The sequence below is a fragment of the Puma concolor genome, chromosome B3 (assembly GCF_028749965.1).
Source record: "Puma concolor isolate L17-30 chromosome B3, mPumCon1.1.hap2, whole genome shotgun sequence".
Taxonomy (NCBI): domain Eukaryota; kingdom Metazoa; phylum Chordata; class Mammalia; order Carnivora; family Felidae; genus Puma; species Puma concolor.
This window is the reverse complement of record NC_141672.1, coordinates 32,405,766-32,530,675: the sequence shown is the minus strand read 5'-3', so window position 1 is coordinate 32,530,675 and position 124,910 is coordinate 32,405,766. Positions and strand designations below refer to the sequence as shown.

At 40.4% G+C, this 124,910-nt stretch overlaps 5 protein-coding genes, 1 long non-coding RNA gene and 1 pseudogene across 9 annotated transcripts in view; 4 read left to right on the top strand and 3 right to left on the bottom strand.

Annotated features, from left to right (window-relative positions):
• Nucleotides 1-6,264: 6,264 nt before the first annotated feature.
• On the top strand, nt 6,265-7,167 carry LOC147579855 (methylsterol monooxygenase 1 pseudogene; annotated as a pseudogene).
• Nucleotides 7,168-11,795: 4,628 nt separating this feature from the next.
• Nucleotides 11,796-50,884, bottom strand: SYNJ2BP (synaptojanin 2 binding protein). The gene is made up of 4 exons (XM_025920070.2): nt 50,692-50,884; nt 28,931-29,067; nt 18,915-19,010; nt 11,796-16,912 (listed from the first exon to the last, which is right to left on the bottom strand). Exons 1-4 carry the CDS (start codon nt 50,753-50,755, stop codon nt 16,772-16,774), a joined length of 438 nt encoding a protein of 145 aa, XP_025775855.1. The 5' UTR covers nt 50,756-50,884; the 3' UTR covers nt 11,796-16,771.
• Nucleotides 50,885-50,900: 16 nt separating this feature from the next.
• Nucleotides 50,901-61,765, top strand: LOC147579854 (uncharacterized). Of its 3 annotated transcripts, none has more exons than XR_015252223.1 (3): nt 50,901-50,977; nt 51,231-51,301; nt 61,486-61,765. It is a non-coding gene; the product is annotated as an uncharacterized LOC147579854 (long non-coding RNA). The 3 variants fall into 3 exon arrangements; XR_015252224.1 differs by having other exon boundaries at nt 50,963-51,033; XR_015252222.1 differs by lacking the exon at nt 50,901-50,977 and having other exon boundaries at nt 51,042-51,301.
• Nucleotides 61,766-67,792: 6,027 nt separating this feature from the next.
• Nucleotides 67,793-71,462, bottom strand: LOC147579853 (disintegrin and metalloproteinase domain-containing protein 20-like). The gene has a single exon (XM_086709404.1). It carries the CDS (start codon nt 70,899-70,901, stop codon nt 68,688-68,690), a length of 2,214 nt encoding a protein of 737 aa, XP_086565530.1. The 5' UTR covers nt 70,902-71,462; the 3' UTR covers nt 67,793-68,687.
• A 9,130-nt stretch (nt 71,463-80,592) lies between these two features.
• On the top strand, nt 80,593-83,519 carry LOC147579852 (disintegrin and metalloproteinase domain-containing protein 20-like). The gene has a single exon (XM_086709403.1). The coding sequence runs from the start codon at nt 81,154-81,156 to the stop codon at nt 83,386-83,388; it is 2,235 nt and encodes a 744-aa protein (XP_086565529.1). The 5' UTR covers nt 80,593-81,153; the 3' UTR covers nt 83,389-83,519.
• Nucleotides 83,520-93,399: 9,880 nt separating this feature from the next.
• Nucleotides 93,400-100,742, top strand: LOC112856169 (disintegrin and metalloproteinase domain-containing protein 21). The gene is made up of 2 exons (XM_025919721.2): nt 93,400-93,510; nt 97,628-100,742. The coding sequence occupies exon 2, from the start codon at nt 97,782-97,784 to the stop codon at nt 99,915-99,917; it is 2,136 nt and encodes a 711-aa protein (XP_025775506.1). The 5' UTR covers nt 93,400-93,510; nt 97,628-97,781; the 3' UTR covers nt 99,918-100,742.
• A 22,466-nt stretch (nt 100,743-123,208) lies between these two features.
• Nucleotides 123,209-124,910, bottom strand: part of LOC112856206 (disintegrin and metalloproteinase domain-containing protein 20-like) — a 6,232-nt gene continuing 4,530 nt past the window's right edge. For both annotated transcript variants that reach the window (XM_086709402.1, XM_025919765.2), the window contains exon 2: nt 123,209-124,910. This exon is cut by the window's right edge. In XM_086709402.1, the coding sequence (XP_086565528.1) occupies nt 123,408-124,910 (1,503 nt within the window). In that variant the 3' untranslated portion in view covers nt 123,209-123,407.

Here is a 124,910-nt window from a genome sequence, read left to right as displayed (position 1 = left end):
ATGTCGAAACCCATACCTCCCACGTTTGGGGTCTTAGCCAACGTCTTCTTACCTTCCCAAGCATATAGCCGCTCTATAAAGTCAGCTAACCAAAAAGAAAAAAAAAAAATTGAAGCTAGTACTACAGTTTCTTGTACTCTGGCTATTTGTAGGATGGGGAGTTTACCGGCTTGATAGAGATTTTTAGAAATAAATAAACCGCCACGAAAGGGTAGGTTGAGTGGCAATCAGTGTAGTACCTTGCTATCACTGAACATTTAATGCTAGTACTTTTACTGCCAGATAGCCTGTAATCTTCAGCCGTTTATGAATGTCCATTTTCCAATCACTCCGCAACCCTCCGGCACACATTTTTGCAGGTCATTCGAAGGTTCGAAGACAACAGCAATGAAAAAAATAACAATCCCTGTCTTAAAGAAGCTGGCAGTTTAATGGGCAAACAAATGAACGTGCCTTAAGTACGACGGTTGCTTAGGAAACAGCTCCCACGTGCCATTTGCCAGGTGAGTCAGAGAAAAAGCCTCACCTACCGAGTACTATTTGAGATGCCATAACAGTATAAAATACAGGTGACACGGAGTAACATTTCCCAGGCTAGCCCTGAAATCTTTCCATCTGCCCCTGCCTCTAGTGCCACCGAAACGTTCGTAGTTGAATCCTTTGTTATCTTTCCACATGCTGAAGTCACCCCTGAGTGGTCTTCAGAAGAGAAATACCAGCTCTGCCTTTCAGCTGCTCTGATAATAGGCCCATGGGGTCAAATATGATAAAACAAACAGAACCCGATTGGTGGTTCTCAAGTCTGTCTTCCACACTGCTGAATCAAAAAGCATAAACAATGAGATTCTCTTAGTTGGCTTTGTTCTTTGCCTACAGTAGTGACTCCAGTTTTCTTAGCAAGGAACTTCAGGCCCTTTGTAATATAGTATGACTTTGGCCTGCATTTTCTACTGCTCTTCTTCACTCACTCCATACTCCATCTTGGAAGAGAGATTATTCCATGAGTATTGCATGAACTTCCACATCTTCAAAATGCAGTTTCAGGGACACCAGTAAGCCTCCCTTACTCCACAGGCAATATAAATTCTTCCCTCCTCAGAGCTGGAGTAGCCTTTGACTAATACATATCACACAGCACTATCACACTGTATTACCAGTCTTAGTGTATGAAGTCATTGTTGCTCTGAATAGCATAAAAGCAAAATGAAAACAGGAGAGAAGGAAGGATACTTCAGAGTTTGAATTTGAACCTCGGGATTTACTTTTTGGTTCTGAGGCTGCGGAAATTAGTCAAACCTCTCCACCCCCTTTTCCCTAAAGAAGCATCACATGAACTGATCCAAGGGAGAGTTTGAAGTGATCAGGACAAGCTTTATTAAAGGGAGACTGAAAATTCCTCACCCCTATTTCTCCAATCTTCTATCACCCCAATCTGTCCAAGGAAGAAACTTCTTGCAAACTGGGGAGCATTTAGCCTGAGAGGTTAAGTCAAACTACCCAGTGGGGAGTGCTGGGGAAAAACTATGTAGATTCATGGGAAAGAGTCTGGAACAGTTATAGAATGCAGGAGAATTTAGGATTGAAGGAATGGCCTTATAAACAATGTTGCTATGTTTTATGAATAGGGTCTCCTTCAATTTTGTTGTACTTTGTGATTTTGTTGTACTTTATTTTGAATTGTTTGACTTTTGCTGTTTGTTGTATATTTGTTCATTTAATTCATCTCTCTGCAGAGAAGGAACCAGATAGGGCCATGAGATTTCTTACAGGATGTATTGTGAAGTATGCAAATTTTGCATATAGCTTTCCTTCTTTCCTCATTCACTTCCTTTCAATATTTCAGAACTCATAGAGCATCCAGGTTAGTTCCGTATTATTTCTCCCACTTTCCCTCATATCCTAGATGTGAAGGGCACTCCTCTAAAGTCCAGGCCTTTTCTTACCTTCTCACTATATAAAACCTCTCCCTACTGGATCAGACATCAGTAAATGCTTACTGCATTAAGCTAGTAGTTAATAATGGATTAAGTCGTACACATATATTCTAGGTAATGCTGTAGCTAATAATCTGCTACCCTTTTTAGATAAAGCATATATTCAATTTAGGTAAATATAGGTCTTCAGTCTCTCATTTGTTCCATTATTTAAGTAAGCATTTATGAGATGGCTCTGAAGGAGCAACTAAATAGTAAAAATTACAAGTATGCTGGAAGATTGTCAGGGAGCAAAATTTGGAGCAATGGGAAATTTAAATGCCTAACAAATAATATTATATAGGTGGTAAACTCCATTGTCTGTGTTTAGTGCTCACCTTAAGCATTACTACGGTATACCTCAGTTTCTCTGGTAAATCCAAATAAGTGATATTTGTCACCCTTTTCATAATTCTTACAAAACCCACAAAATTCTTCATCAGTATGGGCTCTGTTGCCTTCTCAGAAACACGACTCAAATCCCATCTGTGCTTTCAGTGTTCATCAACAGTCACAGTGTTGATTCAGCCATCCCAACTGTCTGTCATACTTCCAAGGGGGAGGATATGAAAATGCACATCCAGGAAACAAGGCATCTCCACCACCCATGCCAGTCTTTTAGGACTCATATGTTTTTGATATGTAGGCAAGTTATGTTTTCCTCCAGTATCTGCTCTACCTTCACTTAACTCGTGCCAGTATATAGGAGCATTCGTAGCAAAATGACCAATCTTGAGAGCTTTAGCACTGAGGTTAAGTTTTAGAACTGTGGCCAAACTTAATGGCTATGGGTACCAAAAGATTAGTTACTTCATGAATCTTTGTTTGCTTTCCTAATTGACACCTAATATCTAAGTTGATTCACTCAAAAACCTTACGAAGTTTGGAAGAGCACGATTCCAGATCCATTTTACAGATGAGCACATTGAGGCTCAGAAAAGTTAAGAGGCTTGTACAAGGTCAAAACTGTGTGAAGTAGCACAAATGCCCCGACTAGAACTAAACATCTATAGCATTTGACAATACTGACTATCTGATTCTCGAAATTTCCTCTGCCTGTGGCTTCTGTGGATGTTTGGCTCTCGCGGATCCTTGCCAACTTCGAGCCTTATAAATAAAAACTTCAGCCTTAGAAATCTTAGCTGGAGTCGTCAGCCTATTCCAGTTTTCTTCTCTATCTCAGTGACTCTCCAAGTCTAGTGTGCACAGAATCCTTGCGAGAGCTGATCAAAACACAGATTGCTGGGCTACATCCCAAGTGTCTGATTCAGTGGGTCTGGGACGGGACTTGAAAACTGGCTTCTCTAACAAGCTTTCATTCGTGTGATCCTTCTGCTGGTCTGGGGACTACTCTGTGAGAAACACTGCTCTGTCCTTGTTCCCACGCTCTATCCTCTTTCCCTAGGTAAAGTCAATTATCACATTGGCTTCAAATTTTATCACACTGTGGATGACTTCTGGCATATTTCCAGCAGCACAAATGGTTTTCTAACACTTCAAAGTCAACATGCCACAAAGATTTCTTTTCCTTTTTTTTCTTTCTTTTCCTTTTTGCTTTCTTTCTTTGTTTCTTTGTTTCTTTCTTTCTTTTTTTGTCCTTCCCTCCATTCCATCTAATTTCTCTGGCTATAACCACAGTGGCTGATAGTTGGCTACTCAGTTTCCAATCCAGTCAAATGTGAAATCAGTTAAAAGGAAGCCTCTGACATTATTCAGCTAGGAAAGAAATTGTTTCTCCCTTAATGCACATCTCTCTTGTGATAGTGATCATTAACATTATAGTTTTAGAATTATTCCTGTATTTGTCTTATTACTTTTTACAGAATGTGAACTATGGGATGAATGTGACCATGTCTAATACACTGCTGTCTTCCCTGACTTCCTTTGTAGCCCTAAACCACAGTCCATGACTTTTGGGAAAACAAATAAAATGGCTGCAGCAAAGGTGACAAGAACTTCCCGTACCATGCTTTATAGCGAAGACTCCCCGAGTAGTGATTCCTAAACCAAACACAAATCTGCTCTACAACACTTTGGAGAGAATCCAAGGTAAGTCTCCTGTACAAAAAAAAAAAGTGTTGGAAATCTCTTCTGTACAGATTAATGAAACCAAAATATTAACAAAATCCAAAGTTAATTACATTGTCTCAAAGTACAGTATTAGCTAGATTACAGCAAATTTCATCATGGAGAGCAAATCAGGAAAACTCTAACCTTCCAATTCCCATGGGACTAAAGCCTATCTGAAAGCTTTCTAAATATTGTCTATTTAACTAAGGCTTCCTTTCTGGGTAGACGATTGGGTGCTTTTGTGATATAAGTCAACGGTGAAATGGGATTTTATCTATTAAAATTTATGTTCAAAAAAGCTTTGTAGAAAAACGTCTATTGAGAATTGTAAAGACAAATGTTTGAATAAAGAGCAAGTAAAGTGTACTTTTATCTCAAGATAAATTTTTTGAAAAGGAGACCATTTAAAAATGGCCTATTTGTGTGTTTTAAGTGTTTGAGTAACATCTTTGTCCACCACTGGTTTAAAAAAAAAAACATGGGGCGCCTGGGTGGCGCAGTCGGTTAAGCGTCCGAATTCAGCCAGGTCACGATCTCGCGGTCCGTGAGTTCGAGCCCCGCGTCGGGCTCTGGGCTGATGGCTCAGAGCCTGGAGCCTGTTTCCGATTCTGTGTCTCCCTCTCTCTCTGCCCCTCCCCCGTTCATGCTCTGTCTCTCTCTGTCCCAAAAATAAATAAAAACGTTGAAAAAAAAATTAAAAAAAAAGAAAGTGAACCTACTTCCTAAAGTAACCACTGCAGTCAAGTAACACTGTTTTTCAAATTTAAATTTTCCCAGCTTTACTGATATATAACGGAGATAGAACATTGTATAAGATTAATGCATATACCATAATGATTTGATTAAGGTACATATTGTGAAATGATCACCAAAGTAAATTTAGTTAAGATCTATCACCTCACATAGTTACAAAATTTTTTTCCTTGTAATAAGAATTTTTAAGATATCCTACAACACTATTAATGAGACTATTAGTAACACTATTTTGAATAATCCCTAAATCATGAAGGATATCAAAATAACAATTATAATTCACATGGCAATTAATACAAAGGAAAAAATATCATATGACAGATGACAGAAAATAAACTTTTGACTTGTAATGAAGAAGAACCAAAAAAAAAAAAGTATAGAAATTAGTGAAAATAAAAGCTAAAATAAAAGAAATGGAAAACAAACAAAACGAGAAAAATGGATTAATATAAATCCAAAAGCTGGTTATTAGAAAGAATCAATTCAAAGATTAAAGAAAAAATATTTAAATCTGTTAGGAATGAGACAGAACACAAAAACAGAGATCTATAAGAAAGTAAAAAAGATTTCATGAGAATTTCAAGTTCTATTACCATACATTGAACAGCAAGAGAAATTGATGGTTTTGTGATAAAACATAAAAGTCAAACATACCAATTACTGAGGAAATTGGAAACTTACCATTAAGAAGGACTAGACCCTTGGCTGTGATACAGGAAAAAACATTCATCTTAACTGAGTCTAGCCATAACTATCTTTCAAAAGTCCAGTGAAAAACTGGTCTTTCTAGCAAACAGCAGTGTGAATAGATTGGGCGAGGTTTTTAACAACAGTGGAAATAAAATATATTTTACTTACTCCTCAACATCCATCACAGCACCAGTTCTTTTTAAATTTTTTTTTTTCAACGTTTATTTATTTTTGGGACAGAGAGAGACAGAGCATGAACGGGCGAGGAGCAGAGAGAGAGGGAGACACAGAATCGGAAACAGGCTCCAGGCTCTGAGCCATCAGCCCAGAGCCCGACGCGGGGCTCGAACTCACAGACGGCGAGATCGTGACCTGGCTGAAGTCGGACGCTTAACCGACTGCGCCACCCAGGCGCCCCAATTCTTTTTAAAAAGGATAGCTGGGGTCTGGGTGACAGCGGCCTGCAGGTCCCCTACTGTCATCCAGAATTCTAAGGCTCTCTGCAGAGATTTGAAAAACAGCAACAAATGAAAGTATCAGCATCTTTAGTTCAGCATCCTTGGCTGTGGAGTAGATAGAGTCACTTTTACCTGAGAACCCTCTACAAGAACCATTTAAAATTGCTTGGAACTATATAGTGAGTAATTACACATAGTTCCAGATTGCAACATGGGAACCTTGATAGTTCATGAGGCCCTTTATTTCTTGTTCTGTTTACCTAGATTTTTGTTTCAATTTATACTTTACATGGAAAAGTACAAAATTCAGAAAAATAAATCAGAAACATGGGAAAGCCAATAGAAATGTTTTAAAGTACTTCTCTTTAATCAGTTTTGTATCCAGCTTCCTTTGATTTGTGGAACTTATTATTTTACAGAGTATTTTAATATTCCTTATGATTGGGAAAGAATGCCAAGACGGTATATGCTGTTGGGAAGATGCGTAGGCTGTGCGGTGATTGAGGACACCTGGCACCATTTTCTGCATAGGCTCTTACATCACAAAAGAACACATAAAATATATTCATAAAATTCATCATGAATTTCAGGCGCCATTTGGGATGGAAGCTGACTATGCATATCCGTTGGAAACTCTGATTTTCGGAACTAGATTTTCCATTGGAATCATGCTTCTGGGTGATCATGTCATTCTTCTTTGGGCATGGGTGACCATTCGTTCGATAGACACTATTGATGTCCATAGTGGTGGTGACATTCCTCTCAACCCTTTAAATCTGATCCCTTTCATTGCTGGTTCTCAACATCATGATTTCCACCACATGAACTTCATTGGAAATTACGCTTCAGCATTTACATGGTGGGATAGAATTTTTGGAAGAGACTCTCAGTTTATTGCCCACAATGAAAAGGTGAAGAAGGTTGTAAAAAAAGACTGAGTAAATATCTCTTCTAAACCTTCCTGAAGGTGCTTTTCCTGAATTGAAGCGAGTAGCTAACATTGCTTCTGCGGAGCAGAAATGAACAAGCAGAAATGAACAACGGATACAAAGGACATTAACAACCTTGAACTATCTTCCTAGTGGGAACCTTTTCTACTCTACATAAAAGTTCTGTGTGTGTAGAAATAAGTAAATAGATATCGAAGTATGATTTTCACGAGGAAGTTTCAAAGGCCACGTTGCTAACCTTACAGAAAGGTTTGAAGTAATGGAAAAAGTATTCATCTATGTCTTTCCCCCAATAACACCATATTCCTGAAGTTGAAATTGGTCTTTAAAATCTTTTAAATATATAGTGGTCATTTCAAAAACTCTTAGCAGGGTGTTGGTCTCATATTGAACTTTAAGCATCTTTTAGAATTTGCCTAAACATCAAAGTATCACGGGTTGAATCACAAATGACAGTGTGAGTGAGGCTGCCGAACCAGGAAGAGCCAGCACCAAGAACCTCCACTCTTGTCCTCAGCTGACCAGTTTGAGGTGATTCTCTTTCTTTGAGAAGTCCTTTTGGATTGCAAAGTACTACTGGTTTCCATGAACGAAGGCCTTTTTGAATTGTTGTAAGTGGAATATTTTAGTCTGAAGGTTTTCGGGTTACTTGAATTTTTTTTTTTTAATTGAGCTTTATTTCTGCTGTTTACCCTTTCATTTTTGTAGGTTAAGTTTTCATTATACCTAAAACTGTATCTTGAAACATTGTGAACCGACTTGCTGTATTTGCACTTTGAACTATTGAAATAAATGTGATTTTTTTCTGTCTGATTATCTTGTTTCCAATTTTGAACATCAGCTGTCATTTTTATTCTTATAAGGAAAAGTACAGAAACCATTAAATTATTAAATTTTGTAATAAAAGGAATAATTCTTTTTAAAAAAAGGATAGTAGGAAAAAGGACAAGGTAGGAAATAGGAGACTAGGAGAGAGGATAACATCTCCCTTGAAAAGATACTTTATGGTCTTATTATCTAAAAGAATTAACCTCTACTTAGCACATCCACAGAAAAGCCAAATTTATTTAAAGTCTGAAATAAATTTCCTGACCCCCTAAAGTAATACTGAGATAGAGAAAAGCTTTTAATACTTTCCCCACATCAGCAGTCTGTCATTCACTTTGTTCTAGCCAAGACCAGCTTTAAATGAGCCCTGTAGTGATGCTGTTACATTTCCCTATACTTGTACTCCACACCCCCACCCCCACCTGCAGCCAGAGCCAGATTAAAATACACTTGTTTCCTGTATCCCCAGCGGCCTGAAACATTGTATTCCTCCTCTAGTCAGTTCTTCTTGGGGACTGTTGTATAGGTAGTTTTACTGGTACTTTAAAGGAATTTGCCATTTCGTGAATTCAAGGGCCTTTTCCTTCTGAATGTATGATCACAGGGCTTATATCAACTTCCTCTGACAGTTGTTTAAAAGTTTCTGAAAGCATCTGAGTTCTTACGGCCGGTCCTTTGTGTTCTCCATGGGAGGAAAGCTTTTTTACTGTGTCTATATATTGGTGTCCGTCAAACAAAAAAATACTATTTTCTGTGCAAACCCAGAATTGATACCCAGAGAAAATATTAGAAGGACAAGGGGAAGGATTGGAGACTAGAGCACTGAGGAGAAAAAGAACCAAATTTGAAAACAAAACGTAAATGCAGAAGAAGTTGGCATTAGGGTGGGCCGAGGGATGGAGAAGCTGATGTTAAAGGGCTAATTTGTGGAGGCTTCTGTGGCCAGGCAGATTGGGTTACAGGGAGCAGGTGCCAGATGGAGAGGAGCTGTGCAGGATGTAGCTGGTGCCCCCAGGACCAGACAATCTTGAAAACAGAGGCTGAGAATTGACACAGAGGAAATGACACGGAGTTAACAATCTAGAAAAGAAGTGGAGGAGAAAACACACAAACTTTAAAGTTTATAGGAAGACCCTAAGGGGAAGAGCCTGACGTTTCTGAGTAACCAAAAAGTTGGGGAGGGGAGGGATCAGAGAGAGAGGGTGGAGTGTGGGGTGAAAAGGGTTCGAAGAAGCAAGCGGGAACTAGATTGTGCTGGCCTTCGAGTATTTTGGACGGAATCCTAAGTGCAATGGGAAACTTCTAGGGGTTTTTAAGCAGAGGAGAGACATGTTTGAGATTTGTTTTTACCAGAATCTTTGGTCTAAGACAAGCAAACGACTAACGACGAGGGCAGTTAGAAAGCTGATGCAGTGGTCCAAGCAAAATTGGATGGTGGTTTAGACTACGACTCAAGGAACAGTGTGACAGGCTGGGAATGGTCAGTACGAGATGGAGTAAAATGTGTAAAGCCACATGCCACTGAAATAAATGGGCACAAGGACTATAGGGTACCCAGGGTCATTTGACATGGCGGGAGATGGACCATTTTCCTTTGCCTTAGATAATAGTTGCCCAGAAAAGCGAACTTAAAACTTCCTTTTCCATAAAGTGGTTTCTAATTAACCATTGACCTCAGATACAAAGTTTGAAACACCATCGCACTGTGGTTGAGGGTGGATTAAAGTTGTGACATGAGAGAATCACTCCCCATTAACTACTTGGGGCCCTGGAGGGTATATATTGCCAGACCCCGCAGGCAGTGGAACTAGCCATAATTTTAACTAGTAATTTATTATGGATTAGGAAACCAGCTAACCGAACTTATTAGAAAATTATATAAAATAAAACTGAGGACTTTCTGCACACGGATTTGGTGATATTTAGTTGTTTGGGTTTAAAAAGAAAATCTTGTTGCTGCTTCCGTCCTTCTTCTTGGTTGTTTTCTAGATCAGATTACCTTTGGATATCTCAGTCACGTCTGTAGGTTTGGGAGTAAAGGTAGAAATTAGAGGGACAGAGAGCCCACTATAGTAGTAATGGTAGTGTATTCACTATGTATTTTATTTTCTGTATTTTGATGTTTTGACATCTGGGGCCTTGCTGACCCAGAAGGGACTGCTCCTCCCAGGGTTTTTACAGACAGTAAACAGCTGACTCTCTCATGAGCCTACTTTTCAAATACAAACCAACCAACCCGGAGCCTACGCCCCTTTGTGGAGCTCTCACAGTCAGGGTCATTTATACACATGCCCTAAACACCCCAAGGCCAGGTACCAGAGAACTAGGGAGAGCTCCTCTGCCACACAGGCCACTGCAGTTGTTCAAACTAGCCAATCCCAACCCTATATATCTGGTCTTGCCTGTTCCTTCCCATGCCACCATCGTGAAGGTTCTTGTCCATACTTCCTCCCTTTCCCTCTGCCTTATGCCCAATGCTAGTACTTCCCTGTATGGTCCCCATGGCATGGTGTGTCCCCTTCTCTTGGGAACTGTGCGTAACGAACTATCTTTTCAATGTCAGCGGTCTCCTGATCTTCTGGCCTTACTATACCTCAATTACTCTATTAATACCCAATATCTAAAACAGGAAAACTACCAACCCTTTCTGATTCCCTATCTTCTATCTGCACCCAAATAGGCTTCTAGCAAACAAATTTTCCATGAAAAAGTTATTCATTCTTCTACATTCTTCATTATTACTCATTCTCATATATTACTTATTATATATATTTTTCCTCTTAAACACACAAGGCAAGAGCAATGTGATGGAATATAAGGAGCACAGACAAAGTTCTGGTCTGGCTTCAAATCTTGACCCCTGTCCCCCATACTGTGAAGAGCTCAATCTAGCCTATTGGAAGATGAGAGGCCATGTGGAGAATCAAGGCACCGGAGCCAATAGCCAGCACTAAACGCCAAAATAAGGCCGTTCTGGACTACCTACTTCTGTTCCACCATCAAATGGATGAAGCTGCACGTGACCCAGGTGTTAGCAGAAGAAACACTCTGAAACCCACAGAATATCACTAAAATATTGTGTTAACCCACTAGGTTTTGCAGTGGTTTATTACGTAATTGACAACTGACATATCTTCTTAGCTCCTCAAGGGAGAAAAGCCATTCTGTACTCACAACAACGATAGACTAGTCCTTGGACTTCAGGTCTGAACTTTGTTTAAGCCATGTGACAGAGCAATGATGACCAAGATAAACTGCCTTTTCTCTTCATACCAAGGCCAGCTACATGCAAAGTAACTTGGACCAAAGGTCAATATTCAGTTTTGACAAGTCCGTTCTCATTCTGTGGCACAAACCTATTTCTGCCTTCTACGTATCTTGTCAGGCTTTGGGGGAGTAGAGAGGGTACAAATAAGATAGTAAATGTTGGTAACTGTATGTGCCCTTATCCTTATCTCCTGTATCAAAGCTAAGCCCCAAGCTGGTCATTTAGATTTCTTCCTTTCCTCTTTCCATTGTTCTGTCAGAGATGCTATGCTGTTAGAAAAATAAGGACGTATTTATTCAATAGCCTCCAGAATAATGTGGAAAAAATATTGTAAAGGTTCACTGACAAATGCAACAAGTTTTTGTTGAATGCCAATAGGGCTAGGCGGTTAGATCTACTTTTACTTCATTTGCTATACCTGGTATCAATAGCAAAGCTTAGGAGAGATTATCAGCTATTTTAATGGCTTCCTTTACACATTTAATCTCTGGTGATATTCCCTAGGGACTAGGGTTTCATGTCCATGTGTCTTCCATTCCAAGTTGCAACAGGGCATCTATTTGATCTGAGAAACCGACAGCTGTTCAGATCCAGGCATCATAAGATCAAAGTAGAAAGGAAGCAAAATAAGGTTCATAAGGAAAATAATCTTATAAGAACTAACATTTTAGCCTGTGGGTAAAATGCACATATATTCAGGAATAAGAAACTCGTATTCAAATCAGCATTGCAAATACAGAATTAAATTGGAATTCAATTCAGAAATCTATAAACTAGTAAGAAGGGTCATCCCATTTGCCTGTGATTGGTTAATAAATTTAATGATTACAGTAAATACAAAGTTCTTTTGTAAATGACTCTGTTAATGATTGTCTTGCATTTGAAAACACACTTCAGCCCTCTCCCCCTGAAAAAAGAACATGAACAGTATGGAAAACGTTTAGGAACAAGACCTAATGTTTGTATAACTTCTTTAGACACAGCAATACTTTCTTTATAATATAGGCTGATATGGTCCCAAGTGCATCAGGTAAGCAGACCAAGTGCTTTATAGTATGTGTGTGTATATATACACGTCAACATCAGGCAAGAGTCTATGGCAGTTAAGAACCTGGTTCCGATCAGAACAGAATTCCTTCAAATACTGTCCTCCTTCTGATCACAGTTGTCCTTTTGGATGTGAATGCTGGTCTCAAGATCTGCAGACAAAAGAGGAACAGCAAAAGGGGCCTATTCCAGGACAGTAACCAAGTCTAAACCCATTATAGGTAAGAGGTTGAAAGCTTCGTAACTTAATCACCTACTTCTAGATGATGTTAGCAAAACACTTTAACATCAAGATCCCCAACAAATACTCCCCCACGATCAAATAATGAGCCATTTCAGCTTAGAGTGACTGTATCTTATTTATCTTTGTATCCACCACCTAGTGCACACTAGACGCTCACTTGTTGAGAGAAACAACTCTCATCCGTCCAAAGATAAATTCTGACTAAAATTGACCAGAGTAAAATCTTTATTGGCTCCACGTGAGATTACATGAATACCACTCCCCCTCCATACTTGACAGCCTAATGGATATGTTCCGTTTCTTTACATATTCCGTTTAAATTGCTATTTACACAATAAAAACAATGTCCAACATCAAAACACCCCCACACACTTCTCTAGTTTAAAACTACTGGAATTTGTTTCAGAAGAGCTTGTGTGATTGAATTTGATATTAGAGCTTTCACAGATGATTCTGTGGGATCTCCCAGTTTTGCCCAATGGCCTGCAATACCCTTCAGCTGTCAGCTCTTCCCGTCTCTGTTCAAGGCCCAAAGACAGAAGATACAAGTGGACGGAGATAGAAAGGCCATTGTCTATGTTCATGTAGTGGATACATTCAAGTCACAAATATGAGATGGAAAGGGCACCTCTACAATAGACTAAGTCTTTGATCTGACTTAGATCTCAGATCTCAGTCAGTTTCTCTCCGAGCCTGGATTTTCTCATCTCTAAGATAGATTAATCCTAGAATCTTTCTGGTTCCCTTTTAGCTCTAATGTTCTATGATTTGGCTCTAATTTATTTACTAGCTGCACACACTGAATCACTAATAACATTTTGCTGGCCAGTCCTTAGCAAATCAGAAGCCACACAATGCTCCACTTCTCATTCCACATCCACACTTGGGCAGAAGCTCACAGTTCGGCTCTAAAAGGCCCAAGTGAGGGGCGCCTGGGTGGCTCAGTCGGTTAAGCGTCCGACTTCAGCTCAGGTCACGATCTCGCGGTCCGTGAGTTCGAGCCCCGCGTCGGGCTCTGTGCTGACAGCTCGGGGCCTGGAGCGTGCTTCAGATTGTGTCTCCCTCTCTCTCTGCCCCTCACCTGCTCATGCTCTGTCTCTGTCTCAAAAATAAATAAAAACATTAAAAAAAAAAAAAAAAGGCCCAAGTGAAATTCTCATTTTAGACTGGAGCAATGCCTGCATATGATTTGACTATTCAAGTTATTTAAGAATTTAAATGCCACAGAGCATTGTTTACTGACACTGCATACTGGAATGACCTGATGAACTTTATTTTACTGCTGCCCGAGTCCCACCCCCAGAGATTCTATTGAGTTGGTCTAGGTGCTTCCGGGAACCAGAATTTTATAAGCTCTCCAGATGATTCTAGCCTAAGAAAAAGAGGCAACTATTGGCATAGAGCAGCGATTCTCAAAGTTCACTGTCAACCAGTCACCTGGAGGGATTGTTACAACACAGATTACTCAGTGCTGTACTGTTTCTGATTCAGCAGGTCTGGGATGAAGCCCAAGAATTTACTTTTCTAACAAGGTCCCCAGTGATGCTGATGTTTTGACACTTTGATAACCACTGCGAATAAGAAATATCACTGACAGTGGCATCCAATGTCCTGAGTTAAATCCTGATTCTACCACTACCACCTATGTAATCTTAGAAAAGTAATTTATTATCTTTCCTTTGGTGTCTTTTTAAACAATACTTAGATCTCAGAGTTGTGAGTCATAAACATACAGTGTACCAATCAGGATTTAGTACACTATCCAGCACAAAATATGGTAACAAGTATTAATTTCCTTTTCTATTGTACATGGCTAGATGGTGTGAATAATTAAGTTAAATCAATAGCACAGATTAAAACTTGGCAGGAAAAAAGAAAACAGAGACAATGGAAGCAAATGATGTCTTATTAAAATTATTCATATAAGATGATAAATACAGAAGTGTTTTAAGTATATGGTCTTAAAATACTTTCATTCAATTTTTAAAACTTGTACATAGTAATTTAGGTAGCAGGAATATTAGACACAATCTATAAAGTGAAAGATCTATATAGATCATGAATTTTTTAAATGACCCACAATGGACTTCAATACTTCATCCAGAATAAAAGTTTTCTAGAGAATCAGGAAAGTTGAATGGCATACTTGCCTAAAACTTGAATCATGCCTAAAACTTGGATCTTTTAATGCTGTTTAATTCCAGAAAAAAACTAAATTATTAAAGTGCATAAGAATCCCTATTATTAGACAAAGCAAAACTTCTATCAACAAGGGGATAAGTGTCCTATTTATTTTGAATGTCTCAAGGTCCTCTCAAGAGTTGATGTCCAAACCCTGAGATGAGTTCCGGGAGGTAAGCAGGCCCTTTGCGGAAGCTTCTGCACCAACCTCCAAACGCAGGGCAGGCACCCAGCGTGGTGCCTCCACAGCGGGACTGGTTGAGGTGAGAACTAGAACACCGTCCGTACTCTCTGTGGGCCCTACAGGTACAGTCGTCTAAGTGAGTCTCAAAGGTACTGAACAGTTCAGGTGTAAGAGCCTAAGTCCTACTGCGATTGTTTAAAGCAAGTTTCTCCTTAGAGCAATGGTTGGCCCAGAGGAAAGGTCTTACTAAGGTTTTTATTTTTAAAAGCCTTCCCTTTACACTCTGGCCTGATGTCATTATGTGACAGCTTTCTTTTTTGGAATTCCTGAAAAAAAAAAAATGTGATGGCTGCCTGCACATCTCTGTTGCTACATCATGTTCTGAGTTTCTTTTTCCATTTATTGTTTTCAACTGTTACTTAACCTGATGATATACTTTTAACTTCTCATCTATTTATGAATTGCCTTAGACTGTGAGCTCCTCAAGGGTCCTCAATTTGTCCCCTTTCTCCAGGGAACTTTCCCAAGTGTTTTGAGTCTCAGGAACTGTTCCCTTTTGCTGTCTGCAGTATAAATTTGACATTCTTTGTAAAAGTGTCTTAACAAAGCTGGTGTCCAACCAACAAGTGTAAAATATTGACTAGATTATCCACGCTAAAAGTCGGACACGGCTGGTTGCCTCAGGGCAGGTCTTCACACTATTGCTGTCGGGATCATGTAAGGCCTGTAGCTGATAGCCAATATATCTGGAGGGCGGAAATGATTTCTTTTTAAGCTAGAGAATCTGTCTTGGTTCAGCTCTCCTTAGTTAGGGCCTTAAAACCAACATTCAGTAGCACATGAACGGACTGGTTCCTATCTCATTAATGTCTTTGGTATTCCTGAGCATCCATTCATCCATCTCCTTCTCTCAAGGTCTCCCCATGAAACATCCACCAAACTTCCCTATCCACTAAGATAAAACTCTTTTCTTCCCCTTCCCTGCAAAATGGTTTGTTCATTCAAAGCCACAGCCGGTGTTTAGATCCTCTCAAAACTACCTGTGATCCGAACCCTCTCAACTGAGTTGTAAGCAGAGCTGCTTCATGCCTGTCCTGACAGAGAGCGGCTCCATCACTCAGAATTTGCCTATTTCTAGAGACCAAAAGTCTGTTAGATGGCCTGAGAGGGTTCAGGTGCCACCTTGGAGGCACCGCCACAATCATGCCAGATGATCCTTTAACAGGACTGTGAGGTACCAAAAAGGTCCCTAGGGCAGCCCAGAAACCAGTCAGATTTATCTTTGCACTTCAAAGATTGGGGAACAGACTGACTTACATGAAGCTGGATTATGGCATTTTACCTCCACTCCACCACAGCTATTGTAAGAAGATATATTGTTCTAAGATTTCTGATTAGTTGGTTTGGTCTTCTCTTTTTCTTTTTGGGCATCTTTGTAAGGCTCACTCCCTCAAATTCTGCTACGCATCGCATTCTTCCATTCAGAACATCCCTTATAACAGAAACCTGAAACCACAGAGCCGCTTTCCACTTCTTTAATTCTCCACGAGGCATCACTATTATACTGTCATATATGGATGTGTAGATGTGTGTGTGTGTGTGTGTGTGTGTGTGTGTGTGCATTTGCTTTTTTGAAAAAGCAAAAATGCTCTCCTCACCATCCCGTGTTTGATATAGGCACCCAAGTATGTAGTTAGAAATTAAATAAAGGCCACAAAAACTTCCCAAGGAAGATCATTAAGGAGAAAAATCCTCTCTTCTCTTGCAGCACACAGCTGGCCTTTGAGGCATGCCAGCTAAGGAACAGGTATCACCCGTGCTGATGGGAAGACTGGACCTTTCCCTCTTTGGGTTGTAGCTGAACTTCTATTGGTGGTCCTAGCAAAACAGATTAACTCCCCATTTGTTCCAAGCCAAGTCTTGTCTTCAAACAATGCCTTCACTCTCCCATTAGAATATAAGGACTTGGAGATTTGGGTGGCGAGGTCCTGGCTAGGTAGCAGTCTCTTAAAATGATGTGTTGGCTACACAGAGAGGGAAGGATATGGGAGAATGGCAGGGGAGGAGGGTGAGAGGGAGAGAGAAATGTATCTTCTATTGGGAGCACTGGAAGACAGCAAGCTTTTCAAAGTCGTTGCCGGTATCTCATGAAGGCCCATGCTGCTACCATGGTGAGGGCAAACACTGGCACCAGCACCAGAGCTATGGGGATACCACTCGGCTCCCCTTCACTTCGATGTCCTATAGGCCCATTCTGCACCTGTAACTGGAAGGAAAAGAAAAACATTACTCTAGTGACTCTAGTGACTCTAGTGACCAATGTGTGTTTACCCCAACTGAAATGTCCACACTGACACATGACCCGGGTCCAGACCACCCAAAGCTGTAACCTCCAAGAACTATCTAGCAGGAGCCCTCTCTGTTTGTTCCAGATTGGTACATCAGCGTCATCAATTCTCTGGAAATAAGTCTGATGGGGAGGTGTTTAACCTTGCTGTGCTACTGACCTAAAAGGATCCGAAGGTAAGCAGATAACCTCTTTCTGTTTCTGTACTGCCTCCCCCAAGCTCTATGTCTATCATATTAGGACAATGAAGACATGAGCTGAAGCTTATTGATCCTGTGGGGAAGCTAGAAATTATTGGGCGGGGGCAGGGAGTGTCGACCTTCCTAGAAATGTTTACTTAGAAAGATTGCCAGTCATCAGAAAACAGTAAAAGCAGATCTGAGCAATGTTAACACAGGTACGGTGCCATTTTGGGAAATACTTTGCAATTCCCAAAAGGCACCCACTCCCTCCTAATATAGGGTCATGTCCTTCATCTCTACTTTCTAGCACTGGGCACAGTAAAGATGAAATTTATATGAAACAGAAGTAAAAGACTCGGAGGGAAATAAGGAAAAAGAAAAAATCATATCCAAGTGGTAATAACCTTCCACTGCCTAGGCATTCCCTTTTGAGGCTGGTGGCCTTTCTTAATATTAACTTTTAATAGCTAACTTGCAGTTATGAGTCATAATACCATCTTGTTTCAGTTCAATGGTATTGACCTCCTCATTGCAACCAGTGAAAAGTCTGACCATTCCATCTGAAAGGCAACACCGCACAAACTACCTTTTCTATCCTCTCTCCCACCTACCTCTAAATCTTTCACTCATTTCCTGTTGAGATTTCCTGAGAAGGCATGCCAATAGTAAGATATGGTTTTTAGGGCTAGGCCAATTCTCTGACCAGAAATTTTATCAGGAGTTATTTATGGATGTTTCCTAAAATGTGAACTTTGAAAATAATTTCCCACATGCCTTCAAAAAGCACTAATCATACCTGAAGTGTATACCTGTGTTCGTTACTTGCCTTTATCTATTGCACAAAGCCTTCCATGCTTTAGAAACAGAAGAGCCAAGGCAGAAACAGCTGATTACCAATACTGTCGCTTATGGATCTGTTTTCGAATCCATCACATGCAGATTCTGCTTGCAACCATGGCTGTTTTCTCAAGTGTTTTTCATGCCTAGCCCCTTCCAATTTTGAACTATCTCCTGTTAGGCCCTTCTTCAGGCTCTGAAGCCTCACTCAAGAGCTGAGTGAGGCAGGACAGCATTAATTTAAGAGGGAGTAACTTTAAAGGCACACTGAACCTATGCTGTAAACGCACTCTGAAGTCCTTGGTGCTATGGAAAGAATTAGGTCTACCTGGCTTCTCCACCCATCATCCAAATTATTAAACACTAGGAACTAAGACGTGGATGCAGGGATAGGTGCTGCTTTGATGAAACTCCGAAATCCATTTCCTTTTTCCTGGAGTTCCCCTCTGAGCATTATAGCTTTGGTCAACAGTGTCATCAAGATGGTAAGAAATGGGATTCATGGTGGTGACAGGGAAAAGCACATAGTGGGTATCAGAAAATCCACCATCTTTCGTTTACACTTTGAGTTTCCTTAATAAGTATGTTCAAGGGCAGACATAGGCTTCCCTCCCTACTAAAAATAAAACTGATGCTGGTTGTATTTTTCCCCATTTATTTAAATTTTGTTGTCACGCTTTATATTTAAGGCACGTCACCTTGAAGCCAGGACCTAGGCTGCAAGCATACTGTTTGAATTTCCTTTCATGATAAGCGGAAGTCCCTGCAGACCCCTGCCTGTGCCAGACAAGCTCTTTAAAAAAGTGAGAATGGGAGGGGGAAAAAAAGCCAAACGCACTACCGAAGAGGCTTTATTCCCACAAAAGCCTGGTGCCAGCTCGCTGGCTGCAAATAACACCTACCCTGTGCTGTACTCTTAGGGACACAGCATAGCCTGCGTTACGAAAGAGGTCTACAGCATCCTGGTGCAGCAAGTTCTTTAGGTCTTGGCCATTTACCTGTCAAAAACAGCAAGAAAAGTAGTGAGAGAGGGAGAATGTGAATTCTCCTAAGTCAAAGATTTACATTCATGTGACTGGACATTTAAAAAACTACAGAGCAAATTCCAAGGGCTAGGAGAATGGGAATGTTACGTAGAACTCAGAGTAACTTTTGTCATTTTTAAAGCTATGTTTTCCTAGAACTGAGGTTCCATGGGCCATTTGAAGAGCACCAAGGTTAAAAAAAAAAAAAAAAAGTCTCTCCTTCACCTTAGCTCTTACTGCCTGTCTCATTTTGACACTTGGGTTTCTGTTACAGTATTTGTGTGTCTTCCATGAGCATCAGCCTGCTTCCCTACAGCCGACATGGTCTTCCGAGTTACTCTCTATCCTTTATATTCCTAATCCTTGGCATTGCCAGAGTCAACTCCGGAAATATAACTTGATGAAACTCTACAAATGTAACTCTACGAAACAAACCTACTAACCCATTTTATTGGTCTTGTTCAATTGTGAACAATTTCCCTTGATTCCATGAATACTCCCATCCTTCTCCAATTTACTAATTTTACACTATTTCTTTGATGATATAAAGTCCTAAAAAATGTTTCAGTGTAGGTCAGTCCTACCACTTAGAGGTGAGAGGTGACCGGTGGTAGTAATACTTTTTAGCATCAGGAGTGACAGTGTCCACAAGTGACATCTATCCTGTGCTGTACTCAGTGACACAGCATAGCCCACTCTATGCAAGATTTACACATCTTTGGTACATGTTGGTGTCCGCAACAGCAACAGCACCAAGAACACTTAATGTATTTACTTGGTAGGTTCTGTGCTGTATGCTTCACATACACTACGTAATGTACTTCTCACAATAATCCTATGAGGTAGACACCATTTTTATCTTGTCTTCACAATGAAGAAACTCTACCCTAAGTCATAGTAGGTATAGGAGCTAGGGCTAGTGTTTTTAAATACTGGAAGGTTAAAGTGCCCTTGCAATTTACGGTTCCTTCTGTGCTATAATTCTTCCACCTTGACTATTCTATTCCACCTTGACTATTCTTTTTTTGTTCATTTATTTTGAGAGAGAGAGACAGAGAGATAGCACTAGTAGGGGAGGGGCAGAGAGAGAGAGAGGGAGAGAGAGAATCCCAAGCAGGCTCCGTGCTGTCAGCAAGGAGCCTGATGTGAGCCTTGATCCCATTAACCATGAGATCATGACCTGAGCTGAAATCAAGAGTTGGACACTTAACCAACTATTCTCTAACTATTGTCAGCTGAAGCTCAAGCCATTGACTTATTCAAGCCTCTCATCTTGTTACTATCTTCCTTCTCCAAGAGGTTCTCCATATAATCCCCTGCCAATGCCCTTGGTGAATTAATCTAACTAACAACACTTTGGTGTTACAGACTGTCTACCTTTCCATATTAACAGTTTCCTGCTCTATTTCCACTTTAGTCACCAACTGGCATATGCCTTTGACTTCAGCAATGGGCATGCTTCAGCTCCACTATCTCAAACTCCCGGACCACAATTTATACTCCTTTCACACTTCATATTCCTCTACTCCATGTGCTCATTATCCTCATCAAAATCTTTTAACCTTTCTAGGCTTTACTTGCATCCTTACCCATCTAGGAGTTCTTGCTGTTATTTCAACAAAGCACTTGGTAAACTATTCGAATCCCTAGCCCCTATGATCTTCTGCCATCTTTCCAGACCTGTACAACACACTGCATTTACTTTCCTTGTCCTGAGTTTAATGTTCCTGGGGAAAAATACACACACACACCTTCCAGCACAGATCCATGCTGGCTGACACTTGCTATATCCTCATGACCTCTCTACTAACCTGGTGAAACCCCTAATGAATTCCCAGCGGCAGCTGTTCCAGACCATTCCTACCATCAAACCCCAACTCCAACCCCATCTCTTCTCTCTGCAGATTCCTTTGCCTTATCTTTCTTGAGAATATGGGTAACTTTCCACACACTCTCCATTTTCTTTCCACCTCGTTCCAAGTTTCATGACAGCCTCCCACTGCTGCTTTGCCCTTCTTTCTGAATTAGATGTTTCCTTTACCAAGGCTAAGCTATTCCCTAGTGCTCTTGGTCATATCCCTTCTAGCCTTCTTATAGAACTTAAGTGGTCCCTTGCTCCTCTTGATTCCTTTATTATTGCTCTTGGCTCCTTCTCAACTAAAATTATCCTCATTTACACAGAAAACAATATAAATATTTCTTGAACCCACTATCACCCTCTTCCCATCTTTTCTCCTCTTCCTTTCATTGCAAACTTCGTTTGAAAGCACTATCCTCCACTTCTTCAGCAGCCATTCACTCTTTATTCCCTGGTACTCTCGTAATATAAGGTGGGAGGAAAGCATATGCTGTCCTGCAGCTCAGCAGTGACTTCCCATTACCAAATCCTACAGCCCTTCCAGTCTTCAGACCTCCTCCCTTTTGCAGTTCTCTCCAATCTCAGCTTATGCATACGTAGCTCTCCTAGTTCTTGAATGATTCCTTTCCTGATGCCTCTTCCCTTCCTTCCTCTTTAAGGCGAGTAAATATTCCTCCATGTCAGTAGTCCTCTGTCTTCTGAACTTCTCTGCCATGATGACCTTTCACAATTTCACCTGTAATCTGCAACACAACTCCCAAATGTTTATCCTTATTTCTACTTCTGGATTTGCCAGTTTCTTGTTGGGTAACTGAACCCAAATATTCTGTTAGATCCCAATCAATATATCCAACGCCTCCTTTTTTACTTCCCACAAAACCAGACTATCCCAACTTCCCTCTTCTTGCTACTACCATTCCTTCAGACTAAAACTCTGATAATATTTTTAAACTCCACTCTTTGTCAATCTTCACATAAAACAGACTATCAAATCCTATAGCCTAACATAGTATAATTCCTCGTACACGATTTTCTTTGAATTGCCTCTCTCTTTAGGCTGTGGATGCTTTCAGATGAACTATCATGATCACCTTCTCTCTGATTCACTTTCCTCTAGGCCCTCCCCCACTCTAACCTATTCAAACACTATGTCTCCAGATCAATCCTCCTAAAGTACAATCCTATGTATACCACTTTACTGCTTAAAAACAAAAACAAAACTGGAGGCAGGGAGAATGACTGATTTTTCATTCTGGTATGCAAAGTCCTCCAGGAAATGGCTCCAACCCACATTCCCAGTTTAATCTCACGTTATTCCTTTTCATAACTGTGCTCTAAGTCATATAACTCACTGTCCCTAGGACATAAAACATATATTCTTACCTTCATACCTGTGCCCTAGCTATTTCCACCATCTGAATACACTTCCCTTTTTAAAAATTCTATGTATCTAACAAGATCAGTCTTGCTATCTATAATGTAGAAGTGAATATAGTTTTCTAGTTGATGGACTTTAATTTCATGCTACAAAGCCACCTTCTGATTAGTGTTTTTTTTTTTTTGGTTTTTTTTTTTTTTTTTTTTTTGGTAGCCATGCCACAGGGAAAGAACTTCAGGAGTCCTAGAACCATCAAAATGAATTCTCAACAACTCAACTTTCCAGTTAATTCCTGGGGGAGAGAATAGGTGTGAGACTGCTGATTATACTGAGAAGGCTCCTGTAACTAATCTACCCCATGTGATAACTGTATTTTTCATTGTAAGGAAATAAGTGTTTTCTCTTAGAGACAAATAATGAAGCAGTCATGTCAACAAATGCCAAAGATACCAGAGCTCAGTATGAGAGCCAAGTTTCATAGTCACATGAATGCAAGTGGGAGAACTGAGTCACTACATGACATGCGATGGCAGGAGTACTGAGGTCAAAGTCATCTTTGCAATCACAGCCAACACTAATTGCTAGGAATCACTGCATATTTATCATCATGTCTGGAGAGGTCTCTTCATTTTACATGTACTAACCTATTTAGTCTTCGCGATGATCCCATGAGTTAGGAACCCCCCATGTTATAGATGAAAAACTTGAAAGGCTATGCAGCTTGTCCACAGGCATAAAGAATGGAAGCAGCAAAGCCAGGACTCAAATAGCCTGGCTGCAAAACCTTCACTTTAAGATGCAAAACCATACGGGTGCCTGGATGGCTCAGTTGGTTAAGCAGCCCACTTCGGCTCAGGTCATGATCTCGCAGGTTCGTGGGTTCGAGCCCCGCATTGGGCTCTGTGCTGACAGCTCAGAGTCTGGAGCCTGCTTTGGATTCTGTGTCTCCCTCTCTCTCTTTCTCTGCCCCTCCCCCACTCCTGCTCTCTCAAAAATAAAAAAACAACAACACGAAACCATAGAAGTTTACATTGTAAGTAAGGATTTTATTTCAGGAACATATCACTATCCATCATATTGATGTTGTTAACTGAATTTTTACTGGTTTTACAGTTTCATTTGTTTCAAATGTTATACATTTAAAAAATTTTAGTTGTATAAAATATAAGTTGTTTATATATTTTTATTCATGTGCATGTATTGAAGCAGCATTAAAATTTAAGAAGCTAAAATTTAGTCAAGTGCCACTTCATTGACAAGACCTTTCTAAAGAATTCTAGTGTGAGTGATTTACTTTTCTGTATCTCCATACTATTTAGTGATCTTAAAGCTCAAAGCGAACTCTGTCCTATATTACATCACTTTACATTGTACTGTAAATAACTTGGAAAGGCTGTATTGCAAAACTCATCATTATAACTCCTGTTATATCTAAAGAGTACTTTGAACAACACTTGAGTAGAATAAATGTTACGTGATCTCCTGAGGTTTGCTCATAGACTGCACCCTGTAAGAGCCCGACTGACCTATTATCAGTATTATACAATGCTGAAAGGCCTGGACTCTGACAGCAGCTTTATCTGCCAGTGACTCAGTGTGTAACCTTGGTCCTCACCTGAGCCTCCTTCTGCCAATGGGGAAGAAAGACATTGGTAATATCAGGCAAAAGAAGGTGCTAGACAGGGCACACGCCAATTATACCAATTATGCCTTTCAACTCTCCTAGTTAAGCCTAAAGGTATTCTAATATAAAAGGACACTTACTCTAATTACTTAAAAAACCAAAACAAAACCCACGGGGGCGCCTGGGTGGCTCAGTTAGTTAAGCGTCTGACTCTTGATTTTGGCTCAGGTCATGGTCTCGTGGTTTCGTGGCCCACTCTGTGCACTGACTGCATATGGAGCCTGCTTAGGATTCTCCTCTCTCCACCCCTCCTCTGCTTGTACTCTCTCTGCCTCTCTCAAAATAAATAAATAAACTAAAAAAAAAAAAAAACAAACAAAAACAAAACACAAACAAGAGGCTTTTAGACATTCCAAGGGAATTTCTTTTTTAAACCATTTTTTTTTCTTTTTTTTTTTTTAATGTTTATTTATTTTTTTTTTTGGGACAGAGAGAGACAGAGCATGAACGGGGGAGGGGCAGAGAGAGAGGGAGACACAGAATCAGAAACAGGCTCCAGGCTCTGAGCCATCAGCCCAGAGCCCGACGCGGGGCTCAAACTCACGGACCGTGAGATCGTGACCTGGCTGAAGTCGGACGCTTAACCGACTGCGCCACCCAGGCGCCCCTTTTAAACCATTTCTTATCCTCAAGGTAAAACAGCCCCATAAAACAAATTATGATTCTTTGTCTCATGACAAGGCCACCTCTAATCCAAAGCCAAACTGGCTTTCCAAAATTTGCCTCCTCTAAGCATTTTTAGATTCTACCTCATACTGACTAACCAAGTTCCGTAGATTTTACCCCTAAATGTATGTGGAGCTCACTCTTTGTCACCACCCATACTAATAAATGGAGGTTCTCGATACGTGATCCCAGAACCAGCAGCATTAGCATTCATTTGGGAACTTAAAAGTTAAAAGCAATACATGCTTTCACAAGCCATCCACGTGATTCTGAGTTTGAGTTAATTCTAATCTAAACTAACTGAAACAAACTTTAGTGGTCTCTACATCCAGCCTACTTACCCTATTTAATACATATGCTGTGCATACACAGATTTCATCAGTGATTTTCCATTTACCAAAGTAGTGATTTTCAAATATGAGTCTATTGACCCATCACAGAAGATAGTGAGGTCAATCCAGTGGGTCAAGAGCAGTATTTAACTTTAAAAATGTGAAATTAATAGAATGTATCACATATAGAAGAGATATTATTTTCTTAAACTTTGCTTCAATTATGTCTGTATGCATGTGCATGTGTGTGTATTACCTACTATAGGTCATAACGTGAAACGTTTCAATAGCACTTGCCTACAGTAATGCCTCTCAAAATTTATTCACATTTTTTATTCATACCCCAGGGATCGTGTTATAATGAAGATTTTGATTCCAGTAAGTCTGGGAGGGTTTCTGAGACTGCATTTCTAATAAGATCGCAAGTAATGGCCAGATGGTCCGTGGATCTCACTTTTAGTACCAAGCTACTCAACCAAGAAACCTAGAACATTGCTAAACTTGCTACTTCAGCTTCCTTAACTCATGGCATAGTTTTATTGAACTTGAGATATGGCAGATTTGCAACATGCTAGAAAATTTTGCTGACTGAATGTTCGGAGAACTGTAATGGTGGTGTTCTAGTTAACATATAGGGAAACATACATGTTTTTCCCTTTAACTATAGTTGTTAGCAGTCTTCAAAATGGAGTTTCCTATTTTCTGTCTTAGGAAATTAATAAACTGAGTTAAATTTAGTTTTCTTTGATGATTAACAATTTTGAATAGCCTGAAAAAAATTTTTTGAATTGCCTCAAGAGCTCTAACTATAGAATAATATCAATATAAATGTATAAAATGTAGAGAAGAAATGGACTCAATTTAATAAGCATTGACTTCTGATTATACTCTGGATATTTTAATTTCTTGCCAAGATCCTGAAATGAACTCTTTCAGTCACCAAATTAAGAATTATATTTGACAAGAACAAGAAATGGAGCTGACTAGTGGCCCAATCTGTGTGTACCATTTTGTTATACAAGGGGTTTGGTCAAAATGGAATATTCATTTATTCAATGCAAAACTCAGCCACATCACCTTGAGCTCCTGAGCTTCACAAAAATGTAGAGTTGGCCAAGGACTGACTATTCTTGACTATCCACCTCCCTTCATTGAGGCAGACACACAAGGAAAATAAACCTAGGCAGTTTAACTTTTTTTTTCAGAAAAATAAAATTTCCCCAGGTTCCCTGGTAACCTATACAAATATTAAATCACCTCACTATCACATGCACAAAATAAACTTTGGTGAGGAATCTCCATCTCCAGCCCTCATGTCAACCTCAGCTCTATTCCATCGGTAAGATCTGTTTTTGTTTCATGGTGGTCAGATGCAATAGGGCCTTAAATTGCATGGTAAGTCATGCAATTACTTAATATTCCTTGAAAAACATGGGCATAATCTGGGGAGAAATGGAAAGATTGAATTGTCAATAATAATTCACAGGAAACCTAGATCCCTTAATGATACTTCTATTAGTTATCCAAAATGAATGTACTAAGGAAGGGACTCCAAAGCCAGTAATCGGGTACTTAAGTACATCAAAGGGATAAAGTGAGTTACAGAGGAGACATAACCATTTAGTGGTTAATGCCTAACAAGTTAACCTAAGGACAGAAAGGGGATAAGATGGTGAGGCAAAAGAAGCTTATTTCTTAAGGAACAGGGTCTAGAAAGAAGAATTTTGGAGCAAACTCCTGGAAGGGAAACTGGAGTCAAATAAGATAGCCCCAGAAAGAACAGAGAAGGGTGCCTGGGTGGCTCAGTCGGCTAAGTGTCCAACTTCAGCTCAGGTCATGAGTTTGTGAGATCAAGCCCTGTGTCAGGCTCTATGCTGACAGCTCAGAGCCTGGAGCCTGCTTCGGAGTCTATGTCTCCCTCTCTCTGCCCCTCTCCCGCTCACGTTCTGTCTCTCTTTCTCTCAAAAATTAACATAAAGAAATTTAAAAAAAAGAAAAAAGAATGGAGAGAATATACTGGCCTTGTCCTCCTGTACATGCTTTTTCTCTTTCTCAGCTTTCCTTTATTTCTCTCCATATCTGTCTTAAAATTTTGCCTTTTCTTTGCCGGGCATTTCCTCCCTCTTTTCTTTGCCATGTCTTAACTGGCCAAAACATAAACTTGAATCATTCTTTGTTATGTGTCTTACAGATATTTGTTTAATACTTAATATCTTTTATAGATCTTTGTAATATTTCTCATATTTCTTTTACTTTGATAAAGTAAAATCCTCCTTGCTATAAATTTTAAAAAGAAGCGAGTTGAGTTTTTTCGACATCTACTTTTTCTTTTCATGGACATTTATCTCCTACCATACCCTTTTAAAAAACTCGAGCGGACCTTCCAGTAATTTCTTTTCTCCGTGAGGCAATGACCCACATAAGTAAGGCCCCTCATCTCAGCTTATGTCTAATAAATTCTCTCATAGTGAGCTTTATGTCCTTTTTTCCCCTAATTCTATCCCTTATATTCAGTTTTTATATGAAACCATACATAAAATCTATTAATTCACATGCAACTTTCTGTTTAGGAGAACTAGTCTGAGCTCCTCATTTACCTCTTAGGAAGCAGTACAGTATACTGATTAAGAGTAAAGGCTCCAAATTCAGACAGACCAGTTTTAGCCCTCTGCCACCTACTAGCTGTGTGACCTTGGGCGAGCGGCTTGACTTCACTAAGAACTCAGCTTCTTTAGCTGCAAAATAGTCATAATAAACGTATCCACCTCGTAGGATTACCACAATATTAAACAAATTTAAAGTTCTCAGCATATTGCTCAGCATATGGTGCTCAAAAACTAACCATTCTCATTCTTCAATAATCTATCTTTTACCAAACTTTTTTGAATAACATGGTTGTCCTCTTAACCCCTATACTTTTCAAATGTAACCCAGGCCCCAGTTTCCTGGAGACAATGTGGTAAATGGCACTTTAAAATGCATAGTTTCTAACTACATGCTATACCTTTAACAACTCACTCTCAAATTTTCCTTAATGTACCATTCAAGCTGATTTCATTTTTTTAGGATATCTTTCTCCAGGGAGCCATAGGAAATAATCTGCTTGTAAGCTTCTCAGGATCGTTTTGGGATAAAGGTATTTATCACTGTACCTCTCAAATTAATAAACAGGATCTAGCAGCTCAATGGACTGAAAAGAGGCAAAACAGTTGGTGAGAAGGACGAAAATAGGATGTTACCATCCATGACACTGTATTTATATTTTGGATCAGCCAACCTTTCTGGGCTTGCCTGGATTTCTCAACCTGTTCATCTGTTAAATATATATTAAGCATTGTGCAAGGATACAAAAAATTTAAAAAGATCCAGTCCCTGCCCTTGAGGAACTTCTAGAACATTAAAAAAACAAAAACAAAAAACTAATGCTTACCATGTAGTGTCTTATTGCAAAATATATAGCAGAGTGAAATGGGAGCACAGTGGACACATCCAAATGAGAATGCATTCCAATTTCCAATTCTTAATAACAGGTGAGAAAGGATCTGAGTCTAAAAAGGACACTTTAATTCCTACCTTCCTTTTTTGTCTCTTTGGAGTAAAGGAAGACACACATTAGTGTTTCAATTAACAAAAGGGAGGTGATAAAGTATAACTGAAGAAAGACAACAATTGTGGGTTTTAAGTCCTTTTCCCCCATATCGGTCCCTCACCCTCCCTGTTCCCTGTTTTTGAACTTGGGTAAGTAGCTTCATATTCTGGACTTACAGGCCTTGCTATCAAGTGAGGTATTATCCTCCTTGCTCCATGGCAGGGCTGGAAAAGGTGACTGATCAAGGTCCCTCCCACCGAATTCTACAATCCAGAAATTTCCAGATCCAAAAAGGCAGGCAGAAATCTTCCCAAAGAAGGGGCCAAGGGTAAGAACTGGGGTCTAGGGAGCAAGGAACAGCGAAGGAGGCCGAAGCCAGTTCTCACCGAGAGGATCTTATCACCCTCCTGGAGCCGCCCATCCAGGGCCGCAGCCCCATTCTCTTTGATGCGGCTGACGTAGATGCCACTGTCGTTGGAGACATACTGCTGATCTGTCCCACCGACGATGTTGAAGCCCAGCCCTGAGAAAATCATGGAGGAGTTGTGAAGGAGAGAGTGGCGAAGAAGAAAGGGATTAGAGAAGAAGAGGAAAAAGAAAGAGGAAAGGCCTAGTGGGGAGGGGAGGCTGGCGAGTCAACTGTAACGTAACTAGTCAATAGACCCAGGCAAGGTCAATGAAAAGTATCATCAACAGAGGTCAACAGTACCCAGAGTTGCCCACTTAGACCAAGCTAGACTAAAAATACAAACAGGGTAATCAACATAATTTGTTGAGTATGAAAAGAAAAATCTTTACTAAACTCAGTGAAAGAATAATGGTGATTCTTGTAAGATGTGCTTCTGTTCACATCTGATTTTGATTCTGCTGGTGGCTTTCAGAGGACCCAATTCTCAACTTTCTCGATATGAATGTAACAGGGTAAGCAGTGTTCATGAGAAGAAGCCATGCATTTAACTAATTAGCAAATGAGCTATTTTTTTTAATACTTATTTAAGTAATCTCTACACACAAAGTGGGGCCTGAACTCACAACCCAGAGATAAAGCATTGTGCATGTTGTTCTGACTGAGCCAGCCAGGTGCCCCTGAACTATTTTCAATTTAGTGGAGGAGAGATTCCTAACCAAACCTTCTCCTTCATACTTCTCTTCTCCCAACCTTGAGGACAATTTGTGTATGGAGGTGTTTTGGAGGAAATGGTCTTAGGAGTTTCATTTTTTCTTCTACTTAGCATGAAGGGCAGTAGTGTCAGGAACTAGGGAGGTAACTGAAGCTTCATGATGGGACTAAATCACCAAATTCACTCTTGTTTCCTTTTCTACTTTCAGTGCAAACAACTACATATTCAGGTAGTTTGCCAAGTTTTATCCACTGTAGAGAACGGACTACCCACTGATTAGCAACTCTCCATCTCGCCCCTCACCCTCACCCCTGGCAACTACCCTTTGACTCTTTGCTTCTGTGAGTCATTTAAATAGGTACAAAATTTCAGTTATGCAAGATGAGTAAGTTCTAGAGATCTGAGGTACAACATGGTGCCTACAGATAATAACAGTGTTACCGCACTCTTAAAAATCAGTTAAGAGAGTAGGTCTCATTTGACCACCAAAGTATCATTTCCATGGACCTACCACTCAGCTGTTGGAAGAATTTCACTTTACAAAAACCACTTTTATAAAGGAAAGAAAAGGAAAAGAAAGAATATAAAAGAAAAGGAAAGAACCTCCTGGGGTTTTCTTTATGTCAGATACTGTAGAATTCATAGCCACAGCGAAAAGAGAAAAGGGTTTGGAAACAATGAAAAAACAAAAGTCTGGTGGCACGATTAGAAGGAATGGCCATAATCACTAGCTTACTATTGGTTTCAACAGAAAAGATACTTAAGGAGACATACGTGGGCTTTCTTAAAAATTCTCCCCATTGATAGGATGAAAGCTTCCATGTAAAGCTCACAGTGTTAACACAAGTACTAGCAAATCAATCTGTGAGTGAAAGAAACACATGGCCAAAAGGAGAGAAGCAGCAGGAAACATCTCTACACAGCATACCTTGTGCACAGTCTCTGCAGGTAGAGAATGAAAAGGATTTAAGATACATGATAGAAAGCTACTTCTAGAAGATGACTATTTCAACTTCCTTGAAGGGTAGGGTATGAAAACTTAAGTTATTAAATGGTTTTTCTTAGAACACTCTTAATTTGTTTCATAGTGGGTGGGAGGTACTGGAAAGGGGATGGTGGGTAGTTATAACTATGAGAAAGGGGATGGTGGGTAGTTATGAGAGAAGACAGAAAGGTAGGTGAAGCCTGATTGTTGAAGGCTTTGAAACCACTTCAAAACTGTGACTGGTTTGAGCAAGGTGGCTGAGGACAACCAGCCTCTCACAATACTAGCACAAACTATTTGGAGCAAATCTTTCAAATCTAACATCTTTACTAAACACTATAGATGACTGGGGATTTGGGGATAGGAAGCATGTGTTAAGCAGCCTAATGCAATATAATTGTTAGAAAGAGGAAGGAATTTGCTACTGTTATTCAAAGCTACAGAAGAGTGCCTAAAAAAAGGAGAGTGGGAGAAATCTAATCGAAATTTTCTATGAACACGTAAGTACAGTCTACTCTCACCCAGAAGTCCCGCTTCAATGGCATGTTTATAAGCGATCGCTATGTCAGTTGTAAATGCACTACGCCATTTAACATGAAAACTCTGAGGCTGGCAGGAAGTCTCTTTCTTCATTAAGAGCATTTAGAGAACTGAACTCACCCATAATTCGAAGCATTGCTGAAATAAAATGGGAGTCACCAAAGCACTGGGCAGCAGTGAACTACCAATTCAAACCTGGGCCCTACATTAATCCCCAAGTCATCTGTTCATTAAAAATTTCCGATCATTTACTATGCGTCAGGCGCTGTGTTATGTTCTGAGGAAGACATAAAGCTAAACTGGATAGTCCCTGCTTTAACCACAAACAGAAATTTACCCTCTTGCCTGTCCCTTTTAGATTGTGCAGAGGCTAATCAGAGGCAGAACACCTGGTCATAAATTCAACTCCATAACTTATCACATGTGTGGACTTACTAAGTCAGTGTACCTCTAATCCTCGGTTTCCTTTTCCGTAACGTAAGGATTACAAGTTCTGCCCTCTCTACCTCAAAAGGTAATTGCTAGGGTCTAATAACATCAAATCTGAAAAAATCCTTCATAATCTACAGAGTAGTTACTGTAAGAGCAGTTGTCAATAAACAGTGGTGCCTGCTACAGCCCAAACTGGACAGTTTGATGGAAAAAAGATTAAAAAGACACAGTACAAATGTGGAAAGTCCTAAAATATAAGAAGACAGATAAAAAATCCATCCAACTATTAGAACAAGACTGGTTTGGAACTCAAACTTATTGAAATTAAGTATATCTATGGTGACCCAGACATCCCCATCATGAAGAGTTTCTAGCAAGGGTGGTATTTAAAATACACAACAGTCAGTCCAGCACACATACCAATCAATTGCAACAGATGTCAGCTAGAAACAACCAGGAGGAGGGGCGCCTGGGTGGCACAGTCGGTTAAGCGTCCGACTTCAGCCAGGTCACGATCTCGCGGTCCGTGAGTTCGAGCCCCGCGTCAGGCTCTGGGCTGATGGCTTGGAGCCTGGAGCCTGCTTCCGATTCTGTGCCTCCCTCTCTCTCTGCCCCTTGCCCGTTCATGCTCTGTCTCTCTCTGTCCCAAAAATAAATAAACGTTGAAAAAAAAAATTTTTTTTTAAAATAAAAAAAAAAAAGAAACAACCAGGAGGAGAAGGGCTCTCCCAGTATGTATCTGCTGATTACCAACTGTGTCTCAGGAAAATCTTCCATAAATAGGGTAGACCACCGATCCTAGTTTGTCTGGGAGTCTTGATGAATACCTGTTATAATTAAAATAGTCCCCTTCAGGGGCGCCTGGGTGGCTCAGTCGGTTGAGCGGCCAACTTCGGCTCAGGTCACGATCTCACACTCCGTGAGTTCGAGCCCCGCGTCGGGCTCTGTGCTGACAGCTCAGAGCCTGAAGCCTGTTTCAGATTCTGTGTCTCCCTCTCTCTGACCCTCCCCCATTCATGCTCTGTCTCTGTCTCAAAAATAAATAAACGTTAAAAAAAATTTTAAAATAGTCCCCTTCAACTTAAAAAGCATCTCATTTTGGACCACTGTGATCATCCTATCTATAAAGGATAATATAAAAATGTTAACTGCAGCATGTTTTGTGGTAGGGTAAAACTGATGGTAATTTAGATGTCTATACTTTAGGGAACTGATAACTAAAATATAGTTAAAAGTCAGAAGCACTAAGTAATCATATCTAAGGTAACAGGGTTTTAAAATGTAATGTTGGTTATTAATAGCCCAATATCTTCTTATAAATTAGAAACCCATGCACACAAAACAGTATTACCTACTTACAAAAATGCATGCATATATAGGGGCACCTTGGTGGCTCAGTTGGTTAAGCATCTGACTCTCGATTTCAGCTCAGGTCATGATTTCACGGTTCATGAGATCGAGCCTCAAGTCGGACTCTGCCCTGACAATGCAAAGCCTTCTTGGGATTCTCTCTTTCCTTCTCTCTCTCTCTCAAAATAAATAAATATTTTTTTAAAACACAAAAGACAAAAGTACATGTATTGTTAAAGACATGTAAAGACATGTTAGAATGGGTACCTATGGGGGAAAGGGTACAAGATGAAGTTTAGGGATAAAGGACAAAAATCAAACCAGAGAGGGACCTTGCATTTACTGATGATGACAATGTGTTATGGACCTAAAGGATACAATTAATTCAGCTCTCAGCATCTATGATCCAAAAGGGGCTGAGGGAGAGGAAAAAAGAAAAAGACTAGGACTCAATGGCTTTTTAAAAAGTGAGTGAATGAAGAAGTATTACATAGTGAACTCGGGTTATAATGTGCCAATAATTTTTTTTTAAACGTGATAAGATTAAAATGCACTGCTTGGTCTCTAATTTGGAAAAGAAGTCTAAATGCAAGAAAGTAAAGATGGCATAAGAATTACACCACCGTAGGACTAGGAGAGAAAGAAAGTACATCTTGTATAGGAGCTTTGCAAAGTCAAACAAGAAATGCCTTCTTGTGGACACCCCCCAACCTGTCTCCAAGTCTGGACCTTGGGCTCATTTATGTATAAGAGCAGCAATAGTAGAAGCAACAACAGTTAATATTTACGGAGCATTTAATATGTACCAGCTACCATGCTATGCACTTTGCATACATTATCTCATTTAATCTTCTCAACAAACAGGTGAAGTGATTATTACATTTTACAGATGAATTTGAAGATGAGGCATGAAGAGATTAAGTAATTTTACAAAAGGTTAATCTGGATGTTTGATTCCAAAGTGTGAGTTCTAAATCATTTTGCCATACTCTATCGTTGTAGAAAATAGAAACAACTGCTTTAGGAAAAAAAATCTGCTAAGCAAGGCTGGCTATCTTGGGAGGTAACTTGCCTTTGGGCTGGCTGAACAAGCAATGTTGGAATAATGCTTGTAGAACAGTTCCCAACAGTAATATATTCCAGAGGAAGAACTGGTCATTCTGGAGTTCTGTCACTTGAATCATGGTCCCTAGTGCTTACTTTCAGGCCAAAGAAAGAAAAGCCCTTCATTTATTTTAGATTCTTGTCTTTAAAATTTGTAAGTTATAAGGTAAAAAACAATGTTTAACCATATTGCTCTAGAAATAATAATTCTGGACATAATGAAAATGAAACAAAATAGTCCATTAACACCAATGATGGTGGCCACTTCTTGAATTAGGAATACCAGATTAACAAAACACCCTTATTTCCTTCACTATCAGCATGCAGGTTTTTTTTTTTTTTATCCCAAGATAATCTCACTAATTTTCCCTAGATGTCAATCAAACTCACTGTTTAGTGGTAAAATATATGTAACATAAAATTTAACTTTTTAGCCACTTTTTAAAAATGTTTATTTGTTTTTGAGAGGAAGAGAGAGAGAAAGAAGCAGAGAGACAGAATCCCAAGCAGGCTCCCCACTGTGAGCACAGAGCCCGACCCAGGGTTCGAACTCACCAACCATGAAATCACGACCTGAGCTGAAATTGAATGGATGCTTAACCAACTGAGCCACCCAGTGCCTCTAGCCATTAAAAAAATTTTTTTAAATAATATTTTAATGTTTACTTATATTTGAGAGAGACAGAGTGTGAACAGGGGAGGGGCAGAGAGAGAGGGAGACAGAATCTGAAGCAGGCTCCAGGCTCTGAGCTGTCAGCACAGAGCCCGATGCGGGGCTTGAGCCCACAAACTGCAAGATCATGACCTTAGCCAAAGTTGGACACTTAACTGGCTGAGCCACCCAGGCACCCCTAAAAAAATTTTTTTAACATTTATTTTTTTGGGACAGAGAGAGACAGAGCATGAACGGGGGAGGGGCAGAGAGAGAGGGAGACACAGAATCAGAAACAGGCTCCAGGCTCTGAGCCATCAGCCCAGAGCCCGACGCGGGGCTCGAACTCACGGACCGCGAGATCGTGACCTGGCTGAAGTCGGACGCCCAACCGACTGCGCCACCCAGGTGCCCCAAAAATTTTTTTAATGTTTATTTATTTTTGAGAGAAAGACACAACACAACTGGGGGGAGGGGCAGATACAGGGAGACACAGAATCTGAAGCAGGCTCCAGGCTGTAAGCTGTCAGCACAAAGCCCAATGCATGGCTTGAACTCACAAACCATGAGATCATAAACTGAGATGAAGTCCAACACTTAACCAACTGAGCCACCCACGCGACCTACCACTAGCCATTTTTGAATGTATAATTAAATGGCATTAAGTACATGCACAATGTTGTGCAACCATCACCACTATCCATATCCAGAGCTTTCTCATCATACCAAACAAAAATTCTGTACCCATTAAACAGTAATTCCTCCCCTTCACCTTGGTAACCTCTATTATACTTTAGGTCTCTAGGAGTTTGCATATTCTGTATACCTCATGTAAGTGGAATCATACAATATTTGTTCTTTTGCGACTTGCTTCTTTTTCATTTAGCATAGTATCTTCCAGGTTCATCCATGTTGTAACATGTATCAGAATTTCATTCTTTTTAAAGGCTGAATAATATTCCATTGTATGTACACACCATATTTTGTGTATCTACTCATCTCTCAGGGGACATTTGGTTATTTCCACATTTTGGCTACTGTGAATAATGCTATGAACATTGGTGTACAAGTATCTATTTGAGTCCCTGCTTTCAATTCCTTTGGGCAATTATCTAGGAACTGAATTGCTGGATCACATAGCAATTTTTTAACAATTTGAGGAACTGCTCAAATGTTTCCCACAGTGGCTGCATCATTTAAGATTCCAACAAGCAATGCGCAGGGTTCAAATTTCTCCATATCCTTGCCAATACTTACTTTTACTTGTCTTTTAGATAATAGTCATTCTAGGGGATGTGAAGTGGTATATCATTGTGATTTTGATTTGCACTTTCCTAAGGCTGTGATGTTGAATATCTTTTCATGAGTTTATTGGCCCATATGCATATCTTCTCTGGAGAAATATCTTTCAAGTCTTTTGCTTATTCTGAATTGGTTTTGTTGTTGTTGAGTTATAAGAGTTCTTTATATACTGGATATTAATCCATTATCAGATATATGACTTGCAAATATCTTCTCTCATTCTGTGTTATCTCTGTGTCTTCTGATGCACAAAATTTTTAATTTTGGCAAAACCCAATTTATTTTTTTCACTGCCTGTACATTTTGTGTCATAGCCAAAAAAAAAACAAAAAAACAAAAAAACAAACCACCAAACTCAAAAATGTAAATATTTTCCCTATCTTTTCTTTTAAGAGTTTTATAGTATTCGCTTTGGGGGGGGGGGTAGGGTGTAGGGGGACAGATAGTCTGCTCACTTGCTTATTTACTTATTTATAAGTTTTTATTTAAATTCCTGTTAGTAAACATACAGTGTAATATTAGTTTCAGGTGTGCAGTATAGTTATTCAACACTTCCATACAATACCCAGTGCTCATCACAACAAATGTACCTCTTAATCCCCATCACCTACTTAACCCATCCCCCGGCCCACCTCCTTTATGGTAACCCTCAGTTTGTTCTGTATAGTTAAGAGTCTGTTTCTTGGTTTGCCTCTCTCTCTTTTCCCTTTGCCCATTTGTTCTGTTTCTTAAATTTCACATATGAGTGAAATCATGTATTTGTCTTTCTCTGACTTATGTCACTTAGCATAATACTCTCCAGCTCCATCCATGTTGTTAATGGCAAGATTTCATTCTTTTTTTATGGCTGAATAATATTCTATTGTGTAACATATATTCCAAATCTTCTTTATCCACTCATCAATCAATGGACAGTGTTAGCTCTTACATTTCGGTATCTGATGCACTTTTAATTTTTGTATGAGATGTAAGGCGAGAATCCAACTTCAGTGCTTTGCATTTGCAGATCCAGTTTTCCCAACACCATTTATTGGAAACTGTCCTTCCACACAACGAATGGTCTTGGCACCCTTTCCAAAATCATTTAACCGTATAGGAGAGGGTTTGTTTCTGGCCCCCCTGTTTTATGCCACTGCTCTATATATCTGTCCTTATGTCAGGGCCACACTATTTGGAACACTGTAGCTTTGTAGTAAGGCTTGAAATCAGGAAGTTTTGAGTTCCCCAACTTCGCTTTTTCTTTTCAAGATTGCTCTGGCTATTAGGGGTCCTTTGACATTTCATATGAATTGTAGAGTGTGGTTTTCTATTTCTACAAAAAGGCTGATTAGATTTTGACAAAGATTGCATTACTATACAGAATGCTTTGATAGTATTGTCTGTCATCTTAACCATATTAAGTCTTCCAGTCCATGAATGTGGAATGTATTTCTACTTATTCATGTCTTCATTTTTTTTCAGCCAAAATTTGTAGTTTTCAATGTACAAATTATTGCCCCCTTGGTTAAACTCACAAGTGTTTTATTCTTTTTGATGCTACTGTAAATGGAATTATTTACTTAATTTCCTTTGCAGATTGTTCATTGTTAATGTATAGAAACTAAACTGATTTTGTGTGTTGAGTGTGTATCCTGCAACTTTACTGAATTTGTTATAAACCCTAACAGGTATTGTTTGTAGAACATTTAGAGTTTACTACATGTAAGATCATTTCATCTGTGACTAGAGACAATTTTACTTCTTTCTTTCCAATTTGTATGCCTTTTCTTTCTTTTTCTTGTCTAGCCATTCTGGTTAGGACTTTTAATACCATATTGAACAAAAGTGGTGAAAGCACACATCCTTGTCTTTGTTCTTAATCTTAGCTTTCATGCTTACATAAGTATGTTGTCAGCTGTGGATTCTTCATACATTGCCATCATCATGCTGAGGAAGTTTCCTTCAATTCCTAGTTTGCTTTTAACATGGAAAAGTGTTGAATATCCTTAAATGCTTTTTCTGTATCTGCTGAGATGATCATGTGGGTTTTTTCCTTCATTCTATTAATATGTTGTATTACTTTGAAGGATTTTTCTTTTATTGAATCATCTTTGCATTCATGGAATAAATCCCATTTTGTCATGGCCTATATTCCTCTTAATATGTTCCTAAATTAAAACAATGTAGCTCTATGATCACCCTAGTGATCTACGTGAACGCAATTTCTGATCACAACCACAGGGAGCAGGACCCAAGCAGAACCAAGTTTATTTCTGGACTCTCTATCAAAATCAATCAACTGAGTTGATGAAATGGGGATTATGGTCTGGAGAGGGTGAGGTCGCTGGAAGCTGCAGGGCAAAGTTCTGGAAAGGAGGAAGGGAGGCAGAAAAAAAGAGAGATCCAGGTATCTTCATGAGTCTTTACAAAGTACTAGCCCAAACAGATGCTGAGTCAAACTCCAGAAGACTGGACAAACAAAAACTAGGAAGTTGTATGCTAGATAATTCTCAGAGTTCAAAAAGGGCAGGGAGATTTTCAAGTTCTGTCCAGCCAGAATGGAAATCCTCAGTGATTCACTTGAAAATTCTGTGGATACTCACTTGGAACATAACTCATTTGTAGAGTTGAACTATCCCTGAAGTAAATACGACTTTAGAATCATCCTAGAAAAGGTTACAAACAGGCCTTCAGGAGGTCAAACTGATCTACAAGTTACTTAACTGCCTGCTAACACAAAGTTCAGCACTGTAACATTAACAATGTTCATGTAATAAAACAAAATGCAGACAGGCAACAACGTAATAGTCACAATATCCAGAATCTAAAAATTAACATGCTAAGAAGAAAACACGACCCATAATCAAGAGAAAAATCAATCATGAGAAACAAAACCAGAAACAATAAAGGATGAAACAGGTAGACAAGGATGTTTAAAAGGTTATTATAACTATGTGGAAATAATTAAAGGAAGTTAAACATAATGAAAAAATGGAAGATTTTTTTTCAAGTCTTTAATCCATTTCAGTTGATTTTTGTATATGGTATAAGGGAGTGGTTCAGTTTCATCCTTGTGCATGTTTGCATGTCTTTTGCATCCTGTCCAGTTTTTCCAACACCATTTTTGAAGAGACTATCTTTTCCCTATTATATATTCTTAGCCTCTTTGTTACAAATTAATTGACCATACATGCATGGGTTTATTTCTGGGCTATTTTGTTCCACTGATGTATATATGAAAATGAAAGTTGAAAAAAAAAAAAAAGAAAACTCACAGATTTTGAAAACTACAATATCTGAAAGGAAAAATACACTAGATGTGATTAATAGCCAATGTGATACCACAAGACAAAAGATCAATGAGCCTGAAGACATAGAAGGGACTCACAGTAACTTGTAGGATAAAAGCGATATGTAACTGGAGTTCCAGAAGGAGAGGAAAAGGGAAACAAAAAACGTTTGAAGAATCTACTGACTCAAATTTGTGAAAAATATACACAAGCATATCCAAGAAGCTCAACAAACTCCAATCGGAATAAACAGAAAAGAAAAGAAAAAAAAAAACAAATAGCAAAGTATATGCATAACCACACTGCTCAACACCAGATATAAAGAGAATCTTGAAAGCAGCCACAGGGGAAAAGGACAAGTATATATAAGGAGCAAAGATGAGAATGACACCAGACTTCTCCTCAGAAACTATACAAGCCTTAAGTCAATGCAACATCATCTTTAAAATGCTAAAAGAGCGGTGGGTGCCTGGGTGGCTCAGTCAGTTAAGTGTCCAACTTCAGCTCAGGTCATGATCTTGTGGTTCCTGAGTTTGAGCCCCGTGTCGGGCTCTGTGCTGACAAGTCGGGAGCCTAGAGCCTGCTTCAGGTTCTGTGTCTCCCTCTCTCTCTGCCCCTCCCCTGCTCAGCTCTGTCTCTCTCTCTCAAAAATAAATAAACATTAAAAATATTTTTTAAATAAAATGCTAAAATAAAAATATAATTTAGAATTTCATGTCCAGTGAATACAGCCTTCAAAAGAAAGGCAAAATAAATATTTTTTTTCAGAAAAACAAAAGCAGGGAGAATTTGTCACAAGCAGATCTGCACTATGATAAATGTTAAAGGAAATCCTTCGGATGAAAGAGGAATAATACTGAACAGAAACTGGATCTATACGCAGGAATGAATACCACCAGAAATCATAAATACATGGATAAACACTAGTGAAAAGGAAAGGGATGGACACACACTACGCAGGTGAACTGGCCCTATGAATATTATAAAAAGTAGACTTCAGAATAAAGAATATTACAGAGAATAAAAAAGAACCTTTCCTAATGAAAAAAGTCCATTCACCAAGATGACATTAAAACACAAAATATGACCTGGGTGCCTTGGTGGCTCACGGTCAGCGGAGCATCCAACTCTTGATTTTGGCTCTGGTCATGATCTCAGGGTCATGGAACAGAGCCCTGTGTCAGGCTCTGTGCTGAGCATGGAGCCTCCTTAAGATTCTCTCTCTCTCCCTCTCCCTCTGTTCCTCATGGTCTATCTCCCTCTCTAAAATAAAATAAAGGTGGGGCGCCTGAGTGGCGCAGTCGGTTAAGTGTCCGACTTCAGCCAGGTCACGATCTCACAGTCCGTGAGTTCGAGCCCTGCGTCAGGCTCTGGGCTGATGGCTTGGAGCCTGGAGCCTGTTTCCGATTCTGTGTCTCCCTCTCTCTCTGCCCCTCCCCCGTTCATGCTGTCTCTCTCTGTCCCAAAAATAAATAAAAACGTGGAAAAAAAAATTAAAAATAAAATAAAATAAAATAAAATAAAGGTTAAAACATTAAATATGAACACACTAGATAAAAGAACTTAAATATTAATGGAGCAAAAACTGAAATGAGAAAAAGGCAAATAAAAAACGACAGTTGCAAATTTCAACACTTCTTAGCAACTGACAGAACAAAAAAAAAATCAGTAAAAATACAGAACACTTGAGCAAAACTAAGAACCAACTTCATGTAATTTATCTTTACAGAACAGCACACACAACTATGGAATAAACATTCCTTTCTAATGCACAGGTAATGTTCACAAAGATTGACCAAAGGCTGCTCCATAAGTAAATCTCAATGAATTTCAAAAAACAGACTTAAATTAGAAATCAGCAAAATTGGGGCACCTGGGTGGCTCAGTCGGTTAAGCATCTAACTTCAGCTCAGGTCACTATCTCCGTTCATGGGTTCAACCTCCACATCGGGCTCTGCGCCGACAGCTCAGAGCCTGGAGCCTGCTTCAGATTCTATGTCTCCCTCTCTCTCTCTGCCCCTCCCCCGCTTGCTCTCTTTCTCTCTCTCTCTCTCGAAAATAAACATTAAAAAATTAAAAAAAAAAAAAGAAATCAGCAAAAATAATTGTATTAGTTTTCTTGGACTGCCGAAACAAAATACTACAGACCGTATGGCTGAAATTCTGTTCTGGAGGCTTGGCAAGTCCAATGTCAAAGTACCAGCAAGACAAATTTCATGCTGAGGCCTCTTCTCTTGACGTGTAAGTGGCCACCATCTCATTGTGCGCTCACATGACTTCTTTGTGAGTTCTGAGAGAGAGATTGTGCGCACATGCACAAGCGTGCACTCTCTGGGTCTCTATAAGGACACTGATTCTATAGGATCAAGGCTCCATCCTTAACTTCATTTAACTTTAATTACTTCTGTAAAGACCTTATCTCCAAATACAGTCATATTGAGGGTTAAGGTTTCAACATCTGAATTTCCCAGGGGGGTGGGCACATGGGGACAAACATTCAGTCCATAACAATAAGATATTGAAAAAAATCCCTCAATGTTTGGAAAACAACCTATGAGTTAAAGATGAAACTATAAAGGAAAACAGAAAACATTTTAACTGAATGACAATGATATCACCATATATTAAAAATTGTGGGATGGAGCTAAAGCAACATTTAGAGAGAAATTTATGGCTTTACATGCTCACAATAGAAAAGAAATAATTAAAAGGTATAAAATCAATGATCTTAAATTCTATCTTAAGAAGCTAAAAAAAAAAAAAAACCCACTAAGTTAAACCTAAAGGAAGAAAAGAAGAAAGTAATAAAATAAAAGCAGACTCAATAACATAGAGGGGAGCCTGGGTAGCTCAATCAGAGTCCGACTTCGGCTCAGGTCATGATCTCACTGCTCGTGGGTTCGAGCCCTGCATCAGGCTCTGTGCTGACAGCTTGCAGCCGGAGCCTGGAGCCTGCTTGGGATTCTGTCTCCATCTCTCTACCCCTCCCCCACTCATGCTCTGTCTCTAATATAAATAAAACATTAAAAACATTTTTTTTAATTTAACAGAGCCAAAAGAAAGTTCTTTGAAAGGATTAATAAAGTTGATGAACTGCTAGCAAGACTAATCTAGAAAATGTAATTTTACAAATTACCAATTTCCAGAATACAAAATGGATTATCACTATACATATCCTAAAGACATTAAAGGGATAAGGGAATATTGTGAATAATTATGGTATGTTAGATAAAATGGGAAAATTCTTTCCAAAAAAATCACAAGTTATCAAAACTGACTCAAGAAGAAACAGAATATCTGAATATCCCATCTATTAGAAATATCTTCAAGGGGCACCTGGGTGGCTCAGTCATTAAGCATCTGACTTTGGTTCAGGTCATGATCTTACAGTTGGTGAGTTCGAGTCCCACACTGGGTGAGCTTTTGCCCCACTTCTCCCTCCCCCACCCCCACCCTTCCTGGGACTCTCTCTCTGCCCATTGCTCACTTGCACCCTCTCTCAAAAAAAATATCTTATGTAAAAAATTCCACAATACATTCAGTAATTTCACAAAATGTTTCTCAATCCACTTTATGAGGACAAGGTAATCTTGATACCAAAACATGAAACACAGGTTATAACATAACTACAGAAAAATATTCTGTATATGGACTCAAAAATCCTCAAGAAAATATCAGCAAAATGAATCCAGCAACATATAAAGGACGAATGTAGGGTTTACCTAAGGAATGTAAGTAAAGTGGTTTTTGCATCGGTCAATCAAATGAACAAATCCACCAGTTAATAAAGAAAAAAATCATGATTATTTCAGCACATGCAGAAATAGCAGGTGGCAAAACAACACCTTTTCATGATAAAAATTCTTGGCAAACTGAAAATACACGGAAATGTCAATTCTGATTAAAAGCATCTACAAACAGCTAACAACCCTAAAACTAGGTACAAGGAAAGGATGTCCACTCTCTCCACTAGCATTGGGTATTGTACTGGAGGTCCTAATCAACACATGGGGCACCTGGGTGGCTCGGCTGGTTGAGTGTCTGACTTCAGCTCAGGTCATGATTCTGTGATTCTGAGCCCCATGTCGGGCTCTGCACTGACAGCTCGGAGCTCCGAGTAGGTCCCATGCACCACTCCTGTTTCAATTTGCAGAACACAATGAACTTTTCTGACTTTTGCCAAATGGACACATTCTTCCGCTTTGGACTGAAACAGAGATACTGTAACACCTATTAGTTAAATAGCCAATCCTGCACTAGATAACCACTTTAAACTCTGCCAGCACCGTTACGATTGTCTCAAAACAAGTTATGTCACCTTGTGGTTTTTACCTTTAAAAGCCTGTACTCCTGGCTCCCAATTTAGGGCACAGTTTCCATTTCAGTTGACTCTGTCTCCCAGTGAAACCCCAAATCAACATTTTGCTTATTTTATAGCCTCCTCTTCTTGAATGACAGCTCCTTAAGTTCTCCCTGAAATACCTATGTAGGCACCTTTAGTCTCTCATTCCAGGATAAGCTTTTGCTCAAACACTAAACGAATGTATATGCCAGGTCTCCACTGGATCATGTCTCCGTTTGCCTCCTTGCTTTCACAATGTTTCAATCTCTTCATTTTTTGCCTTATACTACAACCTGTACACTCCCCCACTACCCTCTTTTCAACTTGCTCCTACTCTACTGCTTCTTGCCCAAAACATGGTAATCTGTATGCTGTAGCAGGCATGAATACACCACAGTTTTGTACAAGGGGGAGAATATTATCTACTTTGTTTCCAAAACATTTCCTAACACATTTAGTATGGTCTTGAGTCTTATTCTGTGACTCTACAAGGAACAGAACTATCTTATGAAGGTCCATAGCTATTTTGGTTATTCTACCTCAAGGGAACTTGGTATATGCCTATTATAATTAATTATTCTCCTATTGAACTGCAAAATTCTTAAAAATTGGGATCTTTTATTCTTTATTCTAGTATCTATAATTCTTTTTTTTAAGTTTTTTTTAATGTTTTTTTTTTTTTTTTTTTTTTTTGAGGAAGAGAGACAAAGCATAAGCAGGGGAGGGGCAGAGAGAGAGAAAGGGAGACACAGAATCTGAAGCAGGCTCAGGCTCTGAGCTGTCAGCACAGAGCCCAACACGGGGCTCGAACCCACAAACCGTGAGATCGTGACCTGAGCCGAAGTCAGATGCTCAACCGACTGAGCCACCCAGGCGCCCCCTAATATCTATAATTCTTAACCACAGTGCAGGCACATAGCAAACACTAAATGAATGCTTTTAAAAACAGCTACCTTTATTTCCGAGTCTCCCGAAACCAACAGTTTGTTCTGATTCTATCATCTTGGATCTTTTTCCTCAGTAAGTAATTTTGTACTTATTCAAATACACTCAGTGGCTATTTTTCTGCCTAGTCATGTGGATTTAAAAAATGCTTTTTTTTTTTTTTTTTTAAGCTTATTTATTTTGAGAGAGAGAGAAAGCATGCCCAGGAGGGGCAGAGAGTGGGAGAGAGAAAGAATCCCAAGCAGGCTCTGCACTGTCAGTATAGAGCCTAACACGGGGCTTGAACTCACCAACTGTGAGATCATGACCTCAGATGAAACTAAGTACTGGACGCTTAACCAACTGAGCCCCTAAAAAATGTTTCTATGGTTCGGCCTCTAACAGCTTGCCTTTCTACTTCTCCAAGGTAATTACTACATGTTTTCCCTTATATTATTCGTAAGGATTGTCTTCAAAAAATATTAATAAGAATGATCCTTGAAGCAACCTTAGATACTCATATAATATGCTCTTCTCACTCTATAAGGTTTTCTAGCTCTTGTATCTCCTTGTTTCTTACATCTTAGTTTCATATCCATTGTAACACATTACATCCACATTCTTTCCTTCTTTCTTGGAGTTAGTGGAGAACCCTGTTTGACTTTTTGAAAGCTGAAATAGACCATGTTACTGGTTCTCTTTACTTAACAATATTCTATTATATTTTTCTGAGATTTATCAGTTTTCCTAGTCATTTCATGACACTTACTGACCACCCTGTGTCATGCCTGGCAAGGCATCAGGAAAACAAAAGAAGTGTATATCCTTTGAATCGGAAGAGCTCAGAGTGAAGTAGAGGGAGGAGGAGACACAAATAAGGAAGCAAATATAGAAATAAACACTAAGATAGGGATATGCACAGAATCTAGTTGGAGCATAAAGAGAAAAAAGAACTTTGTATGATGGTTGAGAGCCTGGATTTTTTTAAAAATTATTTTTATTTTAGACAGAAAGAGAGAGAGAGAACACATGTGAGTGGAGGAGGGAGAGTGGAGTGGAGTGAATGCATGTGGGGGAGGAGGGAAAGGGAGAGAGAATCTTAAGTAGGCTCCACACTCAGCATGAAGCCTGACGTGGGGCTTGATCCCACAATCCTGGGATCGTGACCTAAACCAAAATCAAGAGTTGGATGCTCAAGTGACTGAGCTACCAGGACACCACCCCAGAGCCTGGATTTTTAAGTCACACAGACCTGAATCCAATTCTTTTTTTTTTTTTTTTTAATTTTTTTTTTTTTTCCCAACATTTATTTATTTTTGGGACAGAGAGAGACAGAGCATGAACGGGGGAGGGGCAGAGAGAGAGGGAGACACAGAATTGGAAACAGGCTCCAGGCTCTGAGCCATCAGCCCAGAGCCCGACGCGGGGCTCGAACTCACGGACCGCGAGATCGTGACCTGGCTGAAGTCGGACGCCTAACCGACTGCGCCACCCAGGCGCCCCACTGAATCCAATTCTTAACTCGACCCCTTAAAGAACTGTGTGACATAAGAGTCAAGGTTTTCTCATTTATAAAATGGGATAATAACCATTTCATCTATTCCTAGTTGGGAGTACACGAGACAAAGTGTTTAGTTTGGCAATACATGATGACAAGCACTCAATAAATGGTATATGATACTCATAACAAGGGGGCAACTAGCCTATATAAAGCTTCCTGGAGGAGGTGATTCTTGAATTCAGTCTTAACCAATGAACAGGAAGGGGAAGGAGTCAAGATGCAACCTTAGAGAAAGGTTAAGTTTCTACACTAGCATTAAGAACTTGTCATAATCCAGTCTCTACCTCAGCAACCTCATCTCCTTAACTCTCCTAAATGAACCTACCTTTCTATCCAGGCCACTATAACTCACTGACCTCAGAATATGCTTAAGTAATTTTCTTTTTTCTATTACTGTTTAGGCCACACCTTCCCTATGCCTGGCACTAGCCTATATACTGTCTATAAGACCAACATAAGTTCCATCTTCTTGTAATTGATCAGTCTGGACCTTATCAATGGCTCCATTCTTTGAACTTTTCCAGGACAAGGTCCCCACCACACTTCCTTTGCCCTCTGATGACATGCATGTTCATCATAGTCCTTAACCATCCTTTACACTGAGATTTAACTTTTCACCTGTGACTGTAATGTCTCCATGGGGACATATATTCCATGAGGGTAAGACTTCACGTAAGCAAGAGAAAACAGGGCAGAGATACAGCACTTTAGTCTCAGATCTACTTGGCACATGAATGAACAAATCAACAACAGATCAGCAACAGTCTCAGCGTCAAACCTAAAGCACATGACCCGTCTGTAGAGACTCACGTGCCTGGATTTAACAGGGTTTCTTGTTTTTAGGTTCTTACCTTGATATGCCCTCAGCTCTATCAACAGCAAACTATAAAAACTTTCCACTGTGGATTGTGTTAGTCATTTAAGATGCCTCAAATCCTTAACGCATGATATAACCAAATAAAGGTCAGGAGAAAGACTGGCAGTCAACTCCTTCGACATGGCTACTATATTGGAAGGTAGTTGATGGAACAGCAGAATCAAAAGATCTAGGTTAAACTTACTGGCTTTAGAACTTGGGCAAATCTTTAACCTCTCCGAGAGATAATTTCCTCATCTAATAACGTGGATTAATCACTTAGCACTCAGGGTTGCTGTGAAGATTAAATGAGTTAATATACAAAGTAACTAACAGTGCCAGAAATATAATCCCTCTGTAACTATTCATTATTAAAACATTATACCAACCCATCATCCTCTGCAAAAAAAAAAGAAAAGTAGACACATAGAGATTCTCTTCCTTCTTTAAAGATAATATGTCAAGAGCAACCTGCTGAAACCTATTGAGGCCTCAGTCCTGAACTAGGAATCCCAATCCTAACACTTGGTGGGCAACAGAGCTGTCTTTATGGCCAATCTCTACCTGTTACAGTAGCGGGGGGAAAAGCAACATTCGATCCATGTGATACTTCTTAGAGTAACCACAGCTTTTCAAAATTAAAAACTCTTAATTTGATAAAGGAAAATATAGGAGACTTAGAGACTGTTACTGAGCTGAACTCCCAAAGACTGAGTTTCTTTGTCATAATTTCCCCAAGACTTCATTCTTTCCCTTGCAGTAAACAAGATCAAACAGAATAGGTTCATTTGCCTTCCAAAATGGGCCCAAACACTGAAAATATCCAAGACTCTCACCCTTGACGGAACACTGGCACAAAAATGCAGAATACACATTTTTGCTGCTACCTGATTAAACTATCAGGTCTCTGCATAGGAAGCTGTACATGAAGAGGGACAATGTTGCCTACAAACAGAAATGCGTATTTCGAACTAGAGGCTTTTCCTATTTCTTCTACAGAAGGGAAGAGCTCTACGTGACTGCCAAAGTTACTGGAAGTTTCTAGCGGTGATAAGGGACGTCCCCGTGTATCTTCATGACCACACAATAAAGAAAAGCTTAATTAGGCTGTACAACATACCAGGTAATTAGCTCTGAGAGGTGATAAACAGAAACTTGAAACATCCTCTTGATAACCGAAGCAACCAAACTTCAAATGACTGTTTTTAGGCCAGTTCCATCCTAAATTTGTGGCTCTATTCTCCTAAAAACATACGTTTATCAACTTACATGAGCAAGACACGAAAATGCTTAGGAAAATTAAAGAAGTCACCTGGTGAACAAATATCCATTGTGAATAAAGGCACATATACTATAGTAATTAAACCACTTCTGAGGGAAATATATTAGCTAGATATAATTATTCTTCTAAATTAGTCCTTTGAAGTTTGTCCTAACTCCAGTGATTGAGAAAAAAGGCAATACTAGGAACTATAGGTCTGCAAAATTAACAGGATCAGAAATTGTAGCGAATGGTGAGGTGAGCATTAGTCAACCCTGCTATGCAAACACCAAAAAAGCTGAAGTGATATTACACTGAACTTTAAAAATATTTAGTGAGTTCTGCTCTGCTATAGTCAGGAGACCCTGGAAATACGGTGGATGCCACAGCAAAAGGACTATGTCAAAGTACGTTAAATTCTTAAGCAAGAGACAAGAATTAAATCCAAAATCACATCAAAACAGTTCATATAATCACTAGGGATATTTAGGCTATAGAGGAAAGAGACAAAACAGGAGAACAACTATATATCTTTAAATACTTGCAGGACAATCAGGAAAAGAACTAGTATTATTTTAACTGGCTCCAAGAACAAGTACCAATGGATGAAAAGTTACAGGGAAGCAGATTTTGGCTTAAAAACACTTTCCCACATAGCCTCAAAAGTCAATAAATAGTAAGCCTCAAAGGTCAATAAATATTAAGAGTGAGAGAAGGAGAAATTTACATAAAGTAGGAAAAGTGCATCTAAAAGGACTGGGCATACAGAATGTGCATTCAACAAAAGTTTAGGAGCTCACGTAAAGCATGACACTAACACATGCAGATTAGAATGAATTACATTTCCATAAGTCGACTTCCAATCTTCTATAGCAAAAAAAAAAAAGTATGGATGATTGTGAAAACCACATTTTATGAAGAATAATCTATAAGTGGTGGTCAAGATATCGCAAAATTCCACATGAGTAATGATGATGGACTGTTCTAGATAGTGGTGGATGGAAAGGAGTGACAGATTTACAGCAACATTTCAGAGACAGAGCTCACAGTACTTGATAACTTATTGGAGGCTCCTGGAATAACAATATTTAGCAGGTTTTACTGTGCTAGTCTAGCTACTCATTTGTTAATAATAACAACGACAGTAGCAAACACATAGTGCTTAAGAGGTGTCAGGCAATGTTCTGAAAGTTTTACACAGGTTAACTCATTTCATTCTCATAACCCTATGAAGTATATTCTGTTATGGGGCGTCTCTCAGTTGGTTAAGCATCGACTTGGGCTCAGGTCATGATCTCGCAGTTCATGAGTTCAAGCCCTGCGCCGGGCTCTGTGATGACAGCTCAGAGCCTGGAGCCTGCTTCAGATCTGTGACTCCCTCTCTCTCTGCCCTTTCCCCGCTCATGCTCTGTCTCTGTCTCTCAAAAAATAAATAAATATTTTTTTAAAAATGAAATGAAGTATATATATTCTATTATCCTGCACGTTTTATGAGAAACTAAGGCTTAGCTTACATCAGTAAAGTTAGTCAGCCAACCAATATCGAAGATCCAGTAAGAGGTTAGATACCAGATGGATCTACGTAGTCCCAAAGCTAAAGCTCTTAATCGATCCACCAGACAGCTGCAAAGGGGAGTCAACAAAACCCAAGGCATGTAGTAGTGTTAAGAGCCCAGGGAAGAGCGTGGGGTAAAAGAGGGTGTTGGAGGCGGAAATACGACTGAGGGCCAAGTGAGGATTTAGCTGTATCAGAATCACCCAACTTGCTTGTTTAAAAAAAAGAAAGAAAGAAAAGAAAAGAAAAACCCAAGCCAGCAAGCAAAACCCTGCTTTGAATCCAAATTCCTAGAGATGGGATCTAGGAACTTTTTTTTTTTTAAAGCAAAACCGAAAAACCTCGGGTAATTTTAAGGCGCAAGCAGATTTGAGAAGTGTGGGAGCAGATCTCTGAGGTTTCTTTCCGCTTTAGCATTCCAGTTGACACACTAAATGAATTTCCCAAAAATGGAAGGAAGGAGAGAGGGATTCTAGCACCAAGAAAACGGCTGTGCCTTTACAGTCGACGCCGCTGATGCTCGCCTTTTTACTCAACAGTCTGTCACAGGCACAGGAATAAAGTAGGCAATGGAAGGGGGGGGGGGGGGGCGGTTGTTAAAAAGCAGGCTTTGGGACAGGATTTTCTGGTACTATTAGGACCCGAAAAAACCCTTCCTGACTATAAACACATGGGATAATCCGACTGAAAAATGACGTGGGTTCCTCAGATCCCGCTCTGGCTAACGGTGGATGCCAACACAGTCTTCTACGTGCTCAAAGAGGTGCAGGAAACCTCTAGGCTGGGGCCTGCCTGCTCCAAGGCCAAAGGAATCGGCTCAGCAGGAGACGGGGCTACTCTGCAATGACAACCTCGAGCACCCTGCTCCCGGAGGCAACCTGTGCCGCACATACCCGAGGGTCCTCTAGTAAGATTGATTTCCTCCTCGGTGACCAAATAATCCACTCTTCCGTTCATGTCTTACTGCTCGTCGGGGTTCCCCACTGAATCGGCTGGGGCTCGCGCAGGTGAAGGTGAGCCAATCTCCCCGCGGCGCTCCAAGCACTACACTTTCGGTTTCAGCGGCCCGCGGACCGGAAGAGGAAGTTGGGAGCGCTGGGCGCGCAGGGGATGCTGGGAGTCGTGGTTCCGGCGGCCGTCGCGCGGGTCTCTCTCCCCGTCCCCGCGGCGAACCGCTCGGTGAGCGACGGCCCGGTTACCATTCCACTTTACCGTGGGGGGTGGGGGCCGTAAAGGTAGGAGACATGAATACATCGATTTTGTGAAGGAGAAGTTAAATGTAAAATCCTCACGCCTCAGAAAATCGTTACAAATGGGGGGGGGCGGGAGTTCTCTTATTCAGTATTCAGGATTCCAGACTGGGACGGGCTTATCAAGCAATCCGCTAATATGATTTCAGAGAATGAAATCTCACAGCTTTTTATATATCCAGGCAAATACAATCCATTCCATACATGGTCTCTGGCAAGAGGACTTAACACAGTTTGCTGTATACATTCTTTGGTAAGTCACCCCTGTAAGTGATCATCTGTGATAGTTAATTGTCATTCAAAGGAAAAATAAAACTCTGACAGGCAGGTGCTTAAACCTGGAGCAAGGCCCCTAGCCTAACTGCTATGGGGGAGAGGGGGCACGATTTTCCTCGATATTTACATTTCAAAGAGAGTTGTACCTGACAAGAGGCTTTTTGGCTTTTACAAAATTTTATATACATATAAAAGAGAGAAGGAAAGATTTATAATTACAAGCTTGCTCAAAAAGAGTCTAAGGGCACCTGGGTGGCTCAGTCGTTTAAGCATACAACTCTTGGTTTTGGCTCAGGTCATGATCTCGCGGTTTGTGAGTTCGAGCCCCGCATCCGGCTCTATGCTGACCGTGCAGAGCCTGCTTGGGATTCTCTCTCTCCCTTTCTCTCTGCCCCTCCCCCGCTCATTCTGTCTCTCCAAAATAAATAAATAAACTTTAAAAATTAAAAAAAAATCTAAAAAAAGGGAGAGAAGGTAAAGGTTTCTTCTTTTTGGTAACAGGGAAAATTCAAGTTTTTATTTGGTTGTTTAATTCTTACAGTAAGACTAGTGGATGGACTTACTGTGACTTCAGCCCAGTCTTCCTGACTTTTGAAGTATACTTCCAAAACATGGCTCTAAGGAACCTTCACAGATCAAAAACATAAAAGCCTTAAAGGGCAGGAAGAGGACCTAAATGTGGGAAACAACCTGGAATTAGACCACAAGGATTTGTGGGGACCTTGGAGGGTTGAAAAGCACAGTTCCAATTAAGGCATTTGAGTTCACATTAAATAATCACACCGGAACCTACTGTGTTTACGAAACAAAACAAGAAAGAAGCAGATTCAGCAGACAAGCCTCTTATTTGCTAATCCTTTGAGAAGTTAATATGGAATAATAGAAAGAACACAGGAGATGATGTTGGAAGACCTGGCCTCAAGTTTCAGTTCCATCTTCTTAAGAGTTGTCTGGCTTTAAGCAAGTAACCTAACATTTCCTAACTATGATTCTCCATCCAAAAAAAGGCATGGTAATAGATCTTTAAAATGTTGTAGAAAGGATTAAATGAGATGAAACTTTATTTATTTTTTTTTTAATTTTTTTTTTCAACGTTTTTTATTTATTTTTGGGACAGAGAGAGACAGAGCATGAACGGGGGAGGAGCAGAGAGAGAGGGAGACACAGAATCGGAAACAGGCTCCAGGCTCTGAGCCATCAGCCCAGAGCCCGACGTGGGGCTCGAACTCACGGACTGCGAGATCGTGACCTGGCTGAAATCGGACGCTCAACCGACTGCGCCACCCAGGCGCCCCGAGATGAAACTTTAAATATCACTTCTCACCTTCAAACTCAGATTCATTCCACCCTCACTTCAAGCCTCCTTAACATGTTGATTGATTGAATGAATAAAATGATCATAATAAAAAGCAGAATATGATAAGTGAAAAAAGTATAAGTGAGATTGAAATATCAAGAGAGAAGAGAGAAAATAGAAATGGGAAAAGAAAATCACCAGTGGAGAAATATGCAACAAATGAACAAACAAAAGAGAAATAGACTGGTAGATAAAGGGGGAAAAAAAACCCAACTATTGATTACTCAAGTGGGGAGGGATTGGAGGGTGAGCAAAATAGGTGAAGGGGATAAAGAGGTACAAAATTCCAGTTATAAAATAAGTCTTGGGGATATAATGTACAGTATAGGGAAGATAGCCAATATTCTAGTAACTTTGTATAGTGACTGGTAACTAGATTTATCATGGGAATCATTTCATAATGTAAATAAATAAAGATGTACTATGATGTACACCTGAAACTAAAAGGATATTGTATGTCAGTTATGCTTTACTTAAAAACTAATTAGTTTGGGGCGCCTGGTGGCTCAGTCGGTTAAGCGCCCGACTTCAGCTCAGGTCATGATCTCACGGTCCATGGGTTTGATCTCCAGGTCCAGAGCCTGGAGCCTGTTTCAGATTCTGTGTCTCCCTCTCTCTCTGCCCCTCCCCTGTTCATGCTCTGTCTCTCTCTGTCTCAAAAATAAGTAAACGTTAAAAAAAAATTTTTTTTTAACTAATTAGTTAATTTGGAAGAAAAAAAACAAAGCTTCAAAGCTTCTTCTAGACTGCGGAAGGGGAGATCACTACCCTGTACTGGGAAGATTGCCCTTCTCACCTGAGCACACAACTTCAAAAGGAACACATAGGGCACTAAAAGAAAACAGGTCACCAAATAAATTTACGAAATGCTGGTAATAAGTGGGAGTGATAGATTAGGTATGTAAATTGCCTTTATACCTTAATGTAAGTGTAGTTCTCTTAAAGTTTATTTTGAGAGAGAGCAAGAATCCCAAGCAGGTTCTGCACTGTCAGTGCAGAGACGGATGAGGGGCTTGAACCCACGAAATCATGAGATCATGACCAAGAGTGGGATGCTTAACTGACTGAGCCACCCAGGCACCCCATGTGTCTCTCACTTTAAATCAAAAGATAGGAAATTAAGCTTAGCAAGGAAGGCATGTGGAAAGCTGAGAGGCCAAAAGCTAGATCTGTTGTGCCAATTATCCAAGTTGTGAATTCAAAGGAAAAGTTCTTGAAGGAAATGAAAAAGTGGTGTGAATGTAAGAAAGTAATACAGCCTTATTGCTAATATGGAGAAAGGTTAGTGGTCTGGATAGAAGATCAAACCAGCCACAACATTATCTTAAGCCAAAGCCTAATCCAGAGCAAGGCCCTAACTCTCCAATTCTATGAAGGCTGAGAGAGGTGAAGAAGTTTCAGAAAAGCTTGAAGCTAGCAGAAGTGGGTTCATGAGGTTTAAGGAAAGAAGCCATCTCCATAATAAAAGTGCAAGGTGAAGCAGCAAGTTCTGTTGTAGAAGTTGCAAGTTTTCCAGAAGACCTAACTAAGATAATTAATGAAGGTGGCTACACTAAACAATAGATTTTCAATGTGGATGAAACATCTATTGGAAGAAGATGTCATCTGGGACTTTTATAGCTAGAGAGAAGTCAGTGCCTGGTTACAAAGCTTCAAAGGCCAGCCTGACTTTCTTGTTAGAGGCTAATGCAGCTGGTGACTTTCAGTTGAAGCCAGTGCTCACTGACCTTTTCAAAAGTCCTAGGGCCTTTAAGAATTAGGCTAAATCTACTCTGCCTGTGCTTTATAAATAAAACAAAGCCTGGATGATGGCACATCTGTTTACAACATGGTTTACTGAATATTTTAAGCCTACTGTTGGGAGCAACTGCTCAAAAAAAAGGATTCCTATCAAAATAGTACAGCTCATTGATAATATACCCAAGTGCTCTGATGAAGATGTACAGTGAGATTAATGTTGGTTTCATGCCTGCTAACACAAGGTACAGCACATGGGTCAAGAAGTAATTTCAACTTTCAAGTCTTATTATTTAAGAAACAGATTTCATAAGGCTATAGTTGCCCAGATAGTAATTCCTCTGATGGATCTGGGCAAAATAAATTTAAGAACTTTCAGAAAAGATTCACCATTCTAGATGGCAGTGAGAACATTTGCAATTCATGGAAAGAGGTCAAAATATCATTAACCAGATGTTGGAAGTTAATTCCAACCTTCATGGATGACTTCGAGGGGTTTGAGACTTCAGTGGAAGAAGTAACTGCGGATGTGGTAGAAATAGCAAGAGAACTAGAAGTGGAGCCTGAAGATAGGACTGAATTGCTGCGATCTCAGCATAAAACTTTAACCGAGGAGGAATTGCTTCTTATGACTGAGCAAAGAAAGTGGTTTCTGGAGATGGCATCTACTCCTGGTGAAGATGCTGTGAAGATTGTTGAAATTACAGCAAAGTATTTAGAATCTTATTACATAAACTTAGTTGATCAGCAGGATTTGAGAGGATGACTCCACTTTAGAAAGAAGTTCTGTGGTCTCTACAGTGATTCTACTGTGCTATCAAATGACTACAGGAAATTGTTTGTTAAAGGAAGAGCTCATTGATGCAGCAAACTTCATTGTTGTCTTCCCTGTTTGAGGAAAGCATCCTAAGACCTTGTTTGGAAAATAAGAACTATTGAAAAATGCACTAACCAACCAATCTGCCTCTATAGACTGTTTCCAGCCTGCTGTTCTACTCTAGTGTAGACCCCGATCTCGAGCTGCAGCCTCCAACTAGCTTTCCAACTTCCAGCCCAGCCATCCTTGCTTACTGCAGACTGGTGCGAGCCAGTTCTTTCATCTATCATATTGCTACTATTTCTCCTGACTAATGGGGATTTTGTACAAGTCGCTGGTTTTTGTACACTGACTCCTTAGTTTGTCTAAAGTCTGAAATCAAGGAGAGATTCTCATCAGCAACCAAGAACCTCTCCCTTTAGTCCTGAGCAGGTTTTTCTTCCAATTGCAACCCAAAGTTTTACATGTCTTCCTGTCCCTATTGTTTATTTATATTTGTGCCACTAAATGTTTAAATGTTGTATAGACAGAATTTACCACCCCATAGATTCTCTAATTATTTAATACATTCTATAATAGCCTAAGAGCTATCTGTTTACTTTTTACATTTCAAAAATCTTGACATAAAGCCAGCATATATTTAGGCTCAATATTAATAGTGAAATTGAAATGTGCATAATAAAACATGAAAATATAAGATAAATTCATTGTTGTCTTGTTTTAAGAAATTGCCACAGCCACCCCAACCTCGAGCAGCCACCTCCCTGATCAGTCAGCAGCCATCAACATCAAGGCAAGACCCTCTGCCAGCAAAAAAGATTAGAGCTCACTGAAACCTCAGATGATCGTTAGTACTTTTTAGCAATAAAGTGCTTTTTTTTCTTGGTAATAAAGTATTTTTAAGTTAAGGTATGTACATTGTTTTCTTTTAGACATAATGCTATTGCACATTAAGACTACACTGTAATGTAAATATAACTTATGTGCTCTGGGAAACAAAAAATTTTTTTTTGCAATAATTAATTTTTTTCAATATTCACTTTATGGCAGTGGTCTGAAACCAAACCCGTAGCATCTCTAAAGGTGTGCTACCCAGGGCTCACAGGTAGCTAATGGTGGTACTTCAGGTGGGATAGCATTGCTGGTAATGAAATCACCAAAACAAGGTGGAGGTTGGAGCCAGAGCTGTGTTTTGCTTCTAGAGAAATGCTGACAGAGATTACAAACAGGAAAGAAGTCTCTTTTCCCAGATTGCAAACTCTTGCCAATGTTTCCAAGTTGGCAAAACCTAGCCAGAAGGTAGCTGTCAAGGGAATATGGGAAATGTAGTTTGTAGAGAGTCCCTGCGTCAGCATTAAAGAGTACTAGAGAAGGGTAGACCTGCTGCTGTGATACAAATGAATAAGTAGTAAAACACACACACACACACACACACACACACACACACACACACACACTTACACACCCAAACACACTTTTTAAAAAGTGTCACATTATAAATAGGTGAACTGGGGCGCCTGGGTGGCTCAGTCGGTTGAGCATCTGACTTCAGCTCAGGTCATGATCTCACCACTTGTGGGTTCCAGCCCCGCATCGGGCTCTGTGCTGACAGCTCAGAGCCTGGAGCCTGCTTCCGATTCTGTGTCCCACTCTCTCTCTGCCCCTCCCTCGCTCATGCTCTGTCTCTCTCTCTCTCTCTCAAGAATAAATAAAACATTGGGGCGCCTGGGTGGCTCAGTCGGTTGGGCGGCCGACTTCGGCTCAGGTCATGATCTCGCGGTCCGTGAGTTCGAGCCCCGCGTCAGGCTCTGTGCTGACAGCTCAGACCCTGGAGCCTGTTTCAGATTCTGTGTCTCCCTCTCTCTGACCCTCCCCCATTCATGCTCTGTCTCTCTCTCTATCTCAAAAATAAATAAACGTTAAAAAAAATTAAAAAAAAAAATAAAACATTAAAAATTAATTAATTAATTAAATAGGTGAACCAAATAATATTAGCACACCTCTTTCTCTCTGGATTCTTTCTAGTGGAAAAAACAAAATGATCACTAGGTATATCACAAATTGGTACCAATTTTATTAATTTGGGAAGTACCCCAACCCCCCCAATATTAGTGCTTCTCATGAAACCGTGTCAGAAAATACAGCTTATATATGAGGCTAGTGTGCAATATACACTTTAGTAGCCTGCAGGTTTTCCTGAAGAGGTATGGCTAATGCTGTTGCTGCATCAATGGGGACTTCCACCTGCCTCTGGGAGGATGCACAGAGAGGGTTAGAGAACAGCTAGGGAGCCTTGGCATACAATGAATTGGCCTATAAAGTTGATTCTAAGAGGGTCAAACCCTGACCCATCAGATAAACTGTTATGTTCATTAAGCAGGTGGTTGTGGGGTTGATTTGTTTAACAGTGTAATTAGGCTGTCTGATTCACATACTATCCATAGTATAGTATGGTTCATATTGCAGATGTTTCATAAGATTTTAATTTCTACTTATAGGTATTTTGGTTATTTTAAATTTTATTCCTACAACAAGCAATTCTAAGTGAAAATTTAGAATCAGTGTGAGTGTCAGGAGAATAAAATTCTAGAAGGGGATCTTCTGGGTCAGAGGGTAGGTATATACTAATTTGTGGAAAATATTACCAAATTTTACTTCAAAGATCTTGTGCAGTTATCCCTCTATGAACATTATATGAGGATGCTGTTTTCCATTCTGGAATTATCATCACATCTCACATCCTTGCCAAAATGCTAAGTGGAAAATAATATTGTAATTTGAAATTTTCACTTATGAATGCTGTTGAGATTATTTTAAACATCTTTATGGCTCTTTATTTTTTACCCTTTTTTGTTTCTCTGAAAAATCTTGCCCTTTGTCCATTTTTCTGTTGGAATGTTTTTCTTTTTTCATATAGGAAATACTCAGTCTTACAGAGAAGTTACAAGAAGATGACATAGAACTTCCAGATACCTTTTACCCATTTCTCCAGTTTCTTATAATTGACCTCTCTTCACTTTATTCTCTCTCTTGCTCACTCTCGTGCATGTGCTTTCTTAGTATGGAATATATATATACACAAATATACATATGTACACATACATGTACATATTCATGTACATACATATGTATCCTAGACATAGATTAATAGAAAGAAAGAAGATAGTGGGAGAAAAGAAAGGAAAGCAAGGAAAAAGACAGATGGATAGGGACATATATACATGAAAAGGCATTCTAGTATATAAGTTACAATATAGTTATCAAAATCAAGATTTTTAATATTGATACAATACTATTATCTATTTTGTAGATGTTCATCAACTGTTCCCTAAATGCCCTTTACATCTTTTTTTTTTTCCCCTGCCCAAAGTCCAAGGATCACACACTCCATTCAGTTGCCATGTCTCTTTAATCTCCTTTAACCTGGAATAGTTCCTTAGTCTTTCATTGTCATGACGAGAATACAGAACAATCATTTTTTTTTTTTTAAATTTTTTTTTTTTTCAACGTTTATTTATTTTTGGGACAGAGAGAGACAGAGCATGAACGGGGGAGGGGCAGAGATAGAGGGAGACACAGAATGGGAAACAGGCTCCAGGCTCCGAGCCATCAGCCCAGAGCCCGACGCGGGGCTCGAACTCACGGACCGCGAGATCGTGACCTGGCTGAAGTCGGACGCTTAACCGACTGCGCCACCCAGGCGCCCCCAGAACAATCATTTTGTAGAGAGCCCGTCGATTGTTGTTTAGGTACTGCTTTATTTTTAGAAGCAGTACCACAAAAGTAATGTTATGTCCATCTCAGTCCACGTTACCAGTAGGCACAAGATGTTGGCCCTATTATTGGTTAACTTTGAACACTTAGTTACAGTGTTGTCCACTAGATGGCTCCACTGAAAAGTGACTATATTTCCTTTTACAATGAATAGGAAGCTTATGGAGAATTACTTTAAGTAATTATTCTTTTTTTTCATCAAATTTTCACCCAGTTATTTTAGCATTCAATGATTACCCTCCATTGAAGCAGTTGTTAACTGGGAAGATTGTCAAATGATGACTTTTTTATCCATAATTCCACCTACATCTATTATTTGGCATTCTACTATAAGAAACAACTTTCCCCTTTCCCTTATTTCATTTATTTATTATCATCAGTATGGACTTATGAATTTCTGTATAATTGAATGGCTTATAATCCATTACTCTTATTTATTTTAAAACTAAATTGTCTTAGATTTGACCCATGGGAGCACCTTTAAACTGGCATCTTTGTCCTTTCAACATATCTCCATCATTCTTTGAGCATTTCATTACTTTTTGGCACACAGTGTTTTAGGCTCATCTTGTATTTCACCTGCTCCAGTCCTGGAATTATCATTTTCTCAAAGGATCTCTGTTTCCTTTGAGCAGACAATGGTATTTATAAAACAAGATCTGGGGACTAAGTCTGCTCATTATTACTGGAGCATACTTGCTTCTAATCCCTCTCAGAAGACTGAATTAGATAATACATTTGTCTCTATTGAAATTACTATATCCTTATCTATTGGGAGACAATTCTCCATGTATCTCTTATATTTGTATACATCTTACATGCAGATGACAGATATTATTCCAGATTATCTTTTCAAAGATCTTTGTGTAGTGGACCAGTTTGGAAGGTAAAAGGTCATTCTTCAGGAGCGCCTGGGTGACTCAGTCGTTTGCTCATCCGACTCTTGATTTCGGCTTCGGTCATAATCCCAGGGTCGTGGGATCGAGCCCTATGTCGTCCTCCATGCTGAGCGTGGAGCCTGCTGAAGAATCTGTCTTTCCCTCTGCCACTCTCCCTCAATCTGTCTGTCTAAAATAAAACTTTTTAAAAAATGTCACCCTTCAGCGCAGAAGGCAGGTTTGCTTACTGCCTATTATAATAAAGATAATGTCTTCCTCCAGAGCAGAAATTGGGCAGATTTGCAAGCAGCCTATCATAAAAGACATTTCCTAAAGCTCAGAGTTCCTTAGCTCTAATGTAAAATCATTATATGTGCAGTATCCTTAGGAGCCCTCTGCATTGCCCCCATGAGACTTTGGAATAAGTTAAACTGACAAGAGCATGAAATTCCTGCTCCTTGCTGTGCCATGAGAAAGAAAGTCCTTTGTCTCTGAACCGGGCATCTCATTATCTTCTGCTACCATCCATGATATTTGTAGAGGTCGCTTTTAGGCAACAAGCTTGAGCAATAGAAACCTGAGTAAGGTAAAAGGGCCCATGGTGACCACCAAGCAGAATGCAAACAGGCTCACTAAGTGGTCCACCTCGAAGTAGCCATAGACTCTAACTGACCAACCAGGCACAGTTCCTAAGGTTACCAAAAGGAAAATTCCGTACGTTCCCATACCTCCTCACTCTGCCCTATAATTGAGGTCCTTCACCATCACTTCTCACAGACCGTCTCTCCTTTGCTATCCTGCCTGCTGCTCCCTTGTGGTATATTCAGTAAACTTCTGTCTCTTGTCCTGCCTTGGGTGAATTCTTTCACCACCCACGCTGCTGGAACCTACCCAATTGGGACACCCCATATTTAGTGGCCCCCAATCTGATCAGAGTGCCCCACAAAACTGTGGCAGGCTAACTTGTTAGCTTGCAGATAGGGTAAAATCTTAGACCTATCATATTTCTTGACAGTTTTTGGTGACTAAGATGGGACGCTAACAGAAACATGCTTTTCTGGAACAAAAAGAACAAAGTCCTCCACAGGCCAGAGTAGAGGATTAAAGAGGACTCCCCAGGATCCACTAGCGAATGCTCTTGATCACGTGGTGGACAGGAAGGGACTAAGGTTTCCTCTCTGCCCTACCTTCAATAGATGCTTAGAGGCTGAGCAGTGAGTTAGGATTAAAACAAGTCAGTCAAATGCTCCTTTGATTGTTGTTCATTCTCCTCCAAAGTAGGATGGGAAAGGGTTGTCATTATGACAATAGGGCAGAAATCCCTGCAGCCCTAGCCAAAATGCAATGTGGCTGTAGCTGCTGAGTCAAAGCCTCCTCAAAGCAGTAACAAATCATGTCCACAATAAAGAGGTAGAAATTGAGTGGACCAAAAACATTAGAAGCTAATTTAATTGAGCCTTAAGTAGAGTGGGTTAGGGTTTAGGGCAGGCACCTCTATCCTCTGTTACACTTTTGAAAGAGGATTTCAACTACCTCCATTTTGACCTCAAACTTTCTAATTGATCAAGTTCTTCTTTCTGGCTCATCTCTTAACTCAGGCAAAAGACCCTGTGAGCCAAGCATCCCCTGAAGGGAACTGATACTACCCCTTCAAGCAGTAAGGGCTGCACTGAACCAGCAAGACCCCACCCAGGACAATGAAGACCTGACCTTTACTGCCCACCTGCAAGTACCTACTTACCTTTGTCCCACATTTTCCTGGTATAAACCTAGAAGTATTTTTGGCACTTTGGAGAAAGTCTTTGAGATGTTAGTCTGCCGTCTTTGTCTTCCAGTGTTGGGCTCACTGAAATAAATTCCTTTCTTATTTCATCTCCACTCATCTCTTTGCATTTTTTAAATAAGTTTATTTATTTTGAAAGAGAGCGTGAGAGAGCGTGTGCTCATGGGAGCAGAAGAGGGGCAGAGAGCAACAGGGAGAGAAAGAATCCCAAGCAGGGTCCATGCTGTCATTGTGGAGCCCAACTTGGGACTCAGTCTCATGAACCATGAAATCATGGCCTGAGTCGAAATCAAGAGTCTGAGGCTTAACTATCTGAGCCGCCCAGGTGCCGCATCTCTCTGCATTTGGGTTTTGTCAGTGGTTAGTGGCTGAGCCTGGTCTGTTTGGGACCCCCTGAAACCAGGTGTTCTTGCACCCCTGCAATCCCTGATGTGGTCTGAAGTGGGGTTCAGGAGCAAATGGCCAAGAAACAATTCTTGAGACGTTTTTGGTGCAAAAAGGGTGTTTTTATTATAGCATGGGGACAGGAACTGTGGGCAGAAAGAGCTGCACTGGGGTTGTGAGGAGAGACTGATTATATAAGATTTTCTATTCTATGGGGGAGGGTGATGTTAGAGCTCCAGGAAATTGAATCTGTAGGGTTCTGGAGATTGCTTTTTTCTTGTAAATCATTAAGACAGTTACAAACTGATGGAGACTCAGGCCCTGAATAACTGTGATCTCTGTCAGTTAACCATTTGCTTTTTCCTCTCCTTTTTTGTTGGGCATCCAGGAGTGCCTGAAGAATGTCACACATATCTCACCTGGGGCGTGGTTGTGGGGTGTTAGCTTGTGCTGTGTCTTCAGCTTCATCCCTGGCTAACACTTCTATTGATTCTTCCCTATTGCCAAGGGCCTATGTGTTTTAGTCTGCTACTTAGAATACAACAGACTGGCACATTAATGCCACCCCTTTGGGGCCATGAACTCTGGAAACAAATTGTAGACACTGAACCATCTGGGTCACTCATGTAGTTGTTCCTGGTAAAGACCTATTCTCTGATGAGATCAGCAGGAATCAAACTGGTGATTAAGCTTTGTATTACCTATCATACCACATATGGCAGAACATCTACCATCATATCCTGGGCAGGAATCACAAGCATAGAACACATCAATTTCTACTATACCTGGCAGAAAATAAAAGACTCTATGTTTCTGATGCAGTGGCTACTATTGTCTGCTAGGCTTGTGATTCTTGTCAAAAGCTTATGTTTGTTTCAAGGTAAGAGAGCCCAAGTTGCATGTGTGCTATCTCTGCCTGCTCCTGGCAGACTACATCAGGACTTTGATCCCTTCTTGGGGCTACCAGTGGTGCCTTGCCACTGTTGACACTTTTTGAAGTTACAGTACTCCTGTTTCAATCAGATCAGCTGACCTCGGCCACACATTTGTGGCCTTTGAAACTACTGTGGGTCACATTTTCAGCTTTCTGAACCATTTGCAGCCTGACAATGGGACACATTGTAGTGTAAATGCATGACATAAGCTTTTTTTTTTTTTTTTTTTTTTACGTTTATTCATTTTTGAGACAGAGAGAGAGACGGAGCATGAATGGGGGAAGGTCAGAGAGAGAGGGAGACACAGAATCTGAAACAGGCTCCAGGCTCTGAGCTGTCAGCACAGAGCCCGACGCGGGGCTCGAACTCACGGACCGCGAGATCATGACCTGAGCCGAAGTCGGACGCCCAACTGACTGAGCCACCCAGGCGCCCCATGACATAAGCTTTTGATTGCCGAGGCACCCATTGCAAAGATATCCGTCTCAAATATATTGTTAGCTACACAAATAGATAAACAGCTAGGCCACTCCATCCATGAAGCTCCTCTTTTGCAAAGCTCTGGGTAATCTAGATAACTGACCACTTGAATGACAGTGCTTTTCCTTTCCCGAACTTTAATTCCTACTCTTTTTTTTTTTTTTTAATTTTTTTTTTCAACGTTTATTTATTTTTGGGACAGAGAGAGACAGAGCATGAACGGGGGAGGGGCAGAGAGAGAGGGAGACACAGAATCGGAAACAGGCTCCAGGCTCCGAGCCATCAGCCCAGAGCCTGACGCGGGGCTCGAACTCACGGACCGCGAGATCGTGACCTGGCTGAAGTCGGACGCTTAACCGACTGCGCCACCCAGGCACCCCGGAAAGGACCTCAAAATGTTAAACGACATTTTTTTAGGCATTAGGTGTACCTTTGTGGTATAATTTTTGTGTATAACAGGAATTAACTGGCCTCCCTTCCCAAAACACTTTCATCTTAGGAATGATCATAGGGGTCTCCTTGTGTTTAAGGAAACATGACCAGTAGACCATGTAGCCCTCAAATGACTGCAGAGTTCTCTCCAAAATGAGGATACTCTCATTCATTTGGGGAAGATTGCCAGACAGATAATCGACTTATCATTTCTGCACATGGTAATGGCAGCTTCCTTACAATGCTGAGAAACTTATTCCAGGTTTTAGCTAGTATGATCAATGACACCACCTAAGCATTGGAAGACAAGAAAATCCACCAGCTAGTTATGTTTCCGGGGAGGGCCCAGAAGGCATCTCTTCACTGAATAGGTAAAGAATGACTAATGAAAGGCGATACTGGCACGTCTGAGCAGCTCAGTAGCGGCTATCTTCTGGTAGACCTGGGCTGATGCTGCCATGGACCTGGACTCCTAGTCTCATTGAACGAGACAGGATTCCAGAGAGACAGGGGCCACAAGGAAGCATTTAACCATCAAAGGCAAAGCATTTGTAATTAATGTAACATTAATCAAATTGGAATGTCAAACCAGTAAACGTTCAGACACAGGGGTCTATGATGATGTCTCACAGAACATGATATTCCTATGAGAAAAATAGATGGGAATCAATCAGGGCATAGCGTGATTTATGCAAGCAAAAATCTCTAAAGAATGATGTTAGGGGCGCCTGGGTGGCGCAGTCGGTTAAGTGTCCGACTTCAGCCAGGTCACGATCTCGCAGTCCGTGAGTTCGAGCCCCGCGTCGGGCTCTGGGCTGATGGCTCAGAGCCTGGAGCCTGTTTCCGATTCTGTGTCTCCCTCTCTCTCTGCCCCTCCCCCGTTCATGCTCTGTCTCTCTCTGTCCCAAAAATAAATTAAAAAAAAAAAAAAAAAAAAAAAGAATGATGTTAGTAGCCACAATGGAAAATGATGAGCTTTCACCCAGTTGCCAGACCTGGACCAGTTCTCAGACCCAGACTGCTTGACTGAAGTGGAAGCAAGTCCTTTCAAAGAAAGACTCTGGAGGCAATAGTGCATGTATTTATAGAACTCATGCCCTCACTCCTTCCTCAGATGATACTCAGATCTTGGAGAAAGGGAAGTGTTCATATCTTAGCAGCGTTGTCAGCTACAGGGTGTGAGCTGCCATTAATAACAAGAGAGACAAATGTTATGGTGATTGTCCCTGAGTGTGGTGGCATGTGGAGGCAAGGTAACAAACAGATAGCTGGCACAGGTTTTTCTCATAACCTATGCCGTGTCTGTTGTCATTCTCCTGGCCCTTCATGAAAAATTGACAGATGTACTTAGCAGCTGGCAGAATGCTTTCACTGGTTCCATGATAGAGGGAGTACGGGTCACTATAGCAACAAAAGCCAAGAGAAAGCCCCTCAGACAGCCTCCTCTACCAGCATAGGAGCAATATGCAGCTAAGACAGTAGCAGAGATCACGTTTACCTAAAAGACTTAAGAATGGTGGGCCACATTTATTCCCATTCAAGATTCCTGTGTGGCCCCTAAAATAACCTCCCTGGTTGTGGCAGTTGCTTACTCTGTGACCCCCTCAGGTCACCATTCAAGGGAGTAGTCCACTACAGGGAGCATGGATGAGCGGCAGTCTCCAGGTATCTTACCTTAGCAGCCATGAGAAATTAACCCCAGGCCCTGTTTCCCCTGGGAAGCCCTAGCCACTGTCTGAGTGTGTTGGCACTGAGCAGGGCCACTGCTGCCCAACACAGGAGGCTGTCAAGGGTCACTCTGGCTCAAGGGCTCCTGGATGAATCTGATTCACACCAACTCTGATGTCTGAGGCTCTTCCACTGTCATTCAGACTTTTTCTCCCCCTTTTCACAGAAGAAGTATTGCAGCCTGAAGTCTCTCTTGGTCTACGCTTACTCCTCCCCCTTTGTCCTTAGAGACGTTTCCTTCAACACATCTCCTGAAGGTCAAGACATCTGTCTTGACATCTGCTTCTCCAAAGACAGTGGTGCTGTGATCTGACAAAACAGCTGGATGGGCTTGGGGACATGCTCAATCAACACTCTAACACTCTTGGCAAGGAGGACTCTGTCCTAAGAGGAATGTGAAGAAACAAAGATAATCCCTAGACTGCCCTACGTGGCAGGGAGCCCAATACTGAGGAATTTACCAACGGTGGCCCAGGCAAAGGTCCTGATGGAGGGCAACCCTCCCTCATGTGCAACGATTTAGGCATTTGGAACATACGGAAGCCACGATGTCTACAAGGATGGCAGAGTTGACAGGTTATGACTAAGTTGTGTCGATGAACTGTAAAAGGTAATGAGAATGAGAGGAACTACCCTAGTTTACTAAACGTTAAAGGCCATGTGTGAATGCCAGAAGGCTTTTTGGGTTGCTTACCGAAGGGCCCTTCTGCGCTGGCGTGGAAGAGAGATCACAGCTGAGGAGCAATCTCAGGATCAGATAGGCTTCCAACAGCAACAGGGACTTTTACATGGTCATCCAGAACAAGTATGTTATGCTGGGGAAACTCAGGAGTTCGAAACATGAGATGGTGACATCTGGGTGGATAACCCTGAAAATATTGGCTCTGCACAGCCATATGAATGACCGGAGCTTGTCCCGCCACAAGAGACTGTCCCCACTTCTCTTCCTGTCTGCTGTGCCACACCAAGCATAACCCGGCTGGACAAGCTGCGCTGTGAGAGGAATGAGATTCCACCAAAGTAGCTGCAAGAATCACCCTGGCAAAGAATCACCCTGGCAAGGACACCATCCCAGGGGATGGGGCTCACGCACTTCTACGGGGACTCTCAGAAGCACACAGAAAGCAATCGCCCATCCTGGGCAAAGTGGAAATGCTTAATTTTCCATGGAAGTAGGCAGAACAAGGCTGAGAGAAGTAGGCATGCTACACTGCATATATCATGTGAGGCCAGAGGACCCAGCAGAATGCACTGGGAAAGACAGAGAACAGATCAGTGGTTGCCAGAGGACGGGGGAGAGGGGAGAGCAAAATGGGAGAAGGGGCTCAAAAGGTGCATTTTCCAGTCATATAATAAGCAAGACCTGGGGAGGCAGCATACAGTGTGGTGACTATAGTGAATGAGACTGTATCGTATATTTGAAAGTGGCTGAGTAGATCTTAAAAGTTCCCATCACAAGAAAAAACTCTTTTGTAACTATGTATGGTGACAGATGCTAACTGGACTTAACTGTGGTGAGCGAGCGTTTTGCAAAATACACAAATATCAAGCTATTACCCTGTATGTACACTTGAAACTGATATCATGCCACATGACAATTATACCTCAATGAAAGGAAGAAACACGAACTGTGCCGGTGCAAGGAGAAGCATCACCTCTCAGGAGTTCTGTCGTGTCTCTCCTCCACAGTCCAGTTTGATGATAAGACAGATTGGCCCAGATCGGTGTTTGGTAACAACTATGGCGGTAATGAAGTCTCTGTAAGTAGTAGAGGCCAGGTGCCCGCTCTTCACAGGCCAAAGCTAGGGAACCACAATTACCATACAGTTTGTCAAGGTTGGAGAGGCAGCTAAGGGGAGTCACCTGTAGGGAGTTTTGAGGTGGTAGGAAGCATAGCATCTCTGGTGGCAAACAGATGAGTGGTCACCAAAGAGAGTGCTGCCTCCCATCTACGATGGGAAGAAGGCAAAACTGGCAGAGCAGGAGGCTGAGAACGGTTGCCCCAGTAAAAAGTCATGATCCTTGTGCAGTTCCTGGAACAAAGATGATTTTCAGAGGCAGTAGCTGTTGATTGAAGAGATTGCGGGGTTCCCAGGAGGAAGGACCTATCAATATCATGACACATGGATAATGTAATGATTCTCCCAGTCCTTCTCCCACAAAGCCTATAGCCCTATTCCTGACAGTCTGCCTCCTCATGTTATAATAACGATACAAAGCTGAACTCATTATACTAGAATACCTCAGGTTTAGCATAACCCAAGAATAATAATGAGAATAATGGGAATAATGGCACATATTAAGTGCTTAACATGTTCCAGGCCTTTCTTGGGTGCTTTCTTTTGATCATGACAAAATCCTAGCAAAGTGCATTTCACCTCCCAATGGAATGTGGACCTTGAAACTGTCACAGCCTAAGACTTTGTCCAAGAGCACATATTTTGCAGGTGGTAGATCTGTTGACACTCATGTGCCATGACACAAAACTTCTTATGTTTCCACTGTATCTCCCAACTGTTACTTTAAATGCTATTTGTTTAGGGGTGCTTGGGTGGCTCAGTTGGTTGAGAGTCTGGCTCTTGATCTAGGCTCAGGTCTTAATTTCAGGTTCATGAATTCAAGCCCTGTGTTGGCCTCCTTACTGGGTATGAAACCTACTTTAAAAAAAAAAAGGCACCAATAAAATGAACAAATAACAGAAATTCAGGATATAACCAATTGGAAAATGGTCCAATAACAAGTGTATACCAGTGCAAACAGGATTGCTATACGGGCATGTATAAAACATTAGAATCCATGTCTTAATGAAATTAAGAGCTTCTAGTGTCATCTATGGAATTAGTAAGAATATGACCAGACAGGAAATGTAAAACAATTTAAACACATAGGCCCCTTTGTATTGCCAGGGCATTTTATTCCAAGGTGGCAATCTCAGGATAAGATTGTGTAATTATCAGAGTAATTATTTTTCATTGCTCCCAGTAGGTGTCAATATGATTTTCTCTATTTTGTGCATTTCAGTATTATTTACTAACAGGAATATTGGTGCTTCCACAGTTTATTTTTCAGCTCTCATCAAAACTTCTTTTAATTGGATAAGGCCACCAATGATTAATGCAAGCAGAAAAACAAACATACGAATAAACAGTAGAGCTAGTGCCTGGTGTATATTAATAATTATTTTGGGTGTGAGACCGACTTCTCTGTCAGGTGGGGGGCCACTGTCTATACTACCACCCAATCCTCTCTCATCACACAATGGCGGTTTCCAACCTTTCATACAGTGACAATGTTTCTTGCTGTTGCACACCCCTCTGAAGTTGCATGTCTTGACATCGCAGTCAAAACCCATGTCTTCATAAAAAGTACAATTCTGTTTCAAACAGTATTTTCCTGGGCCACATGTTGCGCCATCCACTACAAGCCCCATTTCTGGCGTATCTGTCCCATGGTGTGTGTCATATCCAAAGCATTTTTCTTCTGTAACACCTGGTATTATTATATGACGAAATGTAGTGTGCTCACCTCCACCAGGAATTTCATGGACATTACTACAGTGCAGCATTCCACAAAGAACATTATCTTCTTCACATTTAAAAGGTCTTCCTCCTCCTTGTGACACCCTCACTCCACAGTTGCCAAATCGGTCACCTAGTATATTCAAATGTTCATAACAGTCTGGTGAAGCATCTTTAATTTGGAAGCCAAAAAGGGATTGACACTGCATGTCACGGTCACTACAGTTTCCTTTCACACAAACAGCTAATGCTGAACATGGGGTTCCGTCTTGGGTGTACATGTCATTTGGACAATTATGCGTTTTCCCATCACAGTATTCTGGCAGATCACAAATACCAAGTTGGTCTCTGCAAATCGTTCCAGGTTGAGCAAATTTGCAGTTAACGCAGCAGGGTCCTTCACTGCAATCACTGCCACGGAAAAGGACACAATTGGTCTTGCAACACTTATTCTTAGAACATTGTTTTAAGGAGCCACAATCACATTGTTCGTTCCGATCTACAATTAGGTCACCACAACGAGCAGCTACATAAGGAAAATTTCTGTATGGGACATTTGGTATGCTCAAACAAGGATCCCAACCAGAAATCCGGTGATGCAACATTGCATAAGAACAATTGCTCATCATATCCAATAAACCAGGTACTGGAGACATGACACAGTGTTCTCTTCGAAAGCAATGACAACCGGGTACATCATGTCGGATGCCCAAACTATGACCTACTATATGTGCTGAAATAGCTGCAGCTAAAAATATGTGATAATTTGTTACACATACATATGCTGCTCCCCAGTTGGGGTTGCACATTCCATTGTGGTGGGCATAATATAAGGCCCCAAAGAGTCTATGTCCTGTAAGAAGTATTGAGGTATCATGACGAATTGCATCATACAAAGCATAGAACTTCCACAAACCATATTCCGTTATAGCTGCTTGAATAGTCGAGAACTCATAAAAATTAATCCTGTCCATTCCATCCCATATGCACAAAGCACGTATGTTGACATCTAGGAGACTCGGTTTGTAAATGGTATGTAATATGTTGTTCAAAATCACTACATTTTCAATTATACGAGTGTAATTAGTATTACGTACAGTTAACGTGTTAGAAACCGTGTAGTGAATTTTTAAATATTTCTTATGTGGCCACCACAAATAAACGGGGGCTGCCCTAGGAGCTCTGGAAAGTATTGCCTCTTCATATGCCTGATTTGTAGATTGTTCTTCAATCTTACACCTTTGAGACTCTGACGGTCTTCCTTCTGACACAAGTAGAGAAATCACATGCTCGAATCTGGAAGAAGCCTCCAATGGTTTTATTTCATAAGTGAAGTCATCCACCTGCAGCATGCCATGCAGACCCCCGTAGCAGGTGTCCAGTGTGCCCATGGACCCAGGAACCCCTTCCAGGTAGCTGTGGTAGTAACAGTCTCGAGGGACAAACGGGTAGTCCTCCTGCATGGCACCTTGATCATTGTCGGTGATAACAGGAAAATGTTTGGGCAGCAAGCTCTTCTTGACTTTCATGTGAACCACATGTCTTTGGCCTCTGAAGTGGATCTTATAGGAAAGTTGGCCTTGTCTCTCAGCTCCACTCACCCTGTGGGACACCTTCCTGGGGATCACAACTTCAGAGGAAGTGAAGCGCCATCCCGGGAGGGCATGGGAGCAGCAGACTGGGGACAAGAGTAGCCAGAGCAGAGGCAGCCAGAGATCACCCGTCAAGTGGGCCTGGGCCCAGGCAGGCCCCATGAGTGAGGGAGCCTGTGACCACAGAAGATGCAGTCAGGTGGGGGGCAGGCAAGATGATCCCTGAAACAGCAGCTTTCCTGGCAGTGGAGTCCTGAGGAGACCAGAGAGAGACTGGGGGCTGGGCAGAGGCCAGACAGGTGGAGGAGGGAGGGGAAGCTATTACATAATAATGGTGTGCTCATTAAGGAGAGGGGGGTGCTGTGCTCAGTGAGTTGGGTGTCCTAGCACAGGGGACCTAGAGAAGAGGACAAATGGGAGGAATTGGGAACAACAGTGTGTATACCTGGGCTGAAAGGTCCCATGGTCTCTTGGAGAAGTCACAGGGGAAGAATAAGGGCATTTGGTGGAATTTTAAGTGAGCAAAGGACTTTTCTTTCTCAAACCTAAATGACATCAGGGATCAACATGTAATTAAAACAAAGGATGGAGGCTCAGTTGGTTAAGTGTCTGACTTCGGCTCAGGCCATGATCTTGCGGTTCGTGAGTTTGAGCCCCACGTCAGGCTCTCTGCTGTCAGCACAGAGTCCGCTTTGGATCCTCTGTCCCCCTCTCTTTCTGTCCCTCCCCTGCTTGTTCTCTCTCTCTCCCTCTCTCTCTCTCTCTCTCTCTCAAAAATAAACAAACATTTAAAAAAATTAAGGAAAAGAGAAAACAAAGGATGGAGAGGAGAGTGGATGCTTCTTAAAAGAATTTTGAGGAGAGAATTAGATTCTCTCATACTTCATAACAACTGAATGCACTTGGGATGATTGATGGAAAGAAGGAGTAAATAGAGGCCATAAGTAGAAAAATTAGCGTGTATGATAATAGTTTCTTATAAAGTTAAACTTCTATCCACCCTGTGTCCCAGCGATTCTGGCCCTAGGAAATTCCCCACAAAGACTTGTATGTGAATCTTCAGAGCAGTGTTATTCATGAAATTTATTCCACACACTGGGAATAAACAACCAGTCCTCAATAGCTGAATGATTAAAGAAACTGGCATATTCATCCAGGGGAATAATCCCTCATAACTCAGAACTAACTTTTGATCCATGTAAGAACATGGATTTATCTCACAGGTATGATGATGACAGAAACAATTAGACCAAAGGAACTGAATACATGATATAATTTGAATGAATTCTAGAATAGCCTAGAATAGGCTGTAATTTATGGGAATAGAATTTAAATCAGTAGTTTCCTGATGTGGCTGATGTGGCAATGGAGAAACGGAAGGAACTTTCTGGAGTGACAGGAAACTTCTGTATCTTCATTGAGGTGTGCTATGGATTCAATGTTTGTGTCCCTGCAAAATTCATAGGTTGAAATCCTAAGCCCAAAGGCGACGGTATTAGGAGCTGGGGCCTTTGGAACGTCTTTAGGTCATGAAGGTGGAGCCCTCACGAATGGGATCAGTGTCTTTATAACAGAGACCCCGGAGAGCTCTCTCACCCCTTCTGCCACGTGGCTTCACAGCAAGAGGTGCCATCTATGAAGCAAGAAGCCATTCTCACCAGACAATAGATGTGTGGTTGACTTGATCTTGGACTTTGTATCTCCACAAGTGTGAGAAATAAAGTTCTCTTGTTTGTAAGACACACAGTCTAAGGTATTTTGTTATAGTGGCCAAAACAGGCTAAGGTAGGGTGGTGGTTATAAATCAAAAGTCATCAAGATCCACTTTGAAATCTGTGTATTTTATTGTATGCTAAGTATACCTCAAAAAAAAAAAAAGCATACGTCTTGTATGCTATGTATATTTTATTGTATGCTAAGTATAGAGGTATAACTGATGTACAATATTACATTCGTTTCAGGCATACACCAGGGTGATTTGACAATAAATAAAATAAAATAAAATAAAATAAAATAATCATTACATATTTCTCTTTCCACTTTCAAGGTAATCAAGGGAGAAGAGAGAAGTTACCATGTTATTAGACAAACTTCACAGTCTGTCACTGTCACCTTATATATGAAAGGATATTGTAATGAGACATATTGAGTATTCCTAGGAAACTACTGGAATGATAATCTCTCTCTCCTAAAGGACCCCCATGCTTTTTTTTCCAAGTAAAAAAACAAATAGTATTTGGATATTGGCATCTTTATTCCCATTTACCAGAAATTGTTCAAAGAACATGAACGATTTATCTACTGATCAGAAAAAAAAAGTTTTATAACCTGAAAACATGTTTACTCACTATGAGCTGTAAATTGATTAAATCGGAGATTTCGGTGAGTTTTTTGTTTTTTTTGTTTTTTTTGTTTTTTTTTTTTAGCAGTAAATAAATATCCAAAGCTGCAAACCACTTAGGAAGCCATCAATTATGTATTTCCTACATTTCTGAAAACCTTTCTTCTGGAATCAATCTTTGTTTTTATTTTCAAATATGACTACTATAAATGACCATATTCATTAGCCTGCCACCTAAAAAGCATTAGCCATTAATTTGTGGAATGAACAAATAAGCAAGTTTTCTTGTGTTCTTGAAGTACAATATAGTTCCTTCACTTAAGTGCAGGATGCAGGAAGTATAAACTCCTAATGTGAATCCACCTGTACTCCACGATGAGGGCACTGAGGTCTAGACAAGGGCAGTGACCTGGCCAAGGTCACACAGCAAGCAGAACCCAGGTCTCTGACCCTCAGTTCAGAGAGGCCTGGGGCTCAGAGATAGGTCTCCTCTATCCCCAACTGGCAGAGAAGTGAACCTAGGACAAGACAGATACCCAACCTGGGGCAGTGGCAGACCTGAACATTTTGGAAATGCCCTGAGGGCTCTGACTGCCTCATACACACAGCCTGGAATGGAAAGGTGTAAGATGGGCCTGAGGGAACAGCCATACCAGGAGTAGGAATGACTCTTGCTCCATGGCCCGGAGAGGGGACATGAAGATGGCCTGGCAGGGCTACTGGGTGGAGGTGGAATGAGCAGATGGCTATGGCTTTTGGGCCATCAACACTTGCTCAAATTCCACTACTTGAGTGTGACTGTTGCCACTGAGCCAGGGGTCATATATCCCCAAATCTCTCTTTCTTCACCCTGTCCATCATAGCAAGCCTCACCAGTGATTGGCTATGTTTCCTGCTTTGTCCACTTCTGTTCTTAGACTGTGAGTTTTCCAAGTCAGGTTAGTTCTTTGCTCCTAGCACCCAGCATGGGTCCCAGCCCAAATAGATAGATATCTGGTGAATGTTCAGGATAAACCAGAGGTATGAGTACTAATGGTAGAATTTGAGGCACACAGATATGGCTATTCCTCGTGGAGACAGTCCTCTTCAGGAGGACCACACACAGTTCTGGGCTTACCTGCAGAATTGAGAGGCACAGCTATCCCCATAGGGGTGGGGCCAAGGTGGAGGAAAGAGGGTGCCCAAGGGCTGTGAGAGGGTCTTGGGAGAATATGAAGATAGGTGCTCCCCTGGGCAGAGAGCAAACTGGCCCTGGGCTTGGACCTGGGTGTACAGCATGGGGCAGGATGGTGGATAAGGTCCTCACAGAATTCAGTCCAGTGGAGAGGACAGATGACAAATGAGAAAAGCAGCCAACAGAGGATGCCAGGTGTTGGGGAGGACATTTCAGCAAGACATGAGGTCTAGAAGAAGCTGCAGTGCAGGGGGGACAGCACCCTAGGCCAAGGGCACAAAGGCCTGCCATGTCAGGAACCCCCAGTGCAGTGGTAGCAAAATGAATGGGGTGGTGGGCTGAATCTGGTGAGGGACACATGGGGCCTCTCAGAGGTGGCAAGGAGAGTCCCCAAACTTAGGGTGCTTGAAAGGATCCTGGGTGTCCTATCTTGGCCACCATCCTCTTGGGTCAACAATCCTGATATAGCTATACCTCCTAACTGGGCAGGGCTAGGCAGGTTTGGAATGCAGTGGGCCTGGTATATTCCCCTGGAGATGGTGCCTCTATCATCATCACCTTCTTTGTGGCAGCTGCCCTTACTGACTGCCCCCACATGTCAGAGTGTCATGACCAGGTGGTGGAGACAGGCAGAGGGCACCAAAGGACCTGCCTAAAAGTCACAAGGGCAGCAGCAGGACTCATGCCTGCATACCACTTCAAGGGGTCCTTACTCAGGATTTGGGGGCAAGGTTTAAGTTACAGCTTTTAGCTTTGCCCAGGACAAAGGCTCCTCTCACCTATGTTCTGGATCTAGCAGGAGTCTGCCGGCCTGCAGCTTACAAGTTACATGCGTCCTTGGCTCTGGCAGGTGCCTAAACCAGCCTCCAGAGCCCAGTGGCCAGGAGACCTACACCTGCCCAAACCCTCTATACTTGAGGCTCCACCTCTCCAGCCTGTAACATGGTGAGCCCTTCTCCCCCCCAGGTAGTGCTCTGCAAGGCTGGGCTGCAGGGATTTAATTTTATTTTATTAAAGTATAGTTGACATACAATGTTACATTGGTTTCAGGTGTACAACAGTGAGATGACAAGTACATACAACACAACATCTATGCTCACCACAAGTGTAGTTACCATCTTTCACCATACCTGGGCTGCAGTGATTTTAAAAATCACAATTTGCAAAGCTCAGTGTTCCTTGAAAGGCCAAATGAGCCCCAGAGCAACTCTCCCTATCCCCTTACCTTACTCCAATGGGAACAGATCACCTTGGACAGGGTCTTGTGTCAGGGTCTCCAGTAGCTTGATGTGGTCTGATCCTCTAAATCACTGGCAAATTCAGAGCTGGAGAGGAATTGGTTCCAGCGAATCCAGCCTTCCCAGGCCCCCCCAAAGATCAATGGGAAAACTGCTATCCATGGATAAAAACAGATTTGGGAGACTCCTAGAGTCCACGTAGAAAGTTTTAGCAACATTGGGGAACAACAACAACAACAACACTCAGAATAATCATACAAGAAGAGAAGTAAGTCTTCATTTTGCCTGCATCATCCCGTCCCACGCCAGCATTGTTCAGCACCAAGGAAGGACTTCCAAACTAGAAACTTTTCCTCTTACCAGCAAAAGAAGAACAGAGCGAGTGAACAGCTTCTCCAGCCTCATGGGGCAGTGCACACAAAGGTCCCACCTTAGTTTCATTCCACCTAGACCAGCAAAGTTAACACATAATGAGCTGACTAGAAGCAAGGAGGAAAAGAAGAGGCTGTTATTAGCAGACACACAGTAGGAACAATGGTGGTTTACAAATACCTGCTTTGCAAACAGACTCAGATTTGGCCACTCATGAAGCCAGCCACCTACTCAGACTCCATGGACTCACTGTGGATCTTGCCAACTTTCTCCCCCCAGATATTTGCACTTACTGACACCAGCCTCCTTGTTCTCTCCCCCTGTCCCCAGTGGAGACCAAGAGGACCAAGAGCCATGCCTGCAGCCAAATCACACTTCTTTAACCATACAAGTATAAGTGCTGGAGTCCCATCAGCATTCCAGCACTTGGGCTTAGCCTCTTTAGCTGTACCTGCATACCACAGGCCTGATGCCCATCATTGGCCTCCACTGCAATGTGCATGCCTAGGGGGAGAGTGGGTAGCCACAGGTGAGTGCACAATATCTAGCCCTTCCCCCTACAGCTGCTTGCAGGTCTGGACTAGGCCCTGCTTCTCTCATTGGCTGGTACCACCATGCCCACCAGTAGCTATTCTCTCCAGCTGTATACCTACACACCCCCAGCCCAACACCCATCACTGGCCTCAGTGTGGTGTGTATACTTGGGGAGACAGAAACGCCTCAGAGCTGCCAGTCAGTCCATAGTTGGCCCCACTCCTTGCTACCTGCCCTGGTCCTCATCACTAAAAGCATGTCTGCAAAAGGCATCTGCCACTGCATTGGCACCTACAGCCTTCCCCACAACTGAGGGTGTGCACATCACTGGCTCTGGTAACCCTTACTGCCTTCCCTGGTCCCTAGCTACCAGACCTGAAGGTACCACTAAGGAACTCAACAAATTTGCAGCTCCTGTACTTGCCAAGGACTGCATAGTTGGCAATGCTGTGAACTTCAGTGGCCCAAGCTGAGGAGACATCCGGTCCCCCCACCCCCAGACCCAGTGAGAGCCATCACATATTCCCATACTTGGCACCCAGGTCACACAGCATGATCTCGTGTGCCATCCACCTGAAGGTGAAAGGCTTCCCATACTAAAGTCAGTCCATGATGTCTGGAAGAGGTGACTGCATCTTCAAATGTACTGACACCTATCAAAGTCTGCATGGATCACGAATATTCAGGAATATGTGTTTCCTCCGAAGAAATACAGTAAACCTTCAGTAACTGGCTCCAAAGAAATGGAGATCTAGGAATTGTCTGACAAGGAATTCAAAATAATTGTTAAACAGGTGCTCAGAGAATTACAAGAGAATACAGATAAACCATTCCATGAAATCAGAAAAATAATGCAAAAACAAAAGGAGAAGTTCAACAAAGAGAGAAAACAAAAAGGAACAAAACAGAAATATTGGAGCTGAAGAATACAACACTGACCTGCAGAACAGAGAGCTTCAGCAGGAAACCTGGACAAGCAGAAAGAGAATCAGTGAACTCAAAGACAGTTCAATTCAAACTAACCAATCAGAGAAGAAAAACATGAATGAAAGGGAAAAAAGAAGGCCTACAGGAATTACAGGACATCATCAAGAAAAGAAAGAAGGAAGGAAGGAAGAAAAGGGGAGGGGAGGGAAGGGAAGGAAAAAAGACAATGTACACATCATTAGGGTCCCAGAAGAAAAACAGAGAGAGAAGGGGTAGAAATTTATTTAAAGTAATCATGACTGAGAACCTCTCAAACTCGGGGAGAGATTTGGATGTCCAAGTTCATGAAACTAATATGTTGCCTCAAAATCTCAGTGCAAATGTTCTTCTATAAGATACATAATCATTAAACTGGTTCATAGGGTAGGCATAATTTTAATTAAAAAAAATCAGTATCTTCCACACTGGTTGTGCTGCACCACAGTCCCACCAGACACATACATGAGTTTCAGTAGTTCCACATCCTCCCAAACCAACGACTCTTGCACATGCCAGGGGATGAGAAATAGTATCTCATTCCATTTGCAATGTGCATTGCCCTGATAACTAATGATGTTATGTGTCACTATTATGTTTATTGGACACATCTATATTTTTTGTTATGAAGTGACAGTTCAAGTCTTTCTTGCCCATTTTTGTATTGGGCTATTTGTCTTAGTGTTATTGAATATAAGAGTTCTTCAAATACTTTGGATACACATTTCTTTGTTCTTATGTGTTGTGCACAAGTATTCTCTTCTGGTTTAAGGCCTCCTATTCGTTTTGTGATGGTGCCTTTTAAGGAGCTGATGCTTTTCATTTTTGTGAATCCCAATTTATCATTTTTGTTATCATTAATACATATTATGTCCTAAAAAAAATCTTTGTTTAATCTGTTACTAAGAATATTTGTCTTATTAAAATTTCTAGAAAGGTAAGCATCTGAGCCATTACATGTAATTGTAAGATCGTCCCCCCGTTAATTTTTGTGTATGGTAAGGATAGGAGTTGAGGCTAATTTTTTTCCTATATAAACATCCAGTTTTCCTACCACGTTTTGTTATAGACTATGCTTTCCCTATTAAATTATCTTGGGGCATGTATTAGTTTTCCATTGCAATTGTAAAAATTACCATATCCTTGCTGCTTTAAAATAGGAAATTTATTTTATTTTTTTCCATTTAAAAAGGTTATTTTATTTGCATAGTATTTTTGTAAAGATTTTTTTAGTAATTTTTTTTTCTTTTCAAATTTTTTAAATTCCAGTTAGTTAACACACAGTGCGATACTGATTTCAGGAGTAGAAGTCAGTGATTCATCACTTACATACAACCCCAGTGCTCATCATAACAACTGCCCTCCTTAATACCCATCTCCCACCTAGCCCATCCCTGACCCACCTCCCTCCATCAACCCTCAGATTGTTCTCTATCTTTAAGAGTCTTCTATGGTTTGTTTCCCTCTCCCTTTTTTCTTTGTTTCTCCTTTCCAGCTGTTTATCTGTTTCTTAAATTCCACATAGGAGTGAGATCATATGATATTTGTCTTTCTCTGACTGATTTATTTCACTTAGCATAATACCCTCTAGTTCCATCCACCTTGTTGCAAATGGAAAGATTTCATTCTCTTTGATGGCTGAGTAATATTCCATTGTATATGTGTATATACATATATACCACATTTTCTCTATCCATTCATGAGTCAATGGACATTTGGGCTCTTTCCATAATTTGGCTATTGTTGATAATGCTGGTATAAACATTGAGGTGCATGTACCCTTTCAAATCTGTATTTTTGTATCCTTTGGGTAAATATCCAGTATTGCAACTGCTGCGTTATAGGGTAGTTCTACTTCTAACTTTTTGAGGAACCTCCATACTGTTTTCCAGAGTAGCTGCACCAGTTTCCATTACCACCAACAGTGTAAGAGGATTCCCATTTCTCCACATCCTCACCAACATCTGTTGTTTCCTGTGTTGTTGATTTTAGCCATTCTGACAGGTATGAGATGATATCTCATTGTGGTTTTGATTTGTATTTCCCTGATTATGAGTGATGTTGAGCATCCATTCATGTATCTGTTAGTCATCTAGATGTCTTCTTTGAAAAAGTGTCTATCCATGTCTTCTGCCCATTTCTTAACTGGATTATTTGTTTTTGGGTGTTGAGTTTGATGAGTTCTTTATGTATTTTGGATATTAACCCTTTATCATTTGCAAATGTCATTGGCAATTACCTTCTCCCATTCCAAAGGTTGCCTTTTAATTCTGTTGATTGTTTCCTTTGCTGTGTAGAAGATTCTTATCTTGATGAAGTCCTAATAGTATATTTTTGCTTTTATTTCCCTTGCCTCAAAGATGAATCTAATAAGTTGCTATGGCCAATGTCAAAGAGGTTACTGCCTGTGTTCTCCTCTAGGATTTTGATGATTTCCTGTCTCATATTTAGCCCTTTCATCCATTTTGAATTTATTTTTGTGTATAGTGTAAGAAAGTTGTCCAGTTTTATTTTTCAGCATGTTGCTGTCCAGTTTTCCCAACACCATTTGCTGAAAAGACTGTCTTTATTCCATTGGATACTCTTTGCTGTTATGTTGAAGATTAGTTGACCATATAGTTGTAGGTCCATTTCTGGGTTTTTCATTCTGTTCCATTGATCTATATGTCTGTTTTTGTGCCAGTACCATACTGTCTTGATAATTACAGCTTTTTTATCATCATACCTGTGAGATAAATCCATATTCTTACATGGATCAAAAGTTAGTTCTGAGTTATGAGGGATTATTCCCCTGGATGAATATGCCAGTTTCTTTAATCATTCAGCTATTGAGGACTGGTTGTTTATTCCCAGTGTGTGGAATAAATTTCATGAATAACACTGCTCTGAAGATTCACATACAAGTCTTTGTGGGGAATTTCCTAGGGCCAGAATCGCTGGGACACAGGGTGGATAGAAGTTTAACTTTATAAGAAACTATTATCATACACGCTAATTTTTCTACTTATGGCCTCTATTTACTCCTTCTTTCCATCAATCATCCCAAGTGCATTCAGTTGTTATGAAGTATGAGAGAATCTAATTCTCTCCTCAAAATTCTTTTAAGAAGCATCCACTCTCCTCTCCATCCTTTGTTTTCTCTTTTCCTTAATTTTTTTAAATGTTTGTTTATTTTTGAGAGAGAGAGAGAGAGAGAGAGAGAGAGAGAGAGAGAGAGAACAAGCAGGGGAGGGACAGAAAGAGAGGGGGACAGAGGATCCAAAGCGGACTCTGTGCTGACAGCAGAGAGCCTGACGTGGGGCTCAAACTCACGAACCGCAAGATCATGGCCTGAGCCGAAGTCAGACACTTAACCAACTGAGCCTCCATCCTTTGTTTTAATTACATGTTGATCCCTGATGTCATTTAGGTTTGAGAAAGAAAAGTCCTTTGCTCACTTAAAATTCCACCAAATGCCCTTATTCTTCCCCTGTGACTTCTCCAAGAGACCATGGGACCTTTCAGCCCAGGTATACACACTGTTGTTCCCAATTCCTCCCATTTGTCCTCTTCTCTAGGTCCCCTGTGCTAGGACACCCAACTCACTGAGCACAGCACCCCCCTCTCCTTAATGAGCACACCATTATTATGTAATAGCTTCCCCTCCCTCCTCCACCTGTCTGGCCTCTGCCCAGCCCCCAGTCTCTCTCTGGTCTCCTCAGGACTCCACTGCCAGGAAAGCTGCTGTTTCAGGGATCATCTTGCCTGCCCCCCACCTGACTGCATCTTCTGTGGTCACAGGCTCCCTCACTCATGGGGCCTGCCTGGGCCCAGGCCCACTTGACGGGTGATCTCTGGCTGCCTCTGCTCTGGCTACTCTTGTCCCCGGTCTGCTGCTCCCATGCCCTCCCGGGATGGCGCTTCACTTCCTCTGAAGTTGTGATCCCCAGGAAGGTGTCCCACAGGGTGAGTGGAGCTGAGAGACAAGGCCAACTTTCCTATAAGATCCACTTCAGAGGCCAAAGACATGTGGTTCACATGAAAGTCAAGAAGAGCTTGCTGCCCAAACATTTTCCTGTTATCACCGACAATGATCAAGGTGCCATGCAGGAGGACTACCCGTTTGTCCCTCGAGACTGTTACTACCACAGCTACCTGGAAGGGGTTCCTGGGTCCATGGGCACACTGGACACCTGCTACGGGGGTCTGCATGGCATGCTGCAGGTGGATGACTTCACTTATGAAATAAAACCATTGGAGGCTTCTTCCAGATTCGAGCATGTGATTTCTCTACTTGTGTCAGAAGGAAGACCGTCAGAGTCTCAAAGGTGTAAGATTGAAGAACAATCTACAAATCAGGCATATGAAGAGGCAATACTTTCCGGAGCTCCTAGGGCAGCCCCCGTTTATTTGTGGTGGCCACATAAGAAATATTTAAAAATTCACTACACGGTTTCTAACACGTTAACTGTACGTAATACTAATTACACTCGTATAATTGAAAATGTAGTGATTTTGAACAACATATTACATACCATTTACAAACCGAGTCTCCTAGATGTCAACATACGTGCTTTGTGCATATGGGATGGAATGGACAGGATTAATTTTTATGAGTTCTCGACTATTCAAGCAGCTATAACGGAATATGGTTTGTGGAAGTTCTATGCTTTGTATGATGCAATTCGTCATGATACCTCAATACTTCTTACAGGACATAGACTCTTTGGGGCCTTATATTATGCCCACCACAATGGAATGTGCAACCCCAACTGGGGAGCAGCATATGTATGTGTAACAAATTATCACATATTTTTAGCTGCAGCTATTTCAGCACATATAGTAGGTCATAGTTTGGGCATCCGACATGATGTACCCGGTTGTCATTGCTTTCGAAGAGAACACTGTGTCATGTCTCCAGTACCTGGTTTATTGGATATGATGAGCAATTGTTCTTATGCAATGTTGCATCACCGGATTTCTGGTTGGGATCCTTGTTTGAGCATACCAAATGTCCCATACAGAAATTTTCCTTATGTAGCTGCTCGTTGTGGTGACCTAATTGTAGATCGGAACGAACAATGTGATTGTGGCTCCTTAAAACAATGTTCTAAGAATAAGTGTTGCAAGACCAATTGTGTCCTTTTCCGTGGCAGTGATTGCAGTGAAGGACCCTGCTGCGTTAACTGCAAATTTGCTCAACCTGGAACGATTTGCAGAGACCAACTTGGTATTTGTGATCTGCCAGAATACTGTGATGGGAAAACGCATAATTGTCCAAATGACATGTACACCCAAGACGGAACCCCATGTTCAGCATTAGCTGTTTGTGTGAAAGGAAACTGTAGTGACCGTGACATGCAGTGTCAATCCCTTTTTGGCTTCCAAATTAAAGATGCTTCACCAGACTGTTATGAACATTTGAATATACTAGGTGACCGATTTGGCAACTGTGGAGTGAGGGTGTCACAAGGAGGAGGAAGACCTTTTAAATGTGAAGAAGATAATGTTCTTTGTGGAATGCTGCACTGTAGTAATGTCCATGAAATTCCTGGTGGAGGTGAGCACACTACATTTCGTCATATAATAATACCAGGTGTTACAGAAGAAAAATGCTTTGGATATGACACACACCATGGGACAGATACGCCAGAAATGGGGCTTGTAGTGGATGGCGCAACATGTGGCCCAGGAAAATACTGTTTGAAACAGAATTGTACTTTTTATGAAGACATGGGTTTTGACTGCGATGTCAAGACATGCAACTTCAGAGGGGTGTGCAACAACAAGAAACATTGTCACTGTATGAAAGGTTGGAAACCGCCATCGTGTGACGAGAGAGGATTGGGTGGTAGTATAGACAGTGGCCCCCCACCTGACAGAGAAGTAGGTCTCACACCCAAAATAATTGTGAAGGTAAACAAGGCAGTACTTCTACTGACTCTTCGCTTAATTCTTTTTGTGACTTCAATCATCATTGGTAGGTTTCATCATTTAGAAGAGATACCAGAAGAGGAGAGACAAAGAAAACCCCCTAAACGCAAGTAAATACTAACTGGAATGCACCAGATGGGGAAAATCACATTGGCATATACAAGGAGAAATGATCAATAATGTGATAATTACATAATCTTATAGCCATTCTGAAATTGTCATCTGAAAATAAAATGGCAATTTAAAAAAGTTCTGTGTGTTTAAATTTATTTAACGTTTCCTGTCTAGTCATATTCTTATTATTATTAGAGATGATAGTAGAGACTCTTAGATTCATTAACAAGAAGACCAGTACTCTTCTAAGATGTGGATTCTAACATTTTATAGATGCCTGCATAGCAAATCTTGTTTGCTCTGGTATGCACTGGTTTTAACGAGTTATTGGACCATTTCCCAATTGGCTATATCCTAGACTATTGTTCTTTGTTCATTTTATTGATACTGTTAAACAAATAGCACTTATTTATTTTTAATTTTTTTAAAATGTTTATTTATTTTGGAGAGAGACAGAGTGCGAGTGGGGGAGGGGCATAGAGAGAGGGAGACACAGAATCCGAAGCAGACTCCAGGCTCTGAGCTGTCAGCACAGGGCCCGACGCAGGGCTCAAAACCACAAACTGCGAGATCATGACCGGAGACGAAGTCGGACCTTAACCGACTGAGCCACCCAGGCACCCCTAAACAAATAGCATTTAAAGTAACAGTTGGGAGATACAGTGTGAACATAAGAAGTTTTGTGTCATGGGACATGAGTGTCAACAGATCTACCACCTGCAAAATATGTGCCCGTGGACAAAGTCTTAGGCTGTGACAGTTTCAAGGTTCACGTTCCACTGGGAAATGAAATGCACTTTGCTAGGATTTTGTAATGATCAAAAGAAAGCACCTAAGAAGGGTCTCGCACATGTTAAACATGTAATACATGCCATTATTCCCATTTTCTCATTATTACTCTTGGGTTTTGCTAAACCTGAGGTATTCCAGTATAATGAGTTTGGCATTGTATCTTTATTATAAAACCATCATATGAGGAGCCATCTATTACTGACTGATGTATCACTGCTTAAGGCTTCTGGTTACTGAAGTTGTAGTAACTCACATACAAATCTTAGGAAGTGTCTGAACATAGCCTGTCTGTAAAGTACAGGGTGGAACTGTCTGATACATGTACAGAGAAAAAACTTACACTAAAGGAAACAGGAAGCAATCACTTCAGAAATCATGCTTGAGAAGGGGGTCTCGTAAGTGACGTGTGGTAGACTTGTGCTATGTAAATGCCTTAGGCCTCAGATCCAATTTCTTTCCAAAAATATGGTGTCCAGATGAGAACAGCACCAAAGGGTAGAGGAAGGATACAGCAGTAGAGAATCAACAAGAGTGCCACTCTGCACTGTTGTAATCTGTCCATTTTTTATAGAGCTCTTACTCAGCACTTCTTGTCCAGATAGCTTATCTGGTAGAGTGATCTGGTTCCCTGGTCTCGGTGGCGTGAGCCCCTGTTTACTGTGCCCTTGTCAAACTTGTGTTTCTGCATTTGCACTTGGCACCAGTATCTACTATCTACTAATGAATAAATCATGGGAGTAAAAGGCCCAGCATAGGGAATATAGTTAATGATATTGTAATGGATTGTATGGTGACAGATGGTAGCTTCACTTGTGGTGAGCAAATCAGGATGTACGGATAAATAGAATCACTGTGATGAGTGACAGGCTGCAAACACCCCCACCCCCACCCCCAGGGGGATATGTATGTTATTCCTTGGGCACTCCTGGCTGCCCAAGAACAATGGAGAGGGGGGAATCAAATGGTTAACTGATAGAGATCACAGTTCTTCAGGACATGAGTCTCCATCAGTTTACAAATATCTTAGTAAATTACAAGAAAAAGACAATATTATCAATAGTCTAATCTCCAGAAACCTATAGACTCAGTTTCCTGGAGCCCCAACATCACCCTCTCCTCCATAGTGATGTGGGGAACAAAGGCAAGAAGGAAATGCAGGTAAAATTAAATTTTCTTATAACCTGCAGCCCACTGACAAATACTTGAGGCTGGCAGAGTAAAACGTTTCTCCAGAAACTCCCTACTGTCTTAATGTTAATGCCTTACTAGAGGAAAAACATCTTTAGCTTGACAATAGCAAGGCCTCAGGAATTTTAGAAGTCCTCTTTAGCATATCAAAGTCCCTCTGGAGGCCTCTCTTTAGTCTTTACCTCCCCCAATTCCATAACTATATAACTAGTTCTTCACAACTTCAGCACAGCTCTCCCTGCCCACAGGTCCTGTTCCCATGCTTTAATCAAAATCACCTTTTTGCACCAAAGACATCTTCAAGAATTCTTTCTTGGCCATCAGCTCTGGAACCCATGAACCCCCATCACCCCTAAACTTCATCAACTGTGTTATACACCTGAAAGTAATGTAACATTACTCAAATAAAAAAAAATCTTTTACACCACATTAAGGGGCATCTGGGTGGTTCAGTTGGTTAAGCATCTGACTCTTGATTTCAGATCAGGTCATAATCTGTCATAAGATCAAGCCTTGCATTGGGCTCCATGCTGGACTGGGCATGGAACTTGTTTAAGATTCCCTCTCTCCCTCCCTCTGCCCTTCATTCCCTCACACTTTTCGCTCTCAAAACAAACAAACAAAAACAACCCACATTAAGATACCGCTGCATAGCTACTGGAATAGTAAAAACATTTTAAGACTGACAATAACAAGTGCTAATGAGGATATGAAGCAACCTCTCATCTATTGCTGGTGGGAGGCAAAACTATAGAGTTCTTTGAAAAAACCGTTTGGCTGTTTCTCATCAAGGTAAACATATACTGGACTATACACTCAGCAATCCTACTTCTAAATATTTATCCTAGTGCATTGAGAACATAAGTCCATACAAAGATCTGTATGCAAATACTCATAGAAGCTTTGTTCATAATAGCCCCAAACTGGAAACAATCCAAATGTCAATCAATAGTGAATGAATAAGCAAACAGTGGTATATCCATACAATGGACGGCCACTCAGAAATAAAAAGGAACCAATTCCTGATTCATGCAACAACATGGGTGGATCTCAAACTAATGTTGAATTAAAGAAGTCAGATCCAATACACTGCAATACGGGATGACTATTTTATACGACATTTTGGAAAAGGCAAACCTATGGAGCCAGTCAGTGGTGTCAGGGGTTGGAGGGAGGGGGCTGACTGCAAAGAGGCAACAGTGAAAGTTTTGGGGGTAAAAAATGTTCTACATCTAGCCTGGGATAGTGGTTTCATGACCACGCATACTTAGCAAATTTTACTATCTACAAATTATACCTCAATAAATCTTTTTTTCAATAAATCTTTTAAAAATAACAACAGCAACAACAAAGAGTCTTCCACCTGCAGTGTGATGATGATAGCGGTTATTCCGCATGCCAAGCACCCTGTGGGGATGTTATTCTAACTGCTAAAGATACCAGGCCCAATTATACACCTGGAGATTTGGGGAAGTGACCACTGGCTTGGACTATAGACCACTGAATTCACAGTAAGCTGGATATCAGCTAGGATTCCACTTATTGCCTGACAATCATAAACTTTGGAGCTCTGAGTATCCACGTCAATGCTGAAATTTAGTCCAATTACCCTGGGTATTTCTCTTTAAAATAAAAAAAGTGATAACTGACATAGTTGATTAATATCTACCATATTTGTAAATATTTTCTGTTCATTATGCTTGTTCTTTGTCTTTCACTTTTTTTGTCTTCTGTGGTTTTAATTATGAAAATTTTTCTCATTCAAATGAAGTGTAGAAACCTCAGTTTCATTAAGCCCTTTTGCCATTCCCTTTTTGGTGTATTTGTCTTAAATATTTCCATGTATATTTCCACCATATACATTGAGAATTACATTAGGCAATATTTTTTTTCAGCAATCAAACATAATTTAGTAAATTCAAGAAAAGGAAAGTCCATTGTGTTTACTCATGTTTTTACTTCCATTCTCCTTCCTTAGGGCTGTTGTAAGATTCATTGTTTTATAATTTATTTTCTGCCTCAAGAATTTGCTTTAGCCATTGTTTTGGCTGGTCTGTGACAACTTCTCTTAGTTTACCTTAATTTGAAAATGTCTTGATTTCCTCTTCATTCCTGACGGACATTTTTACTGTATATAAAATTCTGGATTATTATTATTTTTTTAACTCTTGTGGAATATTTTGCTGCTTCCTTCCCACCTCCATGGTTTCTAATGAGAAATCTACTATTTTTCAATTTATTTTTCCTCTGTAGGTAATATTAGGCAAGATGTTTCTCTCCGCGCATTTTCAAGATTTTTTCTTTGTCTTTAGTTTTCAAATTTTTATTATGATATGTCATAGTATGGATTTCTTTGGGTATATCCTGTTTGTGGCTCTCTCACATCTTGAATCTGTAGGCTATTTTGCAAAATTTGAGAAATCCTCAGCCATGAATTGTTTAGGTAATTTTTAGCCCAGCCCTATTTTTCTCTTTTTTTTTGCAACTGTGATAAACCTGAATGTTAGATCTTTGTTATAGTCCTACAGATCCCAGAGGCTTTTCATATTTTTTCCAGTCTATTTTCTCTCTGCTTTCCAGATTTGGTAACAACTTTTCTGTACATTCAAGTTCACCATTTGTTTCCTTTGTTCTATTTTGTTGTTGAGCCCATCCAGTGGCTTTTTGGCTTTAGGTTTTGTACTTATTTGTTACAAAATTTTCATTACTTTGTTTTCTCTCTCTTATACTTCTTTGGAGAAACTATTTCTGCAAGTTTTTGTTTTTTCAACTGTTTCCATCATATTTGTTATTGCCAACTGAAACATTTTATGATTGCTGCTTCAAAATCCTCATCAGATACCTCCAACATCTGTTAGAGTTGGCATATACAGATTGTCTTTCATCGTTTAAGTTGAAACTTTCCTAGTTTGTTCTATGTTAGGTAAATTTTCATTTTATTCTGAGCACTTTGGGTGCTATATTTTGGGGCTTGAGATATTATTTAAATATCAGGCCCCCCTCTGATATTGCACTAGCAGTGGAAGCATTGCATTGTTATTGCTAGTGGTGATAGATGTCCAGGTTTCAGATGACATGCCAAGAGGAAGGAGAACCTCATACTGATAAGGTGTGGAAGTTCACTTTCACCCCATTTGACCTCTTCTAATATCACCCTTGCTATGAGGTTGAAGGATGCCTCATTACTGCTACCCAATCCACTAACACTGCCAAATGAGGACCCCATTACTACATGACGAGAATGAAAGCCCCAGAACTCTATTTGACCTTCTCTGACACCATCCCAGTGCAGGGCCTGAGACAACTCATTAGAAGTGGGTGTGATTGGATATTTAATCCCTCATGTGGCTCATGCTAATGAGGATGCATATAGAGTTACAATACTCCCCATGACATTTGGTTGGTGTAGGACAGTTATTTCGTAAAAGGTTTCTGTCCAGGCTGCTCCTTTCCTGGTCCTTTGGTTAGAGAGAGCAAACTTGTCTTGGAGGCTTTTTTTTTTGTCTGTGTCTATTGCATTTCAAGGTCATAGACTTCTCCAGACTGCAATGGGGGTAAGAGAAAATGCGGAGACACATCAATAAAAGAAAGGACAAGAACCACATGATCCTCTCAATAGATGCAGAGAAAGCATTTGACAAAAAAAAAACAAAAAAAACAAAAACAAAAAAAAAACCAGCATCCTTTCTTAATTAAAAACCCTCAAGAAAGTAGGGATAAAAGGATCATACCTGGAGATCATAAAAGCCATATATGAAAGACCCAACGTTAATATCATCCTCAATAGGGAAAAACTTAGAACTTTCCCCCTAAGGTCAGGAACAAGACAGAGATGTCCACCCTTGACACTGTTATTCAACATAGTATGGAAGTCTTAGCCTCAGCAATCAGACAACACAAAGAAACAAAAGGCATCCAAATCGGCCAGGAGGAGGTCAAACTTTCACTCTTTGCAGGTGACATGATACTCTATATGGAAAACTCAAAAGATTCCACCAAAAAACTGCTAGAACTGATTCATGAATTCAGCAAAGTTGCAGGATATAAAATCAATGCACAGATACCGGTTGCATTCCAATACACCAACAATGAAGCAACAGAAAGAGAAATCATGGAATCAATCCCATCTACAGTGACACAAAGAAAACATAAAATACCTAGGAATAAATCTCTAACCAGAGAGGTGAAAAATCTATACACTGAAAACTATAGAAAGCTTATGAAAGAAATTGAGGAAAACACACACAAAAAAAATGCAAAAAGATTACACGCTCCTGAATAGGAAGAACAAATATTGTTAAAATGTCGATACTACCCAAAGCAATCTACATATTCAATGCAATCCCTATCAAGATAACACCAGCATTCTTCACAGAGCTAGAACAAACAATCCTAAAATTTGTATGGAACCAGAAAAGACCCCAAATAGCCAAAGCAATCTTGAAAAAGAAAACCAAAGCTGGAGGCATCACAATCCCGGACTTCAAGCTGTATTACAAAGCTGTAATCATCAAGACAGTATGGTACTGGCACAAAAACAGACACTCAGATCAGTGGAACAGAATAGAGAACCCAGAAATGGACCCACAAACATACAGCCAACTAATCTTTGACAAAGCAGGAAAGAATATTCAGTGGAATAAAGACAGCCTCTTCAGCAAGTGGTGCTGGGAAAACAGGACAGTGACATGCAGAAAAATGAACCTGGACCACTTTCGTATACCATACACAAAAATAAACTCAAAATGGATGAAAGACCTAAATGTAAGACAGGAAGCCATCAAAATTCTCGAGGAGAAAGCAGGCAAAAACCTCTTTGATCTTGGCCGCAGCCACTTCTTACTCAACACATCTCCAGAGGCAAGGGAAACAAAAGCAAAAATGAACTGTTGGAACCTCATCAAAATAAGAAGCTTCTGCACAGCGAAGGAAACAATCAGCAAAACTAAAAGGCAACTGACGGAATGGGAGAAGATATTTGCAAACAACATATCATATAAAGGGTTAGTATCCAAAATCTATAGGGAACTTATCAAACTCAACACCAAAAAAACAAAACAAAACAAAACAAAAAAAATACCCAAAAATAAAAATCCAGTGAAGAAATGGGCAAAAGACATGAACAGACACTTTTCCAAAGAAGACATCCAGATGGCCAACCGACACATGAAAAAATGCTCAACATCACTCATCATCAAGGAAATACAAATCAAAACCACAATGAGATACCACCTCACACCTGTCAGAATGGCTAACATTAACAACTCCAGCAACAACAGATGTTAGGGAGGATGCAGAGAAAAAGGATCCCTTTTGCACTGCTAGTGGAATGCAGACTAGTGAAGCCACTCTGAAAAACAGTATGGAGGTTCCTCAAAAAATTAAAAATAGAACCACCCTACGATCCAGCAATTGCACTATTAGGTATTTATCCAAGGGATACAGGGATGCTGTTTTGAAGGGGCACATGCACCCCAATGTTTACAGCAGCACTATCAACTATAGCCTAAGTATGGAAAGAGCCCAAATGTCCATCGATGGATGAATGGATAAAGAAGATGTGGTATATACATACAATGGAGTATTACTCAGCAATCAAAAAGAATGAAATCTTGCCATTTGCAACTACATGGATGGAACTGGAGGGTATTATGCTAAGTGAAATTAGTCAAGAGAAAGACAAATATCATATGACTTCACTCATATGAGGACTTTAAGATACAAAACAGATGAACCTAAGGGAAGGGAAGCAAAAATAATAAAAGCAGGGAGGGGACAAAACATAAGAAACTCTTAAATATGGAGAATAAACAGGATTGCTGGAGGGGTTGTGGGAGGAGGGATGGGCTAAATGGGTAAAGGGCATTAAGGAATCTACTCCTGAAATCATTGTTGCACTATATTTTAACTCTCTTGGATGTAACTTAAATGAAAGAAAAGAAAAAAGAAAAAAAAAAAAAACCAGCTGCATCTTAAACTCAACAAGTTGTGCACATTTAATATGTATAGCTTTTTGTATGTCAATCATTCGTCAATAAAGTGGTTTTAAAAATTTAAAAAGTTAAAAAAAAAAAAAGAAAGAAATTGCAGAGAAATTCCTGCCATGTTGTTCCTTAGGTCCCAATGTCCTTAGCTGGTTTGTATTCTTTGCTCCACCTTTCTGAACTTTCTTATGTTTGTTTTATACATAAAGAATGATGTTTTAACTTATAGTGAGCAAGAGCAATAGGGGTAAGAGTGTTTATCTTTTCTGAAAGCAGAAGTCCTCAATGCTATTTTTAAAGGAAATGGTCTTCTTCAGCAAGAGAAATGATCTTCTTTCAGCAAGGGAGATCAAGCCAAAACTACTTTTGGAAGTTTTCAATCCTTCCCTACCTCTAGATCTCCCAGGATACCATCCTATCAGAAGCAGGCACTCTAGTCTTGCTATCAAAACTTTTCTAGGATTAAGCATCTGTAGTGTCCTATACTCTCATTTCCTGGGATAGCTTTTCCTAATTTTTAAAAATATTTTTATTTTATTTTTGAAAGAGAGAGACAGAGTGTGAGCTGGGGAGGGGCAGAGAGAGAGGGAGACACAGAATATAAAGCAGGCTCCAGGCTCTGAGCCATCAGCACAGAGCCTGATGTGGGGTTCGAACTCACAGACCATGAGATCATGACCTGAGCTGAAGTTGGACACCCAGAAAACTGAGCCAGCCAGGTGCCCAGTTTTCTTAATTGTTAATCATCCTCGGCATAGCAGCAAATTTAACCCCCCCAGTTCAGTTCCAGACAAAAGTTTTTAATGCACCTTTCCTAAGACAGGGGTTGTCTAGTTCTACCTGGATGAATGAGACAGTTTATGAAAAGGAACCTCCAAGCAAGTGTTAAAAGGTGGAAGAGGAACAGTAATCCTCCAGACTGAGAAGGCACATTGAAACAGAAAAATGAAGGAAGTCGTTCCATACTGTTTACACAGGGTTTTATTCAGGGTAACTTACAAGAGTAATGAGTGAACAGTGATCCTGGCACTATGCAGCAATTCTCTGCAAAGTCAGGACCCTAACCCACAGATTTTATAAGACAAAGTGTAGTTATCTAAAGTGGTGCCATCTGTGCACCAGAGGAAAGATTAGAAGGCTTCTTGAATTCTGGTCAGAGTGTACATTAACCTCCATGAGGCCTGGAACACAGAGCCCCAAGGGAGTCATTGCATGGACATGAACAAGATGGAGGGCCAAAGATGGAGGCAGTGTTGTCAGCACTCCTACAGCAGATTTCTGAGAAAACCAGCATGAATAGAAGAAACTTTTTCTGAGATGAAATTGAAAAGGACTATCATCAAAAATGCTTCCAATTGATAGTTGTAGAGCTCTTAATCTCCTAGTTAAATTAAAAGGTGGCAAGACTCATTGGCCAAGAATCCTTTTAAAACAGAATCTACTCAGTGTTAGCATTAGTATTTTACTGAATTGATTTTTACTCTATGTAATGTTTACATAGTTAAAGTCATCTTACAGATTATATGTTTTGCCAAACACTATGTCATAAATTCTCTACCAAATGATTTTGAGTATATTTTTCTCAAAAACATGAAAGGAGATACAATTTTTAAAACTTGTATATAAAACAAAAACTCAAAGCTATAAACTCTATAGTAATTTGGTATATGGTAATTATATGGTAATTATAAAGGGAATTATATCAATGTTGTCTAGATTATTTAGAAAAATTTGATACTGAATGTAGAATTTGATCTTGACAGAGTACAGAGTCATGATACAATTTAGTTCCATAGTGAAAAGTGATTGTACAGTCTAGGCCAACACAGTAGCATGAGGAAAATTATGAGGCAGAAATGAAGCTACATTGTAAGAGGACATAGAATGGAGTAGAGGAGGCTAGCCAGTTCTAATTATATTGAAGTTGCATAGAATTAGTGGAGCCAGAGCATCCTTGACAGCCAGTTGTTTCTGAAGAAGTGAAAGATCTATGTTGCTAAGCAGGTGAATTTAGAACTTAGTTACCTGGGAGATAAAAGGAGGAGGGCTTATGTTTCCCTTTGTTATGTGAGGTCAACTACCAACCTTTGCTCATCGATAAGTGTGGTACAAACCATTAAGAAAGAAAAGACCATGGAAATAACTGTTTATTGTGTTGGTAAGCCATCTGTTAAGTTTGGTTTTCTGCATGAGTTGGGAGCCAGAGTAGGACCATGGATAATGTGAAGTTTCTTAATTTTTGTTTCGTTTTCCTTTTTAAAGATGGAAGAAACTTGAGCATGGGTGGGGAGTAAGGTGCTGCAGTAGGGTGATCAACTACTCCAGTTTTCCTCAGACTGAGGACATGCCTGGGATGTGGGGCTTTCAGTTTTAAAACAAGGACAGTCCTGGGTGAACTAGAATGAGTCGGTTACTCTAACTGCCAGTAAAGAACAGATGAAATAGAGTTGGAAGTAGAGAACATTAACAGAATCAGTCCACATGTAGGTAAGAGATGTGATGTGGAACAGAAGATGAGGGGCTACTACCTGAATTTGGGGGAGAATTACTTTTCCACTGAGACTGGGATATGGAGTGGGATAGAAGAGAGGTAGAAATGCGTATGGATTCAGATAGGTATGTAACAGTGAAAATCGAAGAAAGCATTTCATCTTTAGATTTGGCATCACTAGGGGCGCCTGGGTGGCTCAGTTGGTAAAGCGTCTGACTTCGGCTCGGGTCATGATCTTGCAGTTTGTGAGTTTGAGTCCTGAGTCAGACTCTGTTCATTCTGTGTCTTCCCCTCTCTCTGCCCTTCCCATGCTTATGCTCTGTCTGTCTCTGTCTCTCAATAATAAATAAATGTTAAAAAAATTTTATAGATTTGGCATCACTATATATATATATATATATATATATATATATATATATATATAGTGTGTTGAAGAATAAGAAATCCATTGTATATTGTGATTCAGTGGCCACACATATACAAACACCCCCAAAATTTTGGCACCATCTGTATGAGTTGCTAAGGGACTTCTAGGAATGGCCTCTAATATTTTTATTCAATTTCCTTTAAAAACATCCTGCAGGTCATGATCCATTAAATTGATTTTATGACTCTCTAATTCAGACATTGGTGACAGACAGATGGGAAAATAGTGCATTCAAGCATGATGGAATAAGAGAGGAGATGCACAGGTAGAGAGGTCTTTAGGAATTTGACATAGCTGTAGGGAAAGAAAGAGTTGATAAAACATATGGAGGAGGGCTGTTGTCTACTTTGAGATTCCGGTAACATTAGAAAACAAAGATTTTTAATGACACTGCTTCACAGTATTAATGGAGGGTGATGTTCCTTTAGGAATTTGGGTGTCTGAGGTCCTAAGAATAATATAAGGAGGACAACGAGTATGGCTCAAAGATTCTTTGGAGAATTTCCTTTTGTTGTCTGCTCTCAAGATGAGCTCTAAGTATAATAGGACATGGTTTATAGAGCTCAGCAGCCTTCTCTCCAACACTCTTTTGGCCCTTCTCACTTTCCATCCTCCCATCCACAATGATTCCCACTCCATAATAAACAACAAACATACAAAGAAAGCTATGAAGAGCAAATCTAGAAGTCAGGATTTCACCCAATTCAGAGATCTTTATCCTTTGAAGTTTTCATATAGTTGAATTTGTCTATGAACTTTGTTGTTCCCTTGTGGGCTACTCGCACCTTGGAATAAAGTGTTTATCCACTGCTCACATGGGTCCAAGCTCTCTAGGCAGGTTAACACTAAGAATATTGTTCAGATCAATACATCCTCCTATCTACCAGCACACATATAGCAAATCTAGAATAAATAATAAACTAAAATAATGTATATTAAGAAGGAAAAGATGAAGTCTACTTGGTTAACTATTTAACTCTGTGACTGAAAGGCAATCAGAATGAATGGATTTTTAGCTACTGACACTACACACAAATGAGGAAACCCAGAATATTAGGGATGTGTAAATGTAATGTCCTAGAAAATGAAGAAAAGAGCAATAACGCATAGGAAGGTTTGAAATATCAGCTGATTTCTTGTCTGCATTTCTTAGGATGGAGAACCCGGACAAACTATTCCAGTTCCAATTGTGGATTCCCTTTTTAAGATCACACATATTGTTTTGAGCATCCCCCTGCCCCCACTGCAGTAGTGCATGCTAGTTTTGATAGAGAAATGGAAAAAGTATGTGACAGAATTAATTCAAGTTTTGTTTTGTTTGTTTGAAAAGAATCCAGCCTCACAACTTGTTATTGGTAACAAAAAATTACATAAATTATTGAATTTCAGAAAAACTTTATCAAGTTTTTTATATATGAGTTACAATATTTCAAGGCATTTCAAATTTTCCTGTGTACGGGGCGCCTGGGTGGCGCAGTCGGTTGAGCGTCCGACTTCAGCCAGGTCACGATCTCACGGTCTGTGAGTTCGAGCCCCGCATCGGGCTCTGGGCTGATGGCTCAGAGCCTGGAGCCTGTTTCCGATTCTGTGTCTCCCTCTCTCTGCCCCTCCCCCGTTCATGCTCTGTCTCTCTCTGTCCCAAAAATAAAATAAACGTTGAAAAAAAAAAAAAAATTAAAAAAAAAAAAAAAATTTTCCTGTGTAGGGCTAATTTTGAACACTCTTATATTGATGAGTTTCATAAACTACATTGCTTAAAATCTCCCAGGGGTTTATGGAGGTCTATACATTAAGAGTCCCTAAATCATAACCTTTATTAGTCTTAGATTAATCTGGTTCAGATCATAATTATAATGGTCTGATTGTGTGTCTGTTTTCCCACAAACTCAGTGCTTCTTAGCCTAATTTTTGTCATTTAGCTGAGACTATGATGAAGTCTACAGACACTCTCCTCAGCAAAAGAACACAAAACATTTACAATATTAAATACAATATTATAGGCACCTTAAAGCTCATTCTTGTGCCTGCCACAAATTTCTGCCCTAAACGGATAATTTATTTAATGCTCTCTATTTTTTAGTTCTCTAGTATCTAGCACAATGTCTGTACTTCATATACTTCAAACACATAAATTCTTGTTTAACGCATAAGGAAAGAAATGAATGAGTGTTGCCAGTCAGACTGCATGCCATGTACAGAAATTATCCACTGTCAAAAGCTGTCAGTAAATATATTTGAGCAAACATTAGGAATTTCCCCAATCCTAAAATTCCAATAACTCTGATGATGTTGCCTCAAGAAGACAGAGTTCCTTTTCCCAAGCCTTTGAACTTTATAGATTCTCATTTTCTCTTTATAAGGCATTTTCTTTTGTCTTTGACATCCTTCTACAGATAACAATGCTGTTCTCCCCATTTCTTTAGAGGATATTAGCTTTTTAGGAATCTTTTCCTCTTCTAAAAATAATAATCAAATACGAACACATTTTAAGTAGCATTCATCCATAATCCAAGTACTTCACCACTCCTCTCCCCTTTTTTCATTTCACTGTATAAAGAACTATAAGGGCATCTGGGTGGCTCTGTCAGTTGAGCATCTGACTCTTTGTTTTGGCTCAGGTCATGATCCCAGGGTGGTAAGATTGAGGCCTGTGTCAGGCTCCACACTGGCCGTGGAGCCTGTTTAAGATTTTCTCTCTTTCCCCCCTTCCTGCCCTTCTCCCCAACTTGCATGTGCTCTCCGTCTCGAATTAAAAAAAAAAAAAAAAAAGAACTATACTAGGCATTATAGGGATACTAAAATGAGTTAAAATCATAAATCTGGCACTCAGCAATCTTGCAGTCCACAGAGCTGTGAATGAATGCAAACACAGCGAGGAGACAAGTAAATAACTTGCAATAAAGAAAGATTAAAGCAAATCATAAGACCAATGCAAACTGACATTAAGAAGTGTATTGTTTATGATCTCTCCAGTTTTGACAGTCAAAGGGGAAAGTATCAGTAGTTATACAGGGGCAACAGGCATAGGCCAACATGGTCTTGTACAAATTGAGATACAGAGTCACCCTACTCTTAAGTCTCTTTAGTTTGGCGTTAAGTTTTTATTGTGGAGATTTTCATACCGCCTACATGGGTTGAGATAATTGTATGAAAACCCAAGTACTTATCATCAATCTTCAACCATTATCAACATATGGTCAATACTGTCTTATTAATACCCCTCTAAATTCCCACCCCCATCTATTGAAAGCAACTCCCAAGCATTTTAATTCATTAATCACTTTTTTGTCATTCAATTCTTTCTCATTTTCCTTATCCAATCCCACCACCTCCCCACCCTTTTATTTTCACTTTCAGCACCGCAGCTGATGTCCATTTCTGCCAGGACGCAGATCCTTAAAGGTCAGCTCTACACAATGACCAATTAGGAGGAACCAGAACAGCAGTGCCTCACACTCTTTTTCCCTGGACAGATGACTTCATAACGGTGGCTGGTGAGGCTGAGGTGGCCATGAGAATTGTTCTCCTGCTGTTCTGGGTTGGAATGTCTCTGTTCCCTTCCAGCTTCTCCCAGGCTGGGCCCTCCCAATGCCTCAGCAACCCAGAAGTTGTGGTCCCCTTAAAGGTGACTGGCAAGGGCAGAAGTGCAAAAACTCCAGGCTGGCTCTCCTACAGCCTACAGTTTGGGGGCTGGAGACATGTTGTCCATATGAAGATCAAGAAGCTCTTGGTTTCCAGACACTTCCCGGTATTCACATACACAGATCAGCATGCTCTTCTCCAGGATGAGCCTTTTGTTCCCGACGACTGCTACTATCATGGTTATGTGGAAGGAGTCCCTGAGTCCCTGGTTTCCCTCAGTACCTGTTCTGGAGGTTTTCGAGGAATGCTGCAGATAAATGACCTTGCTTATGAAATTGAGCCCATCAGGCACTCTACCACATTTGAACACTTGGTTTATGAGATAAACACTAATGAGACACAATTCCCACCTATGAGATGTGGCTTAACAATGAAGGAAATTGCACTCCAACAGTTGAGATTTGAAGAGGCTAACAAACCAACTCTGAAGCAAAATTCTAATGATAAATGGTGGACCCACTCATGGTTTCTGGAGCTGATTGTGGTGGTAGAGAGCAATTTCTTAGTTTATTCTGAAAGCAACTTCTCAAAGGTACAGGAGGATGTGTTTCTTGTTGTCAACATAGTAGATTCCATTTATGAGCAGTTGGGTACTCATGTGATTTTGATTGGGATTGAGATTTGGAATCAAGGAAATGTTTTCCAAATGATAAGCATAGAACAGGTTCTGAAGGATTTCTCTCAGTGGAAACAAATCAGTCTTTCCCGGCTACAGTATGATGTTGCACATTTTTTCATAAAAAATTCACTTATAAGTGTGCTTGGTATAGCCTATGTTGCAGGAATATGTCATCCTCCTATTGATTGTGGGGTTAACAATTTCCAAGGAGACTCATGGTCTCTTTTTGCCCTCACTGTCGCCCATGAATTAGGACATACTTTGGGTATGCAGCATGATGAAGAATTCTGTTTGTGTGAGCAAAGTGGCTGCATCATGAATGCTACCAGAGTTCCAGCAAAGAAATTCACCAATTGTAGTTACACAGATTTTACAAAGACCACTTTAAACCAAGGATCATGTCTACACAATATTCCACATCCAGGGGAAGTCTTTATGCTTAAGCGCTGTGGGAATGGTGTGGTTGAAGGAGAAGAGGAATGTGACTGTGGATCTATAAAGCAGTGTCAACAGGATCCCTGTTGTCTGTTGAGCTGCACTCTGAGGCCTGGGGCTGCTTGTGCTTTTGGACTTTGTTGCAAAGACTGTAAGTTCATGCCATCAGGGAAACTCTGTAGACATCAGGTCAATAAATGTGACCTTCCAGAGTGGTGCAATGGGACATCCCATCAGTGCCCCGAAGATGCATATGTGCAGGACGGGGTTCCCTGTGGTGACAATGCCTACTGCTATAGAGGGAGGTGTAACAACCATGAAGAACAATGCAGGGAGATTTTTGGTGAAGGTGCAAAGGGTGCATCTCAGAGTTGCTACAAAGAAATCAACACTCTGGGAAACCGTTTTGGCCACTGTGGTATAAATGGCACGACATACCTAAAATGTAATACCTCAGATATCTTTTGTGGCAGAGTTCAATGTGAGAATGTGAGGGTTATTCCCCATCTGAGAGATCACTCTAATTTGCAGCAAACTCACGTCAATGGTGTCATCTGCTGGAGTGTTGACTATCATGTAGGAATGGACACACCTGATGTTGGGGAAGTAAAAGATGGCACCATGTGTGGTCCAGGAAAGATCTGCATTCACAAGAAGTGTGTCAGTCTGTCTCTCTTATCACAAGTCTGCCTGGCTGAGACCTGCAACATGAAGGGGATCTGCAATAATAAACATCACTGCCACTGTGACTACGGGTGGTCCCCACCGTACTGCCTGCACAGAGGCTATGGAGGTAGTGTTGACAGTGGCCCAGCATCTGCCAAAAAAGTTTTCTTGCTGCTAGTTGTGAGTCTTACTTTGTCTGTTTTGTTTTTACTGTCAACTGCTATATTTATGTACTTTAGAAAACATTTTGGTCCCAAGGAGACTAAGGCACCATCTTCGGGTTAGGAAAATGCCTCTAATTTAATATCCTGTGCATTATTAAGTTTTAGTCTCTTGGCAGGGAAAATGTTACTACATGCCCAAAACCAAGCACATTACTGACAATTTACAGAAAAATGCAGGAAACTTCCCTTTTGTCAGTATCAGAAGTATCAGAAACATTGCCATTAAGCAAAGGTAATTCCTAACATCTTCCTATCTACTGTTCATTGTTATAAGCAGCAAATAAAGCTCCATTTCCCCCAAATTTATCCTCTTTGTGTTTCTTGAGCACAGATATGATTCATGGGAAATGCAGGAGACAGGTATGTGAGAACACAGACTTCATTTACTTCCAAAGCAACTTTTCAAAGGTGCAGAGAATGTATTTCTTGTTGACACAGTGGATTCCATTCATCAGCAGTTGGGTACTTATGTGATTTTGAGTGGGATTGGGATTTGGGATATTGGAAATGTTTTCCCAATGATAAGCACAGAACAAACAGACTGCCAAGTTCATGCCATCAGGGGAACTCTGTAGACATCAGGTCAATAAATGTGACCTTCTGGCATAGTGCAATGGGACATCCCATCAGTGGCCAGCAGATGGGTATGTGCAGAATGGGATTCCCTGTAGCAACAGTGCCCACTGCTATCAAAAGACATGTATAAAGGAGGAGAAATTACTCAAATGTTTCTAACATTCTGCTCCAAAATCTGAAAAGAAAAATGATAATAATGTTTGTCCCACCCAACCTCCTGGGTTTATTTGGTAACCAAAAGAGAGAAAGAAATGAATTTTTATTAAAGTGTAAACAAATTGTTTGTTTAATAAAAACTCCTGACCCTCTTCTTTCTGTCCTTCCTGGCTTTCTTTGCTTTAATTTGGCAGTTTGGGTATGCTCTTGAAATATTTGTTTTGAATATCAGAACTTAATCTCTATGAGGTCAAGGTTGTTTTTGTCTTTTGTTGTTATATCCCAATACCAAGAACAGTGCCTAATACAGAATACCTTCCTGGACGAAGGTATTAATTAATTTGAATGAATTAATTGCATGAAATTTATTAGGAAGTAAAAATAATACTTTGGTCCTCTTTTTAAAACCAATGCAGCTCTTGCTCAAAATTAAATTTTAAATATTTAAAATACATGCCATTTATAATGTTCCCTTTGGTGCCTTCCCAGTTTCTTCATCCTCCAATTTTTCTTCTCAGTCCATTTGGAAATCCTGTCTCTTGAAAATACATGTCTAATCAGACACCTTCTATATATGGTCCAGATGATTTCTGAATGCCTCTCTTTGTAAATTGAGTCAAACAACCTTTATAATATAATTTTCCATTATGCTTTGCACATATTGCATCCTCTGGCTATTTTCTGTTTTGAATATACTTGGCTGTGTCATGATTCTGCACACCTATACATGTAATTTCCATTGCCAAAATGCTGCTTACCATCCTCCCCCACTCCCTTGCCCTTGGAAACTCTAATTTTCCTCTTAGAGGTCAAACATCTTATCTTTGGAAAAGCATTTCCTTGTGAAATATTAGATGTTCTACTTGTGTACTCCTGTCAGTTTGTAGTCATCTCTTTGATGCACTCTAGAATAGATGAGGAGAAAGTCTAACAGCCAGGGACAGAAAGAAGAAAAGGATGTCTAGTGGAACCATAGAAACAGGGGAGGATGAACCAAGAAGACAATCTGATTAAACCTAGTTTTAGAAGATAAGTCAGAGAAAGGTTCACATGTTTTAAGCATATATGTTCACATAGAGACAAAAGGCAACTGCTCCAATTTATTGATTCTCTTTTAAAATTGAGCATTTGGGGCACCAATTGACCATTTGGGGAGCCTGGGTGGCTCACCACATCGAGCTCTGTGCTGACAGCTCAGTGTCTGGAGCCTGCTTCGGATTCTGTGTCTCCCTCTCTGTCTGCCCCTCCCGGGCTCATTCTATCTCTCTCTCAAAAATAAGCATTAAAAAAATTAAAACAAAACAAAAGAAGGTTAAATTTGATTACAGTCAAATTTACCAATATAATATTCTTTATTTTTAATTTGAGAGAGAGAGCACACAAGCTGAGGAGAGGGACAGAGGGGGAGACAGAATCTTAAGCAGGCTCCATGTTCAGCACAGAGCCTGATTTAGGGCTCAATCCCATGACCCTGGGATCAGACCTGAACTGAAATCAAGAGTCAGACACTCAACCAACTGAGCCACCCAGGATCCCCTATTAATCTAATATTCTATTTACTGGGTTTTATATTTTTGCTTGAGATTACTTTGAGAGAATCCTTTTTATATTTGGTAACATGTTGGCTTCAGTTTTAATGGTTAAATCTGGATTTTATTTTGCCATAAGGAGTGAAATAGGACTCCAACCATATATTTTTCAATTGGCTAGCCAGTTGTTCCAATATATTTTATAAGCCATTGTTTACTGTTTTACTGGTAAATTAAGATTTTGTATTATATTTTAATGTTAATTTGTTAGTCACATTATTTTACTGGTAAGTTTTTATAAGAAGCCACACCTTTTGCATTATTTCTAATTTTAGGAAAACTGCATTATTACTTTGTTAGTTGAGTTCACTAGGGCTGGATATCAAGATTAGTGGGTAGAATTTAACCTCCTTATAACAAACATATAGTCTTTTACCTATTGTTTTAATCTGGGTCCTCCAAAAAGCAGACAGACCAGGATTTAAGTGGAGTTAGTTTATTTGGGAAGCACAATCAGGAGTATATTAATGAGCAAGTTTCCACTGTGGGGTCATCCCCTGTGAACTCTCTAAGAAGTCATATGAAATATACTTTGGAATATGCCTCCGTGGTACAGGAGAAAATATTCTGGAAGAGAAGTGAAATAAAGATGTTTCATTTATTATTATTTGGTGTTCACTGGAGCAGAACTTTTAATTTTCTTTAGGAACTTTTCCTTTGCATTCACAACTTGACCATTTGGCACCATCAATCTAGCTTTTGGTCTGTCTCAGATTTCAACACGCTTTCCTCCCTAAGCTTAACCATTGCTAGCTTTTGATTTAATATGAGAGATGTGCAACTTTTGCTTTCACTTGAACACTGAGAAGCCATTGTAGTTATTAATTAGCCTAATTTCAATATGGTTGTGCCTTAGGGAATTGGGAGGCCCAAGAGGGAGAGAGGTCAGTGCAACAGTCAGAAAACAGAAAACATTATCAATTAAGTTTACCATCTTAAATGGGCATGGTTCACGACAACCCAAAACAATCACAACAGCAACATCAAAAATCACTGATCACAGACCATCATGACAAATATAATGAAAATGTTTGAAATAATATAAGGATTACCAAAATGTAACACAGAAAACTGAAGTGAGAAAATGCTGTTGGAAAAATGGAGCTGACAGACCTGCTCAGAGTTGCCAAAACCCAATTAAAAAAAAAAAGTTTTCTGCCAAGTACAAAAAACCCAAAGCAAACAAAGAAAATGAAGTATGCCTATATACATCCAAAATCTTGCTTCAAAGCTATGTTAACTCTTCTTTTCACAGTATAATAACAAAATAATTTATATTTGAATAAAATATAAAACCCAGTAAACAGAATATTAGATAATTTGACACTCCTCAGAACGTCACACTCGTCCACCATATTGGTGGAAGCATGCTAACCAAATCTGGGGAATGGCAAGTATTGTGAATCCATGTCACAGTATGGGAGAAAAGCTACACAAATATTTAGGGGCCTGTCACACTGGGGATATTTTCAGGGGTACAACAGTGGGAGTACACTAAGACATTCCTTTCAATCTAAAGAACAAATTAATAAAACCCAAGTCTCCTATCACTGATAAAGAAGCATACTGCCTGATAGGGTAAGTCACTCTGGCCCCACCCCTTCTCCTTCTCTGCTTCCTTCTCTTTTTCCCTCACCTTATTTCCCTTCTTTCTCTTTGATTTTCTGCATTCATTTAAACATAAATCTGCAAAAACACCTACAAAAATTTCTGGGCCTTTAAAAACTTCATTGAAATGTTCCTGAAGATTTCAAGTATATGTAAAAATGGAAACAGTATATACTAATTATGAACTCATATACTCCCAGTAGCCACATTCAACACACAAGATTTTGCCACTCCTGCTTTGTTTATCCCAATTTTTCTGCTGAAATATCTGTAGAACAAGTCCTAGATTTTGTGCTATTATACTCCAATTCACTTCAATATGCATATCTAGAATAGCTTCTATATTTTCGAGGTGGTAGTAAATTAAATAATATATTATCTGAAAACAGAATGTAACAAGTTAATGATGTATATTATAAACCCCAGAGCAACAACTAAAATATTTTAAATTGTTTTTTTAATGTTTTTATTTATTTTTGAGACAGAGAGAGACAGAGCATGAGCAGGGGAGGGGCAGAGAGAGAGGAAGACACAGAATCTGAAGCAGGCTCCAGGCTCCAAGGTGTCAGCACAAAGCCTGACGTGGGGCTCAAACTCACGGACTGTGAGATCATGACCTGAGCTGAAGTTGGACGCTTAACTGACTGAGCCACCCAGGTGCCCCTAACTAAAAAATTTTTTAAAAGAGATATTAGTAGTAAGCCAATAATGGAGATAAAATAAAATTCAAAGAAATATTCAACCAAAGAAGGCACAGAAATAGAAAAAAAAGTTATGAAGAGCAGATGACACAAACAGAAAACCAATAGCAAGATGGTCAAATTAGGTCCAGCTATAAAAATAATTACAAAAAATTTATATAGCCCAAATACACCAATCAAAGGTAGACATTACAAAAGTGGTTTAAAAAGGAAGGTGTAATCGTATGTCTATAAGAAACATTCTTTAAGCAAGTCATATAGATTAAGATACTAGGATGGTAAATGTTAGCTACATAAACATTAATTGTAAGTAAGGAGAATTGCTAAATTGACATCAGAAGATGTGGACCTCAAGAAAAAAAGTACTTAGAGATAGAGACATTTCATAATGATAAAAAATGGTCACTACATCAATAAAACATAACAATCCAAATTGCATAGGCACATGATAACAAAAATATAATAAATGTAAGTAAAAAACTGGCAGGTAAAAGGAGAAATACACAAGCTACTATTTGTGGAGTGATTATTTCAACATTCCTCCCTCTCTAATTAATAGAACAGGTAGATGGAAAATCAGTAAAGATATAGAAGACTTGAGTAGCTGTATCAACCGACTTGACTCATGTGACATTTATAAAACATTACATCCAACATTAGCAGTATACAGACTCTTTTCAAGTACACGTGGAACATTCACTATGCTGGTCTATGAAACAAGTCTTTAGAAATTTAAGAGATTTTATTTATTTATTTATTTATTTATTTATTTATTTATTATATTTTTATTTTTTTAGAAAGAGAGTGTGAGCAGGGGAGAGGGGCAGAGGGGGAGAGAGAGAGAGAATACTAAAGAGGCCCCACACTGAGTGATTAAGCCTGACATGGGCATTAATCCCACAACCCTGGGATCATGACCTGAGCCAAAATCAAGAGTCTGTTGCTCAATCGAGTGAACCACCCAGGTGCCCAAGAAGTTTAAAATTATGCAAGTAAGTTAGAAAACAAAATGTAAGTAAGTTAGAAAACAATTACAAAAACATACTGTGAAACTCACCCAAATATATGGACATTAATCAACACATCTTTTACTTGTGAATGACAGGAGAAATCATGAGAGAAATTGGAAAATATTTGAACTGAATGAAAATAAACTTACTGCATGTAAAAATTTGTGAAATGTAGTGAAAGCAATACCAATATAATTCCTAGCTGCATTTTTGTAAACATAGACAAGTTAGTTCTAAAATTTACATGGGAGGGCAAATGAACAAGTATAACTAAAATAATTTTGAAAAATGAAGAGAAAGAAGAATCACACTACCCTATTTAAAGATTTAATACAGGTGCACCTGGGTGGTTCAGTTTATTAAGTGTCTAACTCTTGATTTTGACTCAGCCCAAGATCTCATGGTTCTTGAGTTCAAGCCCTGCGTCAGGGCTCAGCGCTGTGCTCTGAACTGTCAGTGCACAGCCTGGTTGGAATTCTCTGTCTCCCTCTCTCCCTGCCCCTCCCCTACTCCCTCTCTCTCTTTGTCTCTCTCAAAATAAATAAATAAACTTAAAAAAAAGATTTAACACCAAGCTACAGTAATAAAGACAGTGTAGTACAGGCAAAGGGATAAACGTACAGATCAGTGAAACAATAGAAAATCAAATTGACAAATATAAATATCACCATTTGGTCTTTGATGAAGGTGCAAAACCAACTCTATGGAGATAGCAATCCATCAAACAAATGGTGTTTTTAACTTTTAAACATCCTTATGCAAAAAAAAGTGAATGCTTACACTTTCTACAAAAATTAACTCAAAATGGACCATAAATCTGAATATAAAATGTAACCTATCAACTTTTAAAAGAAAACGTAGGAAAATCTTTGTATCCTTCAGTTAGGCAGACCTCTCAGAATTGACACCAAAAGCACAAGCCATGAAACATTAATACATAGGACTTTGTCAGAAATATTTTGCTCTATGAAAGGCACTATCAAAAGAATGAAAAAACAAGCAAAGTTTGGAAGAAAATATATGTAAATCACATATTCAGCAAGGGACTTGTATCCAGAGTATATAAAGGGAATCTTAAAACTCAACAAGCAAAACAACAACCCAATTTTTAACAGCAAAGGACTTGATAAAAGTTCTTTATCAAAGAGCATAGAAAGATAATAAACAGGCACCTGAATAGTTGTTTAACACCATTATCCAATAAAGAAATGCACATTAAAACTACCATGAGATGAGTATGAAAGCTTTTTTTGTGTCTCGCGTCCATGAAATACAGTCAGACCAGCACTAAACCATCCTCCACACCTAGAAAACTGATCTGAGGATTAACACAACAAGCTGCACAACCTGAACTACAGAACTCAGCAGGTACGTGGTGAGGAGAGGTGAACTGGGGGAGAGAGAAGCCACGGAGGGCAGGGAGCTGTTTTTGCACGTGGAGAGAGGACACAGATGGGGGGGGGAGGGAGAATATCGGAAAAGCACCCCCCCCAAAAAAAAAAAGCAGCTGGAGAGAAAGTGGAAAAGTGGAAACAGCCGCAGGGACTGAACTAAAAAGGGAGAAAGAAGAAAGGAGAGGGCTTAAATTCCATTAAAACTCTATAAACAGGGGGAGTACAGAGTCTGAAACTATGCAGCTCAATACCTGGCCATGCTCTGGTGAGAAAGGCAAATCCCTGGGAGCAGAGTGAAGTCTGGGGTTCTTCAGGCCACACAGGGAGGGGCGGTTCCCCTGCTGGGAGGACATCTGGTAGAGGCTGTGTGGCTCCCCCAAAGGCCCCAGTGGACCCAGGAGAACAACCACATTTGCTGGTGCTGGAACAAGGTCATTGTGGGTGAAACCTGGTGCCAGATGTGTGTTGTGATTTTCCATAATCCCTGAAACCCTGCTGCCACCTGATCACACGAACTTTTTCTGGGGTGGGCTGGCACCCAGCCCCAGTCTCTGGGCATTGGCATTGGCAGCAGCACAATCCTGAAAATGTTTCTGGGTGCAGCCGGCACCCAGGGAGGTGCTGCCTGGGGTTTGGTCATGGATGGTGTAAAAGCAGGGAGTGGAAGGAAGCCCAGGAAAAAGCACAGGTATGCGATTGCTGGTCAGGGAGCGCACAGAGTTCCAGTACTAGAGACTGGGTAGCTGGGTGATGCCATTTTCACCGCTCCCGCGCATGCACATACACACCTACAAGCGCCACAACAATCCACCCCAGTAGGCTAGCAGCGCCGTCTAGTGGAGAATGGAGCCATTACACCAAGCCCTGCCCAACTGGGCCAACCTTGCCCTTCAGGAACACAAGTCTCTCTGCCTACTTAGTTTACAGACTATAAAGCGCTTCATAGGTTGACTTCTAGGGGAAAATGAAGTAATTTCAGTCATATTTCAGTCTATTCAGTGGTCCATCTATTCAATTTTCTTTTTCTTCCCTTTTTTTCCTTTTTTGTTTCTTTTCTTTTTATTGAATACAGAAAGAGAAAAAATTTATTTTATTTTATTTATTTATTTTTTTCAACGTTTATTTATTTTTGGGACAGAGAGAGACAGAGCATGAACGGGGGAGGGGCAGAGAGAGAGGGAGACACAGAATTGGAAACAGGCTCCAAGCTCTGAGCCATCAGCCCAGAGCCTGACGCGGGGCTCGAACTCACGGACGACCGCGAGATCATGACCTGGTTGAAGTCGGACGCTTAACCGACTGCACCACCCAGGCGCCCCGAAAAAATTTATTTTCATTTTCAAATTTCATTAAAATATTTTTAATTTTTTTCTGCTATATTTTTTACTTTTGGGTAAATTTTTTCAAATTCTATTTTACTTCCATCTTTTCATTTTATTCTATTTCGGTATATTCATTTTTTCAAATTTTCAAATGATTTCCTTTTTTATTTTCCTTTCCCCTTTTTTCTATAATCTATCAAGCTCCTTTCAACACCCAGACCAAAACACATCTAGTATCTAGCATCATTTATTTGATTTTTTTTGTTTGTTGTTTTTAATTTTGTAATTTTTAAAAAAAATTAATTGTTTTTAATTCTTTTTACCTCATTAATTCCTTTTCTCCCTTCAAAATGACAAAATGAAGGAATTTACCCCAAAAGAAAGAGCAGGAAGAAACGACAGCCAGGGACATAACTAACACAGATACAAGCAAGACGTCTGAATCAGAATTTAGAACCACGATAATAAGAATATTAGATGGAGTTAAAAATAGATTAGAATCCCTCTCTGTGGAGATAAAAGAAGTAAAAGCTAGTCAGAATGAAATAAAAAAATGTAACTGAGCTGCAATCTCGAATGGATGCCACGGTGGCAAGGATGGATGTGCAGAGCAGAGAATCAGTGATATATAGGACAAACTTCTCGAGAATAATGAAGCAGAAAAAAAAAAGAGGGAGATTAAGGCAAAAGAGCACAATTTAAGAATTAGAGAAATCAGTGACTCATTAAAAAGGAACGTCGGAATCACAGGGGTCCCAGAAGATAAAGAGAGAGAAAAAGGGGTAGAAGTGTTACGTGAGCAAATCATAATGGAAAACTTTCCTAACCTGGGGAAAGACACAGACACCCAAATCCAGAAAACACAGAGGACTCCCAATAGATTCAACAAAAACTGACCATCAACTAGGCATATCGTAGTCAAATTCACAAAATACTCAGGCAAGGAGAGAATCATGAAAGCAGCAAGGGGAAAAAAGTCCTTAACCTACAAGGGAATACAGATCAGGTTTGCAGCAGACCTATCCACAGAACCTTCATGGGCCAGAAAGGAGTGGCAGGATATAGTCAATGTGCTGAATCAGAAAAATATGCAGCCAAGAATTCTTTATCCAGCAAGGCTGTCATTCAAAATAGAAGGAGAGATTAAAAGTTTCCCAGACAAACACAAATTAAAGGAGTTTGTGACCACTAAACCAGTCCTGCAAGAAGTTTTAAGGGGGACTCTCTGAGGGGAGAAGATAAAAACAAACAAACGAATAAATAAATAAAGACCAAAAGCAACAAAGACTAGAAAGGACCTGAGAACACCACCAGAAACTCCAACTCTACAAGTAATATAATGGCAATAAATTCATATCTTTCGATACTCACTCTAAACATCAATGGACTAAATCGCCAATCAAAAGACATAGGGTAACAGAATGGATAAGAAAACAAGATCCATCTACATGCTGTTTACAAGAGACCCACTTTCAACCCAAAGGCACCTTCAGATTGAAAGTGAGGGGATGGAGAACCATCTATCATGCTAATGGTCAATGAAAGAAAGCTGGAATAGCCATACTTATATCAGACAATCTAGACCTTAATTTTTTTATGTTTATTTATTTTTTAAGAATGAGAAAGAGCATGAGTGGGGGAGAGGCAGAGAAAGAGGGAGACACAGAATCCAAAGTAGGCTCCAGGCTTTGAGCTGTCACCACCGAGCATGATATGGGGCTTGAACTCAGAGAACATGGGATCATGACCTGAGCCAAAGTCGGATGCCTAACCGACTGAGCTACCCAGGCACCCCTAATTAACTTAAAAAAAGTTTTTTAATGTTTATTTATTTTTTAAGAATGAGAAAGAAGACAATCTAGACTTTAAAATAAAGACTGTAACAAGAGATGAAGAAGGGCATTATATCATAATTAATGCCAAGAAGACCTAACAATTGTAAATATTTATGTTCCAAATGTGGAAGCACCCAAATATATAAATCAATTAGTCACAAACATAAAGAAACTCATTGATAATAACACCAGAATAGTAGGGAACTTCAACATCCCACTTATAGGAATGGATAGATCATCTAATGAGAAAATCAACAAGGAAACAATGGCCTTGAATGACAGACTGGACCAGATGGACTTAACAGATATGTTCAGAACATTTCATCCTAAAGCAGCAGAATATACATTCTTCTCCAGTGCACATGGAACATTCTCCAGAATAGACCACATACTGGGACACATATCAACAAGTACAAAGATTGAGATCATACCATGCATATTCTCAGACCACAATGCTTTGAAACTCGAAATCAACCACAAGAAAAAATGTAGAAAAGTAACAAATACTTGGAGACTAAAGAACATCCTACTGAAGAATGAATGGGCTAACCAAGAAGTTAAAGAGGAAATTAAAAAGTACATGGAAGGCAAGGAAAATGATAACACAACCCAAAACCTCTGGGACACAGCAAAGGTGGTCATAAGAGGAAAGTATACAGCAATCCAGGCCTTCCTAAAGAAAGAAGAAACGTCTCAGATACAAAACCTAACCCCACACCTTGAAGAGCTGGAAAAAAAACAAATAAAACCCACAACCAGCAGAAGACAGAAAATAATAGATTAGAGCAGAAACCAATGCTATCGAAACCAAAAAAAAAAACAATGGAACAGATCAATGAAACCAGAAGCTTGTTCTTTGAAGGAATTAATAAAACTGATAAACCACTAGCGAGTTTGATCAAAAAGAAAAAGGAAAGGCCCAAATAAATAAAATCAAGAATGAAAGAGGAGAGATCACAACCAACACAGCAGAACAAAAATAAGAGAATATTACAAGTAATTATATGCCAATAAAATGGGCAATCTGGAAGAAATGGACAAATTCCTAGAAACATATAAACTACCAAAACTGAAACAGGAAGAAATAGAAAATTTGGACAGACCCATAACCAGTAAAGAAATCGAATTAGTAATCAAAAGTCTCCCAAAAAACAAGAGTCCAGGGCCAGATGGCATTCCAGGGCAATTCTACCAAACATTTAAGGAAGAGTTAACACCTATTCTCTTGAAGCTGTTCCAAAAAATAGAATTGGAAGGCAAACTTCCAAACTCTTCCTATGAAGCCAGCCTTGATTCCAAAACCAGACAAAGACCCCACTAAAAAGGAGAATTATAGACCAATTTCCCTGATAAACATGGATGCAAAAATCCTCAACAAGATATTAGCCAACTGGATCCAGCAATACACTAAAAAAAAATTATTCACCACGACCAAGTGGGATTTATACCTGGGATGCAGGGTGGTTCAATATCTGCAAAACAATCAATGTGATTCATCACATCAATAAAAGAAAGGACAAGAACCACATGATCCTCTCAATAGATGCAGAGAAACCATTTGACAAAATACAACATTCGTTTCTTGATTAAAAACCTTCAAGAAAGTAGAGATAGAAGGATCATACCTCGAGATCATAAAAGCCATATATGAAAGACCCAACGCTAATAACATCCTCAAGAGGGAAAAACTTAGAACTTTCCCCCTGAGGTCAGGAACAAGACGGGGATGTCCACTCTTCACACTGTTATTCAACATAGTATTGGAAGTCTTAGCCTCAGCAATCAGACAACACAAAGAAACAAAAGGCATCCAAATCGGCCAGGAGGAGGTCAAACTTTCACTCTTTGCAGATGACATGATACTCTATATGGAAAACCCAAAAGATTCCACCAAAAAACTGCTAGAACTGATTCATGAATTCAGCAAAGTTGCAGGATATAAAATCAATGCACAGATATCGGTTGCATTCCAATACACCAACAATGAAGCAACAGAAAGAGAAATCATGGAATCGATCCCATTTACAATGGCACCAAACCCCATAAAATACCTAGGAATAAATCTAACCAAAGACGTAAAAAACCTATACACTGAAAACTATAGAAAACTTATGAAAGAAAATGAAGAAGACACAAAAAAATGGAAAAAGATTCCATGCTCCTGGATAGGAAGAACAAATATTGTTAAAATATTAATACTACCCAAAGCAATCTACATATTCAATGCAATCCCTACCAAGATAACACCAGCATTCTTCACAGAGCTAGAACAAACAATCCTAAAATTTGTATGGAACCAGAAAAGACCTCGAATGGCCAAAGCAATCTTGAAAAAACAAAACCAAAGCAGGAGGTATCACAATCCCAGAATTCAAGCTGTATTACAAAGCTGTTATCATCAAGACAGTATGGTACTGGCACAAAAACAGACACTCAGATCAGTGGAACAGAATAGAGAACCTAGAAATGGACTCACAAACATATGGCCAACTAACCTTTGACAAAGCAGGAAAGAATATTCAGTGGAATAAAGACAGCCTCTTCAGCAAGTGGTGCTGGGAAAACGGGACAGTGACATGCAGAAAAATGAACCTGGACCACTTTCATATACCATACACAAAAATAAACTCAAAATGGATGAAAGACCTAAATGTAAGACAGGGAGCCATCAAAATCCTTGAGGAGAAAGCAGGCAAAAACCTCTTTGATCTTGGCCGCAGCCACTTCTTACTCAACACATCTCCAGAGGCAAGGGAAACATAAGCAAAAATGAACTGTTGGGACCTCATCAAAATAAGAAGCTTCTGCACAGCAAAGGAAACAATCAGCAAAACTAAAAGGCAACTGACGGAATGGGAGAAGATATTTGCAAACAACATATCAGATAAAGGGTTAGTCTCCAAAATCTATAGAGAACTTATCAAACTCAACACCAAAATAAATTAAATAAATAAATAAATAAATAAATAAATAAATAATCCAGTGAAGAAATGGGCAAAAGACATGAACAGACACTTTTCCAAAGAAGACATCCAGATGGCCAACCGACACATGAAAAAATGCTCAACATCATTCATCATCATGGAAATACAAATCAAAACCACAATGAGATACCACCTCACACCTGTCAGAATGGCTAACATTAACAACTCTGGCAACAACAGATGTTAGGGAGGATGCAGAGAAAGAGGATCCATTTTGCACTGCTGGTGGGAATGCAGATTGGTGCAGCGACTCTGAAAAACAGTATGGAGGTTCTGGGGGGGATGGAGTTGTTCTGTATTCTGATTGTGGTAGCAATTTACAGGAATCTGTACATTTGCTGAAATTCTTAGAACTATTCACTAAAATAAAGTCAATTGTACTGTATGGCAATTAAAAAATTAAAAAGAAATCAATGTAATTCACCACATTTACAGACTAGAGGAGAAAAATTCTATAATTGCCATAATGGATGCAGCAAATTATTTGACAATATTTAACCCTCATTTATGACTAAAATGGTCAGCTAACGGTAATAAAAGGATATTTCCTCAACCTTGGTAGGCATGTATGAAAAATCTACAGCTAATATCTCACTTCATGGCAAAGCACTGAACATTTTCTATATGACTGGGAGCAGGGCAAGGGAGTCTGCTATCCTCACTCTTCTTTATCATTATTCTGGAGGTCTTAGACATGCAATAGGCAAAGAAAAAGAAAGGCATACGGATTGGATATGAAAAAAAATGAAATTCACTTTTATTAATGAAGATATCATTGTGTATACTAAATTTACAAAAAAAAATCTATCAAAAACCACATAGGGTACATTTAACAAGGTCACATGATATAAGGTCAATATGGAAACATAAATCATATTCTATGTAGAGTAACTATTTGGAAAATAGTAGTAAAACAATATTAGTTAAAGTAGAATAAGAATTTTAAATACATAGGGATAAATTCAACAAAGTATGTGTAAACCCTGTACAATTAAAGTTATTTAAAAAATACTGAGAGAAATTTTAAAAGACCACAATAAATCCCTGTTTCTGGATTATAAAACTGGATTAGATATTGTTAATATGTGTTCAATTCTTCCCAAATTGATCTACAGATTCAATGTCATGCCAATAAAAATACCAGAAGACTTTTATGTAGGAACAGACGGCTGACTTAGAATCTTATGGAAATGTAAATAACTTTGATTAGCCAAAACAATTTTGAAAGGAACTAGACAATTACCCTCAAATTTTCTTATGCCCTTCAAGCAGCTAACTCCCCACCCCTTACCTTATGCAGCTACTGATATGATTTCTGTCACTACAGAATTTTGTCCATTTTAGGATTTCATATAAATTCAAATAGTATGTATTCTTTTTAATCTTGCTTCTTTCACTCAGCATATTTTTTTAAGTTCTTATTTAAATTTCAGTTAGTTAACATACAGTGTAATATTAGTTTCAGGTGTAGAATTTAGTGATTCAACACTTACATACAATACCCAGTGCTCACCACAAGTGTCCTCCTTAATCCCCATCACCTATTTAACCCATCCCCCCTCCCCACCTCCCCTCTGGTAACTCAGTTTGTTCTCTATAGTTAAGAGTCTTGTTTCTTGGTTTTCCTCTCTTTTCCTTCCCTGTATGTTTGTTTTGTTTCTTAAAATACACCTATGAGTGAAATCATATGGTATTTGTCTCTGACTGGCTTATTTCACTTAGCATAATACTCTCTAGCTGCATCCACATCATTGCAAATGACAAGATTTCATTCTTTTTTATGGTTGAGATATCACCTCACACCTGTCAGAATGGCTAAAATTAACAACACAGGAAACAACAGGTGTTGGTGATGAGGTGGAGAAAGAGGAACCCTCCTGCACTGTTGTTGGGAATGCAGACTGGTGCAGTCACTCTGGAAAACAGTATGGAGATTCCTCAGAAAGTTAAAAATAGAACTACTCTACCATCCAGCAATTGCACTACTAGGTATTTACCCAAAGGATATAAAAATACTAATTCGAAGGGACACATGCACCCTGATGTTTATTGAAACATTATCGTTACTCAGCATATTTTTTGAAATTCATCCATTCATCAGGATTGTGTAGAACTGGCATAAGCAACAACACATAGATCAATGAGAGACAAAAGAGTCCAGAAAGAGATCCATGCATAAATACTCCATTGATTTTATGGCAAATTTTTAAAAGTTTGTTTTGAGAGAGAGCACGCACTCATACAAGCTGGGGAGGGGCAGAGAGAGAGGGAGAGGGAGAGAGTGAGAGAGAGAAAGAGAGAGACAGAGAATCCCAAACAGGCTCTGTGCTGACAGCAGACAACTGGATGCAGGGCTCAGTCTCACGAACCATGAGATCATGACCTCAGCCAAAGTCGAACACTTAACCAACTGAGCCACCCAGGCGCCCTGATTTTATGGCAAATTTGCCAAAGTAAATCAAGGAGGAAATGAAAATCATTTTAATAGGGACTCTGGCACAACTGTATATGCTTATTGAAAAAAACTACCATCATCTTTCATAGTGTAGAGAAATAAACTCGAGATGCATTACAGATGCAACTATAAAAGTTAAAACAATACGACTTCTAAAAAAAATAGGACTTCCTAAAAAATCAACATAACATTAGGATAAGCAATGACTTTTTATAAAATGTATAAAAAGGACTAACCTTAAAATAATTGGTAAATGGATTTAATCAAAATTAAAATTCTCTGCTTTTCCAAGAACACTGGTAAGAAAATGGGAGAAAATATTCAATTACACACACATAAAAATACTTCCAAAAGAAGACGTAAAAATGGTTAATAAACGCATGAAAAAATGTTCAACATCATTAGTCATCAGAGAAATGCAAGTTAAACCACAGTGGCATACCAGTACAGACTCACTAAAATGAGTAAAGATGAAGTCCAATGGTACCAGGAGTCTGGGGGATAGAGCCAGCTGGAGTTCTCATCCATTATTACTGGCAGTGTACATTGGTACAACCACTTTACAACACATTTTTGGTGGCTTCTTGGTAAATATACTCATTGCATGCCCAATAATCCTCCTCTCAGATGTTGGTTTACCCAGCAGAAATTAAGCACGTGTTCTACTTGTGTATGAACAAGACTTACATATAAACATCCACTGCAACTTTACTCATAAAACAGCCAAAATACTGGAAACAACCCAAAGATTCATTAAAAGCCCTAGTGGAAATGAATTGGTGTCCCCAGCGACAGTGGGAACAGCTTTTCCATCTACATCTGAGGGGTTAACCTGGCATTACCTGAGGAAATGGTAATGATCTCCCCTGAGATAACCACCATATAAGACAGTGCTAATGCTGATTCTCCTTGGGACCCACCCCCACCACCTTTCTTTGCTTCTAGACCTATAACTAGAGTCAAATCCCAGAGGACCCCTAATGATGAGGCATAAAACATGACCCACGAGAAAGTGCACTATACTCAAAAAGAACAATTTAAGTTTTCTAATTTGTACCAACAGACATCCAGGGAACACGGATGGATACTGAGGGTGTGGGATAATGGTGGAAGAAACATAAAGTTGGGTCAGGCCGAATTTATTGATATGGGCTCACTAAGCAGAGGTTTTGCATTTAACGCTGAGGCCTGGGGAGTTAGAAAGGGCTCTAACAGTTTGTTGGTTAATTGGCTGAAACATGGACCAAAAGAAAGCCAATCATGAACCAATTGTAAATGCCTGACCTGCCTTGGCTTAACATAGAGGAAGGGATTTGGAGGCTTAGGGACACTGGAATGTTAGAGTGGACTTGTCATTTAAGACCTACTCACCCACACTGAGGGTCCAGAGGACATATCTTTCACTAATACTTATTTGAGAAATTTGTGAGGGGAACCAGCATCCTTGAAGATCTCTGTGATGGCTCTTCTATGTAGGTCAGACTTTAGAGTGGGAACCATAGCCACTCAATTGTAAACCTAGAAGTATTAGGAATATATGGGTCCCAGGGAAATAGGGGGTCAAATGGCAGCACTCGACCACCAAAGATAACATAGGCATGGTTACCATAATGAACATAAGAGTCAAAATAATCTGACTCATGCACACCCATGGTGTTGGCTAGTTAATCATGATGTTCCTAGAAGTGAAATAGAAATTCTTACTTGATCTATATAAGCATAGAAGTTCCAAGTCAACAGAAAGTCTAACTCCAATCATAAAAGCAGTGAATTGCAGTCCTTCAATCAATTCCCAGAGTCGAGCCAGTTTACAGACCAAGAACCTTTTGAACACATGGGAAGCCAAGTACCCTTTAGGAAGAACCCTGATACACCAGTGAAAATTTACATGGTTAATCTTTCTCCCAGTCTTTCCCAGAGGGACCTATAGCCTTTTAACAGGGTTGTACATTGGGGAAAAGGAAATAACCATACCTTTCAGAGACTACTGGACCTTGGCTCTGAAGTGACACTGATTCCAGAAGACCCATAATGTCACTGTGGCTCTCCAGAGCCAGTCAGAGTAAGAGAGCTTATAGAGGTCAGGTGATCAATGGGAATTTGGCTCAGGTTTGTCTCACAGTAGGTTCAGTGGCTCCCTGAATGCATCCTATGGTTATTTCCCCAGTTGCAGAATATGTAATTAGAATAAATATACTTGAAAGGTGGCAAAATCCTCACAATAGTTCCTTGACCTGTAGAGTATGGGCCAGTATGGTGGAAAAGGCCAAGTGGAAGCCATTTACTACTGTCCCTACCTAGGAAAATAAACAAAAAGCAATACACATCCCTAGAAGGATTGCAAAGATAAGCGCCACCATTTGAAAGGTGCAGGGGTGGTGATCTCCATCACATTCCCACTCAACTCTCCTATTTGGGCTGCACAGAAAACATATAAATCTTAGGGAATGACAGTGTATTATTTTATTATAAGCTTAATCACATGGTGACTCCAATCACAGCTGCTGTACCAGATGCAGTCTCATTGCTTGAGAAAATTAACACATCCTTTGGTACCTGGTATACAGCTATTGATCTAGCAAATGCATTTTTCTTCCATACTTGTCCATAAGGCCCACTAGAAGCAGTTTGCTTTCAGCTGGTAAGGCCAGTGATATATATATACATATACCTCTTTAGGGTTATAGCAACCCTCCATCCTTATGTCATCATTTAGTTCGCAAGGATTTTGTCTTTCCCTCCCGCAAGATATCACACTAGTCCGTTACACTGAGGACATTATGCTGACTGGACCTAGTGAGTGAGAAGAAGCAGCAACTACTCTAGGCTTATTGGTAAGACACTTGCACATCAAGGTGGGAAGTAAATCTAAAATTCACTTCTACCTCAGAATGTTTAGGGGTCCTGTTACTTAGGACATGTTGAGATATCCCTTCTAAGATGAAGAATAAGTTGTACCTGGCTCTCCTACAACTAAGAAAGAGGCACAATACCTCTTTGGATTTTGGAGGCAACATATTCCTCACTCGAGTGTTACTCCAGTCCATTTACCAAGTGACCTGAGAAGCTGCTAGTTTTGAGCAGGGCCCAGAAGAAAAGGAGGCTCTGCTACAGGTCCAGGTTGCTGTACGAACTGCTCTTCCACTTGGGTCTTATGATCCAACAGATCTGCTCGTGTTCGAATTGTCAGTGGCAGAGAGAGAGATGCTGTTTGGAGCCTTTGGCAGGTCCCTAGAGATGAATTACAATGCAGGCTTTTAAGATTTGGGGGCAAGGCTCTGCCATCACCTTCAGATGAGAAATAGCTTTCCTTTTGAGAAATAACTTTCCGTTTGAGAAATAGCTCTTGGCCTATTACTAGGTCTTAATAGAGACCAAATGCTTGCTCATGGGCACCATGTTACCATGTGACCTGAGGTAACTGTCACGACCTGGTTGTTCTCTGACCATCAACCCACAAAGTGAACCTGTACACCAACACTCTATCAAACAGAAGTGATATATACAAGATCAGGCCTGAGCAGACCCTGAAGTAAGTTACATGAAGAAGTGGCCCAAGTGTCCAAAGTCCCCACTCCTGCTCCACTGCCTTCTCTCTCCCAGCCTCCATATACTGCCTCATGGGGAGTTCCCTGTGATCAGTTGACAGGAGAAGAGAAGACTCAGGCCTGGGTTGCAGATGGTTCTGCATGGCATGCAGGCACATCTGACTGTGGACAGCTACAGCACTGCTGCCCCTCTCTGAGACATCCCTGAAGGCAGCGGTGAAGGGAAATCCCCCTGTGGGCAGAACTCTGGGCAGTGCCCCAGTGGGCAGTTTGGGCAGTTTTTCACTTTGTTTAGGAGAAATGGCAAGATGTGGGATTACAAAACAATGTGTGGGCTTTGGCCACATGGTCGGGGACTTAGAAGGAACATGATTTGAAAATAAGTGACAAAGAAATTTAGGAAAGAGGCATGTGGATCGGACTCTCTGAATGGCCAAAAAACACAAACATATTTGTGTCCCATGTGAATGCTCACCAAAGGGTTACCTCAGCAGATGATTTTAATAAATAGAATGACCCATTCTGTGGATACCAGTCAGCCTCTTTCCCCAGTCACCCATCATGACCCAATGGTTTCATGAACTTCATTCAAGTAGTTATGGTTGCAGTGTGGCAGTTACACTTGGGCTCAGCAACAAAGACTTCCACTCACTATGCATGACCAGGCTACAGCAACAATTAATTGCCCAATCTGCAGTGGTAAGACCAACATCGAGCCCTGAGTATGGCACCTTTCTCTGAGGTAATCAGCCAGCTACCTGCATGTCAGAAGGTGGTCCATCACATTGAACTGTTTCCATCAGGGAAGGGGCAACATTTTATCCTTACTGGAGTGGACACTATGCATACAGATTTTCCTTCCCTGAACACAATGCTTCCATGGACTTACAGAAAGCTTTATTCATCATCACTGTATTCTACACAGCATTGCTTCTGATCAAGGAACTCACTTCACAGCAAAAGAAGTTCAGCAATGGGCCCATGGTCATGGACTTCACTGGTATTACCATGTTCCCCACCATCTTGAAGAAGCTGTCTGTTTGCTTGTTTATTTTTGAGAGAGAGAGCGGGGGTGGGGGGGCGGTGAGGGGCAGAGAGCGAGGGAGACACAGAAACCAAACCAGGCTCCAGGCTCTGAGCTGTCAGCACAGAACCCAACCAGAGCTTGAACTCACGAACCACAAGATCATGATCTGAGCCGAAGTCGGACACTTAACCAACTGAGCCACCCAGGTGTCCCTTGAAGAAGCTGTCTTAATAGAATGGTGGAATAACCTTTTCAAGACTAAGTCACAGCACCAGCTAGATGGCAATACCTTGCAGGGCTGAGGCCAGGCTCTCCAGAAGGCTGTATATGCCCTGAATTAGTGTCCAGCATATGATGTTATTTCTCTCATAGCCCAGATTCATGGGTCCAGGAATCAAGAGGTGGAAACGGGAGTGGCAGAAGTCACTATTAACCTTAATGACCTACCAGCAAAAGTTTTGCTTCCTGTTCCCACAACTTCATGTTTTGCTGGCTCAGAGGGCTTAGTCCCAGAGGGAACAGTACTTCTCCCAGGAGACAAACGATTCCATTGAATGTAAGCCAAGACTGCCACCTGGCCACTTTGGGCTCCTCATGCCTCTGAATCCACAGGCAATGAAGGGAGTTATGGTGATGGCTGGGGTGATTAATCCTGTTAACCAAAGGGAAATTGGACTACTACTTCACAGTAAGTCAGTCAGAGTAAAATGGCAAGTAAGAGTGTCTGGAATACAGGAGATCCCCTAACATGTCTTTCAGTACTACAATGCCCTGTGACTAAGGTCAGTGGAAGACTACCACCCAATCCAGGCAGAACTATTAGTGGTTCAGACCATTTAGGAATGAGGGTTTTGGGTCACACCACCAGATAAATAACTATGATCAGATGAAGTACTTGCTGAAGGCAAAGGCAATAGAATGGGAGGTGGAAGAAGATGGTTACAAATACCAGCTGCAATCAGGTGAACAATTATAGAAACAGGACTGCAAGAGCCATGACTATTTCTTTTGCTGTGAGTACAGTTATATTCATATTTCCTGTTTTCTTCTTTCCATTTTCCTCTTTCCTATTCCCTTATCACGTGGCATGAAATATTGAACTTATTTCACAGTATCTAGGTATTGTTAATTTCACATCATAGTATTTAACTTACAGGCTATCAAGAAGAGTAAAAATCACTCAAGGGCTTTTATATACTCTTCTGGGGATGGGGTAAATATGTAAATCCCATATCCTATTGGTTCTGTTTCTCTGAACAGAACTCTAATACAGATTCCATTCCAGGATGGATTGTATGACTGAACCAGAGATCTTTTCTTGGGTCTGGGAACCAAGAACTGGAAGCCAGAGTGGCACCACATATCACCATTTCCTATGACTCACTGGGGTGATCTGTGCTTCCTGTCCCATTCAATTCTGTAATGTTAGAGGTTCTGATCTCCAAAGGGGTCCCATTTTCACGAGGGGACAAAGCTAGAGTCCCAATGGAATTATAAGCTAACGTTGCCACCTGGGATTTTTGGGCTCCTTGTGTCCCTTCTCTAATAGCAAGAAGAGGTGTCACAGTCTTGGAAGGTGTAATTGAGCCCAATCATTGAGAAGAGGTAGGACTGTTGTTAAATCATGGAGATGCAGGGAATATGTATGGAACCCAGGTGATCTCCTTTGATGCTCCTTGGTATTCTCTAGCCCCACTGTGACTTTAAATGGAGAGACCTCAGCAATCCCAGCGTGAGAATGGCTCTGGATACAAGAACCTGGGTATAGACACTGGGTTATCACCCAAAGCCAGCAGAATATTATCTAAAGGTGAGGGAAACTAGAATGGATAGTGGAGGAGAGAGACAATAAGTGTCAATTTCAGCCCCAATACCAAACACGGTAGTAGGGACTGTGCTTCATCTCACTAATTTCCCTCTTATAACGTTTCCCACAGGCAGAGATGCCTATTAGCATCCTGGATGAGCTGTTCCCAGAACATATATGGAAAAGTGATTCAAGGCAATGCAAAAACTGGACTGTGAAATATCCAAATAAGCCACTTTTTAAAAAAAATGTCTATTTTTGAGAGAGACAGAGCATGATTGGGGGAGGGGCAGAGAAAGAGGGAGACACAGAATCTGAAGCAGGCTGCAGGCTCTGAGCTGTCAGCACAGAGCCTGATGTGGGGCTCGAACCCACCAACCGTGAGATCATAACCTGAGCCAAAGTTGGATGCTTAACTGACTGAGCCACCCAGGAGCCCCAAATAAGCCACTTTGATTCTCCTTCAAGGAAAGTCTTGCTGAACAGCTGCGGAGATTATAATCAGCAGAGAGTCTCCAGATGTCAGCTATTTAGGATAGCTTCAGTTGCCTTCCCAGGTCACCCCACTTCCAGTGAATGAGCAAGAGAGGGTATGAAGACCTGGCCATTTTGGGCCAAATCTGTCACGCAGTATTTATTCCAGAGCTTGCTGCTGGGCTGGCCATGGCTTCAGTGCAGTACCATTTCTCTCTGCACAACTGACTTCCTCCCCTTTTCACAGTCGTTGGTCCCTATCAAAATCTCACAATCTAAGCTCTAACTTTGCTTCTGGAGAATTCAGACTATCACAGTGAAATAACTACTGAAAGCACTTGATAGCCCTAGGGTGAGGGGAACAGAGGAAAGAACAAAGGAAAGTGGTTTGTCAATATGCCAGTGATTCAAAGAGGTCCCTTGCAGAGCAGGGCAAGGGACCAGCTGCTGGTCAGAAATCAGAGGAGGACCACCCTGCTAAGCTCAGAGCTGCACGTCAGACCTCTGAGGGTGTCAGTGACCAAGAATGAAGGTGGTTCTAAAGAGCCAACAAAACTGGAGTCCAAAACCAAACTTGGCTGCTAGAATGAATGGCCCCAGCCAAAATGATAGAGTTACTTTCGGCACACAGAAACGTAACTCCTTTCCCCCCTCATCCAGCACTCTAGGCTACTTCTACTGCCCTCTGTTGGTACAGTTACCCACAAGAAAACAGGTGGAACAGAAGTGGGATCTGTAGAGGCATATCCCTGACATTACATCTAGAGCACAAAGGTGGGAGGAGGATTAGAGCTGATAGACACCAGCTTAAAAATATCTCCTTGCTGTGCCTTTGCCCAGGAAATAAAAACAGACGACTTCCGAGGGAAAAAAAAATGAAGTTTTAATATTGCTTAAAACATGAAGAGTAAGAAAGTACATGCTAGAAATCCTCTGGTGTGATATTAATGCTTATGATCCTGATATGAGGGATCCTTAAATTTTTCTTTAAACAGTCAGACATGCTCTAATGTTTCTGTACTATTAAAAGAAGTGCTAGATATTTGTTTAATGCGACAGGAGTTTTTAGCCTTCCTCTTCCTCCTCCCGCTCCTCCTCTTCATTCAAAATTTTCTTACCAAGTATAATTAGGAAAAGTAAAACGAAAAGAGTTAAAGGAATGAACCACAATAATATCAGGTAGTCCAACCATTTCTCTCCTTCTGATGCCACCTGGTTCTGAGGAGGTGGCCCGCTGTCAATACTGCCTCCATGGCCCACATGCTGGCACTTGGGAGGTGCCCATCCATAGTTGCAGTGGCAATGCTGTTTATTATTGCAGACTCCGTTCATGTGGCAGGTCTCATCAGCCTGACAGCTTCGCGGTGGATAGGTCATGTTGACACACTTCTTGTGGATGCATATCTTTTTTTGACCACACACTGTGCCATCTTTCACTTGGCCAATATCAGGTATGGACATCCCTACATGATAATCAGTGCCCCAGCAAGTGATGTTTTTGAGGTGAAGTTGATGCACTGTAGAATGCTGTATCAGACTAGGAATTACTTCCACATTCTCACACTGTACTCTCCCACAGAGAATATCAGGGGCCTCACATTTTATGTATATTAGGTCTGCGATATCACAGTGACCAAATCGATTTCCTTGGGTGTTGATTTCTCTGTAGCATCTCTGAGATGCACTCCTTGCGTCTTTGCCAAAAATCTCCCTGCACTGCTTGTCATGGTTGGGACATCTCCCTTCATAGCAGTAGGCATCATCACCACAGGGAACCCCGTCCTGCACATATACATCTTCTGGGCACAGATGAGATGTCCCATTACACCATTCGGGGAGGTCACATTCACTCATCTGCTGTCTGCACACAGTCCCTGATGGCATGAACTTGCAGTCTTTGCAACAAATTCCAAAAGTACAAGCAGCTCCAGGCTTCAGAGTACAGTTCAACAGACAACAGGGGTCATTTAAACACTGGTGTATGGTGCCACAGTCACACTCCTCTCCTTCTTCAATCACTAAGTTCCCACAAAACTGTCCCATAGAGATATTCGCAGAATGTGGAGATGACTTGATACATGACCCTCTAGAGAGAGTATTGTCCCAGTACCGGGCATAACTGCAATTGCTGAACTTAGTTGTCACCTTCCGGGAAGGATACATTAGGCACCACTGAAGCCCACACACACATTGCTCAGTATCATGAAACATACCCAAATTATGACCAAGTTCATGGGACACAGTAAGTGCAAAATAAAACAGACTGTCTCCTTCAAAAACATCAACTCCACTATTAAAAGGGCGTTGGCATATCCCTCCAACGTAGGCAACTCCAAGCTTTGTGCCAAAACGTTTTTTTATGAAAAGATGGGCAGTATCATGGTGCAGTCGGGCATCAAGATTGACAGACTTCCAAAGGGCAAAATCCTCCACAAGCTGATCTATCTGATCAGCGACAACTAGGTTTCTTTCACTCCAGATTTCAATCCCAGTCAAAACTACATCAACCTCCAAAGAGTAATATAAGATATCTAGTATATTGATAACATCAAATACTTCACGCTGTAC

Excerpts from the sequence above, each read along its gene's own strand:
- SYNJ2BP (XM_025920070.2), bottom strand. The coding sequence starts at position 50,755 with ATGAACGGAAGAGTGGATTATTTGGTCACCGAGGAGGAAATCAATCTT. Across the intron at positions 29,068-50,691 it reads TCTTACTAGAGGACCCTCGG|GGCTGGGCTTCAACATCGTC; the intron begins GTATGTGCGGCA and ends TGATTTTCTCAG. Across the intron at positions 19,011-28,930 it reads AGGGTGATAAGATCCTCTCG|GTAAATGGCCAAGACCTAAA; the intron begins GTGAGAACTGGC and ends TGTTTTTGACAG.
- LOC147579853 (XM_086709404.1), bottom strand. The coding sequence starts at position 70,901 with ATGGGGCCTGCCTGGGCCCAGGCCCACTTGACGGGTGATCTCTGGCTG.
- LOC147579852 (XM_086709403.1), top strand. The coding sequence starts at position 81,154 with ATGGGGCCTGCCTGGGCCCAGGCCCACTTGACGGGTGATCTCTGGCTG.
- LOC112856169 (XM_025919721.2), top strand. The coding sequence starts at position 97,782 with ATGAGAATTGTTCTCCTGCTGTTCTGGGTTGGAATGTCTCTGTTCCCT.